The 142,832-nt window shown below is 45.9% G+C and overlaps 2 protein-coding genes and 2 non-coding genes across 4 annotated transcripts; 1 reads left to right on the top strand and 3 right to left on the bottom strand.

The window, feature by feature from the left end:
• Window positions 1–45,504: 45,504 nt before the first annotated feature.
• MPP1 (membrane palmitoylated protein 1) lies at window positions 45,505–111,793 on the top strand. Its single transcript, XM_031945202.1, has 12 exons — window positions 45,505–45,846; window positions 85,471–85,620; window positions 86,087–86,165; window positions 87,617–87,702; window positions 88,127–88,195; window positions 91,851–92,047; window positions 96,938–97,050; window positions 102,273–102,353; window positions 103,359–103,439; window positions 104,475–104,677; window positions 105,968–106,042; window positions 111,094–111,793. The coding sequence occupies exons 1-12, from the start codon at window positions 45,745–45,747 to the stop codon at window positions 111,268–111,270; spliced, it is 1,413 nt and encodes a 470-aa protein (XP_031801062.1). The 5' UTR covers window positions 45,505–45,744; the 3' UTR covers window positions 111,271–111,793.
• A 2,760-nt stretch (window positions 111,794–114,553) lies between these two features.
• Window positions 114,554–129,230, bottom strand: DKC1 (dyskerin pseudouridine synthase 1). The gene is made up of 15 exons (XM_003775134.4): window positions 129,110–129,230; window positions 128,059–128,126; window positions 127,512–127,598; window positions 126,647–126,738; window positions 124,870–125,054; window positions 124,568–124,632; window positions 123,492–123,618; window positions 123,146–123,276; window positions 122,467–122,610; window positions 120,015–120,135; window positions 118,919–119,037; window positions 117,410–117,513; window positions 116,869–116,935; window positions 115,806–116,189; window positions 114,554–115,471 (listed from the first exon to the last, which is right to left on the bottom strand). The coding sequence occupies exons 1-15, from the start codon at window positions 129,123–129,125 to the stop codon at window positions 115,403–115,405; spliced, it is 1,779 nt and encodes a 592-aa protein (XP_003775182.1). The 5' UTR covers window positions 129,126–129,230; the 3' UTR covers window positions 114,554–115,402.
• LOC111721652 lies at window positions 117,020–117,151 on the bottom strand. The gene has a single exon (XR_002770744.1). It is a non-coding gene; the product is annotated as a small nucleolar RNA SNORA56 (small nucleolar RNA).
• On the bottom strand, window positions 122,931–123,058 carry LOC111721651. The gene has a single exon (XR_002770743.1). It is a non-coding gene; the product is annotated as a small nucleolar RNA SNORA36 family (small nucleolar RNA).
• Window positions 129,231–142,832: the final 13,602 nt, after the last annotated feature.

The raw sequence follows: 142,832 nt of genomic DNA, 5'->3' as shown, positions 1-142,832 counted from the left end.
ACCATCTGGATCAGGTCAGGTCTCTGGGGTGTGTTTTGGGATGGTCTCTCCCGGATCTCTATTGGGGTTCTCGTACTGTAGGTCTCTGCCCCAGGTTTCTATTGGGGGGGGGTCTCTTCCCCTGGTCTTCGTGTAGGTTTGTTTCCCGGATCTCTATGGGGGGGTCTATTCCTGGAGATCTGTGCCCCAAATCCAAGGGCCATATGTGCCCCTATGAGGGGTCTCTTCCCCTGTTCCTGTAAGTCTGTGCCCTGGATTTCTATGGGTGGGGTCTCTTCCCCTGGTTTTCATATAGGTCTGTGCCCTAGATCCCTATTGGGGGTCTCTTCCTGTAGGTTTGTGCCTGGGATCTCTATAGGTAGGTTCTCTGGTAGGTTTCATTTTTTTAAAATAACTTTTTATTGACAGAACCTAAGCCAGGGTAGTTTTTTACAACATTATCCCTTGCACTCACTTCTGTTCTGATTTTTCCCCTCCCTCCCTCTGCCCTCTCCCCAAAGATGGCAAGAAGTCCTATACATGTTAAATAGATTGCAGTGGATCTTGGATATAATATATGTGTGCAGAACCAAACAGTTTTCTTGTTGCTCAAGGAGAATTGGATTTAGAAGGTAGAAATAACCCGGGAAGAAGAACAAAAATGCAAGCAGTTTACATTCGTTTCCTAGTGTTCTTTCTTTGGGTGTAGCTGCTTCTGTCCATCCTTGATCAATTGAAACTCAGTTGGATCTTGTCTTTGTTGAAGAAATCCACTTCCTTCAGAATCCATCCTCATACAGTATCGTTGTTGAAGTATATAATGATCTCCTGGTTCTGCTCATTTCACTCAGCATCAGTTCGTGTAAGTCTCTCCAGGCCTTTCTGAAATCCTCCTGCTGGTCATTTCTTACAGAACAATAATATTCCATAACATTTATATACCACAATTTACCCAACCATTCTCCAATTGATGGGCATCCATTCATTTTCCAGCTTCTGGACACTACAAACAGGGCTGCCACAAACATTTTGGCAGATACAGGTCCCTTTCCCTTCTTTAGTATCTCTTTGGGGAATAAGCCCAGTAGAGACACTTCTGGGTCAAAGGGTATGCACAGTTTGACAACTTTTTGGACATAGTTCCAAATTGCTCTCCAGAATGGTTGGAGGTATTCACAATTCCACCAAAAATGCATCAGTGTCCCTGTTTTCCCACATCTCTGGTAGGTTTCTGGGGGAATCTCTGGATTCCCCTGGTCCTATTGGGGTCTCTATTGGGGTTCTTGTACTGTAGGTCTCTGCCCCAGGTTTCTATTGGGGGGATCTCTTCCCCGTTCTTCCTGTAGGTTTATTTCCCGGATCTCTATGGGGGGGTCTATTCCTGGAGATCTGTGCCCCAAATCCCAGGGCCCTATGTGCCCCTATGAGGGGTCTCTTCCCCTGTTCTTCCTGTAAGTCTGTGCCCTGGATTTCTATGGGTGGGGGTCTCTTCCCTTGGTTTTCGTATAGGTCTGTGCCCTAGATCCCTATTGGGGGTCTCTTCCTGTAGGTTTGTGCCTGGGATCTCTATAGGTAGGTTCTCTGGTAGGTTTCTGGGGGAATCTCTGGATTCCCCTGGTCTCTTTCCCCGATCTCTATGGGGGGGTCGCTCCTATATGTCTGTGCCCCAGGTTTCTATGGGGGGGTCTCCTTCCTTGGTCTTCCTGTAGATCTGTTTCCCGGATCTCTGGGGGGTCTTTTCCCTGGTCTTCCTATAGATGTGTGCCTTAGATCCCTATGGGGGGGGTCTCCTCATGTAGATCTGTGCCCAAGATCCCTATGAGGGGTTTTTTCCCCTGATCTTCTTGTAGGTCTGTGCCCCAGATCCCTATAGGGGGTCTCTTCATGTAGAACTCTGCTCATGATCCCTATGGGGGATCTTTTCCCTGGTCTTTAAGTCTTTACACTAGGTCCCTATGTGGGGGTCCCTTCCGGTAGGTTTCTGCCCTGGATCTCTATGGGGGGGGGTCTTTTCCCCTGATCTTCATGTAGGTCTCTGCCCCAGATCCCTATAGAGATTCTCTTCCTGTAGTTCTGTGCCCGGATCTCTATTGGGGGGTCTCTTCCCCTTATCTTCCTGTATGTCTCTGGCCCAGATTCTTATGGGGGGTCTTTTCCCCTGGTCTTCCTGTAGGTCTCTGCCCCAGATCCCTATAAGGGGTCTCTTCCTTTAGGTCTGTGCCCCAGATCTCTATGGGGGGGCTCTTCCCCTGGTCTTCCTGTAGATCTGTGCTCCGAATCCCTTTGTGGGGTCTCTTACTGTAGGTTCGTGCACCAGATCTCAAAGTGGGCGGTCTCTTCCTGTAGGTCTGTCCCCCGGATCCCTATGGCGGGTCTCTTAATAATATAGGTCTATGCTCCAGATCCCTATGGGGGGGTCTCTTCCCCTGATCTTCCTGTAGATCTATTCCTGAGATCCCTATCGGGGGTCTCTTCCCCTGATCTCCTTTCAGGTTTGTGCCCTTTATCTCTAAGGGGGGAATCTCTTCCACTGGTCTTCCTTTAAATTTGTGTTCGGCATCCCTATGGGGCAGTCTCTTCCTGTAGGTCTGTGCCCTGGATCCCTATTGGGGGCTCTTTTCCCCTGATCTTCCTGTATGTCTGTTGCCCAGATCCCTATGGGGTCTATTCCTCTGGATCTCTATCGGGGGGTCTCTTCCTGTAGTTCTGTGCTCCGGATCCCTATGTGGGGTCTCTTACTGTAGGTTTGTGCACCAGATCTCTTTTTTTTTTTTAATAGCCTTTTATTTACAGGATATATACATGGGTAACTTTACAGCATTAACAATTGCCAAACCTCTTGTTCCAATTTTTCACCTCTTACCCCCCCCACCCCCTCCCCTAAATGGCAGGATGACCAGTAGATGTTAAATATATTAAAATATAACTTAGATACACAATAAGTATACATGACCAAAACGTTATTTTGCTGTACAAAAAGAATCAGACTCTGAATTATTGTACAATTAGCTTGTGAAGGAAATCAAAAATGCAGGTGGGCATAAATATAGGGAATGGGAATTCAATGTAATGGTTTTTAGTCATCTCCCAGAGTTCTTTTTCTGGGTATAGCTAGTTCCGTTCATTACTGCTCCATTAGAAATGATTTGGTTGATCTCGTTGCTGAGGATGGCCTGATCCATCAGAACTGGTCATCATCTAGTATTGTTGTTGAAGTATATAATGATCTCCTGGTCCTGCTCATTTCACTCAGCATCAGTTTGTGTCAGTCTCTCCAGGCCTTTCTGAAATCATCCTGTTGGTCATTTCTTACAGAACAGTAATATTCCATAATTTTCATATACCACAATTTATTCAGCCATTCTCCAACTGATGGACATCCATTCAGTTTCCAGTTTCTAGCCACTACAAAAAGGGCTGCCACAAACATTCGTGTGCACCAGATCTCAAAGTGGGCAGTCTCTTCCTGTAGGTTTGTGCCCTGGATCCCTATTGGGGGCTCTTTTCCCCTGATCTTCCTGTACGTCTGTGGCCCAGATCCCTATGGGGGGTCTATTCCCCTGGTCTTCCTGTAGGTCTGTGCTCCGGTATCTTCATGTAGATCTGTGCTCAAGATCCCTATGGGGGATCTTTTCCCCTGGTCTTCCTTTAAGTCTTTACTCTAGATCCCTATGTGGGCGTCCCTTCCTTTAGGTTTCTGCCCTGGATCTCAATGGGGGGGGTCTTTTCCCCTGATCTTCCTGTAGATCTGTTCCCGAGATCCCTATGGCGGGTCTCTTAATATAGGTCTATGCCCCAGATTCCTGGGGTCTCTTCCCCTGATCATCCTGTAGATCTGTTCCCAAGATCCCTATGGGGGGTCTCTTCCCCTGATCTCCTTCCAGGTTTTTTCCCTTTATCCCTATGGGGGCATCTCTTCTCTGGGTCTTCCTGTAGGTCTGTGCCCTAGAACTGTATGGGGGGGTCTCTTTTTGTAGGTCTGTGCCTGGGATCTCTATAGGTACGTTCTCTGGTAGTGTTCTGGGGAGATTCCCCTGGTCTCTTTCCTGGATCTCTATGGGGTCTCTTACTGTAGGTCTCTGCCCCAGGTTTCTATGGGGGGAGTCTCTTCCTCTGGTCTTCCTGGAGGTTTGTGCCCCGGATCTCTATGGGGGGGTCTCTTCCCCTGGTCTTCCTGTAGATCTGTGCTTTAGATCGCTATGGGGGAGGTCTCTTCATATAGGTCTGTGCCCAAGATCCCTATGAGGGGTCTTTTCCCCTGGTCTTTGTGTAGGTCTCTGCCCCAGATCCCTATTGGGTGTCTCTTCCTGTGCTTTAGATCCCTATGGGGAGGTCTCTTCCTGTAGGTTTCCGCCCTGGACCTCTATGGGGGGTTCTCTTACCCTGGTCTTCTTGTAGATCTGTGCCCCACATCCCGATGGGGGGTCTCTTCCTTTAGGTCTGTGTCCCAAATAGCTCTGGGGGGGTCTCTTTTTATTGTCAGTGCTCTGGATCCCTATGGCGGCCTGTCTTCCCCTGGTCTTGTTGTAGATCTGTGCCCTAGATCCCTATGGGGGGTCTCTTCCTCAGGTTTGTGCCCCTAATCTCTATTGGGGTGTCTCCTCCCCTGATCTTCCTGTAGGTCTGTGTCCCAGATCCCTATGGCGGGGGTCTGTTCCTTTGATCTTCCTGGAGATCTGTGCTCTGGAACCCTAGGGATGTCTCTTCTTGTAGATTTGCGCCAAAGATCCCTATGGGGGGTCTTTCCTTGTCTTCCCGGGGTCTCCCGGGTCCCTATGGGGTCTCTTCCTTTGGTCTGTCCCCCAGACCCTCTGGGGGGTTTCTTCCCTGGTCTTCCTGTAGACCTGTGCCCGTCCCTTTGTGGGGCCCTTACTGTGGTTTGTGCACCAGATCTCCAAAGTGGGGTCTCTTTCCAGGTCTGTGCTCCGGGTATTTCTGAGATCTGTGCTCAAGATCCCCTGGGGATCTTTTTCCCTGGTTTTCCTTTAAGTCTTTACCTAGATCCCATGTTGGGTCCCTTCCTTTGGTTTCTGCCCTGGATCTCAATGGGGGGTCTTTTCCCCTGATCTTCCTGTAGATCCTGTTCCCGAGGATCCCTTGGCGGGTCTCAATATGGGTTCACCCCAGATCCCCGGGTCTTTCCCCTAATCATCCTGTAGATCTGTTCCCAAGATCCCTATGGGGGTCTCTTCCCCTGATCTCCTTCCGGGTTTTTCCTTTATCCCATGGGGCATCTCTTCTTGGGCCTTCCTGTGGTCTGTGCCCCTAGAACTGTATGGGGGTCTCTTTTTTGTAGGTCTGTGCCTGGGATCTCATAGGAGTTCCTTGTGTTCTGGGAGATTCCCCTGGTCCTTTCCTGGATCTCTATGGGGTCTCTTCACGATTCTCTGCCCCAGGGTTTCTTGGGGAGTCCTTCCTCTGGTCTTCCTGGAGGTTTGTGTTTGGTCTATTGGGGGTTCTTCCCTGGTCTTCCTGTAGATCTGTGCTTTAGATCGCTATTGGGGGGGGTTCTTCATTGGTCTGTGCCCAAGATCCCTATGGGGGTCTTTTTCCCCTGGTTCTTTGTAGGCCTCTGCCCCAGATCCCCTATTGGGTGTCTCTTCCTGTGCTTTAGATCCCTCTGGGGAGGTCTCTTCCTGTAGGTTTCTGCCCTGGACCTCTATGAGGGGTTCTCTTACCCTGGTCTTCTTATAGATCTGTGCCCCACATCCCTATGGGGGGTCTCTTCCTTTAGGTCTGTGTCCCAAATATCTCTGGGGGGGGTCTCTTTTTATTGTCAGTGCTCTGGATCCCTATGGCGGCCTGTCTTCCCCTGGTGGTCTTGTAGATCTGTGCTCCGGATCTCTATGGGGGAGGTCCCTTCACCTGATCTTCTTGTAGATCTGTGCCCCAGATCCCGATGAGGGGTCTCTTCCCCTGGTCTTCCTGTAGATCTGTGCCCTGGATCCCTATGGGGGCGTCTCTTCCCCTGGTTTTTCTATAGATCTGTGCCCTGGATCTTCCTGTAGATCTATGCCCTGGATCCCTAGGGGGAGTCTCTTCCTGTAGGTTTGTGCCCCGGATCTCTACTGTGGTGTCTCCTCCCTTGATCGTCCTGTAAGTCTGTGCCCTGGATCTCTATTGGGGGTCTATTCCCCTGATCTTCTTTTAGATCTGTGCTCTGGATCCCTATGGGGGGGTCTCTTCATGTACTTCTGTGCTCAAGATCCCTATGGGGGATCTTTTCCCCTGGCCTTCGTTTAAGTCTTTACTCTAGATCCGTATGTAGGTGTCCCTTTCTGTAGGTTTCTGCCGTGGAACTCTATGGGGGGGGTCTTTTCCCCTGATCTTCCTGTAGATCTGTGCCCTAGATCACTATGGGGGGTCTCTTCCTCAGGTCTGTACCCCAGATTTGTATTGGGGTGTCTACTCCCCTGATCTTCTTGTAGGTCTGTGTCCCAGATCCCTATGGGGAGGTCTATTCCCGTGATCTTCCTGTAGATCTGTGCTCTGGATCCCTAGGGGGTTCTCTTTTTGTAGATCTGTGCCCCAGATCCCTATAGGGGGTCTCTTCCTTTAGGTCTGTGCCCCGGATCTCTATGGGGGGGGCGCGGTCTTTTCCATTGGTCTTCCTGTAGATCTGTGCTTTAGATCCCTATGGGGGGTCTCTTCATGTAAATCTGTGTCCAAGATCCCTATGAGGGGTCTTTTCCCCTGGTCTTCCTGTAGGTCTCTGCCCCAGATCCCTATAGGTGATATGTTCCTGTAGGTATGTGCCCGGGATCTTTATTGGGGGGGTCTCTTCCCTGGTCTTCCTTTAAATCTGTGTTCATCATCCCTATGGGGGGTCTCTTCCTGTAGGTCTGTGCCCTGGATCCCTATTGGGGGGGTCTTTTCCCCGATCTTCCTGTACATCTGTTGCCCAGATCCCTATGGGGGTGTATTCCCCTGGTCTTCCTGTAGATCTGTGCCCTGGTATCGTGTTAGCCAATTCATCCTTAGATTTGTTCCCCATACATGGCCAAGCCCACTTCCAAAGTTCCTATCCATTAGGCACCGTTTTGCCATTATAGGAGGTTTTGTCCACGTTCCCTATTCACAGGCTATATAATAAACGATGGGAGAGCAAAAATTTGTTTTTATTATATTTGTAGGCGTCAATATAACCTTTTTCCCTCAGCACTTCCTAGGACTTTCAGTTATACCTCTACGATACTCAGACTATCCAGATGCTTACACAGCATGAAATGTATTATCTTCAATTGGCTCCTTCATTTCTCTTACAGCTGTCATCCTAGTAGTATTCATTATCTGAGATGCATTTGCATCTAAACGAAAAGTATCTTCTGTAGAACTAACTACTGACTCTATGGTTGCCCTCCACCATTCCACACATTCGAACAACCAGTTTTCATTAAAACTTAAATAGACAAGAAAGGAAGGAATTGAACCCCCAAAAAGTTGATTTCAAGTCAACCCCATAACCATTATGACTTTCTCTAAAATTGTTAACAATTTTAACCTTTGCCCAAGTTAAATTTGGTTTAACCCCTGATATCTTATCAGCCAATCCATACAGTTGGGTTTCAAGATGCTCCCCTCCCATCATAGAAGAACCCATATATTTCCATGACCCACACACCTCATAATCGTCTTTTTGGCTCCCTGGTACCTTTTGTGCCAATTCCAAGTTTACAACCAACACATACCAGAATTATAGACGCCCAAGAAGTCGAAACTATTTGAACAATTAACCAGTTATTCCTAGTCTAATCGCCCTTCCTTCCTTCATTTTTTATATAATAGATGAAATTTTTTAACCCTTATCTTACAGTTAAATGGACATCAATGGTATTGGAAGCTTGAATTCACGGACTTGAGGTTTATCCTTCGACTCAACATGGTACCAAGCAAGACTGGCCCCCCAGGACAACTGACCCAAGGGTTGACAATCGAATAGTTCTTCCTATAGAACTTAATTAATGTTAATTTCATCAGGAGGACTCCACGCATGACAGTACCTTTCTCAGGGCTAAAAAAGCAAATGCTATCCCTGGACGATTAAATTAAGCCACTCAACCTCCACTCCCTTGGGTTTTTTTGGCCCAATGTTCAGGAATTTGTGGTTAACCACGCTTCATGCCCATTGTACTAGAGATGGACCCTAAAATATTTTGAAAACTGGTCAATATAATGCAAACATCTTTGAAACCAAAACATAGTATTAAGATTAACAGGTTTGATACCTCCTCAAAGATGCCTCAATTGAAACATCAGCATGATTTTATGTTTCCGGCCCAACCATCAAATTTTTCTGCCCGTTCCAACCTACAACTCTGGTAGGAAATAACTATATTTATCCTCCAGAAGGAAATCCTCAAACTCCCAGAATTCCATTCCCTTGAGGAGGAAAAATGGAACAAAATCTTTTGCCTTTTCATCTGCCCTACTATTATAGGACCCACCCACCCTTTTATCATAATTTTCCCTTGTCTTATTTTTCACAACCCTTAAACGTTGGCTTAATTGAATCCAAATTTAAAATTTTATCCGACTCATGACCAAAAAATAAAACAATGTAATAATCTGGGTCGGTTTGTGCCCTTATACTTATAACCCTTATCCTTTAATTGCAACCACAAACCTTCTGGGCCTTTACCCTCTCATTTCACCCAATAACGGGTTTCATAAATTTGGCATAACTATCCCCCTTTGGAATGGGCATGGGTTTTGGGCCAAAATCCAAAAGCTTCAGCCCACTTCCTACCCAAAGGAACCCTCACCCTTTTCCTATAAATTGTCATCGAATCAATTAGCCTTATCCAAATAATTGGCATTGGTGCAGACTAATGGCCAACATCCTGCTGGCCATCATTAATTCCCTAATTAAGTCTGCCGCCCTGACCGGTTCCTATTCAATTGGTTTTCCTCAATTCACTCATCTCCCCTTTACCTTTTCAAACTGGCCGTGGCTTGGTCCAGGCCTTGTCTTTATACTAGTTTAAATGGTTCACGAAATAATTATATTTAAGGATCGAACCTGTGGCTCTAATGACCCAAAACCCCGTGGCACCAATGGTAAATCCCGGCCCATGACCACCCAGGACAATTCAGGCCCCACCTCAGGGGAATAATCATGGGTTCCCCCACTCTCACTACCTTAATTTAAGGATTTCAACAACCCCCAAAAACAATTATCAATGTGACGGGATTTGCGAGGAAGGGACCCATCAAGGGACATCCACACCCCCCCGTGGTCCAAAAATAACACCTACGGCATAATTTTCATTTACATCAAAGTTTTCTTTTCCCAGGCTTTTTCTGGGCTTTCTACCACCTCAAGCCCATCCCCAAACCAAGTTAGGGGCTGCTGGACCCCCTGTGGAATTCCATCCCTTAATCCACTAGGTACCATTTATTAAAAACAGCCATTCTTTCCTTCCAGGGCCTCCATCACCTGGGCCCATCATGGCCCTAATAGAAGGGTGGACCAAAACAAATAATCCAAGCCTTGGTAACTACCATTGCTTTGGGCTTATTTTCCATTCCAAGCTACAGGAATACTTAAGGCCCCTTTACTATCTCTGATGGCTTTCGGTCAACATTCTTTGAGCAACCGGTTTTCATGGTTTACAAAATTATTGGCCCTTGTTCTTAATTGTTTGCCTCCTTCAACAACTCTTCTACCATTTCCATCTACACACCCTTTGGAAGCTGCAGCCTGATTTGACACTTCCCGAGATGTCGTATGACATTTCTTGTCTCCATCTTAGGAGGCCCTCCTATTTTTCTAGTATAAAGTCCTTTGGATTTCCAATCATTGGGTTCTGGGGTGAAACCAGAAAAATAATTAACCTTATTCCCTTCCAATCAACTCTGCTCTCAAAACCAATGAGTCCTTATTGCTTTCTGACCACCAACCTATTTATACCTAGAAAATCCAGTCCTTATGGAATGTGGATTTGACCCTTCAGGCTTCCCCATCTTCCCTTTCTCAATAAAATTTTTCCTAGTTGCTATCACATTCCTATTTTTGACCTGAGATTGCCCTTTCCCCTCCCCCTACCCTGAGCCATCCAACTATTCTACCAGCACCATACTTATCTTGGGATATTCCATCATCATCCGCCTTCAGGAGGTCTCAATACAAATTGGTTTCAAAAGGCCTTGAATAACCCGAATGGTTTTTTAATAGATAAATTTGGTTTTGACCAATTCCATGCTTCTACCCTAATAATACCTTATCTCCCTAATTAACCTAAACCCTAATTGTAGCCTTTTCATTAGCCCCTCCACAGGGTTTTAGTTCACCGATCACACCTAATATCCAACCCTTCTATGTTTGGAAGGAATAAATTGTCCCTTCATCCTTTTAACCCCCAATTACCCACTTCCATATTTCCCTAATATTCCAATAACCCTTTAATTTACTAGTCTTCTGGCTTGAACAGGAATTGGGTCCTACTTATTAATAAAAAATCTAACAACCCAATTGTAATGACTACATTCCAAAATTTAAAACCTTACTACAATGCTAAAAATTTTACATCAACCTTCATCTTATCTAACATTGGTGCTCCAAAAAATCCTAGTTGGAATTAATACCACTCCACACAGTTTTATTATTAGCATTTGAAGTTAACTTTGTTCTATCATAATTTTGACTTAGGGCTCAATTACAATAACTCTTTCTCCCTAGACTCTTTTTATCAATTTCTACTTATTCCATCCTGACTCCTTACTAATAATCATTTAGGTCAAACCATTCTAGCCCATAAGGCCATTGACAAAAAAAAAACCACTTTATTATCCTCCAACTTCCTTTTGCCTTCACCTTCATCTTTAACTAATTATATTCTATATCTTATTTGAAATTTCCCTTTAACCCCACCCTTCCTATTTACACCTGAGGTAAAAACAACGACCTAACGAGACCCATATTTCCTTTTTAAAATTGGTGGGCTCCTCCCCCTTCTAGGTAGCAAATTACTTTACCTACACAACAATCAGGCCCCTTCACATACCTTATAAACCACTAGTATCACCCATTAGAATTTATATCGATTCCACTTTATAGCCTGCATAATGGCGTTTAAGTTAAAAACCACCATATGGCCTCCATCTTTGACTGCCCAAGCACATGTGGGTCCCCTGGGGCTCTATAGTTTGGCTGCCATTCTACTTAAAGCTAGGTGGTTATGGCATTATACAACCACAGCCCTTCCAACAGGAACCAACCACATCAACTTTATGTTAATTTTATAATCCCTATCCCTAGGAGATTATAAAAGTTCCATCTCTTACAACAAACAGATCTTAAACCCATCGCATATTCTTCCGTCAAGCCACAGGGTTTGGGTAATCATTGCAACCCCTTATACAATTCCCACTTAGGGCCACTGTGCCTTAATTCCCTTTGGTCTCACCTCCCCAATACTTTTCTGTCCAGCCAACAAACCCAAACCATCCACAAGGAACCCCTTATCCCAACCCGGGTCTCCAAATAATTCTTCCACTAATATGCGCCTGATGACTTTGTGTTCCAGCTAACCTAGCCTAACCCTCCCTTCCATTAACCTTCTAGGAGAACCTTAGAATTTCTTCATTCTCCCTGATCTAACTTTTCACTCGTCCTATTAGGCATCAACACAGTCATCACAGCCTCTACTATTAATATACTAATTCCTCCCAACGAGGCAAATTTAACACACCACATTACCCTATCAAACCAACTTTTCCGAGAATTATTAATAACCCTAACCTTCTACTCCCCTCTTATCATTTCCGATTCGCCCAAATTTATTCTCGTATTAATATTGAAAATATAGTTTAATAAAAACATTAGGTTGTAATCTAAAATTAGGAGTTTAAACCCCTTATATGCTAGAAAGTTAAAGAACTGCTAATTTTATCCCATGTTAAAACCATTGGTTTTCCCACTTTTATTTATTTTTTATTTTTCTTTTTTCTTTTTTTTTTTCTTTTTATTTAATAACCTTTTATTTACAGGAAACGCATGGGTAACTTTACAGCATTAACAACAAACCTTTTTCCAATTTTTCACCTCTTACCCCCCACCCCCTCCCCTAGATGGCAGGATGACCAGTAGATGTTAAATATATTAAAATATAAATTTAGATACACAATAAATATACATGACCAAAACGTTATTTTGCTGTACAAAAAGAATCAGACTCTGAAATATTGTACAACTAGCTTATGAAGGAAATCAAAAATGCAGGTGTGCATAAATATAGGGATTGGGAATTCAATGTAATGGTTTTTAGTCATCTCCCAGAGTTCTTTTTCTGGGCATAGCTGGTTCAATTCATTACTGCTCCATTGGAAATGATTTGGTTGATCTCGTTGCTGAGGATGGCCTGATCCATCAGAACTGGTCATCATATAGTACCGTTGTTGAAGTATATAATGATGATCTGGTCACTTTCTCACTTTTAAAGGATAATAGTCATTCATTGGTCTTAGGAACCAAAAAATTTGGTGCAATTCCAAATAAAAGTAATTAACTATTTATTGAATTCTTCCCTACTACTAGCGATCATTATACTTACTTTCCCCCTAGCCTATAACATGCTTCTACCGCACAAAACCAGCAACTTCCAACTGTTATGTAAAAACACAGTCAAACTAGCCTTTTTCACTAGCCTCATCCCCTTAGCCCTTTGTTCATCCCTCTGGGAAAAACCAAATTCAAATTGACAGTGGTTTTCTATAGATACATTTAACCTAACAATAAACTTTAAATTGACTATTTTCTCCATTATCTTCATCCCCATTTGCATTATCGTCCACATGATCCATTCTAGAGTTCTCAATTTGATACATGCACACCGACCCAAATATTCACCGCTTTTTCAAATACTTAATTATTATTCACCATAATCATCCTTGTATCTGCAAACAACCTATTTCAACTGTTCATTGGATGGGAAGGTGTAGGCATCATATCATTTATGCTCATTGGATGATGGTTCGGACGGACCGACGCAAACACCGCTGCTCTCCAAGCCGTCCTATACAACCGAATTGGAGACATTGGATTCATGCTAGCCATAGCATGCCTAATAATTAATAACAACTCCTGGGACATCCAACACATCTTCAAAACAAACGTCAACACATTAGCCCTTCTTGGATTAATCCTTGCGGCAACTGGGAAATCAGCCCAGTTCGGCCTACACCATGGCTACCTTCAGCCATAGAAGGCCCCACTCCTGTATCAGCATTACTACATTCTAGCACCATAGTTGTTGCAGGTATCTTCTTCCTAATCCGATTTAGCCCTATTACACAAAACAACCAAACAGCTTTGACTATCATACTATGCCTAGAAAGAATTACAACTCTATTTATTGCTATCTGTGCCATTACCCAAAATGACATTAAAAAAATCGTAGCTTTTTCTACATCAAGCCAACTAGGCCTAATAATAGTAGCATTAGGCCTAAATCAGCCGCACCTGGCATTCTTACACATTTGTACACACGCCTTCTTTAAAGCAATATTATTCCTATGCTCCAGCTCCATCATCCATAACCTCAATGATGAACAAGATATTTTACGAATATCCTGTAGGTCTGTGCTCCGGATCCCTATGTGGGGTCTCTTACTGTAGGTTTGTGCACCAGATCTCAAAGTGGGGGGTCCCATCCTGTAGGTTTGTGCCCCGGATCTCTATGGGGGTGGTCTCTTCCCCCAATCTTCCTGTACGTCTGTGGCCCAGATCCCTATGGGGGTCTATTCCCCTGGTCTTCCTGTAGGTCTGTGCTCCAGATCTCTATGGGGGGTCTCTTCCTGTAGGTTTGTGCCCTGGATCTCGATGGGGGGGGGTCTCTTCCCCTGGTCTTCCTGTAGATCTGTGCCCTTGATGCCTATGGGGGATATCTTCCTGCAGGTCTTCCCCCCGGATCTCTATTGAGGTGGCAACTTCCCTGATCTTCCTGTAGGTCTGTGCCCCAGATCTCTATTGGGGGTCTCTTCCTGTAGATCTGTGCCCTGGATCCCTATGGGGGCGTCTAGTCCCCTAATCTTCCTGTAGATCTGTGCTCAAGATCCCTATGGGGGACCTTTTCCCCTAGTCTTCCTTTAAGTCTATACTCTAGATCCCTATGCAGGATCCCTTCCTGTACCTTTCTGCCCTGGATCTCTATGCGGTGGTCTTTTCCCCTGATCTTCCTGTAGGTCTCTGCCCCAGATCCCTATAGGGGGTCTCTACCTTTAGGTCTGTACACTGGATCTCTATGGGGGCGTCTCTTCCCCTGTCTCCCTGTAGGTCTCTCCCCCGGATCCCTATAGGGGGTTTCTTAATATAGGTCTATGCCCCAGATTCCTATGGGGGGTCTCTTCCCCTGATCTCCTTGCAGGTTTGTGCTCTTTATCCCTATGGGGTGTCTCTTCCCCTGATGGTTCTTTACATCTGTGCCCTGGATCTGTATGGGGGTCTCTTCCTTTAAGTTTGTGCTTGGACCACTATGCGGGGGTCACTTCCTGTAGGTCTGACCCCCGGATCCCTATGGGGGAGGTCCCTTCACCTGATCTTCCTGTAGATCTGTGCCCCAGATCGCTATGAGGGGTCTCTTCCCCTGGTCTTCCTGTAGATCTGTGCCCTGGATCCCTATTGGGGCGTCTCTTCCCCTGGTCTTTCTATAGATCTGTGCCCTGGATCTTCCTGTATATCAATGCCCTGGATCCCTAGGGGGAGTCTCTTCCTGTAGGTCTGTGCCTGGATCTCTATTGGGGGTCTGTTCCTGGATCTTCCTGTAGAACTGTGCCCTGGATCCCTGTGGGTGGTCCTTACCCTGGTCTTCCTGTAGGTCTGTGCCCGGGACTTCTATGGGGGGTCTATTCCAGTAGATCTGTGCCCCAAATCCCTATGAGGGGTCTCTTCCCCTGATCTTCCTGTAGGTTTGTGGCCCAGATCCCTATGGGGGGGGGTCTATTCCTGTGATCTTCCTATAGATCTGTGCTCTGGATCCCTAGGGGGGGTTTCTTTTTGTAGATCTGTGCCCCAGATCCCTATAGGGGGTATCTTCCTATAGGTTTGTGCCCTGGATCTCTATGGAGGGGGGGGGTTTCTTCCCCTCATCTTCCTGGAGATCTGTGCTTTAGATCCCTATGGGGGGGGGTCTCTTCCTGTAGGTTTCTGCCTTGGATCTCTAAGGGGGGTTGTCTCTTCCCCTGATCTTCTTGCAGGTCTATGCTCTGTATCCCTATGGGGGTCCCTTCCTGTAGGTTTATGCCTCAGATCCCTGTGGGGGGTCTCTTCCCCGCTCTTCCTATAGATCTGTGCCCCAGATCCCTATGGGTGGTCTCTTCCTTTAGGTTTGTGCTATGGATCCCTATGTGGGATTTCTTCCTCTAGGTGTGTATCCCAGATCCCTATGGGGGGTCTCTTCCTTTAGGTCTGTGCCCCGGATTCCTATGAGGGAGTCTATTCTCCTGGTCTTCCTGTAGGTCTGTGCCCTGGATCTCTATGGGGGAGTCCCTTGCCATGATCTTCCTATAGATCTATGCCCCAGATCCCTATGGGCGGTCTCTTCCTTTAGGTTTTGTGCTCCGGATCCCTATGTGGGATTTCTTCCTCTAGCTGTGTGCCCTGGATCTTTATGGGGGGAGTCTTTTTGCCTGATCTTCCTGTAGATCTGTGTGCCTATGGGGGGGGTCTCTTCCTGTAGGTCTGTGCCCTGGATCTCTATGGAGGGGTCTCTTCCCCTGGTTTTCATATAGATCTGTGCCCTGGACCCCTAAGGGGGGTCTCTTCCTGTAGATCTGTGCCCTGGATCTCTATGGTGTTTCCCTTCCTGTAGGTCTGTGTCCCATATCACTCTGGGAGATCTCTTAATGTAGGTCTATGCCCCAGATCCCTATGGGGGCGTCTCTTCCCCTGATCTTCCTGTAGAGCTGTGCCCTGGGTCTGATCTACCAGACCCAGGGGGGTTCTCTACCTGTAGGTTTGTGCTCCACATCCCTATGTGTTGTCTCTTCCTGTAGGCCTGTGCCCTGGATATCTCTGGGGGGGGGGTCTCTTTATCGTCAGTGTTCTGGATCTCTATGGGGGGGGCTCTCTTCCCCTGGTCTTCCTGTAGATCTTTGCCTTGGATCCCTGTGGGGGGTGTCTTCCTGAAGGTTTGTTCCTGGGATCTCTATAGGTACGTTCTCTGGTAAGTTTCTGGGGGAATGTCTGGATTCCCCTGGTCTCTTTCCCGGATCTCTATAGGGGTTCTCTTCCCCTGGTCTTCTTATACATCTATGTTCTGGATCCCTATGGGGTGTCTTTTCCTGTAGGTCGGTGCCCCAGATCCCTATAAGGGTTCTCTTCCTGTAGTTTTGTGCCCTGGATCTCTATGGGGGGGTCTTTTCCCCTCATCTTCCTGTAAATCTCTGACACAGATCCCTATAAGTGGTCTCTTCCTCTAGGTGTGTGTCCCGGATCTCTATGGGGGGGGGTCTCTTCCCCTGGTCTTCCTGTAGGTTAGTGCCCCAGATCCCTATGAGTGGGCGTCTCAACTCCTCATCTTCCTGTAGATCTGTGCCACAGATCCCTATGGGGGGGGTGTCTTCCTGTAGGTCTGTGCCCTGGATCTTTATGGAGGGGGTCTTTTTGCCTGATCTTCCTGGAGATCTGTGTTCTGAATCCCTATGGGGGATCTCTTCCTGTAGATCTGTGCCCAAGATCCCTATGAGGTGTTTTTCCCCTGCTCTTCCTGTAGGTCTCTGCCCCGGATCCCTATGGGGGGTGTTTTCCTGTAGGTTTATGCCCTGGATCTCTAAGGGGAGGGCGTGTCTCTTTCCCTGATCTTCTTACAAGTCTGTGCCCTTTATTCCTGTGGGGGGTCTCTTCCCCTGATCTTCTTGCAGGTTTATGCTCTGTATCCCTATGGGGGGGTCTCTTCCCCTGATCTTACTGTAGGTTTGTCCCCTGGGATCTCTATGTGTGGTCTCCTTCCCTGATCTTCCTGTAGATCTGTGCCCCAGATCCCTATGGGCGGTCTCTTACTTTAGGTTTGTGCTCTGGATCCCTATGTGGGATTTCTTCCTCTAGGTGTGTGCCCCAGATCCCTATGGGCGGTCTCTTACTTTAGGTTTGTGCTCTGGATCCCTATGTGGGATTTCTTCCTCTAGGTGTGTGTCCTGGATCTCTTGGGGGGGGGGGGTCTCTTCCCCTGGTCTTCCTGTAGGTCTGTGCTCTGGATCCCTATGGGGAGGTCTCTTCCCCTGGTCTTCCTGTAGATCTGTGGCCTGGATCCCTATTGGGGGTCTCTTCTTGTAGGTCTGTGCCCCGGATCTCTATGGGGGGTCTCTTCCCCTGCTCTTCCTATAGGTCTTTGCCCTGGATCTCTATTGGGGTGTCTTCCAGTATCTCTATGCTGTGAGTTTCTATGGGGGACCGGTCTCTTCCCCTGGTCTTCCTGTAGGTGTGTGCTCTGTATCACTATGGGGGTCTCTTTCCCTGATCTTCTTGCAAGTATGTGCCCTTTATCCCTATGGGGAGTCTCTTCCCCTGATCTTCCTGTAGGTCTGTGCCCCGGATCTCTATGGGGGGAGTCTCTTACCCTGGTCTCCCTATAGGTCTGTGGTCTGGATCTCTATGGAGGGCCTCTTCCTGTAGGTTTGTGCCCTGGATCTCTATGGGAGGGAGGTTTCTTCCCCTGGTCTTCCTGGAGATCTGTGCTTTAGATCCCTATGGGTGGGCTCTTCCTGTAGGTCTGTGTCCCAAATATCTCTGGGGGGGTCTCTTTTTATGTTCAGTGCTCTGGATCCACATGGCGGCCTCTCTTCCCCTGGTCTTGTTGTAGATCTGTGCCCTGGATCTCTGTGGGGGAGATCCCTTCACCTGATCTTCCTGTAGATCTGTGCCCCAGATCCCTATGAGGGGTCTCTTCCATTGGTCTTCCTGTAGATCTGTGCCCTGGGTCCCTATGGGGGTGTCTCTTCCCCTGGTCTTTCTATAGCTCTGTGCCCTGGATCCCTATGGGGGGGTCTATTCCCCTTATTTTTCTGTAGATCTGTGCCCTGGATCCCTATGGGGAGTCTCTTCCCCTTATCTTCCTGTAGGTCTGTGGCCCAGATCCCTATGAGGGGTCTCTTCCCCTGATCTTCTTGTAGATCTGTGCTCTGAATCCCTAGGGGCAGGCTCTTTTTGTAGATCTGTGCCCAAGATACCTATAGGGGATCTTTTCCACTGGTCTTGCTGTAGGTCTCTGCCCCAGATACCTATAGGGGGTATCTTTCTGTAGGTTTGTGCCCTGGATCTCTATTGGGAGGGGGGCTTTCTTCCCCTGGTCTTCCTAGAGATCTGTGCTTTAGATCCCTATGAGGGGTCTCTTCCATTGGTCTTCCTGTGCCCTGGATCCCTATGGGAGTGTCTCTTCCCCTGGTCTTTCTATAGATCTGTGCCCTGGATCTTCCTGTAGATCTATTCCCTGGATCCCTAGGGGGAGTCTCTTCCTGTAGGTTTGTGCCGCAGAACTCTACTGAGGTGTTTCCTCCCCTGATCGTCCTGTAGGTCTGTGCCCCGGATCTCCATTGTGGGTCTCTTCCTGTAGATCTGTGCCGTGGATCCCTATGGGGGTTCTATTCCCCTGATCTTCTTGTAGATCTGTGCTCTGGATCCGTATGGGGGATCTTTTCCCCTGGTCTTCCTTTAAGTCTTTACTCTAGATCCCTATGTGGGGGTCCCTTCCGGTAGGTTTCTGCCCTGGATCCCTATAGGGGGTCTTTTCCCCTGATCCTCCTGTAGGTCTCTGCCCCAGATCCCTATAGGGAATCTCTTCCTTTAGGTCTGTGCCCTGGAACTCTATGGGGGAGGTCTCTTCCCCCGGTCTCCCTGTAGGTCTGTCCCCCGGATCCCTATGGTTGGTCTCTTAATATAGGTTTAGCCCCAGATCCCTATGGGGGGGGGGGTCTCTTTCCCAGATTTTCCTGTAGATCTGTACTTTAGATCCCTATGGAGGGGTCTCTTCATGTAAATCTGTGCCCAAGATCCCTACCCTATGAGGGGCCTTTTCCCCTGGTTTTCCTGTAGGTCTCTGCTCCAGATCCCTAAAGGGGGTCTCTATCTGTACATCTGTGCCCGGATCTCTATTGGGGGTCTCTTTGCCTTATTTTCCTGTATGTCTCTGGCCCAGATTCCTATGGGGGTCTATTCCACTGGTCTTCCTGTAGATCTGTGCTCCAGATCCCTATGTGGGGTCTCTTACTGTAGGTTTGTGCCCCGGATCTCTGTAGGGGTGGTCTCTTCCCCCAATCTTCCTGTACGTCTGTGGCCCAGATCCCTATGGGGGTCTATTCCCCTGGTCTTCCTGTAGGTCTGTGCTCCAGATCTCTATGAGGGGGGGGGTCTCTTCCCCTGGTCTTCCTATAGATCTGTGCCCTTGATCCCTATGGGGGGTCTCTGCCTCAGACCTGTGTTCCAGATCTCTATTGGGGTGTCTATTCCCCCGATCTTCCTGTAGGTCTTGCCCTGGATCTCTATTGGGGGTTTCTTCCTATAGATCTGTGCCCTAGATCCCTATGGGGGGGTCTATTCCCCTTATCTTTCTGTAGATCTGTGCTCTGGATCCCTAGGGGCAGTCTCTTTTTGTAGATCTGTGCCCAAGATCCCCATGGGGGATCTTTTCCCCTGGTCTTCCTGTAGGTCTCTGCCCCAGATCCCTATAGGGGCTATCTTCCTGTAGGTTTGTGCCCTGGATCTCTATGTGGGGCGGGGGGGGTTTCTTCCCCTGGTCTTCCTGGAGATCTGTGCTTTAGATCCCTATGGGGGGGGGTCTCTTCCTGTAGGTTTCTGCCCTGGATCTCTAAGGGTAGGTGTCTCTTCCCCTGATCTTCTTGCAGGTCTATGCTCTGTATCCCTATGGGGGTCTCTTCCTGTAGGTCTATGCCTCAGATCCCTATAGGGGGGTCTCTTCCCCTGATCTTCCTATAGGTTTCTCACCTGGGATCTCTATGTGTGGTCTCCATACCTGATCTTCCTGTAGATCTGTGTCCTGGATGTGTATGGGGGGGTCCCTTCTCTTGATCTTCCTATGGATCTGTGCCCCAGATCCCTATGGGCGGTCTCTTCCTTTAGGTTTGTGCTCTGGATCCCTATGGGGGGGTCTCTTCCTGTAGGTTTCTGCCCTGGATCTCTAAGGGAGGTGTCTCTTCCCCTGATCTTCTTGCAGGTCTATGCTCTGTATCCCTATGGGGGTCTCTTCCTGTAGGTCTATGCCTCAGATCCCTATAGGGGGGTCTCTTCCCCTGATCTTCCTATAGGTTTCTCACCTGGGATCTCTATGTGTGGTCTCCATCCCTGATCTTCCTGTAGATCTGTGCCCCAGATCCCTATGGGCGGTCTCTTCCTTTAGGTTTGTGCTCTGGATCCCTATGGGGATTCTCTTCCCATAGGGCTGTGCCCCGCATCTCTATGGGGGGGGTCTCTTCCCCTGATCTTCCTTTAGATCTGTGCCCTAGATCCCTATGTGTGATCTCTTCCTGTAGGTCTGTGCCCTGGATCGGCATGGGGGGTCTCTTCCTGTAGGTCTATACCCCGGATCTCTATGGGGGGTCCCTTCCCCTGATTTTCTTGTAGATCTGTGCCCCAGATCCCTATGTGTGGTCTCTTTCTATAGGTCTGTGCTCTGGATCCCTATAGGGGGTCTCTTCTTTTAGTTCTGTGCCCCGGATCTCTCTGGTTGGGGTCTCTTCCTGTAAGTCTGTGCCCCGGATCGCTATGGTGGAGGGGTCTCTTCCCCTGATCTTCCTATAGGTCTCTGCCCCGGATCCCTATGGGGGGTGTTTTCCTGTAGGTTCATGCCCTGGATCTCTAAGGGGGGGTGTCTCTTCCCCTGATCTTCTTGCAGGTCTATGCTCTGTATCCCTATGGGGGGTCTCTTCCCCTGATTTTCCTGTAGGTTTGTCCCCCGGGATCTCTATGTGTGGTCTCCATACCTGATCTTCCTGTAGATCTGTGTCTTGGATCTGTATGGGGGGGGGTCCCTTCCCCTGATCTTCCTATAGATCTGTGCCCCAGATCCCTATGGGTGGTCTCTTCCTTTAGGTTTGTGCTCTGGATCCCTATGTGGTAATTCTTCCTCTAGGTGTGTATCCCGGATCTCTATGAGGGGGGGGTCTCTTCCCCTGGTCTTCCTGTAGGTCTGTGCTCTGGATCCCTATGGGGGGTCTCTTTGCCTGGTCTTCCTGTAGATCTGTGCCTTGGATCCCTATGGGGGGGTTTCTTCCTCAGGTCTGTGCCCCGGATCTCTATTGGAGTGTCTCCTTCCCTGATCTTCCTGTAGGTCTGTGGCCCAGATCCCTATGGGGTAGTGTATTCCCATGATCTTCCTGTAGATCTGTGCTCTGGATCCCTATGGGGGTCTCTTCTTGTAGATCTGTGCCCAAGATCCCTATGGGGGATCTTTTCCCCTGGTCTTCCTTAAGTCTTTATACTAGATACGTATGTGGGCGTCCCTTCCTGTAGGTTTCTGCCCTGGATCTCTTTTGGGGGGTCTTTTCCCCTGATCTTCCTGTAGGTCTCTGCCCCCGATCCCTACAGGGGGTCTCCTCCTTTAGGTCTGTGCCCTGGATCTTTATGGGGGGGTCTCTTCCCCCGGTCTCCCTGTAGGTCTGTCCCCTGGATCCCTATGGCGGGTCTCTTAATATAGGTCTGTGCCTCAGATCCCTGGGGTCTCTTCCCCTGATCTTCCTGTAGATCTGTTCCCGAGATCCCTATCGGGGGTCTCGTTCCCTGGTCTCCTTGCAGGTTTGTGCCCTTTATCCCTATGGGGGGATCCCTTCCCCTGGTCTTGTTGCAGATCTGTGCCCCGGATCTCTATGGGAGAGGTCCCTTCACCTGATCTTCCTGTAGATCTGTGCCCCAGATCCCTATGAGGGGTCTCTTCCATTGGTCTTCCTGTAGATCGTGCCCTGGATCCCTATGGGGGCGTCTCTTCCCCTGGTCTTTCTATAGATCTGTGCCCTGGATCTTCCTGTAAATCTATCCTTTGGATCCCTAGGGGGAGTCTCTTCCTGTGGGTTTGTGCCCCAGAACTCTACTGCGGTGTCTCCTCCCCTGATCGTCCTGTAGGTCTGTGCCCCGGATCTCCATTATGGGTCTCTTCCTGTAGATCTGTGCCCTGGATCCCTATTGGGGGTCTATTCCCCTGATCTTCCTGTAGATCTGTGCTCTGGATCCCTATGGGGGATCTTTTCCCCTGGTCTTCCTTTTACGTCTGTACTCTAGATCCCTATGTGGGGGTCCCTTCCTGTAGGTTTCTGCCCTGGATCCCTATAGGGGTCTTTTCCCCTGATCTTCCTGTAGGTCTCTGCCCCAGATCCCTATAGGGAATCTCTTCCTTTAGGTCTGTGCCCTGGATCTCTATGGGGGGGGTCTCTTCTCCCGGTCTCCCTGTAAGTCTGCCCCCTGGGTCCCTATGGCAGGTCTCTTAATATAGGTCTATGCCCCAGATCCCTATGGGGGGTCTCTTCCCCAGATCTTCCTGTAGATCTGTTCACGAGATCCCTATGTGGGGTCTCTTCCCCGGATCTCCTTTCAGGTTTGTGCCCTTTATCCCTATGGGGGGGAATCTCTTCCCCGGGTCTTCCTGTAGGTCTGTGCTCCGGATCCCTATGTGGGGTCTCTTACTGTAGGTTTGTGCACCAGATCTCAAAGTGGGGGTCTCTTCCTGTAGGTTTGTGCCCCAGATCTCTATGGGGGTGGTCTCTTCCCCCAATCTTCCTGTACGTCTGTGCCCTAGATCCCTATGTGTGGTCTCTTCCTGTAGGTCTGTGCCCTGGATCTGTATGGGGGTCTCTTCCTGTAGATCTGTCCCCCGGATCTCTATGGAGGATCTCTTCCCCTGATCTTCCTATAGGTCTCGGCCCCGGATCCCTATGGGGGGTGTTTTCCTGTAGGTTTATGCCCTGGATCTCTAAGGGGGGGTGTCTCTTCCCCTGATCTTCTTGCAGGTCTATGCTCTGTATCTATAGGTTCTTTCCCCTGTTTTACTGTGGTTTGTCCCCGGATCTCTATGTGTGGTCTCCATACCTGATCTTCCCTAGATCTGTCTTGATCTGTATGGGGGGGTCCCTTCTGATCTTCCTTAGATCTGTCCCGGTCCTATGGTGGTCTCTTCCTTTAGGTTTGTGCTCTGGATCCCTAGGGTGTTCTTCCTCTAGGTTTATCCGATCTCATGGGGGGGTGTCTCTTCCCCTGGTCTTCCTGTAGGTCTGTGCTCTGGATCCCTATGGGGGTCTCTTTCCTGGCTTCCTGTAGATCTGTGCTGTGGATCCCATGGGGGTTCTTCCTAGGTCTGTGCCCGGATCTCTATAGTGTCTTCTTCCTGATCTTCCTGTAGGTCTGTCCCAGATCCCTATGTAGTGTATCCATGACTTCCTGTAGATCTGTGCTCTGGATCCTATGGGTCTTCTTTAGATTGTTCCCAGATCCCTATGGGGGATCTTTTCCCCTGGTCTTCCTTTAGGTCTCTGCCCCAGATCCTTATAGTGGGTCTCTTCCTGTAGGTCTGTGCTCTGGATCCCTATGGGGGATCTTTTCCCCTGGTCTTCCTTTAAGTCTGTACTCTAGATCCCTATGTGGGGGTTCCTTCCTGTAGGTTTCTGCCATGGATCCCTATAGGGTTCTTTTCCCCTGATCTTCCTGTAGGTCTCTGCCTCAGATCCTTATAGGGGTCTGTGGCCTGGATCTCTATGGGGGGGGGTGTCTCTTCACCTGGTCTCCCTGTAGGTCTGTCCCCCAGATCCCTATGGGCAGGTCTCTTCCCCCGATCTTCCTATCGATCTGTGCCCCAGATCACTATGTGTGGTCTCTTCCTGTAGGTCTGTCTCCCGGATCTCTATGGGGGGGGCGTCTCTTCCCCTTGTCTTCCTGTAGGTCTGTGCTCTGGATCCCTATTGGGCGTGTCTTCTTGTAGGGCTATGCCTCAGATCCCTATGGGGGGGGTCTCTTCCCCTGATCTTCCTGTAGGTTTTTCCCCCCAGGATCTCTATATGTGGTTTCCTTTCCTGATTTTCCTGTAGATCTATGCCTGGGATCTCTATGTGGGGTCTCTTCCTGTAGGTTTGTGCCCCAGAGCTCTACTGCGGTGTCTCCTCCCCTGATCATCCTGTAGGTCTGTGCCCCGGATCTCCATTATGGGTCTCTTCCTGTAGATCTGTGCCCTGGATCCCTATTGGGGGTCTATTCCCCTGATCTTCCTGTAGATCTGTGCTCTGGATCCCTATGGGGGATCTTTTCCCCTGGTCTTCCTTTTAAGTCTGTACTCTAGATCCCTATGTGGGGGTCTCTTCCTGTAGGTTTCTGCCCTGGATCCCTATAGGGGGTCTTTTCCCCTGATCTTCCTGTAAGTCTCTGCCCCAGATCCCTATAGGGAATCTCTTCCTTTAGGTCTGTGCCCTGGATCTCTATGGGGGGGGGGGTCTCTTCCCCAGATCTTCATGTAGATTTGTTCACGAGATCCCTAAGGGGGGTCTCTTCCCCGGAACTCCTTTCAGGTTTGTGCCCTTTATCCCTATGGGGGGGAATCTCTTCCCTGGGTCTTCCTGTAGGTCTGTGCTCCGGATCCCTATGTGGGGTCTCTTACTGTAGGTTTGTGCACCAGATCTCAAAGTGGGGGGTCTCTTCCTGTAGGTTTGTGCCCCAGATCTCTATGGGGGTGGTCTCTTCCCCCAATCTTCCTGTACGTCTGTGGCCCAGATCCCTATGGGGGTCTATTCCCCTGGTCTTCCTGTTGGTCTGTGCTCCAGATCTCTATGAGGGGTCTCTTCCTGTAGGTTTGTGCCCTAGATCTCTATGGGGGGGGGTCTCTTCCTTTGGTCTTCCTGTAGGTCTGTGCCCTTCATCCCTATGGGGGGTCTCTGCCTCAGGTCTGTGTTCCCGGATCTCTATTGGGGTGTCTACTCCCCCGATCTTCCTGTAGGTCTGTGCCCTGGATCTCTATTGGGGGTCTCTTCCTATAGATCTGTGCCCTGGATCCCAAGGGGGGGGTATATTCCCCTTATATTTCTGTAGATCTGTGCCCTGGATCCCTATGGGGGGTCTCTGCCTCAGGTCTGAGTCCTGGATCTCTATTGGTGTGTCTCCTCCCCTTATTTTCCTGTAGGTCTGTGGCCCAGATCCCTATGAGGGGTCTCTTCCCCTGATCTTCCTGTAGATCTGTGCTCTGGATCCCTAGGGGCAGTCTCTTTTTGTAGATCTGTGCCCAAGATCCCCATGGGGGATATTTTCCCCTGGTCTTCCTGTAGGTCTCTGCCCCAGATCCGTATAGGGGATATCTTCCTGTAGGTTTGTGCCCTGGATCTCTATGTGTGTGTGTGGGGGTGTTCTTCCCCTGGTATTCCTGGAGATTTGTGCTTTAGATCCCTATGGGGGGGTCTCTTCCTGTAGGTTTCTGCCCTGGATCTCTAAGGGGGCGTGTCTCTTCCCCTGATCTTCTTGCAGGTCTATGCTCTGTATCCCTATGGGGGTCTCTTCCTGTAGGTCTATGCCTCAGATCCCTATAGGGGGGTCTCTTCCCCTGATCTTCCTATAGGTTTCTCACCTGGGATCTCTATGTGTGGTCTCCATCCCTGATCTTCCTGTAGATCTGTGCCCCAGATCCCTATGGGCGGTCTCTTCCTTTAGGTTTGTGCTCTGGATCCCTATGTGGGATTTCTTCCTCTAGGTGTGTATCCCGGATTTCTATTGGGGGGGTCTCTTTCCCTGGTCTTCCTGTAGGTGTGTCCCCCAGGTCCCTATTGGGGGGTTTCCTCTTGCCCTGTACCCTTATGGGGAGTTCTCTGGGGGGGTCGTTTCCCCCAGTCTCTGCTTTGGATCTCTATGGGGGTCTCTTTCCCTGATCTTCCTGCAGGTCTGTGGTCTGAATCCCTATGGGGTTTCTCTTCCCATAGGGCTGTGCCCCGCATCTCTATGGGGGGGGTCTCTTCCCCTGATCTTCCTTTAGATCTGTGCCCTAGATCCCTATGTGTGATCTCTTCCTGTAGGTCTGTGCCCTGGATCGGCATGGGGGGTCTCTTCCTGTAGGTCTATACCCCGGATCTCTATGGGGGGTCCCTTCCCCTGATTTTCTTGTAGATCCTTTTGGTCCCTATGTGTGGTCCTTTCTTGGGTCTGTGCTCTGGACCCTAGGGGTCTCTTCTTTTAGTTCTGTGCCCCGGATCTCTCTGGTTGGGGTCCTCTTCCTGTAAGTCTTGCCCCGGTCCATGGTGGGGGTCTCTTCCCCTATCTTCCTTGGGTCTCTCCCCGGATCCCTATGGGGGTGTTTTCCTGTGGTTCATGCCCTGGATCTCTAAGGGGTGTCTCTTCCCTGATCTTCTTGCAGGTCTTGCTCGATCCCTATGGGGGTCTCTTCCCTTTTTCCTGGGGTCCCCGGGTCTTGTGGATCCTGTCTTTGGATCTGTTTTATTGGGGGGGTCCCTTCCCCTGATCTTCCTTAGATCTTCCCCAGTCCCTAGGTGGTTCTTCCTTTAGGTTTGTGCTCTGGTCCTATGTTTTCTTCCTCTGGGTGTGTCCCCCGGATCTTTTGGGGGTCTCTTCCCCTGGTCTTCCTGTGGGTCTGCTCTGGTCCCTAAAGGGGGTCTCTTTGCCTGGTCTTCCTGTGATCTGTGCCTTGGATCCCTATGGGGGTTTCTTCCTCAGGTCTTGCCCCGGATCTCTGTTGTGTCTCCTTCCCGTCTTCCTGTGGGTCTGTGGCCCAGTCCCTATGGGGGAGTGTATTCCCATGATCTTCCTGTAGATCTGTGCTCTGGACCCCTATGGGGGTCTCTTCTTGTAGATCTGTGCCCAAGATCCCTATGGGGGATCTTTTCCCCTGGTCTTCCTTTAGGTCTCTGCCCCAGATCCTTATAGTGGGTCTCTTCCTGTAGGTCTGTGCCCTGGATCTCTATTGGGGGTCTCTTCCTGTAGATCTGTGCTCTGGATCCCTATGGGGGATCTTTTCCCCTGGTCTTCCTTTAAGTCTGTACTCTAGATCCCTATGTGGGGGTCCCTTCCTGTAGGTTTCTGCCATGGATCCCTATAGGGTTCTTTTCTCCTGATCTTCCTGTAGGTCTCTGCCTCAGATCCCTATAGGGGTCTGTGGCCTGGATCTCTATGGGGGGGTCTCTTCACCTGGTCTCCCTGTAGGTCTGTCCCCCAGATCCCTATGGGCAGGTCTCTTCCCCCGATCTTCCTATCGATCTGTGCCCCAGATCACTATGTGTTGTCTCTTCCTGTAGGTCTGTCCCCCAGATCTCTATGGGGGGGCGTCTCTTCCCCTTGTCTTCCTGTAGGTCTGTGCTCTGGATCCCTATTGGGCGTGTCTTCTTGTAGGTCTGTGCCCCAGATTCCTTTGGGGGGTGCTTTCCTGTAGGTCTATGCCTCAGATCCCTATGTGGGGGTCTCTTCCCCTGATCTTCCTGTAGGTTTTTCCCCCCAGGATCTCTATGTGTGGTTTCCTTCCCTGATTTTCCTGTAGATCTATGCCTGGGATCTCTATGTGGGCTCTCTTCATGTAGGTCTGTGCCCCGGATCTCTATGGGGCATGGGTCTCTTCCCCTGGTCTCCTTGTAAATCTGTGCCCTAGATCCCTATGGGGGGGTCTCTTCCCCTGGTCTTCCTGTAGATCTGTGGCCTGGATCCCTATGGAGGCTATCTTCTTGTAGGTCTGTGCCCTGGATCTCTATTGGGTGGTGTCTCTTCCCCCAGTTCTCCCTGCCCTCTTCTGTTCCTGACAAGTTTTCTCTCCCTTACTTTGAGCTCCTGATGTCTCTTTTCAACTCCCTGTGGATCTCTGCCCCTTTTCTCCCTGCAAACTGTCGTGCCCTATAACCTTTTCTTTCTGTACTTTGCACTCCAGATCTCTTCCCCTGATCTGTTTGAGAGTGGTCTCTTCTCTTAATCTCCAGGGGGTGGCGTTGTCTGCACCCAATCTCCCTGCCCCATACTGGTCCTTTCCACTGAACTCCTGATCTCTTCCCTCTCTCCTTGATGTGGCTTTTTTACTTCAATCTCCCCCCACTGTGCTGTCTCCTGCCACCTCCTGTTCCAATACTTTGCACTCCAGGTCTGTGTTTATCATTTCCCCGTGGATCACTGCCCTTGCTCCCCATGGGGGGGGAGTTCTGTCCCTGGATATGTCTCCCCCCTGATCTTCATGAGTTAGGTCTCTCCCTTTGATCTCCCTGCCTTCTGCTGTCTCCTGCCTGCAACTCTTCCCTATATTCATGCTTCTGGTCTCTTCTCCCTGATGTCTTTATGCTCTCTACTCCTGATCTCCTTGCACCCTTTTGCTCCCTCGTACTTCCTTTTCCCTTCACTTGAGGGACTTCAGATTTCTGTTCCTGATCCCCGAGGAGGCCTCTGCCCCTGATCTCCCTGCCAGCTGCTTTTCGTTTCAACTTTCTCCTACCTTCCCTTGAGCTGCAGGCCTATTCCCGTGAACTCCATCGGGGTTCTCTGCCCCAGATCTCCTGGTTCATCTTTGCACCTAATCTCCCTGTGTTTCTATGGCCCTAATCCCCCTGCACTCTGTTGCTTCCTACTCACTGCCTCTTCTCTTCCCTTGGACTCCATATCTGTCTTCTGTTATTGATTTATTCCCCTGATCTCCATAGGGGGTCTCTGCCCTTGATCTTCCAGCTCCCTGATTTCCATGGGGGGGTCTGAGTCCCTGATTTCCATGGGGGAGTCCGCCCTAGATCTCTCTGCTCTTTGATGTTCCTTTCAACTTTCTCTTCCCTTCCCCTTAGCTGCTGGTCTCTTTCCCCTTGTATCCCTGTGGATATTTGCCTGTGATCTCCCTGCTCTCTGCTGCCCCCTGCCACTTTCTCTTCCCTTCCCTTGCCCTGCAGATTGCTGAGTGGAATCTCCCTCTGGCTCTCTCTGTGTATTTATATACGTAGGTATGTGTGTACATGTTTGTATCTGTGTGTTTGAATATGTATATTTATGTGTGTGCGTATGTATGTATCTGTCCCTTTCTCTCTCCCTCTCTGTGTCTGTTTCTCTATCTCTCCCTGTCTTTTTCTCTGTGCCTCTGTCTTTATCTGTCTCCTATCTTTCTCTTCCTATACACGTGCACATGCACATACACCCCCACAACATACATATATACATACACACATGCACATGCCAAATACACACATATAAGCATACATAGAAATATAAACATGCACACCTTTATGTAGACACACAAATTACATACAAAGATATAGACACACACAAATACATGCAGCGCACATACATATATACATACTCATAAATATTTACGTAAAGATGTATGCACACCTATAAATACACAAAACACATATGTGTATAATATACATGTGTACACACATATAATATGGCTGTGTACTCATGCCATGTTATGGGCCAGAACTTGAAACAAGGTGCTAAGTCACTGGAATTGAGAGAGACAATGCTTATGTACTTAGTACTTATTAGAGTTCACACTTTAAAAGAGCATATATAAGGAGGAGCTCCCACAAGCCCACTCTCTGAGGAGGAGACAGATTCATTCCATCTTCCCTCTGTGCTGGCTGGAGGCTGAAGCTGCCAGAGGCAAAGGATTAGCAGCAGGAGCTCTTGGGAAATCAAGGAGAGAGATAGGCCTCAAAGAATGCTAACCGGGCTATTTTGAAGGAAACAATAAAGGAGTTGGACTTTAACTCCTGGCTGCATTTGAGGTGATTGTTACTCTGAACTGAAACAAAGGCTGCTCCCCAAAGCCCCCCAAGAAACCTGCTCCCAGAGAACATTATATTTTAGAGAAGAACATTACATTTTGGCGCCTAATGTGGGGCCAAAGGAGAATATTACAATAACATATATGTACATACATGCATGTATAGTAACACACTATACATATGAGCCCACATTTTAATATATCCCCTGTTTAAGTACAAAACCACATGTTTGTACAAAGATGTATATATGTAAGTACACATACGTACACATATACAAACACACACATGTGTATGTACATATATACACAGTAGACACATGCACATACACATATATTCACACATGCATGCACGTGTATATACACATGCACAGTAGTATGTGCATACACATATATACACACATGTGCACATTATATACACACAGATAAAATCACATACACACAACTACACAATACACAAACAATATGCATACAAACACATATGCATACAAACACACCTATTAAGCATACATACCAGGCCACTATTCCTACATACATATTTATAAATATACATACACATATACATAGAAACATATATATGCACATATATTCACATTCAAATAAGACCAAATTACACACACACACACACACACACACAGACATGCACACACGTAAAAATGCACACATACCTACACATATGCATACGTGTATATATAAAATACACACACATATATACATACACACAAATGTGTGCAATATACACATATACACACATGTATATACACATACACACATATTTCCACACATGCACACACATATATACAAATACATATATGCACACGCATATTTGCACAGACACAGACACATGCAAGCACACACTCATGCACACATATATGCACACATATAAGTTAAAAAAATCCACACAGATATGTGCTCATATAAACACGCCAAACACACACACACACCCCCATATAGGCATATTTACATAAATCTCTTTCTTATTCTCCCTGTCTTTCTGTCTCTTTGTCTCAACCTGTCTCTTTATCTGTCTTTGTCTCTCTTACTCTTCCTTTCTTCCTCTATTTGTCCATTTCTCCGTCTCTTTTTCCTCTTCTGTTTTCTCTCTGTCTCTTTTGTCTCTGTCCTCTCTTTCTGTCTCCCTTCTTCTGGCTCTGTCTCTCTTTTTCTCATGTTTCTCTCTCTGTCTTTATCTTACTACATCTCTGTTTCTTTCTTTCTCTGTCTATCTCGCCTTCTTTTCTGGTGTCTTACTTTATCTATTTCTTTCTCTCTGTTTTTCTCTCTCTATGTCTATCTTTGTCTCTCTCTTCCAGCTTTATCCCGGTGTTCTCTGATGCCATGATCTTCTCATCCTTCCCCTTCCCTCTCCTATTTCTCCGACCGACCGATGACCCCCATCATTGTCCCTAAATCTTGGCGATCTGAAATGAGCTCACATTCCACTTGAGGCTTCCATCTCTTATCATTCGTGGATGGCTATCATTTCTGTGGAAGAATGTGTCCACACCTCCTCCCAGACTAGAAATTCCCTGAGGCCTCTGCCAAAAGTTTGTTTTCTCTCACCCTTGTTCTCTTGCCCCATACTCAGCTGGGATCCCGTAAGCAGCAGGGACCAAGAATCCCCGAATTTGGCCATATCCTAGAGGACAATAGTGAACAGATTGGAATACCAGGATCTCAACGATCAATGAACATGATGTGTCTTCTGTGCTCCCGACACTGGGGATAACAAATACAAGACAGTTCTTGTCATTAGGGAGCTCATAACCTAATGGGGGAAGTCAAAACATACAGGGAACCTGATGGAGAGTGAAAAAAACGAAAGCTGAGGAAATCCATGGTATAGAGACTGTTCTAATCCCACTCCTGAAATGGCATTCCAGAAGCCCCTGGCCCTGCTCTCTAGTCAGAGGGGCCAATCAAAGGGAGCTGCGGAGATATGGGGACCAGGTCAGTTGAACCTTGCAGGATAATGAGGTTTCCCAATGAAGAGTTTCTTTGGAGAAGGAAGGTATGCCGGAAGGCTTGACAGAAGGCCAAGAGCAGGGTAGCTGGCAGGAAATGGGGGGCTGATCTAGCTTTCCACCTCTTAATCGTACTTCAGTCCTGTATAAAACAAGGATCTGGACCTATTGGGTGTAGGTCTCCTCCTACCTCCGCTTCATTTTTTTAAAGAGTTCAAGCAAACCAATTCGATTTGATTCGATTTGGTTTTGCAGCATTTCTGAAGCACCTGCCACGGACTAGACACATTGTGCAGGAAAGCGAACCACACAAAATGCCCACAAAACCAAACACAAGTCAAGGACCTTTCTGAGTCCGAAAAATTTCTCCTCTGCCTTGGGACCATGCCTTAGGCAAGATGCAAGTGCATTGGTTGGTTTCATTGGGGAGTCAGCCTCTCCTCTGCCTTTACTCCTCACGGCTGCCACCTTATAACCAGGGCGTCTGTCTTCCTTGCAGGAAATCGGAGAAGCCTGCGGATGTTCTCCCTGACTGACCTCTGGACCAACATCTTGGAACTATTTCCACGGGCGGCTGTTTATGCTATGGTGGTTTGTTCTGCAATTATAATCTTTCTCTTCTGTCTCACGTAAGCCCTGGTTTTCTATACCTCCTTGACAGAGGCAGTCGTTAGGAGAAGAGAGACTGAGCGATCTTAACTAAGCAAGACTTCACAAGATGAAATTTAATAGGAATAAATGTAGATTTTTAAAAAAAAAAAAAAACATCCCCAAAGATGCGAGATGGGACAGTTGTAGCTGGAGGGCTGTTTATCTTAAGGGGAAAAGATGATGTAGAGGTTTGCCTGACTATACATGTCTGCAGTTTGCCAGTGCTGTTGTTATTTATGGGGGGGGGGGAGCAGTTAAGAGTAGGAAGGTGAGAAGGATTTTTACTGATTGAAAAACTTTTTCTTCATGACTTTAAAAGCCATTTCCCAGCCTTTCTCTCAAACTGAACCTTCTTTTGTGACAAAGAAACCAACTAAGCAAAAATATCCATTACAGAGATTTTTCTCTAGTCATGTAGACAATATTCAGCTGTAGTAATTCCCCACCTCTCTGATGTGAAGGAGGAAGTATGTTTCCTTAGGAGGTACCCATGGTAACATTTGTGGTTTGGGATTTCTAAGTGATCCATTCCAATTTTGAAAAACATTTGCTGCTTGGGCAAGGTTCTATACCTTCTGTGCCAAGCCGTTCATTCCTTTTGTAATTCTTTCTCCCGTAGCTGCCATTTTTTTCTCCATTTTTTCCCTCGATTGCATGTAGATGTATGCGTACACACCTCTTTTTAGCTCTTGTTTCATCTCTTCTAGTAATTTTAGTTGAACTCGTGCCCGAGTTATGTTGTAGCCGGCGCCACCGCCACCACCACCATGGGCCCCAAAGGTTTGGATCTCGAGTGTCCCTTTTTTGATTTGTTGTTTGCCCGTTCTCCCAGTCTATTTCCTGACTGAACTTGATGTTAGGGCTGGGTTCTGGGCATTTCTGGCAAGATCTGCGCTGGTCCCCTTGCTACTCTCTTGGTGGAGAGTGTTGTGTTATTTCAGAATCTTTGGGCCAATTCAGACAGGGGATGGGCAAACTGCCAATGCTTCCAGAGTAGTCTGAGGCAGGGCTCACTGCCCACTGGTCTGACTTCTACAAGTTCCCGACCTGGTCTGAGTGATTGCTGCTAACCCCGGTCCCTCGCTGGAACTGAGACCGGCCTCTAGTGCTGCGGTCTGAGCCACACAAGATGCTTCTAAACTGCCGCCTTTTCTTAACATACCGCGCAGGGCCGCCCTACCTGGACATGACACCATTTCCCATTTTTGGCTACTGCTAAGAGACTTGTTATAAAGATGTTTGTAGATGTTTGTACAGTAAATGCGACTTTCCCCCTGGTTTTCTCGTGCTTGATAATTTGTAGTATTGTCCTCGGGGGCTGTGTTCTTTACCTTCTCCTGTATTTCTACTTTCTGAGATGTTTGAGAAGCAAATAATCTCTTCGGGTCTTCCTAGAAATGTTTTAAACTCATTCTTAAATCTCCATTGATTCCCTTTTTCGGTTTTCACGGAGGTCACCCCAGGCTGTATCTTTGAGTGCCAGTGCCCTCCAGATCACGTTCCATTCTCTCCAGCACTTTCTGATGGGTGGAGATCAGGCTCGGGTTGGTAGAATTTCCTTTATATCCGAAGATCTTCCTCCTGGTTGTTGTATTTGTTGTTTCTCAGTGGAAGAGCTGTGTATTGAAGTTGGCAATTTAAGTTTTTTCTTTTTCTTGGAAGCCAAGTACCCTTTTGCCTAGTAGTCTTCTTCTGGGTTCAGAAGTTTTGTATTATTTCTTGCATGATGGGGTTCGGGTTTGGTTTTGTTTAACTTATGTTTCTCTGGAAGCCCAAGAATTGTTGTTGTCCCTTGGCGTACTGCCTTGGAAATCACAATTTTTGCTTGGATGTCTAGAAACCTTGCTTTCTTTAACCATCGCTGCTCTGTGCAACTCTTCTTGCCAATGATCTTTCACCTCCATGTATTGCCATTCCAGTGACTAATCCTCTCTCTTGTTTCTTTCATCTTTGGCCCTGTGGCTTCCAATTTTTCTATTCTGCCAGTCTTTCTGCTGTGCACACCGTCAATTCTGCTCTCCCAACTCTTATTTCTTGCTTTAATCCAAGACATCTGTCTCATGTGCTCTTCAGGTCTTCTGCTCTGTTTAGTCCAAGTCGATTCCTTGTCCTTTATCTTCAGAGATGTTAGAATTCTACTAGATCAGATCGCTCTGTGCTGTTAATGCTTTCCCCGTTGATTTATCTGCTTATGTCTAATGTCTTATGTTTTTTCCCCCCTGAGATCTTTGGTAACATCAGTCTTTCTCCGTCATTTTCTCCTATTTCCCCTGTAACTTCTGTCCCCAAAGCCATTGCTATGGGACTATTGATAGAGGACTGCCCTTGCCTATGTGAAGGTCAGGGTGGCAGAGTTGCTGAGAGGCCCGAGAGTTCCAGCTTGCACCAGTCCCCTTCAGGATTCCACAAGGGAGAGTCGCCTTGGAATCCCTCTTCCTCCCCCTCCCCCTGACTCTTCAAGGTCAGCACCAGCTTTCTTCAGGACTCTTCAAGCATTGTAGTCACTTCAGGCTCTTCTGGCTTCCCACAAAGGCAACTTCCCTTCAGTTTGCTGAAAGGAGAGTAAGACTCTGGAAAGACTTGCCGGGAACCAGGGTCTCCGTCCCGTCCCATTCCCAGCCTGCTACACTAGAGCTGCGGGGAGTGTCCTCTCGGCTGCGATCCGGGACCTTCTGGCTTGGTCGGGCTGAGTTACCTCGCTCCCAATGGGAGCTCCTTCGTGTCCATTATACGTCCTCTGTCTGCCTTTTCTAATTTCTGCTTTGCTGGGCTTTGGATAAAGGGGTTTCCTTGTTCCTCATGAAGTGTGCTCCTCGAGGAGTTCAACGGGAATGGGATCAAGCCTTGGATGTAGTCCTTGGGGTTCCCTTTTCCCCCACAAGTGTCAGAGGGACCAGAAGCACGAGGGAGCTCAGCCCTGTCCTCTAGATGCAGACTATGGAAAGGGGGACAGAGATGCTTCCAGCCTCTGCCAGTAGAACGGAGTAGCCTCTGGCTTCCACTTCCTGCTTTCCCTTCCGGCAGGAATGAAAGTCTCCCTTGGGGAAGGGTGGAGGGAGAAGAGGCTGGATGTGTTTATTCTGCCTCCCTTCAAGCCACACACAACCGCCCTCTGGGGGTCTTCAAACAGCTCTTTCTTCCTCCTCTAACCTTATGCCTCCTCCCTTTGATGGAGGTTGCTTTGGGGGCTGGATGTCAAAACCTGCCAACTTTTTGCCCGCTGTGAAGCCTTCACGGTTCGCCAGCCTTGGTTTCTGCCCCAAGTGATTTCTAGGACGGAGCAGGCCCCAGCCGGGTGCGGGCTCTCTGCCTCAAGCGCTCTGCGCATTCCCCACCCCCACGTGCTGGCGGTTCCCTCTGCTCTTCAGGTCTGTGGCCCTGCAGCCCAGAGCGCTGCCCCCGGCTATTGGGCAAATTTCTGCCATTTGGACTATGAGTCTCTAAGGCACTGGGGGGGGGGGCAGGGCGTGAGTAGCGTTTTGGGGTGAGCCCGGGGGTCAGCTTGCAGAGTTCTGCTGCTGGGAGCGCGGTAGGTAATCAGGCCTTAGACTCTAGCAGGGCTCCTCCAACTTTTTAAAGAGGGGCCAGTTCCCTGTCCCTCAGACTGTCGGAGGCCGGACTAGAGCGAAAACAAAAACTTTGTTTGATGGGCCTTTCAAGAAAGAAACTTCCTAGCCCTGCGGGAGGGGGCTAACCGTCCTCAGCTGCCGCAGCTGGCCGCGGGAGAGGTTAGGGAACATGGGCCCTCTCTGCTGTTGGGTCATGGAGTTTTGGCCTTGTGGGAACTCCTGGAGCCCCAGCCCTCGGAGACGCCGAGAGCTTTCTCTCTGGCGCATAAATCCGATTCTGGAGAGCTGGGCGAGGTTCTGAGGAGCAGGCTTCTCTATCTTGTTGCTCCGAAAGACTTCCAATCTGTGATTGTGCTCCCCCCCCCCCCCCCCCCCCTCCCCGCCGCTGGCTGGGAGCAGAGCGTTCTCGCTTTGCCTTCCAGCAGCCAGGCCTCCCCATCTTTGCCCAGAGATCTCCTGGAGAATTTTTCTGCTGGTTTCCTTTGGATTTAAATGCGGGAGCAGGGGTGCTAGATTAGGGCGGGATTTTCTCCTGGTCCTTAGCTCTGGGCTCCAGTGGGGATCCCGTGGCCTTTTGGGTTTCGTTTCCTCTTGTGGCTTTGGCCAACTTTTCACCTCCTCGTTATCTTCTCATTCCCCAGGATTTTCATGCGAGACAGAAGCTACTAAGAAGGCTGCCGAAGGTTCCCGGGCTTCACCCAGGAGTACAAGTTTGGCGCTTGGCTCCCCAAAGGGAAGACGGAGTTTTAGTGGATCCCAATTCTCTGCATGAGATTCAAAATGTGGCAATAAAGTTTTGGGGTTTCCGTTCCTTCTGGGCTTCGTGTCTGCCTGCAGGCGCCCCGCCTCGGGCGTGGGTACATGGGACAGGCTGGGCCTCCTCCCAGCGCTCCCCGGAGCGCATGGACATGCCGGAACACTCACCCCCTCACCCCCTTGCCCCCTGGTTCCCAGTGCGGACCCCTTCTTTCTCCAGAAGGCCTCCTACCTCGGGGAAGGCCAGCGAACTCCGCAAGAAACCCCATTCCCGGAACGCGCGCCCCTGGCCTGGGTTCAGAAAAGGAACGGGAAGGAAGTCGGGGGGAGGGGGCCACAATTCCGTTCCCAGGCTTGTCTGGACAGACACACGTCCACTTATTGTTTGCGGCCATTTGCCAGGAGGAAGGCACACCTTTGTCTTCCTCTTCTCTCTCCCGTCCTCCCACCCCTATGGAGGTTGCCTGTATGAAAGAGAATGCTTGGGGGGGGGGGAGGGGGAGGAAGGCAAAACAATCCGAAGCTTTCTCTCATAAACCAAGGGGGAAGTGTGGCTCCTCCAACCGCAGTCCTTTTTAAAACAATATTTATTTGCCAGGTAATTGGGGTTAAGTGACATGTCCAGGGCCACACAGCTGGTAAGGGTTAAGTGTCTGAGGTCACTGAACTCAGGCCCTCCCGACTTCAGGGCTGGTGCTCCCTCCACTGCACCTCCCAGCTGTCTTCTTGAGAGTCCTGGAGCAGAGGAGCCACGTACCCCCGGCGCGGCCCAGTGCGGCCCAGTGCAGATCGTGGTTCATTTGGAGCCCAAGTGGAGGCCGGGTTGATCCCAATTCTGCCTGCGGCTGCCCCGCTTCCCTGGCTCCAGATTGCCCTTCTAGCTCGCCAAGCCTGACGCTGGGACTTCAGTGCCACCCTCCTCCCTGAAGCCAGCAGTCGCTTCCCCTCGGAAAATCTGTCACTCGGCCAGAAGATAATAATAGCCGCCGCGGCGCAGCGCCCACCTCCCGGGGCCGCGCGCTTCACATGAGCTAATCTGGAGAAAGTGCTCTCTGCCCAGGCCCTCCCAGCGGCCGCAGCTTTTTGTAGCAAAGCCTTGTCATGCCTGGATAATTTGTCCCCGTTAACCCTTGCAGAACCTTGTGCTCTGCTCTTCGCTTGTCCCACCCTCTCCCCCAGATGGCAGCAATGCATTACGGGTGAGACATGGGCAAGCTAGAGGTTACAGCCAGCATATGCACACACAGTCGCCCAGTTATCTTGCTGGCAGCAGCATCTTTATGTACAAATGCAGAGCAACTGCCTGCCCCGCGGGAGACAGCCAGCGGCACGTGGAGAGAACACTGGGCCCACGGGAAGATCTGACCTCAGCCGCTTACCAGCTATAGGGCCCTGGTCAAGTCACCTAACCTGCATTTGGCTAAAATGAGGCTGAATCTCACCATTAGCAGCCACCTCCTAGGGCTGTGGGGAGCAAAGGAGAGAATTTCTAGAATTGCTTAGCCCGGGGTCTGCCACGTAAACGTTGCCTATAAGAAGAATTATTCTCGTTTAATGCTAGATGACGAATGTGCTTCCTACAAATGCCCAAAGAAGCGGCCCAGGAGTCAGGAGTTCAAGGCCTGGAAAGTTACTTGCAGCAGAGCTTTAGATGACGCCATTCCTTTCCCCCTCCTTCCCATCTCCCCGAGTTTTCTTCTCCGGCAAATGTAGGGGCTAGATCACACAGGGACTGACTTGTGGCCGGCCTGATGACTCAGTTCCTCAACCTCCTCCCTTCCTATAACCGCTGTCCTCCCTCAGCCGTGTACAAAGATGCTCATCTCCACCAATACGTCACCTCCATATTCGAGAGGCGAACTAATGCCTTCATATGATGACACTCTATTGGTTTGTTTTTTCCCTCTCTCCGATTTCCCTCAACAAACCCTGCTCTTCAGCTTCCGCTCTCCTGGTGTCTCAGTTCTGACCTGGAGATCATCCTGGGAAGCAGCCACTCCCTCCTTTCTCCATCTTGAGCCCTTGCTGAGGTCACCCTGTCCTCTTGCGTTCCCAAGCTGCCCCAGATTACTTTGCTGAATGCACCTGCCAGACCTCAGCCTGAGATCACTCCCACCACCCACTGCCTTCCTCCTACACGCGCCGCTGAAGGGAGATGGAGAAAATCACGAAATCCCTCCCACTGGCTCTGGAACAAATCCGTGTTACACAACCGCGACTGTGCCCTCGCTGCTGCCAAGCAAGCCTCCTTTTCCCTCCTTGATCACCTCACTCTCCGCAGTAGCTCTTCCAAATCTTGTCATCCCTCCTCAGACTTTCCGCCACCTGCCACTCCCCCCCCCCCCCAAGCTGAGAACTCGGAGGCCATTTGTGTGAGTTCTTTCTCTCCCTTCCATACATCTCATTACTCAGAGGCCTTGTGCAACCATCTCCTCCTTCACCCCCCGCTCACATGATGAAGCGGCCTAACTCCTTGCCAAGGCTCTACCCTCGCGAGCAGGCCGGTCTATCCTTTCTCCTCCCCGGTGTGGCCTCCTCCGTCACCACGACGCTATCTCTCATCTTGAATCTCTGCCTCCTGGCCATATTGTCTATAAACAGGCCCCCATGACTGCCCCACCCTCAAAAAGCCCGCAGTTGATCTTTACTTTACCAATAACAATTATCCCGTTATCGCTTCTGTCCTTGGTAGCAAACTCCTGGAGAATTCCTTTAACAACTGATCTTTCCGCTATCTCTCCATCTCTCCTTTCATTCTTTTTTTTAAATCTCTCTCTTTGTGTCTCCTTTTCTATCTCTCTCGTCTCTGTGTCTTTCTCTCTCTCTCTCTCCCCTCTGTGTGTATACATATACATTCTTTTTAACTTTTGAGTTCAGGTGCTTTTCCTGCCTCCCATCTCCTCCTCCACCTGTGGAGAAGGCGAACAGTAACAATTATATGTGTGAAATCATGCAAAACCTATGTCCAGATTCGCCATACTTAGCAAAAAGCAAGAAAATTATACTTCAATTTGAAGTTGGGGTCGATCAGTTCTCTTTCTGGAGGAGAATAGCATTTTTCCACCAGGGTCCTTTGGGTCTTTGCCACGACAAAACCAACTGCCATCCAAGGAACTGGAAAACGAGTGGACAACCATAAATTAGGGAATGGCTGGGTTAGGCCTGGTAGGTGAATGTAATGGAATATCACTGTTCTAGAAGAATGATGAGCACGATCAAAATTGCTTCCAAGAAGAAATGACATACACACTCAAAATGGATATAGAAATCTCTCTTACCCTGCAGAAAAGTAGGGGGGAGGGCTATCAGAAGTTGAAGCTGGGAGGGTGAGAGAGGAGAGGGCATATGGGGGGAAGGGAGTGGTCAGTAGCAAAACCCTTTTGAGGAGGGACAGGGTAAAGGAGAGCAAGAATAGAATAAATGGGGGAGAATACAGTGAGCAGAAGTAAAACAAATTTTGAAGCAAATTTCTTTGATAAGGCCTCCTTCCTTCCTTCCTTCCTTCCTTCCTTCCTTCCTTCCTTCCTTCCTTCCTTCCTTCCTTTTTTTTTTTAAGCTTTTTATTTTCAAAACACATGCACGGATAATTTGACCACATTGACCCTTGCATAGCCTTGTGTTTCAGATTTTCCCCTCGTTCCCCGTACCCCCTCCCCTCGATGGCAAGCAGTCCAAAATACGTTAAACATATTAAAATAGATGTTAATTTCAATATGTATAAACATATTTATACAATTCTCTTGTTGCACAAGAAAAGTCAGATCGAAAAAGAGAGTAAATGAGTAAGAAAACAAAATGCAAGCAAACAACATCAAATAGAGTGAGAATGTTATGCTGTGACCCACCCTCAGTTCCCACAGTCCTCTCTCTGGCTGTAGATGGCTCTCTTCGTCACAAGATCATTGGAACTGGCAGTAATCATCCCAGTATGGGAAAGAGCCACGTCCAGCAGAATTGATCATCCTATGATCTTGCTGTTGCAAAAAAGGCTGCCACAAACATTCTTGCACATGTGGGCCCCTTTCCGTCCTTTAAGATCTCTTTGGGATATAAGCCCAGTAGAGACACTGCTGGGTCAAAGGGGATGCACAGTTTGATAAGTCTTTGAGCATAGTTCCAAATTGCTCTCCAGAATGATTGGATCCGTTCATAACTTCACCATCAAGGTATCGGTGTCCCAGTTTTCCCACATTCCCTCCAACATTCCGCATTATCTTTTCCTGTCATCTTAGCCAATCTGACAGGTGTGCAGTGCTATCTCAGAGCTGTCTTGATCTGCATTTCTCTGATCAATAGTGATTAAGACTTGCACCTTTTCATGTGACCAGAAATGGTCTTAATTTCATCTGAAAATTATTCCTATCCTTTGACTCTTTATCAATTAGAGAATGGCTTGAATTCTTATAAATTTGAGCCAAGTCTATATTTTAAAAATGGATAAGGCCTCATTTCTCAAACATAAAAGGAACTGAGTTAAATTTATAAAAAATAACCATTCCCCAATTGATAAATGTTCAAAAGACATACATTATACCCAAAGAGCTATAACATCGTGCATATGCTTTGACCTAACAATACCACTACGACCCAAAGACGTTTTTTTAAAAAGGTAAAGGAGCTATATGTACAAAATACAAAAATATTTATAGCAACTTTATTCTCAGGGCAAAAAATTGGAAAGTGAGAGGATACCCATCAGCTGGGGAATGGCTGAATAAATTGCGATATGTGATTATGATGAGATATTTTTGTTCCGTGAGAAATGATGAGCAGGACACTCTGAAAAAACCTGCCAAGTCCTCCATAAGCTCAAGCAAAGTGAAATGTACTGTGTACAAAGTAATAGCAATATGATAGGACTACTTGCCGTCTAGAGAAGGGGGTGGGGGAAAATTGGAATACAAGGTCTTGCAAGGGTTAATGTTGAAGAATTATCCATGCCTATGTTCTGACAAATAAAAAGCATTCATAAAGAAGAAACCCAAATGTTGAAAATTATCTTTTTACATAATTGGAAAAATAAAATATTATTGAATGTTTTTAAAAAGCTGCAATAAATATTCTTGTACATGTAAAGTCCTTCTGCTTTTCTTTTGATCTCTTTGGAATAGGGACCTAGTGGTAGTACCGCTGAGTCAAAGGATATGTGCAATTTTATAGCCCTTTGGCCAAATTGGTCTCCGGAATGGTTGGACCAGTTCACTACTTCGCCAACAGTTTTGTTAGTGTACCTATTTTTCCCTGTTCTACTATGCTAGCATTTGTCATCTCATCACTAGTGGTGAGTACCACCAGTCTCAGCTGGCACTTCAGAGTTGTTTTCATTTGCATTTCTTTAATCAATAGTGATTTAGAGCATTTTCAAAAAATATAACTCTAGATAGCTTTGATTTCTTCTTCTGAAAACTGCCTGTTTATATTCTTTGGTAATGTATTAATTGGGGAATGGCTGCATTTTTATCAGTTTTACTCAGTTCTATATTCAGTATGTATTTAAGTAGAAACTCACACTTTTTGTAATATTACTTCATCATTTATGGTCTCTTAGAACTGTGTGGAAGATACTATTGAAAAGAATGTAGGAGCAGGTCATTAGGTGTCAGTGGGAGCGGGAGCACGGCCCAGAAGGGCTCCTACTCCCCTGGAGCCACAATCATGAGGTTCTCTCCGCTTTGGAATTTTGACCAGGACCCCTGCTCCCTTGTGACTGACCTCTAGCACTTGTCTCTGATCTGAAACTGTGATCAGACCTATGTAAGGGTAATAGAGTTATCGGCATCATCTGTACCCAGTGCCAGCAAAAGATCTCCCTCATCTTTCTGGCCAGTCGCTTGACCCCCTCGCCATCTCCGGTTGAGAGCTCCCAAAGCTGGTGCTGTTGTTGCTCCAAGTATTGCTGGGGTTGTATGTGACGCAAACTGCCTGCCGACCTCCTCAGTTTCCTAGGCTGGAGAAATGGCTCACCCTAACTCCAAAGTTTGATTTGAGGCATCATTTTAAAATTATTTAGAGAGGAATGTTGAGAGACTTCAGCTGGGTTGCCATCTTGGCTCTGGCTTTTTAAAATCTGGTCTTTGACCTCCTCGTTTTACTAAAAATGCTCTCTCTCAAGTTACTGATGCTAAAAAGCTTCATTTCTTAGTCGCTAAATCCAATGGCCTCATTCTCCTTGAGCTCTCTGCAGCTTTGGCCCTGCTGACCATTGTCTCCTCCCGGACAGACTCATTTCTCTAGGTTTCTGGGACAGCCGTCTCTCCTGATTGTCCTCCTCCCTCTCTGACTGCTCCTCCTCTGTCTCCTTTGCTGGATTCTCCTCCAGATCATGCCCTCTAACTGGAGCTGTCCCTTAGGGTTCTGGACTGGGACTTGTCTTCTGGTTCTATACTACTTCACTTGGGGATTTCATCAGCGCCCAGGGATTTCAATACCATCTCTATGCTCATGGTTTCCAAATCTATCTATTCTGCCCCAATCTGTCTCCAGACCTTGAGTCTTGCATCTCCAATTGCTTTTTGGATATCTCAAACTGGATATTTGTTTCCCTTGGACCTGGACCATGACCTGGATCATGCTAGTTCTGGAACTCAGCATGATCTAAACCAAACTCTTCTTTCCCCTTAAACCGTTTGGGAGAGGATTCTTCCAGACTTCCCTGTTACTGTTGAGGGCACCACCATCCTCTCTGGGTTGTGGCCCCTCAGAGTGTGACTCACAACTTAGGTGTCTTCCTCAGTTCTTCAGTATACGTCCCTGTCTCTCCCCTTCACCTAAGGTGTTGCCCAAGTTTCCCCTCTCACCTTTGCAAAATCTCGAATATGCTTCCTTTTCTTCTCTGATATTGCTGGCACCCTGGTGCAGGCTCTCATTGCCACGCACCTGAACTATGGATTTAGTCTGCTGATAGCTCTGCCTGCCTCAAGTCTCTCCCCATTTCAATCCATCCTCCAGTCTTCGACCAGTGATTTTCCGAATGCTCAGGTCTGATCGTCCCCCCATTCAATCAATCCCAGTGACTTGCCATCACCCTCCCCTCCACACACACACACCTTAATGCACTCGAAGTGAGTCCCCTCTTGGCTGTTTCCTGAACAAGATACAACCTGACTCCAAGCATTTTTCTCTTGCTATCGTCCGTGCCTGGAGTGCTCTCCTTCTTTTACTCCAATCATTGACCTCCTTGGCTTCCTTTGAGTCTTAACCAAATCCTCATCTTTTGCTGCAAGTCTTTCCCAAATCCCTTTAGACTTAGTGCCTTTTCTCTTCACTATTCCCTATAAATAGCTTGTCTGGACATCTCCGTTTGCTTGGTGTCTCCCTGATTTAGACCGTGGACTCCTTGGGAGCGGGGATTGTCTGTTGCCTTTCTTTGAACCTCCAGAGCTTAGCACAGTGCCTGGCACATAGCGGCCGCTTCATAAATCAAAATCATTTGATTGACTGAGGCAGGGCCCTTTTAGCCATTTACCCTTCTGAGTCTTAGTACGGCTTATGAATCTACACTTGTTGGATTGGCTGTAGCCTTTAGCGCGCATTCTTTTTTATAGATTACTGCAAGCTGTTCCGTGGGGGAAGTTCCATTGTCCATTGGTGGGCAACTCAGGGATTTCAGAGGTCCAGAAGTCGTCAGTGTGCAGCCTGGGTCAGGCCTTGCATTCAGCGATGCCCCAAATGACCCGAGAGGGCACTGCAGCCAACCACCTAATGCCCTTTGGAAAATAATCCTTGGAATCGCCCCCCCCCCCAACACACACTTCAATGGATTTTCTTTCCTGATATTTTGCTTAAGTAAGTATTTCCTTTTTTATTGAAGCTTTTTATTTTCAAAACATGTAAAAAGAAATTGTCACCATTGGCCTTGTGTTCCAACCCCCCCTTTTCCCCCACCCCTCCCCTAGATGGCAAGTAATCCAATATATGTTAAACATGGTTAAAAGTATACACATGTATACACAGGTACATACACATATACATATGTATACACACTTATATTTACACTCGGCTCCCAAAGACCTCTCACTGGGGGTACATGGCTCTCTTCAGCCCAAGAGCACGGGAACTGGCTTGGATCATCTCATTGTCGAGGAGAGCCACGTCTGTCAGAACTGGGCATCCTATAATGTAAGCGAGCATCTCGTAGGGTGGGCGGGCATGCGTCTACACTTTGCTGTGGATTTTCCATGAGAATGGGGGAAAGGAGGATAGAGGAATAGAGGTTGGGGAGAGGGAAGGACAGGGAAATAGGGGTAAAGGGCACAGAAGAAAGGGAATAGGGGAAAGGGAAGTAGGGGAAAGGGGAGAGGGGAGAGGGATGTAGGGGCAAAGGGGAACGAGGGAAAGCTTGGCCTGGGGGCAGACCACTCCCAGAAACGGAGAGTCTTGGCCGGTGTGCGAGGACTCATTAGAGGCGGAATTGGGGGAGCTGGCTCTAGCACGGGTCGCGTGATCCCGCCGGTGGCTTCTTCCAAGATCCCTTTCGGGGCGCTGCCCCCCAAGGGCCCTTCTCTGGGGTCATGCCCCTTGCCCGGGCACCCAGCTGCAGTCCCCAGAGCGGGTTCTGCAGGAGGAACGGGCCAAGGCAGAGACAGGCTGGAAGCCGGGCAGCCGAGAAGGGGAGGGGGAGGGCAGGGGGCCGGGGCGGAGCGAGGGAGGTGGGGGCGGTGCCCGCGGCGCAGACTCGGCTCCCCCCCCCCCCGCCCCCCCCATGGCTTTCGGAGCCGCGGGGTGCTCGGCCGGCCGGGTCGGGCCGGCCCAGGGTGACGTGGCCTCTCCTTGGCTCGGCGCGGCTGCCGGAGAGGCCCGGAGGCGGGGCCTCCGCAGCGGGGGCGGAGTTGGGGGAGCTGGGTGCTCCGCAGGCTGCCGGCCCCCCGTCGGCGTCGGCGGCGCCGTAGCTCCTCCTCCTTCCCTCGCCCCCGCCTCCTCCGCCCTTCTCTCTCTGCGCGTCCCTCTCTCGCAGTCTCTCTCTAGATCTCTCCGCATCTACCCCCTCGCGCTGGTCTCTCTCCATCTCCCTCCCCGGCTCGTCTCGGTCTCCCTCTGGGCCCGGGAGCTCCTGGCTGTTGCCTGGCGGCGGCTGCAGCGGCGTCCGATCAGTCAGTCAAGTCAGCGCCCCGCCGCATCGCTAGCGGTGCCAGGCTCCCGGCAAGCTCCGGGCAGACTCGCTTTTGGCCCGAGATGACGCTCAAGTCGAGCCGGAGCGAGAGCGTGAGCAGCATGCGGACGGCCCTGTCCGACCTCTACCTGGAGCACTTGCTGCAGAACCGCACCAAGCCCGAGGTGAGCGGGCGGCTGCGGGAAGAGCCGAGGCTGCGGGCCGGCTTGGGTGCGGGAGGCTTCGGGCCGGGGTCGTGGGGGGGAGCCGAAGCCCTCTTGGCCCGGTCCCGCGGGGCATCGCGGGCCCTCCGGGGTGCGGGCCGGACGCCCGAGGCCCCCGCGTGCGTGGCGGAGGCCCCGGCCTAAAGGCTTCCCACCCGTTACCAGGGCGGTAACGGAGCGCGCTGGGGAAGTCCGAGCGGGAGGACGGCGGGAGCCCCGGGACACAAGAGGAGAAGGGCGCCCCTTGGAGAAGGGGCCGCGGGGCGCCCTGGGGAGGGGGCGGTGAAGACACCCGAATCGCCCCGCACCTGAGCCGGCTGGGGGCGCCCGCGGAGGGAGGAGGGGCGTGTTCTGGAGCTTCTTTAGTGTTGCGGCTGTTCCCAGCACTCGGGGCCGCTCTCTGCAGTTAGAAGCTTGGGGCGATGGGGTGGGGGGGGAGAGGAAAAGGGGAAGGGGGTGGGAGAAGATGAAGGGGAAGAAAGGGAAGAGTCGGAGATCCCCCCGCCTGACTTCCGCAGTCGCGATGCCCCCTCCCTTCCCCATCCCCACCCCCACCCCCACTCCTCTGTTCCTCTGGGCTCCGACCTCCGACAGGCGTTTCTTCCTCCCGAGGCTGGAAGCCAGTCGTGGGAGTCTGGGGAGGCCCCCCCCCCCCCGGGCCGTGCCTGAGGCTAGAGTCAAGGGTCCCTAGTTCAGCCTCCTGTTTCGCCCAATGAAGCGAGCAGGATTGAGTTCTCACCAAAGGGGGGGTCCTTTGCTGTCTGGATTTGGAGAGTAAGTTACGTGGCTATAAACGGCCCTCGTGAGTCTGCCCCCTCCCCACGGACAGCCAGGGCTCTGGCCGATTTGGAGATTGACTAACGTCGGCGCCTGAATCTTCACGTGGCCGGGCCGAAGGAAGGCTAACTCTGTGGCAATGGGAGCAGCCGCTTCTTCCCTCGGGGATTCTGCTCCCGAGCAGGCGAAGTGGGATCCCCCCCCCCGGCGGCCCTTGGGGGTGGGGCCCTCCTTCAGAACGGCGCGCCCGGAGTTATGGGCCTCCCCGGTCCGAGTGCCAGGTGGGTGGGACCCAGAGTAACTGGAGAGGAGGGAGGGAGGGTAAGGAGCGACCATCCCCTGGACAGGTACACGGGTGGCCAAAGAGAAGGCACGGCTAAGAGCGGCCTCCGTTCTTTGTGACCTTGCGAGCTACAGGATCAGGTCCCCAAACCTCAGACCCGATGGGCGCCCAAACCACCGGCCCCAGCTCCGGTCTGTGCTTGGACTCGGCTCCTAATGGAGAGGACAGGATTCTAGAGAACGCCGGCCTTTAGGTGTACAAGCGAGAAGCCGGGCTCAGGAGCCATTTCAGTCAGGCTCGTTTAAGATCAGAGGAAACTGAGGCCTAAGATCACACGGGCAGTAAAGAACAGCCAAACCACGAACCATTCCTAGCACACCACAGAGTTTATAGACCTTAAAGGCCTCAAGATGGAATCATAGTAACAGCTCTAGGACCAGCTTGGCCAATTCCTTCATTTGATAGAGGAGGAAGTGGAGACGTGGGTGAATTATTTCCCATTATCTCCTGCAGTTTTTCTTCAGGATTTTTAAAAATTAAAGGTCAAAACAAAACCAAGACCCATCCGTTGCCTTTTCTCTCCTTTCATTGAAAAAGAAAAACAAAATCTGCCTTACAGATATGGACGGTCAAGCAAAACAAAATGAGACAATGTGTACTTTGAGACCTTGGCCTATTAGGATTTCCTCAGACTTTTCCTGGGCCAGGAAGTTCATTGTTTTTGAGCTTTATTTCCCAGGACAAGTGTTATTCCCATTTTATAGATGAGACAACTGAGGCACCATGAGAATGTGACGGGGCACTTTGCAGCTGGCATTTTTGTTCTCTTTACCAATTCTGAGATGGCTTGTATAAGTAGCGTTAGCTCCCTCCCTGCCCCCTCCTTTTTTTTTTTTTTTTTTTTTTTTTTTTGAGTGGAGACTGATGCTCAGAACAATTCAATGACTTCCCTGAAGGTCACAGAGTGGGTACAGGGTAGAGATAAGCCTCCAGCCTCTTTGAACTCTAAAACCATTGCTTTCCCCCAGTGACCTCTGCTTGAGCTTCACCACTGCTGGAAAGAAGGAAGGTTCACTACAGAACTGAGCGATGTGTTTCATTTTCAGACAGCCCTGTGGGATGTTTTCCCACATATTGAGGCCAAGTCTGTTTCCTCCACATAGCTGCCAATCACTGGTCCTGGCTCGGGCCCTCAGAGCTTCTCCCGTGATGCTTGTCTCCCCTAACCACACACTCCCCCCTTGTAGGCTGAGCATTCTCTGGCCTTCCACAGATTTGCAGATAACTGAGTCCCCTCCCGGCCTGATCCCCGCCTCCTTCTAAAAGGACCCATGTGTATGGAAATGTTTGTGGCCCCCTTTTTGTAGTGCCAGGGAACTGGAAACTGTGGCTGGTCCTCAGCTGGGCAATGGCTCATATATTATGGCATATGAATGTCATGGAATATTATTGTTCTGTAAGAAATGACCAGCAGGAGGATTTTAGCGAGGCCTGGAGAGACTGACACGAACTGATGCTGAGGGAAGTGAGCACATCCAAGAGAATATTGTAGACGGCAATAAGATTATGTGATGATCCACTGTGATGACTTGGCTTTTTTTTTTTTTTTCCCTATTTTGCAAAGTTTACTGACATTGCCTTGGATGGACTTGGCTCTTTTCAACAATGAAGTGATTCAAGGCAATCCAGTAGATTTGGGATGGAAAAATGCCATTGGCATCCAGAGAGAGAACCACGGAGACTAAGCATGCTCTGAAGCATAATATTTGCACCTTTTTCTTGTTGATTGTTTGCTTTTTCTTTCTTGTATTTTTTTCCTTTCTTTTTGGTCTGATTTCTCTTGAACAACGCGACAAATATGGAAATACATTGAAAAGAATGGCAGAGATTTAATTGGTATCACTTTGCTTGCTGTCTTGGGGAGGGGGAAGGAAAGGAGAGAGAAAAATCGGGAACACAAGCTCTTACAGCAATGAATGTGAAACTATCTACATCTATTAGGAAAATGTTATTTAAAAACTTTAAAAGGTAGCGTTCTAGAGGGAATGCCACAGATACATTAGAGTGGTCCTGCGCCCTCCTTTGTTCTGGACCTAGGTCCACTTGCTTGATGTCATGTGACTAGAACTCAGCTCTTCCCCCCCCCCAGCTGCCTGTCTCTTCCTGCTGTGCTTGGGGATCACCCGGACTCAGTTATTTGCACGGCCTATTGCATGCCATAAGGCCACCTGATGAGCCTCACTAAAGCTTTTGGACAGAGTTTTCCCCTTGGAGGCCTCCTCCCAGCCCGGGGCAGCCCTCCCGGTTTTCCCCAGGGCGGTCCCTCCGCCCGCCTCCCTGGCTGCTCGCTTCTCCCTCTGGCCCTCCCTGGCTGCCCGCTTCTCCCTCTGGCCCTCCCTGGCTGCCCGCTTCTCCCTCCGCCCATGGTAACCTGAGGAACGGCAGGAGAAGCCAGAACCCGAGGCCAGATTGCAAGGTCATTTGATTTAGTGAGATTTTCAGCAGCTGGGTAGGGGAGATAATGCCCACGCTTACGCCCTCTGGCTGCTATCTGAGGGCCTTTCTGCTTCTCAGCTGATAGTCGGGGTGCGTTCAGTCCCCTGTAGGGAGAGGGGGAAGCCGGAAATGAATGAGCTCCCTCCCCTTCTGGATGGTTCCGTTTATCGGCCCTCTCTCCTCCCCTCCCCAGGGGGTTGACTAATCCTGGCCTGGGGAGAAGTGTTTAGGGGCTAGAGGACTGGAAGGTGGTATCCTGGGAATGGTGCCTATGGGCAGCTCGATGGTGCAGTGGATAGAGCATCGGAGTCAGGACCTGAGTTCAAATCATAACCCCATACTAGCAGTGTGACTCTGGGCAAGTCCTTAGCTTCATTTGCCTTGCAGGGGAAAAAATAGTGCTGGGCTCGTGGATGGGTGAAATGGGTTAGAACCCGATGCCTGCTGCCCAGCCCAGATTACCAGGGTCAGGTCTCTCCGAGTCACTTACTCTTCCTAAACCTCAGTTTCCTCATTTGTAAAGGGGCATGTAACACCTGCCCACTTACTTACCTCTTGAAGTTGCTGGTGTGAGAACGGGCTTTGCAAAATGAATGCAGCTCCGCCATTTAATATTTTTAGTATGACCAGTGTCGGGGCGGGATGGAAGGGGGTTTGACATTTTGATGTCTCCTGGGCTGTGCTTGCTTAGTCAGAGTTTGTGCATTTTGTGGCGTCTCCTCCCCGGGCTAGGTCTGGCTGGGTACCTTCAGGTGCCACATATCTATGCCGAGGGACAGAGGAGAGAAGCTAGGTTCAGGCTCAGCTTGCGTGTTCACCTTTGGCCAACAAGGTAGTACATACAGAGATAGAGCTGACCCTTTTCCCAGAAGCCACCGGATCACTGAGGCTGCTCCTTTTCTCCAGGAAAAGATTGGTCTCCCCGGTCAGAGCTAGACCTTTTTGTAATGGAAAGCACAGAAATTGCCGGAAGCAACTTAGAGAGTGCTCTCTGTCCCCTTTTTATGGCCCCAGAGGTGGCCCTGCCCTGTCCTATAACTTTATGACTTTTCTTTATTAACCAACGTGACCTGTTCTCTCCCAAGACCCCCTGGGGCTATGTGGATCAGACTTTGCTCCAGGCCCCTGGATGGCAAATCTTGATAGTCAGGTTAAGAAATGTTAAGTACTTGTTTTTAACTTGTTTGTTCTGATCTTTCGTCGTTTAGATCTCTGTCAATAGTCATTAACATGTATTAAACGCCTACTTTGTGGCAGGCATCCATTTAATGGCTGAGAAACTTGGGGTCTGGGCTGCGGCTCCAACTGGAGTCCTCGAGACCTGTGGCAAATCTGTGACCTTGGGCTTGTCACCTTTTTGATGGCCTTTTTCCGTTCTGTAAAACAAAGCTGGTGACCTTTGGATGTCCTAGCTCTGAAATGGATCTCAATTATTCAAAGACTGCTTGGAAAACTATGGTTGTTCCTTCTTTCTCTCTTCCTCAAATTGCTCTATATCCCCTTATTTCTCTTGGTAAAATGTCAGTTTCCTGAGAGTAAGGCTCATTCATTTCTGTCTTTAGCTCCGGTACCCAAAGAGCAACTGGGACTTACTTGCTCAGGGTCACCTCGCTCAGGTGGGACTTGAACTCCTAGACCTAGAGGCCAGCTCTCCTGGCCTTTGCTGCCCCTCTCCTAGTAGGCACTGGATGACTACTTGTTGAATTTCCTTTGGGGAATGGTCTTGTTTTTTAATTGTAAGTTTACTAATTTTTGAAGACACATTGCTTTTGTGAATCATGTTGGGAGAGAAAAATCAGAGCAAAAGGGAAAAACCATGGAAGCGAAACAAAACAAAACAGAAAAGACAAATAAACATAGCGTGTGTTGATTTACATTCAGTCTCCTTAGATCTTTTTCTGCATGCAGATGGTATTTTTTGTCCCAAGTTTATTAGGATTCCTTGGATCACTGAACTATTGAGAAGAACCAAGCTTTTCATAGTCGATCATGACACATTTTTGCTGTTATTGTGTGCAATGTATTTCTGCTTGTTTCGGCTTGGTTTACTCAGCATCAGTTCATGGAAATCTTCCAGGCCTGTCTATAATTAGCTTCTTCAGCATTTTGTATAGAACAGTACTATTCCATGACCTTGGTGTAGCACAGCTTGTTCAGCCATTACCCAACTGATGGGCATCCGCTCATTTTCCCATTCTTTGCTACCCCAAAAAGAGCCGCTACAAACATTTTTGCACACGTGGGTCTTTTCCCCTCCTTTAAGATTTCCTCCGGATACAGACCCACTGATGGCATTGCTGGCTCAAAGGGCATGCCCGGTTTGATAGCCCTTTGGGCAGAGTTCCAAACTGCTCTCTAGAATGGTTGGATCTGCTCACAACTCCACCAACAATGCATCAGGGTCCCGATTTTCCCACATGGGGTTGGTGTTGAAAAGAAGGCAGCAGCAATGGAATAGCAGGGGAATTCTATTTGGCTTTCTAGAATGGAGGCAGGGAGGAGAATGGGAACCTATCAGCATGTATCGAGGTGTCCCATTGTGTCAAGCACTGTAGCAAGAGCTGAGGATACCACCAAGTGGTCCCAGTTTTCAAGGAGCTTAGTTTAGGGCCTTAATAAATGTTTATTGGAGAGATAACATGTAAATAATTAGGTGCATACAGAATAAAGGAAAATATGTTCCAATACTGAGGGAGGTCTTTTGGGAAGACGGATAACATTTCTTTGATGATTGTGCCAGAAAGCTGACCACAATAATTGTGGAGAAAGGACCCAGGGGAGAAGCTGGCCCTGTCGCTGATCATCCCGACTTTTAGCAGAGCATGCCCAGCCACCGTCCCGTTGGCTGTTCTCTGGATGAGGGGGACACCTCAAGAGACTGACCCAAACACAGATGGGTTTAGTTCAGCCTCTCAGCTGTTGGAAACTCTCAAAAGCCAGTCAGCAGGAGAGCAATTTGCCAGGTATTTGCCCTGACTCAGTCAAGTGAAGCTGGTATTCTTCAGGCAGCCTCTATGTCAATTTGTCATGTGTTCTGAGCCATCAGGAAGCATCTGCTGTATTCTAGTTGTGGAGGCAAGGAGAAGTGAGAAACACCAATCCTCCCTCCAGCCTAGTAGACATTCTGCTCTCACTTCCTCTTTTTCCTAATCTTTTGTACCAATCCTTGCCAAAAGCCAGGGACCTCTCTTCTTCTGCTTTTGTGTCTTTTTGAAGTAAGTTGGAGCTATGCCTGCAGGAGAGCTGTGTTTTTTTCCTTTTGGAGAACTTCTGTGAAACTCAATTTACTTGACTCTAAAAAAGGGATGGATAATAATGCTTCCATTGCCTCCCTCAGGGGGTTGTTTCAAAGAAAGTACTTCGGAAACAGTACTTTTCAGCAAAAAAAAAAAAAAATTTTTTTTCTTTGCTAACATTTTATTTGACTTTTTTTCCCCTCAATAATGTTTCCAATCATTTTTCCAAATGGATATAACGAAGTTTTCAACATTCAGTTTTGTAAAACTTTGTGTTCCAAATTTTTCTCCTTCCCTCTCAGTATTTCTCCCTTCCCTCCTTTCCTCTCCCCCCCCGCTCCACCCCCCAAATAAAGAAGGTAAGTGCATTCTAACAAATCAAACATACCCATTGAATGGCTATGTCTTGGAAGTTCTGTCTTTTGCTGCACCTTGCGTCCATCTCCTCTGTCAGGAGCTGGAGCTCTGGTTGAGCTTCCATTGGTCAGGGTGCATTCATTAGTTTGTATCCATGGCTCCCCTGCTTCTGCTCCTTTTGTTTAGCATCAGTTTAGTGTCTCACCTTTTGCCTGGGATATAGTCCCTCTTTCTCTTCAGCCCTTTCTCCATTTGGCAACCTGAAGGGAGGTTGACTTAGTTCACTTTCTCTCTCCAAGCTGGAAGCCAACTCAGCACTAAGAAATGAGCAGACATCTTTTCACTTCTTTTCTTTTTTCCTTTCAAGCCATCAAAACTAGACACACGAAAGCAAAAATAGGGATAATTAAAAGAGAATCAGGGAGACTACATTTTGCTCAAAGGCACCATAGACAAGGAAATAATATCAAAAACTTTTGCAGCAAATTTCTCTGATAAAACGCCTCGTTTCTCAACTAGGTATTGTGTATAGAACTAAGTCAAATGTGTAACAAGAAGAAAAAAGAACCATTCCCCAATGGATAAATAATCAAGAGGTAAAAACGGGCAGGCTTTTTTTTCTTGTTTTCAGAAGTTTTCAGAAGAAATCAAAGCTATCTAATTTGTTGTTCAGTTGTGAAGTCATGTCTGACTCTTTATGACCCCATGCTGTGGCATATCGGGTCCTTCTGTACTCTACAATCTCTCAAAAGTCTGTCCAAGCTCACATTCGCTATTTCCATGGCATTATCCTCTACTTTCAATCCTTCCCCGAATCAGGGTCTTTTCCATTGAGTTCTGTCTTATCATATGGCCAAAGTATTTTAGCTACAGCTTCAGTCTTTGACCTTCCTATGAATAGTCAGTTAATTTCTTTAAGTTGTGAATGATTTGAGCTTCTTGGGGTCCAAGGGACTCTTAAAATTCTTCTCTAGCATTGTAATTCTAATACATCAATTCTGTTGCGTTCAGATTTCGTCCTAGTCCAACTCTTGCAGACGTGTATTGCTTTGGCTATGTGGACTTTTGCTGGCAAGGTGACGTCTCTGCTTTTTAGTATGCCATCCAGACTTACCTAGCTTTCCCTTCTAACAGCAAGCATCTTTTAATTTAATGGCTGCATTTGCCATCTGCAGTGATCTTTGAGCCCAAGAATATAAAATCTGACACAGTTTCCATTTCTTCTCCCTCTGTTTGCCAGGCAAGATAGGACCAGTTGCCAAGATCTTATTTTTTTTGATGTTAAGCTTTATCAACTTTTACATTATTTCTCTTCTTTCATCTTCATTAAGAAGATTTTTAATTCCTCCTCACTTTCTGCCATCAGAGTGATATCACCTGTCTATCTGAGATTGTTGATATTTCTCCCAGAAGCCTTAATTCTAGCTTTGATTCCTCCAGCCTGGCATTTCACATGGTGTACTGTGCTTATAAGGTAAATAAATAGGGTGATCACATATAGCCTTATCGTATTCCATGTACAGTTCTACCTGTTCTTCTTGGCTTGCATACAGATTCCTTAGGCGACAAGTCAAAGTCTCTTTGAAGACTTGCTACACTTTGTTGTGATCCAATGGAAGGCTAGATCAAAGCTGTAGCCAAAGATTGACACAAAGTGTAGCTAATGAAGCAGGGATAGATGTTTTTCTGGAACTCCCTTACTTTCTCCATAATCTGGCAGATGTTACCGATTTGGTCTCTAGTTCCTTTCACTCTTTAAAAACCAGACTTCTCTTCTGGTAATTCTCTATTCACATTTTGCTGAAATCTAGTTTGCAGAATCTTGAATGTAACTTTGCTGGCATGGGAAACGGGTGCAAATTCAGTAAGTTCACTCGGCGTCAGTTCCTATAAGTCTCTCCAGGCCTCTCTGAAATCATCCTGTGTTGGTCATTTCTTACAGAACAGTAATATTCCATAACATTCATAGACCATAATTTATTCAGCCATTCTCCAATTGATGGGCAGCCACTCAGTATCCAGAACATTCCTTGGCATTTTCTTTCTTTAAAATTGGGATGTAAACTGATCTTTTTCTTTTTAAAAAAATTTATTTTGTTGGGGAAAAGACAGAATTAAAAAAAAAAAAAAGAAAAAGAAAAACAGCAAAGGAAAACAAAAGAAAACAAGATGAAACAGAGCATGTCATGTGCCCAGTGGAACATCAGGGAGGGGTCAAGATATATAACAAATTACTAGTGCAAGAAAGGATAAGTAATAGTAGAAATTATATTCATAAGTGTCCATCTTTACTTCCTTTTGTTCTCTGCTACACAGGTTTTTAACTTTATTCTTTTTTTCCTCTTTCATCCCTCCTCAACCCCCTCCTCAGGCAGGCTGTAGTTTACTGACAAAATATTTGTATGCATGCATGCGTGCACACACACACACACACAAACACACACATCTTTCCTATCCCTACCAACTCCTCTGCTTTAATTCTGCTCCATTATTGCCTTGCTATTACTTAAACTCCCTCATCCGTGGATTCTTCCTATGTCTTCCGTCACCCTTTGCTTTCCCAGCTCATTCCTCCCCCCTTATTCCTTTATAGATTTTGGAGGGTGCTATACCTTTCATGATATATATGTAGTGTTGCCTATTGAACCCATTCCCTATATGAATAGATTTTCAGAACTATGAGCCCTTCTCCTCCCCAATGCCTCTGTCTTCCTCTGTACCTCATTTGTAGAACATAATTACTATTTTTGCCTTAATTCTTCCCCAATCTTTCTTTTGAGCTACCCCATTGCTATTGTTAATCTTAAACATATGGTATATGTTTTCACACAATTTATCCATGTTAAGTTCTTTGAATTTAATCTTGGATGTTGGTTGGTTCTTATCTGTTAAATTTTCTGTTGAGTTTGGGTTTGATTGAAAAAAAAATGCCCTGAAAATCTAAGTTCATTGAATATCCATTTTTTCCATCCTATATTATGGATAATTTTTTGGATATGTTTTTTTTGGGCCCCAGGCCTAGTTCTTTTGATTGCTGGTATATATGATTCTAGGACCTGCAGTTTTTTGTTGTGGCTGCTGCTAAGTCCTATACAGTTCTAATTGTAGCTCCAAAGTATTTGAGGTTTTTTTTTGTTTGTTTGTTTCTTGCAAAATTTTCTTTTTGATCTGAGGATTTCAAAATTTGGCAATGATACATTTTCCCCTATGCATTTTCTCCAAAGGTTTCTTTGAGGTGATGCCCGGTGGGTTTTTTCTATTTCTACTTTCCCCTCATGTTACATCATTTCAGGACAATTTTCTTGGATTCTGTCTTTCTTTAAAAAAATTTTTTTATTACAGTTTTTTATTTACAAAACATGCATGGGTAATTTTTCAACATTGACCCTTGTAAAACCTTCTGTTCCAAATTTTTCCCTCCTTCCCCCCACCCCCTCCCCTAGATGGCAGGTGTTCCAATACATGTTAAAATATATTTTAAATCCAATATATGTATACATATTCATACAGTTATCTTACTGCACAAGAAAAATTGGACGTAGAAAGAAAAACCTAAGAAGGAAAACAAAATGCAAGCAAACAACAACAATAAGAGTGAAAACATTATGTTGTGATCCACACTCAGTTCCCACAGTCCTCTGGGTGTAGATGGCTCTCTTCATTACTGAACAATTGGAATTGGTCTGAATCAATTCATTGTTGAAGAGAGCCACGGCCATCAGAACTGATCTTCATATAGTCTTGTTGTTGCCGTGTATAATGATCTCCTGGCCCTGCTCTTTTCACTCAGCATCAGTTCCTGTAAGTCTCTCCAAGCCTCTCTGTATTCATCCTGCTGGTTATTTCTTACAGAACAATAATATTCCATAACATTCATATACCACAATTTAGTCAGCCATTCTCCGATTGGGGCATCCACTCAGTTTCCAATTTCTGGCCACTACAAACAGGGCTGCCACAAACATTCGTGCACATACAGGTCCCTTTCCCTTCTTTAGTATCTCCTTGGGGTATAAGCCCAGTAGTAACACTGCTGGATCAAAGGGCGTGCACGGTTTGATAACTTTTTGAGCATAGTTCTTGGATTATTTCTTACATTTTTGTATCAAGGTTCATTTTGCTTTGGTCCAATTGTTCTTATATTGTCTCTTGATCTGTTCTCCAGATCTGTTTTTCTGATATTTCACGTTCTGTTCTATTTTCTTTTCATTCTTTATAAACGGTTTTGTTATTTCTTGGTCTCTTATAGCTTCACTGGCTTCCTTTTGCCCAATTCTAATTTTCAAAGAATTATTTTCATCTTTTTTTTTTTTTAAACTGAGGCAATTGGGATTAAGTGACTTGCCCAAGATCACACAGCTAGGAAGTGTTAAAGATGATGCCTCTAGCTTCAGTCCAGCTCTTCCCTCTGCCCTGAAACCCCAAACCAAAAGCTCCCCACTCCTGCAAGTGCCCGCAGCCAGCAGCGTGCCTGCTCCCTTGCCTCTGTACTTCCGGTGTGCTGGCTCCTTCTCTCCCAGGACTTTGTCTCTGTGACAGAGCTGAGCTTAGTGTCCTGCTCAGTTGAGGTTCACTCTGTCTTCCCAAACGGTGCCCACGGCCTGGGTAGTGAAAGGTCCTGTGGGTTCCTCCTGAGGCTCAGGCCAAACCCAGCTAGTCCCAGGGGGCCGCTGGGTGTTTGTCCACAACTAGCCCGAGGCGTTTCTACTTTACACAGGTTCATTCCTGGCCAAGGGCTTTCTTCATATCTTTTGAGGTTGTACTTAGAGGACTCTTGTTCTGCCCCAAGACTCTTGATTTTTCACCAGTCTATGTTCTCCACGAGGCAAAATTTGTTCTCTTTGTTTAACCCAATATATGTTAAGCATGTATAATTCTTCTATGCATATTTCCACAATTATCATGCTGCACAAGAAAAAAAAAAAAAAAGAAAGAAAAAACGAGGAAGAAAACAAAAAGCCAACAAACAACAACAAAAAGTGAAAATGTTGTGATTCACACTCAATTCCCACAGTTCTCTCTCTGGGTGTGGTGGCTCTCTTCATCACAAGATTATTGGAACTAACATCAATCGTCCCAGTATGGGAAAGAGCCGTGGTCCAGCAGAACTGATCATCTTATAATCTTGCTGTTGCTAGTGTACAGTGAAGTCCTGGTTCTGCTCATTTCACTCAGCATCAATTCATGTAAGTCTCTCCAAGCCTCTTTGATGTCATCCTGTTGGTCATTTCTTACAGAACAATAATATTCCATAACATTCATATACCACAATTCATTCAGCCATTCTCCAATTGATGGAAGTTTCCAGTTTGGGGCCACTACAAAGAGGGCTGCCACAAACATTCGTGCACATACAGGTCCCTCTCCCTTCTTTAGTATCTCTTTGGGATATAAGCCCAGTAGTAACAATGGTGGATCAAAGGATACGCACAGTTTGATAGCCCTTTGAGCATATAAACTCATTTTTTAATCCAGAGACCACTATGTTTTGTTTTCCAAATTTTCTGGCTTATTGAGTGCAGCACTTTAACTGCATCAGCTTTTAGGGTTTCAAATAGCTCTGCTGGAATCTCTTCACCTTCACCAGGCTTATTGTTGGCCGTGCTTCCCTAAGCTCCATTTGACTTGCTGATGTCAGGATCTTTCTTCTAAAGTTTTGTATATTCTTCACACCTCTTAATCTCTTCCTCCTCTGTTAAATCTCTATCATTTTTCTTTTATCTTGCCCATTTTTGAAGCTTTGCCTTGATATCTAACTTTCTTGAAATTATCTAAAGTCTTTCCCATTCTATTGTTTTCTTAAATCTTCTTTAAGGAGACTTTCTTATCTCTCCTTACTGTTCTTTGGAATTCTTCATTCAGATGGTTATATCTTTCCCTTTTGCTTTCCTGCTTTCTTCACTTGTTTGTAAAGCCTGATCAGGCAGTCATTTTGCTTTATTGATCCTTCCTTCCTTTTTTTTTTTTTTTTTTAATTAAAGCTTTTTATTTACAAAGCATATGCATGAGTAATTTTTCCAATATTGACCATTGCATAACCCTTTGTTGCAAATTTTCCCCTCCTCCCCCCCCCCACTTTCCTAGCTGGCAGGTAGTCCAATACATGTTAAATATGTTGAAATACATGTTAGAGCAATAGACGTATACATGTTTATGCAGTTATCTTGTTGCACAAGAAAAATCAGATCAAGAAGGAAGGAAAAGAAAAACGGAGAAAAAAACCAAAATGCAAGCAAACAATAACAGAGAGACTGAGAATGCTGTGTTGTTATGAAGTTTTGGTCCTACTTGGTTTAGGTATCAGCACCATGTCTGTGTCATAAAAGGAGTTTGGTAGGACTCCTTCATTCCCTGTTTTTTCGAATAGTTTCTATAGCATTGGGGTTAATTGTTCTTTAAATGTTTGGTAGAATTCACATGTAAATCCATCTGGTCCTGGGGATTTTTTCTTAGCAAGTTGATTAATAGCTTGTCCTATTTCTTTTTCTAAAATGGAATTATTTAAGTAATTTATTTCCTCTTCTGTTAATCTGGGCAATCTATTTTTGTAAGTATTCCTCCATTTCACTTTATTGGCATAAAGTTGGGCAAAGTAACTCCTGATAATTGCTCTGGTTTCCTCTTCATTGGTGGAAAGTTCTCCCTTTTCATTTTTGAAACTAACAATTTGATTTTCCGCTTTCCTTTTTCTAATCAAATTAACTAAAGGTTTATCTTTTGTTGGTTTTTTCATAAAATCAACTCTTAGTTTTATTTATTCAATAGTTTTTTTTTAGTTTCAATTTTATTGCTCTCTCCTTTTTAGACTTTCAAGTCTGGTATTTGATTGGGGGTTTTTAATTTGTTCTTTTTCTAGCTTTTTTACTTGCAAGCCCAATTCGGTATCTCAGAGTTGTCTTAATTTGCAGAGATGCAAATTAAAGCAATTCGGAGGTACCACTTGAGACCTATCAGAAATAACAAATGTTGGAGAGAATAAGGGAAAAAATGGGCACACTAATGAACTGTTGGCAGAATGAATAGATTTACCCATCCTGGAGAACAATTTGGAGCTAGGCTCAAAGAGTTATGAAACTGTGAATAGCTTTTGACCCAGCAGTACCACTACTGGCTCTGTATCCTAAAGAGATCAAAGATGGGGGGAAAGGACCTATATGTACCCGAATATTTATAGCAGCTTTTTGTGGTGGCAGAGAGAGAATGGGAAATTGAAGAGATTCCTAACAGTTGAGGAACATGGCATATAATTGTGATGGAATACTGTTATGCTATGAAAAATGACAAGGTGGGTGGTTTCAGAAAAACATGGAGAGACCTATATGTATTAATGTCAGAAGAAGTGAGAACTGGGAGATCATTGTGTACCTTAATAGCAATACTATAATCATGATCAAATGTGAAAAACTTGGCTATTCTGATCCAAGATAATTGTAAAGGACCCATGATGAAAAATGTTGCCCCACCTCCAGAGAGAGAACTGTAGATCAAAGTATAATTTTTTCACTTTTTGTTTTTTTGTTCTTTTTTTGAAAATATGGTTAATATGGAAAATGTGTTTTACATGATTTCACATGTATAACCGATATTGCTTGCTTTCTTGGTGGGTGGAGAAGGAATGTAGGGAGGGAGAGAATTTGTAACTCAAAATTTAAGAAGAATAGGAAATAATCAATTATTATTATTTTTAAAGAAACTATTCAGCCCCAGGGTTTCTTTTTATTTATACCTTTATACCCTTTGAAGACATTAAAGATCTGAAGGGTCACTCACTTGTTTCTCCACCCTATTTCCCCTATTTAGAACACTTTTTTTTAAACTTTTACTTTTAATTGTGCTAATACATTGATTTTACTGGGTTTCTCTGGATTCTTGTTTTCCCAATTCGAAGTTCCTACTGAGTTCTGGTCTCTTCTTTCAAAGTACTTTCAAGGCCTATATGTTAAGGGTTGATTTTTCTACCATTTCTGGGTCAGTTATTCTTGGTTGTGGCTTTTTCCTTTTGGAATTCTAAGAGCTTTCATTTTAAATAGAGCCTCCCAGGTCTTATGATCTCTAGTATAGTTTTGGGGGACTTGGAAGCTTCTTTCTGCTGTTTGAAGTACCTTTTCCTTGAGGTTCATCCTAGATTTGAGCTGTGGGATGTCTTCCGGTCTTTCTTTCAGGAGGTGATTGATAGAATCCTTCCATCTTGGTCCTCTAGTTGTAACAGATTCTGGTTGGTTTTCATATATTATTCATGAAATATTATGTCCAGTCCCTTTTTTTGGTTGTGGCTTTCAGGGATTCCAGTGATTTAAAAATGATCCTTCCTTGACCTGTTCTCTAGGGCAATTGTTTTTTATCTCAGCTAGCTTCCATTTTCTTCATTTTGTCAGTCTTTAGAATTGGAAACTGAGCGGATGCCCATCAATTCGGGAATGGCCGAATGAGTTGTGGAATATGCAGGTAACGGAATATTATTGTTCTGTAAAAAAATGATGAACAAGCTGATTATAGAAAGGCCTGGAAAGATTCACATGAACTGATGCTGAGGGAAATGAGCAGGACCGGGAATACATTGTACACAGTAATGGCAAGAATTGTGTGATCATCAACTATGAAAGGAAATAAATTTACTAGAAAGAAAAGAATTATTTGTCATGGTATTTCTTTTTTTATACGTATGCATGATCTTTACTTTTTTTTATTATAGCTTTTTATTTACAAGATATTTTACTAGGGAGGAAAGTCACTCTGTCCTTCCGAATTGGAGTTCTAGGAATATGGTTGTGCCGAAGCAATTGTGACCTGGGAGGCCTGATTTATGAATTCTAAGGTTTGTCTGCCAGTGTATGAAAGGAGGGAGAACAAAATAGGGAGGCAGTGAGGGGCAGTGGAGAGAATCCTGGAGTCAGAATCTATGTTTAGACCCTGGCTCTGCCACATCTTAAGTGTATGTCAGCTTGAGCAAGGGCCCTTCCTACTCTGGGCCAAGTGAAGAGGCTAGCTTCGATGACCTCAGAGTCAATCTCCTTCCATCTCTGCTTTCAATAGGAACTAAATCTGGCACTTTGAGCAGATGGCTCTGAAGAGGGGCACAGCCTGGAGGGCAGGCATGAAAGTGGGGTGGAGTGGGGGAGGGAGTGTACAGCTGAGGCCTACGTGGGAGCTCGCTGCCTGACCTCTGCACCAAGGGAAAGGCTCCTATGGGAGCCTTTGTTAATGTTTGAATTGGAGGGTTAAGGCCTTTGTTCTCACGAAGCTCTGGAGTTCAGCGATGTAGAATGGTATTATTTGAGATTTATAAGGGGTCTTGGACATTCACACCCAAGAGGAATGGCCGCTGTAGAAATAGCCAAGTCCTCCTCAACTGGCCTCTGCTTGAAAACCTCCGAAGGGGGAGAAATCTGGACTACTGTTGTGAGTGTTAGTTATTAAGAAGTTTCCCCCTCTTCACAGAAAAGCTCGTCTCACCCTATAGGGAAATAGGAGAGGAAAGGGGTTGGGTTGTTTGAGGGAGGGGGTGATCAGTGACAAAACTCTGGGGAGGAGGAAAAGGGAAAAAGGGAAGACAAAAGCATAACTTGACGTAAATAAGATGGCAGGAAATAGAGTTAGTAATTTTAACTGTGAATGTGAAGCCGATGAACTCTCCCATAAAATAGAGCAGCAGACTGGATTAAAAGCTAGAATCCTACAATATGTTGTTTACAAGAAACAATTTAAAGCAGAGTGATACATACAGAGTGAAGGTGAAGGGCTGGAGCAGAATCTATTATGCTTCAGCTGAGGTTTAAAAAAAAAGAAAAGCAGGGGTAGCCATCCTGATCTCAAATCAAGCCAAAGCAAAAATTGATCTAATTAAGAAAGGTAAGGAAAGAAACTATGTCCTATATAAAGGTACCATAGATAATGAAGTATTATCAATAAAGACTAAACATATATGCACCAAGTGCTAGAGCATTCAAATTCCTAGAGGAGAAGTTAAGAGAGCTGTAAGAAGATACCCTCTGACCCCGCAGTGTTACTACTGGGCTTATATCCCAAAGAGAGCTTAAAGAAGGGAAAAGGACCCACATGTGCCGAAATGTTTGTGGCCGCCCTCTTTGTAGTGGCCAGAAACTGGAAACTGAGTGGATGCCCATCAGTTGGAGAATGGCTGAATGAATTGTGGTATATGAATATTATGGAATATGATTGTTCTGTAAGAAATGACCGGCAGGAGGATTTCAGAGAGGCCCGGAGAGACTGACACGAACTGATGCTGAGGGAAACGAGCAGGGCCAGGAGATCATTCTATACCTCAACAACAATACTAGATGATGATCAATTCTGATGGACCTGGCCATCCTCAGCAATGAGATCAACCAAATCCGTTCCAATGGATCAGTAATGAACAGAATCAGGTACATCCAGAGAAAGAACACTGGGAAATGAGTGTGGACACAACATAGCATTTCCATTCTTTCTGTTATTGTTTGCCTGCATTTTTGTTTTTTTCTTCTCAGGTTATTTTCACTTTCTTTCTAAATCTGGTCTTTCTTGCGCAACAAGACAACTGTATAAATATGTATACATATATTGTATTTAACATAGACTTTAACATACTTAACATGTATGGGACCACCTGCCATATAGGGGAGGAGGTGGAAGGAAGGAGGGGAAAAGTTGCAACAGAGGTTTTTGCAAGGGTCAATGTTGAAAAATCACCCAGGCATAGGTTTTGTATATAAAAAGCTATAATAAAAAAAAGAGAGAGAGAGAGCTGCAAGAAGAAGTAGACAACAAAATTATACTATGGGGGATCTCAACCTTGCTCCCTCAGAACTAGATAAATCAAACCAGAAAATAAATAAGAAAGTAGTTCAAGAGATAACGAATACTAGAAAAGTTAGGTATGATAGATCTTTGGAGAAAACTGAATGGAGACAGAAAGGAGTACGCTTTCTTCTCGGCAGTTCATGGAACCGATACAAAAATTGACCCATATATTACGACATAAAAACCTCAAAATCAAACAGAGAAAGGCAGAAATAGGAAATACATTTTTCTCAGATCATGATACAATGAAAAATTACATGCAAAAAAAAGAAGTTTCCTCCTGACATTAAGTTACCCTTTTGCAATTTTGTGGAGTCCATGAAGAGTGTCAGCTTCTTCTTCCTGGAAGCTATACCCCTGTAATGCCATCTCTGCTGACTCATCAAGTTTGTGGTTCACTCAGACCTCTTATTCTTTTCCAGAAGAATTGCTGTCTTTCAATGCTTCTCCTTCCTACGTTTGCGAGATTGACTTTTGGGATTCCTTGTGAATCTTTTCTTATGAAATTTAGTCCAATGTTGAATTAAGTTGAACACTTACTGGCAGTGTGGCCCTGGACTAGCCACTTAACCCCAATGATCTCACAAAAAAAAAATATCATGTAGGATCTTAGTCCTTTCCAGTGAGTCATCCCTCTTATTTTGGGGTCATTTCATGAGCATGTCGTCCTATGCTTTTATCCAAGTCCTTGCTAAAAAGCTCTTTCAATAGCCCAGGGCGAAGCCCGGGTCCCTGCCATTGGCCACTGGAGACTTCCATGTTGACACTGAAGTCTGAACTACTTTTCGAGGTTAGCCGGCCATCTAGCGTTGTTAGAATCATTTTCTTGTGTCGTCTCCACAAGAATTCTGCAGCCCCAAGAGCTCTAGCATCCCCTCATCTACTAAAAGAAATGGCTGGCCGGGAGTGGCCTGTTTTTGATGAAGCCGGCCTGGCTCTTAGCAATCTTTCCAGATGTTCATTACCCAGCTCTCAGTGGACTGCTTCTAGAACTTTCCCAGGAATTAGAAGTCTGGCTCCCTGGTCCCTTTCTTTCTTTTTTTTTTTTTATTCCATAAACCAAAATTTTTATTTATTTTTTTTAATAGCCTTTTATTTACAGGATTTATACATGGGTAACTTTACAGCATTAACAATTGCCAAACCTCTTGTTCCAATTTTTCACCTCTTACCCCCCCACCCCCTCCCCTAGATGGCAGGATGACCAGTAGATGTTAAATATATTAAAATATAACTTAGATACACAATAAGTATACATGACCAAAACATTATTTTGCTGTACAAAAAGAATCAGACTCTGAATTATTGTACAATGAGCTTGTGAAGGAAATCAAAAATGCAGGTGGGCATAAATATAGGGATTGGGAATTCAATGTAATGGTTTTTAGTCATCTCCCAGAGTTCTTTTTCTGGGCATAGCTAGTTCAGTTCATTACTGCTCCATTAGAAGATTTGGTTGATCTCGTTGCTGAGGATGGCCTGATCCATCAGAACTGGTCATCATCTAGTATTGTTGTTGAAGTATATAATGATCTCCTGGTCCTGCTCATTTCCCTCAGCATCAGTTCTTGTAAGTCTCTCCAGGCCTTTCTGAAATCATCCTGTTGGTCATTTCTTACAGAACAGTAATATTCCATAATTTTCATATCCTGGTCCCTTTCTTTAAAAAGAAAATCTTTCTGTCATCTCTCTTATCCTTCTGTCCTTCCCCAGCTTTCCTCTCCTTTTTTTTTCTCCCATCCCCTTCTTCCTTCTTCCGTGTTTGTCCTCTCCCTTTCTCTGTTTTTTTCTGTCTTCCTCCTGCTGCCCTTCTCTCCTCTGTGTCTCTGTCTCTCCCCTTCTTTTCCCTTCACTTTCCCTCTCTCGGCTTTTCTGGCTCTTTCTCTTTCTGTCATTTTCCCCACCTCCAGCAATGATTGTGGCATGGAGGCCAGTTCCCTGCTCTTGGGGAGATCATTGAGAACCCTGTAGTTCTAGGGAGGCTCCCCAAGTGAAGTTTTTTCACTTTGCATAAGAAGACACTGGGCCTCAGAGAAATCAGCAGATCTTAGATTTAGAAGAGGACCTTGGACCTCAGTGTGAAAACTGCCAACCAGAGACTGAGTCAGCATGTGGATAAGCTTACACAGACTAAGGGAAGTGGCTGAGGTACCAGGGAAAGGGGGAGCAATGCTAGGCTTCCAGGCCCACTCCATCAGAGTGTGTGTGTGTGTGTGTGTGTGTGTGTGTGTAGGTGAGACACGTGTGCCAACGTGGGGGGAGTAGCTGCTCAGGAGGTGGGTGGGGGTTGGACTGGGCCCAGCCCTTTGTCTTTTGCTAAGTGGCCCAGAGGTTGCTCTTCATTTTATTTTGTCCCACCTGGTTTGGGGCCATTGAGTGCCCTTTGAACTCCCCTGCGGATGGTTTCTTCAGGCAAGGTTGGCCCTGCGGTTGCCCTGATTTGTCCTCTTTATACACCATCCACCTCTTTGTTTCTTGGATGTCCTTTCTTCCCTCTTATCCTTTGTCTTTCAGTTTATTCATTTATCTGCGTTGGGAAGTAGTGAGTTTGTCACCACTGATACTGTTCTAGTAGAGACCAGATGACCATTTGTCAGTGACATCCAAGAGAGGGATTGTCATTTCGGTACCAGTTGGACTCGATGACCTTCGTGGCCCTTTCCGGCTCGAAGAATTTGCGTATGGAGAGAGGAGGAAGAGGAGCAGGACATAGGAAAGCCATTGGGCTCTTCAACCATAATGATGGCCAAAGGAAGCTAGAGTGGTGGGGAGTATATGATTTCATATGACTCCATGGCATCTAGGGGCTGAACTTTGACATGGAAGGGGCCTCCCAAAGTATCAATGATCTGTCAGTTGCTCAATCCGATAGCTCCTTCTCCAAGCTCATCCTTCTCCCCCGCTGGGCTGCGTTTGACACGGTGACTGCCCTCTCCTCCAGGACAGGCTTTGTTCCTCTTCAGGTTTCCATGGTACCGCTCTTCTGCTTTGCCCCTTACTTATCTGATCCCTCCTCAGTCACTCTTGCTTCATCCTTCACAAATATTTATTCAGTACTTACTGGGTGCCAGGCACTGGGATAAGCCCTGGGGATACACAGAAAGGCAAAAATACAGTCTCTGCCCTAAGGAGTTTCCCTTTCTGGGGGGGGGGGGGGGGAAGGCACACACGCTTGCCTGCTAACTGTGTACAAACCAAGTTCTGTGCAAGACAAATAAGCAATTGAAGAGGAAAAATCTTGAGGAAGACCAGGAAAGGCTTCTTGTAAAAAGTGAATTAGTCTGAAAAAAGCAGAAGGCGGGATTTTAGCTGAAACAGGAAGAAAGGCATTCAGTGCACATGAGGAAGGAGAAAATCCCAGACACGGGAGACAGACAAAAGAAATGTCCAAACTTAGGAGCAGGAACATCCTATTTGCAGAAGAGCCAGGAAATCGGTATCACTGGATCAACAAATTCATGGAAGGAAGATGTAAAAAGACTGGAAAGGGAGGAAGGAACCAGCTTCTGAAGGGCTCTAGAAACCACACAAGATTTTATATTTGATTCTGGAGGTAATGGTTCGGTGGGTGGCCCAGTGGCTAGAGCTCTGGGCCTGGAGTCAGGAAATCTTGAGTTCATACTCAGCCTCAGACTATTAACTAGCGATGTGACCCAGGGAAAGTCACTTAACTACTGCCTCAACTGTAAAATAGAGATAATAATGGCCCTTAGCTCGAAGGAGTGTTATAAGGAACAAATTAGGTGATATTTATAAAGTGCTTATTGCACAGTGCCTGGGACATAGCAGGCCGAGCCCCTAAACACTTATTTTCTTCTCTTTCCTCCTGCCCCCCCCCCGGGGTTTATGGAATATGGAGGTGATATGGTTAGACCTGTGTTTTAGGAAGATCACTTTGACAGCTGATTAGAGAATAGACTGTTGTGGGGAGAGTCTGGGGGAGGCAGACTCTCACGCAGCCAATTGCAATAGTCCAGGTGTGAGGTGAGAGCCAGACTGAGGATAGAATCGGAGGAGAGGGGGCAGATTGGAAAGATCTTGCTAAGGTAGAACTTACAGGACTAGGCAAGTTATTGGTTATGACCAATGGGGAAAAAGGTGTATGGCAAGAGTGACAAGTGGAGGCCGATAGCCACGTTTTGAGCCTGCGTGGCCGGGAGGATGCTGGCGCTCACTAATAGGGAAGTTGGAAAGGCAGGAGGTTGGGGTAAGGTTGCAAACGGTGAATTTAGGATGTCTGTGGCATGTCCGATTCAAGGCAGCCAATAGGAAGCTGATGAGATGAGATTCTAGGCCAGGAGAGGTTAGGTTCAGATAAATAGACCTGAGAATCATCAGCATAGAAATAGTCGTTGAATTCGTGAGAGCTGTTGAGATCCTCAAGCAAAGTCATATAGAGGGGAAGGAGAAGAGGGACTAGGACTCCTGGGAAATACCCTCCCTCTGACCCCTATTAGTGAGTGTGACCTACAAGAGTATCCAGCAAAGGAAGGAGGCCAAGGAGCCATCCGAGGTGAAAGGAGAAGCAGGAGAGGACATGGGCCCAAAAGCCTGGAGAGAAGGGAATGTCCAGGAGGAAACGGTGACCACCAGTGTCAGAGGTTGCAGAGAGGTCAAGGAGGATGAGGACTGAGAACAGAACCACTGACTTGGGCAGTGAAGGGATCATGAGTAAATTTGGCAAAGGATTTTGAGTGGGATGATGATGTAGGAAGCCAGGCTGCCGGAAGTGTAGCTCTCTGTAGCAGACTGCCTTCCCAAGGAGTTTAACCACCAAGAGGAGAAGAGATAGGAGGTGCTAACTGTCAGGAAGGGATGGGTGGATTATGAGGCAGTTAGCAAGCAGTCAGTAGCAGGCCCTTCTGAGAAATACTCATTTCACAGATGACTTTTTCTAGAGGTTTGTTTTTGCCATGACTGGGAGGTAAAGGATGATAGTTTGCAAGTGCCGCTGGCTTCTCCTGACAGTTTGTCATTGTGAGTTTTATTGTTATTTGATGTTGAGGTCAGTGTGTCTCTTCTTTGGTGCACTCTTTTCGCTTGCCATCGCTTCAGCTTTCCCATCTTCCTTTGCGCCCTTCACAGTCATTGTTCCTTACAGCACAATAAAATTCCATTTCATTCACGTACCACAAGCCATTGCCTAATTGCCCGGCATATAACAATTTGTTTCCAAGTTTTTGCTCTTCCGAATAGTGTTGCTTTGATAATTTTTTACATATGGGTTCTTCCTGATAACTTTGTTGGGATATAAACTTAAAGGAGGACTGTAGGATCAACAACATTTAGGGAATGTTTCTCCTGTAACTCACTCCATATTAAAGCAGAGTAGTTCCACTGGCATTGATTTCTACATCTCTATCATTTGTCAATGAAAATAAACAGATTCTTTTAATTGAAATGTTACTGATTATTGGTGATTTTAAGCACTTAAAAAGGTTAGTTGTTTGCATTTCTTTAAATAACTGTATGTTCTTATCTTTGGACCACTTAGTAGGCCATTGGTAAATGCATTTTATTCTTAAACTATATCATCACGTTTATTTTGTGATTTATTCAATCACAGATGACTCTTTATGATCCCATGGACCATAGCACACCAGGTCCTTCTATTCTCCACCATCTCCCAGAGTCTGTCCAAGCTCATATTTGTTGCTTCGGTAATTCTGTCATTTCATCCTCTGCCATTCCCTTCTCCTTTTGCCTTCAATTTTTCCCGACACCAGAGTCTTTATCAATGAGCCCCGTCTTCTCATTATGTGGCCAAAGTATTTAAGCTTTCATATTTGACCTTCCAGTGAATAGCCTGAATTTTTAAAAATTAAACCTTTTTATATTTATTAAAGCTTTTTATTTTCAAAACACGTGCATAGATAATTTTCAACATTAACCCTTGTAAAACCTGGTGTTCCAATTTCCCCCCTTTCCCACTCCTTCCCCTAGATGGCAAGTAATCCAATATATGTTAAACATGGTAGAAATATATGTTAAATCCAATATATGGGGCAGCATGGTGGCACAGTAGATAGAGCACCAGCCCTGAAGTCAGGAGGACCTGAGTTCAAATATGATCTCAGACACTTAATACTTCCTAGCTGTGTGGCCCTGGGCAAGTCACTTGATCCCAATTGCCTCAGGAAAAATAATAAAAAATAAAAATCTAATATACAATTATCTTGCTGCACAAGAAAAATCATATCAAACAGAAAAAAATGAGAAGGAAAATAAAGTGCAACCAAACAACAACAAAAAGAGTGAAAATGCTATGTTGTGAACCACACACAGTTCCCACAGCCCGCTCTCTGGGCATAGATGGCTCTCTTCATCACAAGATCATTGAAACTGGCCTCAGTCATCTCATTGTTGGAAATACCCACGTCCATCAGAACTGATCATCGTATGATCTTGTTGTTACCATGTACTATGATCTGGTTCTGCTCATTTCACTCAGCATCAGTTTGTGGAAGTCTCTCCAGGCCTCCCTGAAATCCTCCTGCTGGTCATTTCTTACAGAACAATAATATTCCATAACATTCATATACCACAATTTATTCAGTCTTTCTCCAATTGCTGGGCATCCACTCAGTTTCCAGTTTCTGGCCACTACAAAGAGGGCTGCCACAAACAGTTTTGCACATGTGGGTCCCTGCCCCTCCTTTAAGATCTCTTTGGGATAGAAGCCCAGTAGTAACACTTGTCATCTTCGCCAATCTGAGAAGTGTGCAGTGGTATCTCAGAGTCGTCTTAATTTGCATTTCTCTGATCAGCAGTGATTTGAAGCACCTTGAAAGTTATAATTAATGTAAAATATGGTTCTACCTCCATAGAAATATGTAATGAGAATTCCCATTTAAAGGGATTCGTTATTCATACTAGTCCAGACCTAGCTCTGCTGTAAGTTTTCATCCAGTTTGTGGTGCTGTGGAAATAGCACTGTGCCTCTACTTAGAAGACCCGAGTTAAAATCCAACCTCAGACACTTAACTAGTTGTATGACCTCAGGCAAGTCATTTTACCTCAAGGCATCAAAGGTAGGGACATGTATTGGAGAGAATTTTCCCAATGAAATCAATCACTGGTCTAGCCACTGTCCTTATTAATGTCTTACTTTTGTCATGGAAGAAATATCTCCTCTTTGAGTTCCTATGATAGGTTATTGCCGCTGAAATAAATCTGTCACGACACCTAGTCTATAAAGACTAGGTAAGAAAAACTTCAATTTTATTATGGCTAAACACAGATTCAAGCTTCAGGAGGGGAAATAACCTTGAGCCAAGATTTGAATTTTTTGACAACCTTTTGTTTGTTACATCAGAGAGACAGGGAACTAATTATTTTATATAATGCAATCCCATACATCCTCTTAGGTAATAAAAACTAAAAAAAGACAGATTCATAATCTCACACTTTTCTTTAATGTCATGAAAGTTGAGAAAATTTAGTTAAGCAGAATCAGAATCTTATACATCCCCTAAGGAAATAAACCTAGTTAAAGAGACTCTATAGGTAAACTAAAGTCAGGTTCCAGATTAAACTGCATGTAGAGGATTTTTACTCCTTTGTTACCTTGTCTCCAAAATAATGAAGGTATTATTGAGGACAGTTGGGATTCTTCTTGGGAAGGTTCCCCTTTAGCATCTATCTGAGAAATGTCACGGTCTTTCCTTTATACTATTACTCTATGAGTTAGGTTTTGATCAGGTGAGAAAATGGGCTTTCAGTTAACCAAAAGTTATAGGAAGAAGGGCTCCAAGCCACAAATACTAGGAATTAATAAAAAAAAAAAATTGGAAATCAAAAACTCCCATCCTGGTTTTCCCCATTTTGATCACAGAGAGCTGCATTATCTTTCTGTCATTGCACACATTATAAACTGGTGTATTCTTATCAGAATTTGGGTATACATTTCTGCAGACAAATAGGGCACACTAGTCAGACCTAAGCTGTGCTAAAAGTTGTGGTGCTGTGGGAAAAGCACTGAACCTGTGCTTAGGAAGACCCGAGTTAAAATCCAATCTCAGACACTGAACTAGTTGTGTGACCTCAGGCAGTCATTTTCCCTCAAGACCTCAAAGGTACAGACATGTATTGGAGAGAATTTTCCCAATGAAATCAATCGCTGGTCTAGCCACTGTCCTTATTAATGTCTTACTTTTATCATGGTAGAAATATCTCCTCTTTGAGTTCCTATGATAGGTTATTGCTGCTGCAATAAATATAACACAACAGAAATTAGAGAGATAAGAAAAGCCTAAGTTTTATTATGCTTAAGCACAGACTCAAGTTTCAGGGGGGAAAATAACCTTGAACCAAGATCTGAATTTTCTGACAAGCATTAAAACCTGAGTAACACAATAATGATCATCAGTATTAAATAACATGCGGTCTCCTTGATCCAGCCTGTTCCTGCTAACCCACTCAAAATGACAATTTAAACAGCTTATTTCATCTTTTGTCTTAGCTGTCCGTAGCCTTGTGATCTTAGGAAACATTTTCCCTTGGAAATTCTGGAATAGGCTTCATTCCAAGGGCAGTGCCGGGAAGGAGTTCCTCCCAGCAAATAAACTTCTCTTGTTCCAAACAACTTGCAGAGATTCCCGAGGTAATGCTACTACAAGCTGCTGGTGATATGACTTAATACAATTTTGTAAGACCCCTTAAAATTGGCCTTCCAGGCACAGCAGCCCTGAAGTCAGGAGGACCCAAGTTCAAATCTGGCCTCAGACACTTAATGCTTCCTAGCTGTGTGACTCTGGACAAGTCACTTAACCCCAGTTGTCTCAGGGGAAAAAAAAATTGGCCTTCCAGTGATTATTTCATGTGGTGAAAACAAGTTCAAATATTGTGGAGTTAACCTTATTTACACCAAAGGAACCCATAATTCCCCCTAAAAGTTCAGAGAATGACCTTTCTACTGAATGCTATTTACAAACTAAAGGAAGAATTTTTAAAAGCGTCCATGAGGGCCCGACTTGGAAAATGAGCCCTTCTGTCTCTTAATATTATCAGATAGAGACTTCAAAACGAGAAAAAAAAGGATGAAAAATTTCTTACAATTATTAATGCACTTATTATATATGCATAATCCTTAATCTGATTTTGAGACCTTATTAAAACATAATCAAAGCTTGTATATCCCTGCTGGGAGTGGGGATGGGGGTGGTGGAAGAAAGAAGAGAGAAAAAAATGTTTTTTAATTCATCTGTGTAAATTACTTTGTTCTACTTTTTCAGCCTTTTTCTTTATTACCTTCAGGATCAACCAAAACATTTTAGAAAATACCATCCAGGAGCATCATATTGACTTTTCCTTTTGTTATTGTTCTTAAAAGAAACGTGTGAAATCTAATCATGATATGTCTAGTGATTAGGGATTCAAAAAGTCTAATCTTGTTGCTTTTCTCAAAGTGAATTTCACTACTCCATTAAAATGAAAACTTTTACATAAAATATGAAACTTCAAACTTTTATATCGTTATCTTATATTTATCCTATTCCCTACTTTGAAAAAAATACGTCTGTATATAGATATAGATATAGATGTGTGTGTGTGTGTGTGTGTGTGTGTGTGTGTGTGTGTGAAGTCTCAGGAAAACTGGTAAGCCCCCAAAGAACTTTGCGAATAACGAAAATTGTGAGCACTACTGTATTTTTCTCAAGCGCGAATTTTTATTATCATTATTATTATTGATTTTAAAGCAAAATATACTCAGATACTCAACAGTTTTTAAACATTGTGATCACATTCTCTAACAGTTCAATTCATAATCTAACAGCATCCCGTTTAATAAATTTCCAAAGATTACAATCACTCTCTAGATATCTTTTTTTTTTCAGATTCACAGTATTTCATATACAGTGATTTCCCCAAATAACAATAGAAGAAAAATTAGAAGCCTAACAACATAAACAAGATGATGGATTTTTAAAACACAACACAAAATGTACTGCAAGTCTGATAACATCCATTCATTTGAATGCAGTTTTGAATCATCTTATATAGAAAATCACTTCATTCTATCCACAGTCGTGCATTGAAAAACCAGGACAGAGTATTATTCTTTTTCATTTTTCACAGTAATTTCATTTTAAATTCTTCTAAAATTCATCTTTGATAAAAAATAAAATTCCCCTTTCACTTGTAGTTTTCATTCATGGAGTTTCTAAAGCATATTTACCTTAATGCCAAATATCAAGTATATTTTGTATTAAACCATGATCTACCTATAGAGGGTCAGACATCACATTTATCCAAAAAGAATACATTTCACTTTAAATAAGACCACACTGTAATTTAGTTTGGGGACAAATCCAATCTGAATTTGCAATTACAAATGATATCATTCAAATTTCGCTTTTTCCAGGAGCCATCAGTTGCCTGCGTCCCAAATCATAAAGCCTTCTGCTTTCTGTTAGTTCAATTTCACGAATTTATGGTGGCACTCGCATTCTCATTTCCCTCTTTGGGGGCCATAAGGCTCTTCTATAATATGGAAATTGTAAACATAACATTATGACTGTATCCTCCACATAAAGACTGGCACACACCCCTGTAGTGATACTTAAAGGACACAGTTTTAGGATGCCATACTCAAATAATACCCCGCTACAAATTGATTACTGTAGTTTCCATTTGGCAAATGTTATAACTTGACAGAGTATTGTCAACACAGGCATTTTTCAAATGACATTCAAATTCCTCCTCCTTATCTTACTGATAGAAAACAGCCTCATCAACTTCTCTTTCTCAAACTCCAAACTCTTAACTTTTTAACTTTCTATTCAGAGTTTCAGTGCAGACTCCAGCTTTTCTTAGAAACCTTCCCTCTTCCTACAGTTGACTCTGAATATCAAAGACTTACAAACTCGAAAACTGCCCCTTTCTTTTTACCCTCTGATTTAGCCCTTCATTTAACCTCACTGCCTTTCTTAGTCTGTCTCATCTTTTTTTCTTTTCTTTTTTCCCAATCGTATCACTCAAGCTAACACGCCACTGAATCTCCTTTACAGATTTTCTCATGCTACACTAATTAAGTGCACAACTTTTACATTTTGAGTCACATGGTCTATTTCAGTTTCTTTTAGGTGACTTTCCGGCCTAAACAATTAAAATCTGTTAAATCGTTCACAGAAAAAAAAGATAGTACTATGGGAAAACATCCCTCCAAGATTAAATTTTTACCTAAGAGGCCTAAAGACTGTGGACTGCAAATCATGTTTTCCCCTTTGTTTTGAGGCTGTCTTAATGACTCTCTCTCTAAAAGAAGGTGACTAAAAAAAGAAGTCTTAAGTGCTGTTTTCACATAATCTTAATCCTAGAGAACTGCATCCCTTTCTCTGAATCCACTAAGATATTTCAGAATTTACAAAAACATTCAAATCATAATTTGGAAATTTCTACTGAACAGAGAAAGAAAATTGGGGCAGCTACATGGTAGAGTGGATAGAGTGCCAAGCCTGTGATTCGGGAGGACTTGAGTTCAAATTCAAACTCAGACGCTTAGAAGCTTTGTGATCCCGGGCAAGTCACTTAACCCTGTTTGCCTTAATTCTTCACCTATAAAATGAAGTGAAGAAGAAGTAGCAAACCCCTCCAATCTTTGCCAAAGATAACCTCGGTGATGAAAAAACAACTTGAATAACCACCACTTTTTATTTCACTTACTTACCTGTTTTCATCTCCGCACCTCAACCTGGACAGGGCTGAGAAGATGGAGAAGAGATTATCTTGCCGGTTTGGGTTTTTTTTTAAATGTCCCACTGAAAGTCTGATAAAAGGGTCAGTGGAAATAAGTCCCTGCTCATCGAGAAGAACTTAGCATCAGAACTGTAGCATATCACGAAAAGCAGGTAGGAAACTTCAGTCACTGACTTAAGCTCATGCAAGATTTTCATTTTAAAAAGAACCATCTCTTATGATACAGACCACTTAGAAGAGGCTTGATACCAAATGAGTGGTATGTGTGTGGTCTTCCCCACCATTCTAAGCTCCCTAAACCTGTTCTAGTTTATTCTTTGACCATTTTTTTTCTGGGAAGAGTTACAGGGGGAGTAGGGTTAGGATCCTAATTCTTCTGTAACATAACAAAGTGGGTTTTTCTGATCATCAAAACCCATAGACACATCTGTAGAAATAGCTATCAAAGGTGATTGTTTTTCAGATTTAGGGTGTAATTTTTGATGATCCAATGTTTGCCCAAAAGTGCCAATAAGCCATTTGGTAAAGATACTAATTTTCTATAATCAGTCTCAGCCCAAACTGGATGTAAGGATTTTTCTCAGGGCCAAGGATATCTTTCCCCTGAAGTTAATCCAAACATTTTCACAAAGATTTAAAATTGGATTCCTTGAAAGGATTTTTCCCCCCCAAAACTAACCAGGAAACAACCTGTAGGAGTATCTCTAAAACATATGGACTGACTAGGTCCTATATTTTAGTGTAAATTCTTTTTTTTTAACCTGAAATATCTGAACCAGAATCCGAGAGACCCCCCCAAAAAACAAATTTGAACCAAATTTTTTTTGCCAAATCAGAATCGCTGAACCCTTCAAAGTATTTTTTTCTTTCTGTCCTAAACTTTGTTGTTGTTGGCACCAGCATTGTAAAGTAGCCAATTGAAATAGTCAACTGAGATAATGAGATCCCCAGATGATTTCTTAACAATCCTTCATATAAGTTTAAAAGACAGATTTATAATCCCATGCTTTCTTCAGTATCATCAAAGCTGAGAAAACGTAGTTAAGCAGAGTCATATCCATCCCCCAAGAAAACAAACCTAGTTAAAAAGTCATGTTACAGATTAAACTGCATTGAGAGGGTTCACAATGTCCCAAAGGGATTTACATGTTGCCAAGATAACCAAGGAGTCAGGGGGCAGTTCTTGGGAAGATCAGATTCCCCTTTGGCTTTTATCTGATGAATGTCCAATAGTCTTCCCTTTACATTATTATTCTGTGAGGCAGGTTTTGGTCAGGTGAAGTTAATATTAACAGAATGGCCTTTCGGTTAACTAAAAGTTGCAGGAAGAATGACCTCGAGTCCCAAATCATAATAATTAATCAAAGGAAATCAAACATGGCCATCATGGGTTCTCTCTCTCTTCCATTTCAAGAAGCTTATCTTTTTCTCTTTAATTGCTCCGTCAGTTGATGCAGATGTGTTAGGTACCGTTTGACATGAAGCCTTTCAGCACGGTCTGTTTTCCGTTCATCTCGGTTGACCGCTGTGTTTATCTTCCACTTTGTCCAATGGCACGATGGCGAGTCCTGATTTTATTTTTAAGATTTGCTGAAACAGAAATTTAGGCTGGGGGAATGGACCTGGGATTTTGCTGATGTGGGGAACTCCCTGGATGAGAAAGACTCCTCCTCGAGTTACCATTTTCTGTGCAGACTCACTGCTGAAGCAAAATACATTTTATTCTAGACTCACTTTGCATTTGTGTATGTCCATGTGTCTATGTTTTAGGTGCATTTCTTACAGGCAACATTTTGTTAGATTTGGGAAAGTTTCTTTTTTACGAATAATAGCTATTGAGAAGCAAGGGAAATGGGCTCATAGCCCCAGATTGTTTGAGTAAAACTGTTAGGCTTTTCCTTTTGATAGGTGAGATCAGGTATACTCAGTATTGTAATTATATCTAGGTATATTGAGCATACTGGATATTGCATATTATAATTAATTTTTATTTTCTCTGTGTCATATCCTGTTGGTTAACTGTTTTATAATCCCATTTTATATTCCACGAGGGTCACTCCCAAACTAGACTTTGGACCTACTCTCTCCCCTCCATGCTAAGCACTGCTCCCTAGTTTTGCTGTAGTAAGCTTCATTAACCCTCCTCTATTATCAGTCCACTTCAGATAGGGCTGCTCAAGGATTGCCAGCCTCAGCCTTTGTCTGGATTTTCGAAGTTCAAGGTACAAAAGCTTTCCTTTCTCCTCTCAGTTACCTTTCTTCCGCCCCCACCTAAAGTCCTTTGCTTCCTTTTGATCTCCTTCTGTAGAGTTTGCAATTCTATTCTTAGCTCTTGTTTTTCTTGGGCTTCAAAGGAACAACAGTCTTTTGGTTTCCCAGAAAATGTAATTTTTTCCCCCTTTCGTGGGCACTCACTAGCTTAAAAGATTTACCTCGTTGATGTTTTGGGGTCGGTTTTTATGTCCTGCTGAGTTTGGCCTCATCCTAAGAAAATTAACCCCCACCCCCACCCCCACCACCTCCGATATCTTTTTCTTGAGATATTGTTGCCCGGGGTGATAAAGGTAGCTTGGGAGCCAACTCCTGGCCGGCCGCTTTATACAACTGTAAAATGGAGAGAAAGATTGTGACATCATAGGTCTAGTTCCAATCCCTGTCTTTTTCTTAGGAAAAGAGAGGGCCTGTATTTCTGAGCAAGCCATTTTAAGTTGCAGGCCATTTCCTTCACGTTTCAATGTGTGTCACGTTTCGCTTCTTTCTGTGGACAAAGAAACTTGTGCAGTTCCGGTTGGTGCACTTACAGGCCATTTGTTTTATGCTTTATTGATTTTTTGGGTACTATTTTCCAATGTTTCCAATGTTTTAGCCCTTAATCAAAACCTCCATTATAATCCAGAAAACAAAACCAAACCAGAGCCAAGTAGCACGATGACCAAGCAGTGCAATATTCTGCATCTGTAGGCCTTCACTTATGGGAGGAAAGAAATGGTATCAGTTTTTTGGAATCAAGATTGATCATTTTTTTTTAAAAATCTGATTTTCTTTATATTATTGTAGTATGTATATATAAAAATTTCGAGAAACTTGGGACAGAATGAAACCAAAAGGAATATCTCTTTATTTAGAGATTGTTTCTCTAAATCTTCCCAAGTTTCTCTACATTTTTTCTGTCGTTTCTTACTGCCTAAGACTATTTCACTGCATTTCTAAACCACAATTGAATTGTGGCTTTGTAGAAATGAATTGTATCTTTGTATCCAGAATTCTTATAGTTTGCTTAAAAAATGAATGCCTAAGCTGGGTAGTATTGGTGTCCTGAGCATTTCACCAATCTTGACTTTGTCCTCTGTATTTGGTTCTTACAATTTCCTGAACCAGAGCACTCAGATTTTGGGTTTGGTTTTTTTTCAGTTTTCGGTTGAAAGAGATGGGTAATTCGTAGCTTTTTTCTTTGATCCTCCTTTTTTTCATTCTATTATTTTCATTTGTAGTATATGGCCTGGTATTAGCTTAATCTAATTTAAAAAGGAGCTAAATTTGATCTGGCATGGCATGATCTGGCCTTGACAAGATAATCCTAATGGCTCTTTGTACTCCTTACTTCCTTCTTGAGATGTTCCCTAACCCTAATGATTTGCTTTAACATTTCCTGGGAACAGAAGTCAAACTCTCTGGCCCGTAGTTTGGAAACTGTTCTCTTTCCTCTTTTGAAAATCTGGACAAGATTTGCTTCTCCAGCCCTAATGAACCTTTCCCTTTCTCCAAATCTCTTCAGGATCATTGACAGTAGTGCAGCAATCTCACCTTTCAGTTTTATCAGGACCTAAGGACAATGTTCATTTGGACTTTGGGGACTTGAATTCATCAAGGGCATCCAGAGTCTCTCTTTTTATTGCCTTCCTGATCTTAGATATCTACTCCCTGTGAACTTTCTCTATTTCCCCCCCTTTCCGCCCCATCCCTTTCCCAGCTTTCCTAGTGCAAAGGTCATTTTTTCTTGGCTGAGAAAACAAATGCAAAGCAAATTCCTTGAAATGAATATGCAAAGCTAGGCAAAATAAGTTCCCTCAATGGTTGTATGCAAAAATATCTATGGCTTATTCTCCCCTGGAAATAAATCACCTCTCTGTCCTAGATAAGATGTTACCTCACTGGTCCTCTGGCATTATGGCTGATCATGTTTTTACATTGTTAGTAGTGTATATATTATTCTCCTGTTTCTCCTTATCTCACCCATCAGTAGATAAATGTCCTTAGAATTGTTCATTTGTGTAATATCAATGTTATAGTATACATGGTTCAACTGGTTCTACTTATTTCATTCTGTATCAGTTTATATAAATCTTTCCATGATATTTGGAAGACATCCATTCGTTCATTTCTTACAGCAAAATAACACTTTATCGCCTTCTTATATCATAATTTGTTCAACCATTCCTCAGTTGATGGGCATCCAGTTTTTTTTTTTTGGTTACCATAGAAAGAGTTATTCTAAATATTCTTGTATATATAGAACTCTTCATTCTCTGATTTCTTTTGGGGATAGGCCTAGCAGTGCATTGCTGAATCAAAGGACACACATGTTCAGTGACGTTTTGTGAATAATTCCAAATTGTTTTCCCAAACGGTTGTACCCATTCACAGCTCCACCATCTATGTGTCTGTTTTTCCCACAGCCTCTGTAACATTTTCATTTTCATTTTTGTCATCCTTAAAATTCTGATGGGACTGAGATGGAATCTCGGGATTTCTTTAAATGGCATTTCTCTAACTATTAGTGATTTTTAATGTGATCTTTCTTTTTTTTAATAATAGCTTTTTATTTTCAAAATATACGCAAAGATAGTTTTCAGCATTGATCCTCCCAAAACCTTGTGTTCCAAATTTTTCTCCCTTCCCCCCACCCTGTCCCCTAGACAGTAAGTAATCTATGTTAAACATGTACAGTTCTTCTATATATATTTCTACAGTTGTCACGATGCAAAAGAAAAATAAGATCAAAAAGGGAAAAAAATGAGAAGAAAACAAAAATCAACCAAACGACAACAAAAAAAGTAAAAATACCATGTTCTGATCCACAATCCGTCTGCATAGTTCTCTCTCGTGAGGCAGATAGTTCTTTCCATCACAAGTCTATACATATATCGTAGAAATGAATCCTTTTTCAGATCTTTGCAAATAGTTTTTCCCTAGTTGTTTCCCTTTAAATTTTAGTTTTATTGTATTTGTAGTACAAAAAAATTTAAATTTTGTGTAATCAAAATGATCCATTTTATCTTCTGTGATCATCTCTTTCCTTTATTTTGTCCTTAAGCCTCCATAGATTTGATGAGTAAATTTTTTCCACATTTCTCTGATTTGTTTATGATGTGACTTTAAGTCATGGACTCATTTGGAGCTTATCTTGATAGAAGTTGTGACTTGTTATCTAACTTCCATCCTGCTGTCCAATTTGTTGGCAGTTTTTTGTCGAATATTGAGTCTTCGCTTTAGGAATTGTGGTTTCTGGGTTTACTGAATGCTAGCATCTTGGTTTTAATTTCTCGTAATTGAATTGAATTGGTTTTGGGGTTTACTGAATACTAGCATATTGGTTTTAATTTCTTATAAATTGAATAATTTGAGTTAGGGCAACCTCTCTTGAACTCCAACCTCTGATCCTTCCAAGCTTATGGCCCTAGACAAGTCACTTAACCTGCCTAGGACTGAATGTCTTCATCGTCAAATGAAGGATGATTCCGTGACCAACCTCTGTGGATCTTTCTATCTTAAGATCTAGGATTTTGTTCCTCTGTGATGGAGAGAGCACTGAACACATAAGGATAAAAGGACATAGCCCCTGTCCCTAATGTGCTTTAATTCTATTGGGAAGGATGACTTTTGGGGGGTTACGTGATAAATTCATCTCGGGTTGCCAACAGGACTTCCCCATGGAGATGGCTTTCAGGGACATGGGAATGTGGGACTGGGATTCAGAAAAACATGAGTAATAATGAGAAGGAGAAGGAAAATGAAAGAGGTGAAATTATATAGCACATGCTATGTCTTGGCTTTACAATTCTGCTTGTATTTGATCCTTATAACAATCCTGGATGGTATGTTATTATGATTCCTATTTTACAGATGATATAACTGAGGCAGAGAGGCCAAGTGATTTGTCTATGAAGTCAGGTCTTCCTCACTGGAATTTCATCCACTGCACCAGCTAGCTATATTAAGGCTGAATAGATAGAGTAGAATGTCCTTTAAAGTAGGGCTATCTCTGTATCATCATCCAGCCTGCAGCATAGCAGGCCTTTAAGAAATGTTTGTTGAATTTATACAGCAAAATAGTAGACAAACAACCGTGACAGACCTGAAGTGCTGATCAGCACGATGACCTCCCGTAATTCCAGGGAATTCATGATGAAACAGCCTCTCTGCCTCCAGAGAGAGAGAAACTGGATGGACTCAGGGCAGATGGGGGTGTATTTTCTTTTCCTTCTTTCTTATATTTAGACATGACTAATGTGAAAGACCAGCCACATTTGTAATGGGCTTTGTTTTTCTTGCCTTCTCAATGGGTAGTGGCAGAGGATGTGGGAGGGAGAGAATTCAAAACTGAAAAGAAAACAGAATTGACTTTTTCAAAAGACTCATTGACTGAGTCATCTTTGTAGAGATGTTAATTGAATGGAGGAGAGTGGTTGAAATTGCCAAGGATGAAAGTGTTAAGAGAGAAGAGGGCCCTAGAGAAAGGCTGACAATGAGTAGTGACACTGGTAGGAGAATGCGGTTTTTATAGCTAGAAGAGATTGTAGAAATCATTGAGTTCCATTAATTTTACAGACGAAGCAGCTTCTCCAGGGTCACAAGAGGTAGGAAAGAGCAAAGCAGTGTTTAAACCTAGTTCCTCTTAACTCCCCAAATGGTTTATAGAGGCCTTTGATTGGCTGTCACATCTCCTTCCCCAGCTTGCCTTTGTAAGTCAGAGTTGTCACAGTCATGATATTTGTTTTACAGCACTCAGCACAGGGCCTGGCACATAGCACATACTTGGTAAATGCTGGTGGATTGATTTAAATACAGCAGAGCGGGTTGCCATGCTCCATCTTCTGGGCCCTTGGGTCCCGGACAAGAGGGAGGGAAGGGAAGCCAAAATCAGTCATCCTCATAGTGTTACTCGATTTCACTTTATTGTTCTTTCTGCTTCACTCTGCATCAGTTCATGTAGGTCTTTCTAGGCTTCTTGGATTCCCTCCTATTTGTCATTTTCTGTGATGAGCTTAGTGATCTTACATTTATATCCGGTGCTCTTGTACCCAGGGCCTTATGGAGGCTGGATCTGAGGGAAGTCCAGGTTACAAAGGAATGGAAAAGTAGTGAGAGGATGGAGTGTAGAAGCTGGACAGTACAAAGGGAACAAGCCACAGGACAGCAGCAAGATCTAGAAATGCCTTTTTAAGGCCTATGGGAAGCAGAAGTTTTTGGCTGGTGGGTTTTGGTAGGAGGGGAAGAAGAGGAAATGATTGATAATCCAAATTCCTACAGGTGCAGGTTCATGAAATTTAGACGTTCAAAAGTGCCTTGGAGAAGCTAGTCTGCCCTCCAGATGTTCCAGGGGAGAGTGCCAAGTCCTTGAAAAGTGCCTGAGTTGATGTCCAGAATAACAGATCTGGGATTTCACCTCCAGGATTTAGGACTGGAAATCTACCACTCAGATGAGCCCAAGGTTACTGATTTAGACTTAGACCTAGAAGGGACCTGAGAGAGCTGTCTATTCTTTTTTTTTTTTTTTTTTTTTAATTTAATTTAATTTAATTTTTATTGTTTTTTATTATAGCTTTTTATTTAGAAGATATATGCATGGGTAATTTTTCAGCATTGACAATTGCCAAACCTTTTGTTTCAAATTTCCCCCTCCTTCCACCCACCCCCTCCCCCAGATGGCAGGTTGTCCGATACATGTTAAATATGTTAAAGTATAAGTTAAATACAATATATGTATACATGTCCAAACAGTTAATTTGCTGTATAAAAAGAGTCAAACTTTGAAATAGTGTACAATTAGCCTGTGAAGGAAATCAAAAATGCAGGCGGACAACAACAGAGGGATTGGGAATTCTACATTGTGGTTCATAGTCATCTCCCAGAGTTCTTTCGCTGGGTGTAGCCAGTTCAATTCATTCCTGCTCCATTGGAACTGATTTGGTTCATCTCATTGCTGAGAATGGCCAGGTCCATTGATCATCATATAGTCTTGTTGTTGAGGTATATAATGATCTCCTGGCCCTGCTCATTTCACTCAGCATCAGTTTATGTAAGTCTCTCCAGGCCTCTCTGAAATCTTCCTGCTGGTCATTTCTTACCGAGCAATAATATTCCATCACATTCATATACCACAATTTACCCAACCATTCTCCAATTGATGGGCATCCATTCATTTTCCAGCTTCTAGCCACTACAAAGAGGGCTGCCACAAACATTTTGGCACATACAGGGCCCTTTCCCTTCTTTAGTATCTCTTTGGGGGATAAGCTCAGTAGTAGCACTGCTGGGTCAAAGGGCATGCACAGTTTGATAACTTTTTGAGCATAGTTCCAAATTGGAGAGTTGTCTATTCAGTCTCATTTTGTAAATGAGAAAATAGACCCAGAGGAGAACACTGATTGGCTTCAAGTCACATAGTTAGCAGTCAGGATTTGCATCTGGGTCTTCTGATTCTTCAACAAAAAAGTGAATGCAGTCAGTGGATGGAGTGGGGAGCGAATTTATGCAGAAGAGTCATTGTCTAGTGAGAAGGTCAAGTTCTAGTTATAGTATGAAGTTCAAGTGGACCCAGTCAGCAAGATTTTGTGACTTTCTGCAACAGTGCAGCCATGAGGAGAGAGAGAGTGAGGGCAGGAGATTGGAATCAGAACTGGCTAAGAGCTGCAAGTCCAGAGATTGGAGAAGAGGGCGTGAAGGACATTGTTAAGAATGCTGATTCCACACTCAAGGTTTTGAGAGGGAAAAGTGACGTGTGATCCTGGGTGATGTGCTGGAAGAGAAGGGACCTAATGAGACCTGGGCTGCTGGGTCATACACTGGGAGAGAGCATCAAGAGTTCAAGATCACTTGCAGGTGACCGTCTCATGGGTCCTCAGGGCATCCAACTTCTGGGTAGCTGAAGTAATATGGAAATGGAAGCACGACGGGGAGGAGCTGAGGGGATGAATGATTGGAGGGATTGTCCCTGGGCATGAGGTGCGGAGTGAAGAAGAGCGAAATACTGTGAGTTAGGAATTGAACTCGCTTGAGAAGAAGAGTGATGACGTGTAGACAGTTGTAGTATCAGCAGGTGGTGGGAGTCTCAGAGAAGGAGAGACTGGTGACTGACTGGAGGGGCTGTGGAATTCTCCTGGCCCTGAGTGAAGAGGACAACAAAAGGTGGAGACGGCTCCCCTTCTGGAAAAGGGAGGGCCTTCCGGGCTTGCGGGTTCTTCCCAGCTGCCAAGTTTGGCGGATTTGGGCCCCCTGTTCGGAAGTGCTGGGCTTTCTGGTTTTCCTCATCATCTTCCACTTGAAAACTGGTCTGGGCCCCGCCCCCTGTCGAGGGAGAATACGGTTTCTTTGGCCCGAGTGTCCCAAACTCCAGTTGCTTCCCTTTGCCATTGCCTCTTCCCGGCTTTGGTTTTTCTAGCAGGAAACGTTTGTAAGACATTAGTAAAGAAGACATTAGCGTAGCCACGCATCCTGTGTTTGGTCAGGCCTGTATGTGGGCTCAGTGTCTCCCAGGGCTCCTTGTTGGCTTGTGGGGAGAAGAGCCTCCAAGGGCCTCCTTTGGCTGGGTGTTGCGACCTGTGGCTCCGGGGCCGGCTGGGTGTCATTCGGGCTGCCCCTCTGACTCTCGGAAGGAGGGGCCTTTATGGTAGATTTGCTGCCAGGGCCTCCCTCTGACGGGCACTTTGCGCTTCCCAGGTTGCTTCCTTTCCCTCCAACGCTGTGACTGAGGACATATACACCAATGGGTCTGCTGCACCAGCTAGTCCTGGACCCGGCCACGGCAGCCACCGGGAGCCCCGCAAAGTCCGCTTCATTCAGTTTGAGAAAGTCACCGAGGAGCCCATGGTGAGCTGGTTGACAATCCTCCCCTCCCTCCTTCTTCCCTACTCCCTATCCCCCGCCCCCAGCATAGATCAAATTATCTTTAGCTAGAGTGTGATGGGCAAGAAGCCTCACCCCCAGTACGTGATCATGGGCTCCTTCCTGCTGCCCAATGTTCCCTGGGCTACAAATAGGAAACTTCCCCAAGCTGCTTACTAAATTTTTTTCCCCAAGAAGCCATAATAAGTCAGGAGGCCTATTGTGGTTCAGCAGAGAGAACACTGGCCAAAGAAACTGAAGTCATTCACCCCCTCGGAACCTCGGTCTGCCCATCTTTAAGATGGGTTTACAAACAACACCTCTAGGTAGCTTGATGAAGACAAAGATGCTGTTTTTGGAAAAGCCCCTCTTGTCGTTGGGGCCGAGCTTGCCACGGCAGCACAGCCCGTCTTCCTTAACGTGACGCCCTCGACGCTTTCCTTTCTTGCAGGGAATTACTCTGAAGCTGAATGAGAAGCAGTCTTGCATGGTGGCCAGAATTCTCCATGGAGGCATGATTCACAGACAAGGTAGCTTTCAGGGTTGCCCTGAGCACCCTTCTCTGGTGCGGGGGAGGGAGTGTGCCCGTCGCCCGGTAGGGGATCCCGGAGGAATATCCACCACTCCTGGACCTAACAGTGCGAGCCGTCCCAAAGGGGTCGGCGGCAGCCCAGTCCTCCATCCGCTTCGTACGTCCAGTGGCCGCCTGTCACAGACGCTTATTAAATACCTACTGTGCGCCAGGCAGTGGGCTGAGCTGATCGCTGGGAGAGGGAAAGGCAAAAGCACAGGTCCTGCCCTCAAGGACCTTAGAGTCTAACTTACTTGTCAAGTGTCGTGTGGGACACGAGTGATCCCTGACTCAAGTGTAAAAGAAGTTTTAACAAACCTGAAATAATTCACACGACACCAGCTTTATGACCTGCCGTGACTGGCCTGGGGTCAAGTTCAGCCCCGATGCCTAAAAGCTGTGTGATCTTGGACATTTCATTTCTTAGTGCTCCAGAGCTTTCCTCCATGGAGCAGCCAGCTCTTGGGCTGTAAGGGGAGAGTCCAGAAGAGCGGAAGCAAAGTGCTAGGGGGCGTGGCCCAGAGGAAGAACTGGCACTCAGAGATCACAGCCAGCCCTCAAAGCTTAGTGGAGCTGAAGCTTGCTGGGCCTAAGAGGGTGTGGGGGCCGCGGACAGGTAGAGGGAGGCGAGGGGAGCTTGTTCCCTCAGAAGGGAACAGCTTGGAGGAGGGAGGCCATGGAGCTTGGCTGGGCCTGGACCCCCTGTGGCCCCAGCATTCACTCTGGAGCACAGCCTGGGCAGGAGGAAGCCGCACCTTGCCCAGGAGTCACTGGGCCAACGCGTGGTGTTTCCAAATGGAAGCGGAAGCGAGACTTTTTGACTTCCTGCTTCCAAGACCTGGTCCCCTGCCCCTCTCCCTGATTTCCTCCCGGGTGCCTTTGATGTTCCCTTGGCCTTTCCTTCCTCCCCACCCCCGTACCTCTCATAGCCGTCGCCTCCTCATGGAAGATCTCCCAACAAGTGTCCACAATGGGCACTGAGAATGCCAGTTACGCTGCCAAGGTGGTTTCTTTTTTTTAGAAAACCTTGCCATCCAGCGTCATATCTTTTTTGCTCTGGGATTTGGCAAGGTGCTGGGGAGCCCCCCAGATTGGGGGTGCGTGGTTGATTCTGATTTCTCTCCCTCCTTGGGGTCTCCCTACCAACTCGTGCCCCCCAACAGAAATGGGTGCTGGCTGAAATTGCTACAATCCCGGGAGAGTGGGAGGGCTTTTGCCTTCATGTGGAAGAACAGGCCTTGGCCGTGCTGTAAGAATGGAAGAGCTGGAAGTCTCGCCTCTGCAGCCCCTCACCCCTAGCTCTGGACCCCAGCCTCTGGTGCCCATACGGCGCCATGTCCAGAGTGAGCAAGATGCTGAGTTGGCTCTCCCCGGGTTTCCTCTCCTCAGTTCCTTTTCTCTTCCTGGCAGGCTCCCTCCACGTGGGAGATGAGATCTTGGAGATCAATGGCATGAGTGTGACCAACCATTCTGTCGATCAGCTGCAGAAGGTGATGGTAGGTATGGGGGCCCTCAGCAGTCCGAGCCCAGTGTAGCTTTGGGAGCTGATTGAAGGCAGATGCTGCCTTCCCTTTCTGGGTGGGTATAAAACGAGGAAGGGAGAGCCCTGTTTGGGGCTGATTCACGGGCGAGATTTGGATGAGAGGTAAATGGACGAGTTGGGAGCATGTTCCAAGCTTCCCTAGGGGAGCACTGAGGGTCGCCGGTCAGTGGATGACGGGGGTTTGCCTCAGCCTGAGCAGAAGGCACACCCAGCACCCACGGTGCACGGGGCCGCAGGTACCTTAGCCAGCGGCCGACAGCTTGAGGGAACCGTCTCCTTGTTTCCTTCTCATCCCTGAAGACACTGAGAGACTCAAAACGAATCAATGTTATTCATTCCTGCGTTTGCTTCCTGTTTCCTCTTCTTCTGTCCAATAGAAAGAAACCAAAGGAACGATCTCCTTAAAAGTGATTCCCAACCAGCAGAGCCGGCTCCCTGCTCTCCAGGTAGGTGTCTTTGGGTTGTCGAGAAGCCCTTATTGATAGATAATGAAGGTTACACTAGGAGCTTGGCCCCTTGAGGCCTGCTTGCCTGGGACTCAGACCAGCTGGATGTGGAGGAGCTGAGGAGGCCTCTGGTGATCTGTGGCAATGGGAAGGGCCGTTATTCAGTCCAGAGTGCTGTCCGTGGTCCGGGGAGGCTCTTTGGGATGTGGAGCTTGCCTGGGAGCCCGAGGAGCCCGGACAGCCGGATGTAGGCGCTGGGCGTCAGCCCTTCGCTCGCTTCAGTGAGAACATGCTGGACTACAGCAGGAGGCTCATTGCCCCGGCCTCTGCCTGAGCAGTCCCCGGTGTAGAGCAGTGAAGACGATTTCCATTCATTTAAGAGCATTTATATAGTGCTTGAAGATTTATCCCTGCTAGCTTCTTTAAGTCTCACAAAAGTGAGAGGTGGGGAGGGAACAAGGGAAGTGTTTCTTTTGTTGTTTTTCAATCATTTTTAGTCACATCCAGTTCTCCTGATCCCATTTGGAGGTTTCTTGACAAAGGTACTGGATTAGCTCGCCATGTCTTTCTCCAGCTCATTTTACAAATGAGGAAACTGAGGCAAACAGGGTTAAGTGACTTGTACAGGGTCACACAGTTAATGTTTAAGGCAAAGAACTCAGTTCTTCCTGACTTTAGATCCAGTGCTCTACCCACAGTAGTGCTTCCTAGGTGCCCAGAAGTACTTCTGTTATCCCCATTTCACAGAGGAGGAAATGAGTACCCAAGTCATGTGCCCAGGTTCACCCAGCTAATAGTTTACGGGACTGACAGAATTATTGCAGGCTGGGAAGGGAAGGAAGTGGCTGTGGTGGGGTTGGGGTGAGAGGGATGGCCATTGGGTTTGACTGGTCTCAAGCACCGGTGCTCTTTCATGGGTCACCCAGCAGTCCTCAGGGAGGAGTGGGTCTGGAGAGTGGGAAGTCTGCTCCAACTTCTCTTCCCCCAAGCACAGTAATATAGGCTTTCTTGGCTTCATCACTATGCATTTCGGAAGCTCCCAGCATGCTCAGGCACCAGGGTTTTAAAGACAAAAAACGAATCAGCCCCTACCCGCAAGGAGCTTATACGTGCCCCATCCCCGTTCTTTGGGAATGATTGGCCAATAACTTGCCACCGGCTGGAAGAGAGGACAAGAGGTGTGAACTGGGATTGTTTTCATTGCTTGTGGCATCTTGGCCTCAGTTTCCTAATCTGTAAAATGATTGGGCAAGGTACCCTCTGATCAGAGTGATACCGACAGCAGCGCATTGTGTTTTCCAAAGAAATGTACCTGCATTTCAGGTGGATAGTCAGACTCGAGCGAACTGGCACACCTTTTCCCCTGGATCCCTTTCCTTGGGTAGATCAAGGCAGTCCCTCTGTCATTTGCCATAGTCACAATTGACTGGAACGTCAGAAGTGCTTTGACTTGGTTTGTCAGGCCCTCAGACCACCTCCGAGGGGGTGGGAGGGGGGGATTGTTGGCGAGTGAGCAGCAGGCCAGATTTGGATGCAGGGAAACCCGGTTTCTCATTCCGCTTCTCACACTTTCCTGCCCTTGCTGAAGGTATAGGAAACCTTAGCCTCGGTTTCCTTATCTGTAAAATGGAGTTAGTTAAGATGGTCTTTCAAGTGCCCCCCAGCTGTAAAGTTGAATAAAAAAATGGCAAAATCTGCAATTCTGTGATTATGGGGCATTTATCCAGGGCCGGGGACTCTCCTGGGCCCTAGAAATAGGAAAAGCACAACACGCTGCCCTCCAGAAGTTGATGTGTACACAGAGAAATATAAAGGCGTGAAGATTATTTGAGGGGAGGGATGTTGTAAGATCGCGAAGGGAGCCTGTAAAGTAGAAGGCCCTTTCCTCCTTCCTGCCTTTTTGAGGTTTGAGAAGTGGGGTTGGCACATTGGGATCATGGGAAGAGAGACGGTCTGTAAGGATAGATGGCCAAGGAGGTGGACTCGGACCATAAGCGTCATCTGAAGTTCGATTTGAGTAAAGCATATGGTGAGACTTGGGCCATTGCTACTTCAGGAGACAGAGCGCGCCCCGCTCGGGCGGTGTGGAGTCCGAGATGCTGATGGGACACTCCCCGCCTTTCCCATTTGCTCTGTGTACACCGGCTCTCCAGTAATGATAATAGAGCTTCTAGATTCGCAGTCCATTTCCTGTATCGTTTTTGGTTTTCATCCTATTTTACAGAAGGCCGGACTAGCTGGTCTAGGTCAAGTGATTTGCTCAGTTTTACAGGTAGTGAGTTTCAGGGTCAGGATTTGAACCCGGGTCCCGTGACCCCAGGTTTTTGGCCTCTGATCACTTTTGGTGCTTCTGGGAGCTAAGAAGGGAGCAGTTGGGAGGTCGAAGACCTTGTTGGAGGCCAGATTATTCAATTCAGGAGACCAAGAGGGATGATGAGAGCAGAGACGGGGGTGCTAGGCTGGGGACGAACAGTGAAAGGGCCTGCAAAGTCTCCAGCTGGCATTTGGCAGGTGAAAGGCAGCAGCAAGGCTGGGATCCTCCTCCCCACGGGAGCTCCTCCTCCCCGGCTCTGCTCCAAGATGGGCATTTCCCACTGTGGGCAGAGCCAAACGGCCACTGAAGCCGGATCCTATGGGGATGGCTGCACGGCGGGGAAAGAGTCCCTGCCTACAAGAAGCTGACGTTGTCTTGGGGGGAAACAGAGCCATAAACAGCCATTCCGGGATTAGAGCTCGGGAGGTTAAGGAGGTTGAGGGTGCCTCCTTGATATAGAGAGTTATGTCCCATCATCATCATCATCATCATCATCATCATCATCATCATCACTGGGCTTTCTTGAAAGTTTGCATATGTTATCTTGTTGGATTCTCATAACAACTCTGAGAAGTAGGTGCTTTTATAACCCTATTTACAGGTGAGAAAACTGAGGCACCGACTTGCCCAGGGTCATCCAGCTGGGAAGTGTTAGTGGTAGAATTCGAACTGCTCAGATCTTTGATCCCTAGGGCAGTGCTCTCTGCCACTTAAGTGCTTCTCCCTGAGTGAGAAGGGCCAGTCCCCACTTCTTGGGGCAGGTGAACCTCAGAGGGCTTCCCGGGCTTCCAGCTCCTCATTTTTAAGATCCCAAATCGGAGCTGCCCCCAAGCTCCACCTAGGGAACGCCAGCTCTCGCCATCCTTTCTCCGGCACCGCTTTTGGACTGTGGGATTGGGGTCGTGTTTGAACAGCAGTGGGGAGGTCCGGGTGTGGCTGATGGGGAGGCGCTCTCCTAACTCAGAACCACAGGCCTTTACCTTGCATCACTGGAAAGCAAATGGAGAACTTTAATTAAGCTAAACTCTCTCCCAAGCTCCCCTACATTTAAGCTACTTCTTCGAATTTGCAATTCAACGTAATATATACTTCAGAGCCCATTGCCTCTTATCTTAGGTGCTGACTTGGGCATTGGGGAAGGGCCGATTTGGGGACTGGGGAAGGGTGGACTTGGGCATTGGGGAAGAGCAGACTTGGGGATTGGGGAAGGGCAGATGTTAGCATCCCTAGCAGGACTTTGCTGCAGGGCAAGGCAGCCTGGGGCTTTTTTCTTCCAAGACTGGAGTAGCTTTCCTCATCTGACTTCTTCTCTCCCCACCTCCCCCTTACTTTGCTGTGCAGATGTTCATGAGGGCTCAGTTTGATTATGATCCCCAGAAGGATCCCCTGATCCCCTGCAAGGAAGCAGGCCTAAAGTTTGCCACGGGAGACATCATTCAGATCATCAACAAGGACGACAGCAACTGGTGGCAAGGCAGGGTGGAAGGCTCTTCGAGGGAGGCCGCAGGCTTGATTCCCTCTCCAGAGCTGCAGGAATGGTAAGTCAAGGGGGCCCCACATGGCGCTCACCTCACCCCAGTAAGCATTCATCCATCACCTGCTGGAAGCCAGGGACTACCATGCAAAGGCCTCTGGGAACAGGAGGTCATGTACATGGAGAAATAATACAAGGTGTGTGTGGGAGAGCTGGGGCAGGGCTAGAGACACTCTGACATTGTGAGCAAAAAGAACGGTCAGTGGGTCTGGACAAGGTGAGGAGGTGCAATCAGTGTGCTGGAGTTGGGCATCGAATCCGATTTCATCATTTTACAGGGAAGGAAACTGAGGCCCAGAGAGCTGGTGACTTGCTAAAAGTCAAAGTGATTAATTGAACCCAGGTCCTTTGACACCAGATTCAGCCAACCTAGATGGGGGCTCTTTAACTCACTTGGGCTAAAAAGATTTCACCACCAGTAGGAAGGTGGAGACAAATTCACTCCTGTAACAGCTCGGGAAAATGTTTCCATCAAGGGAGCCTAGGGTTTAGAGGGGACCCCTGCCCCAGCTTCCTGCTGAGTACCTGAACTATGGGTCACCCAGCCCAACTGGAGAGCGCCTGAAGCCTGGTAGGTGACTTTCCCTGGTACAGTCACTTTCTCCTCATTTCTTGCAAGAGGAAAGGGTTGGTCCAGCTAATTCCCAAGCTGCCTTCTGCCTCTCTCTGGGCAACTTGGCCAAAGGGGTCTGGGTTCAATCAGCAAGCATTTTTAAGACCTTTACAAAGGGATGTGCTAACCCTGGAAAAAGAAAGAGCAAAAGGCAGCCCGTGTCCTCAAGGAGCTTACAATTTAACCCAAATTCCCTGCATCCCAATCCATCAGTCTTTTTGTTTGGGGGGGGAACAATTGGGATTAAGTGACCCCAAGTCACACAAACTAAAAATGTCTGATGGGTTAAACTCAGCTTCTTTGCTCCCAGGCAGTGTCTTCCATTGCAGTGTACTAGCTGCCCCCAACATTCTTTTTTAACATTTTTGCTTTTATTGCCAGAACCCCAAGGGTAATTTTCAACCTTCCCTACTCACTTTGTTTTGATTTTCCTTCCTCCCTCCCCAGATGGCAAAACATCTTTAAACATGTTAAAGTATATCTTAAATCAAATATGTGTAAATCGCAGGTTTTTAAAAAAAGAAAAATCAATTTAGAAAGAAGGTAAAAATAACCCGGAAAGAAAAACGAAACTGCAAAAGTTTTTCATTTCCCCATTTCTTCTCTGGTGTAGCCTTTTATCATGATCAATTAAACTGGTTAGATTTCTCTTTTCGAAAACCCTTCCATCAGAATCCATCCTCCCAGTATCGTTGTTGAAGTATATAATTCTCTGGTTTCCTCATTTCACTTAGCATCATTGTAAGCCTCTCCAAGCCTCTCTGTATTCATCCTCGGTCATTTCTTAAGAACAGTAATATTCCATAAATTCATATACCACAATTTATTCACCATTCTCCAACGTGGCACCCTCAGTTTAGTTTCTAACTACAAAAGGGCTGCCAAAAATTTCGTCAATTAGGCCCTTTCCTTCTTTAAATCTCTTTGGGGTTGGGCCCGATAACACTGTGGCCGGGTATCACAGTTTGACAACTTTTTGAGCATAGTTCCAAATCCTTCTCCAGAATGGCTGGATCAGTTCACAGCTCCAACAATGCACCAATGTCCCAGTTTTCCCACATCTCCTCTAACATTTGTCATGATTTTTTCCTGTCATCTTAGCCAATCTGACAGGTGTGTATCTCAGAGTTGTCTTAATTTGCATTTCTCTCATCAATAGTGATTTGGAACACCCTTTCATATGAGTAGAAATAGTGTCAATTTCATCATCTGAAAATTGTCTCTTCATATCCTTTGACCATGTATCAATTGGAGAATGGCTTGATTTCTTATGAATTAGAGTCAATTCTCTCTATATTTGGGAAATGAGGCCTTTATCAGAACCTTTAACTATAAAAACAACATTCTCTTTCTTTAATCAATGTTTTTGTTATTCTAGACTTAACACCAACAACATGAACAAAGAGAGGAGATTGTGCATGAAATTGCAAATCTCTGTTATGTAGAGCTGGGTTTTTGGTTTTTTTTTTTAAGTAACTCACACATAGGATGAATTGGTCCCAAAGCTTTTGCACTAATCTGTGTTTCCCTCTGAACTACCTTTTGGTCAGTTCTGTGTCCTTTTTGTAATTGTTCATTGATGATCTTGTCACGGTTGCTTTTCTGCTTCATTATCATTAACCCTTTGCCCCATCCCTCCTCCCATCCCCCAAAGCTCTTCCTCTATAACCAAGAAGCCAAATCCCATATTCTCTTCTGCTGTGCTACCTGGGAGGCCCTTGCATCTGGGACCTAGTCTGGATAACACACCTGAGGGACTAGTTCCGGATCAAGGAGCCGTAATCAGCAGCCGTCCTAAATCTAGAAAAGGAAAGCGTGCCCTTGGTAGAAGGACGTGGCCCTAGAGAAGAGAAGATTCAGGAAGCGGTGACACAATAGCCATCTTCAAGTGTTTGAAAGGCCATTGCTTGGAAGAAGGCTCAGACTTGGCTATTTAGGTGGCCCAGAGCACCAAGGAAAGAAAACACTTTATGACGTGTGGTAGAAATGAGGACTGGTTATCAGAGAGGGGGTGAATCCCTTATCACTGGAAGAGATCAGGTGAAAATCCCAGAACCTGCTGTCAGTGGATTCCCAGCACTGGGCGGGAGCTCCGACCCCCAAGTCCTTTCAGGTTCCTTTTTTCCTTCTGTGGTTGTGTTATCTATAAAAGATTTGGAGGGCCTTTTATGAGGAAGGAAAAACTGAGGAGCGAACACTGAGACAAACCAATAGAATCTTTTTCTATGCGACGGCGGGCATGCTCAGAGAGCCACTCTGGCCGGGGGGAGGCTTTTGTGGCCTGGGGACAATCAGCTAAACTAATAAGTGAGAGGAATGTCGGCCACGCCATTTATGTGGACAGAGCACTGATGAAGTATCTCTTTCTGTGGAGAAGGCAAAGGGATGTGGACTAGACGCGAAGACGAATAATTGGATTCAGAACTTGTAGACTGACGACCTCAAAGAGCTGTCAGTCCCCAATGGGTGAGCGGCAGCTTGGCAGGAAGGCTCCGGGCGAGCCTTGGAGGATCTGTGCTCCGCTCTGTGCTTTTCTGCCCTTTCCTCAATGCCTTAAAGGCATAATGGCGCGTGTATACCCCAAGCTGGAAGGGAGAGCTGACACCCAGGGGAACGGACTGAGCCTCCCAACAGCCCTTGCCAGGCTAGAACATTTGGGTTAAATTGAAAAAGATAAAAATGAGTTTCCCAAGGTGAGGCTGGGGGGAGAAAATGGCGGTTATTTTGGGAGTGGTCGTCATCCATGTCATTCGGAGGCAGTGTTCAGAGAGGCTAAGGAAAGGGGAGTGACCTTTTTGGGGTACTCTGCCCTCAGTCTCATCTGGAGGACTGTGCTCCTTAGTGCGGTAACTGGAGAGAACCTGGGGAAGGGGATGGGGAAGGGCCTTGGGATCCTGTTCTTTGAGGATGGTGGAAGAACCCGGCCACATTGAGCCTGGAGAGGACTTGGGGGGCCACAAAGACTGTGTTTCCAAGTAGTAGAGGATTCTCATGTGGAGGAAGGATCAGGCGTCTTTAGCTTATCCCTGGAGACACAGTTGGAAATAATGCAGGGAGGCCATGCCGAGAGGCCACTGTGGGCTTTGGCGTCAGCATAAGCTTCAGGCTGTCCCAGAATGACTCGGGCACCCCCGGGAGCCACACGTTTCCCTTCCTCGGGCGCTTCCAGCAGAGGGCAGACAATCCCTCGTGCGTGAAGGGGGTTCCTTCTAGGCGCAAGGTTAGGGTCACCATGGGGGTGATGCGCCTCCCGGAGTCTGGGAATGAGGAACAGCCGTGGTGGTTCTGTTGGCTGGCCCGGGCTCCATGGTTCTGCTCTCACTGCTCGTTTTTCCTGTAAAGGAGGTGGGTGGGGCCAAGCCAGTGACCGGCAGGGCTCCGGAAACGGGCCTTGGCCTGTCGTTCCTTAGCGGGCTCTGTTAGAAATGCTCTAACCTTCCGACGGCCACAAGTTGCCTTTTCCTGTCCTGCCAGTGAGGAGGCGCTGAGGACATGTGGGGCACCTGTCCTGACGCTCAGCCTCACCTGGCTGCCGAGTCTGCCCCTTGCTCTCCCCCGTGTGTCCCATGCACAAGGTCACACAGCTGCCCTTAGTGCCCCCTGCGGCTGAAGTGCTTGTCTCAAAGCTTCCTCTCTTCTCCTGTCAGGGGCTGAGCCCTGGCTGGGTCTCAGAAGCCTCCCGTCCCTGCTCCCAGCCCGGTCCGAGCTGCTCGTTTCCCAGCCCTGATGTAGCTCGCTCCTTGAGGCCCGTAAATGTTCCCTCATATTCGCTGCCACTTTGAGATCATCACCCTGAAAAAACCACAGAGCCTCCCTCGGTGTTAAAAAATGAATATGATCCAGCTTCCTTCCGGTCCGCCTGCGCCTCAGTGGTCCGCGCATGTCTCGTTGAAGCAGGGCCCGTGGGCGGACTCCCTTCTGCCCTCCCGAACACTGCTCCCCAAAAAGCCTTGTCTGCCCTAGGGTCTGTCATCATCTGAGCGGGAAGAGAAGAGAAGATGGGGGTGGGGGCGGGGAACCTCAGGGGGGACACTGGGAGGGCTGAGAGATGCCCTCTTCCTCCACCACACTCACACTGACTACTTTTGGACTTGATTTCCCCCAAGGGGCGGTGAGGGCAGGGGACTGGACCCTTAGCCACCCCTCCCCTCACTGAGTGTTTTAGGGCTTGATTCCCCAAGGGGGGGTGGGGCCTGATTTCCCCCAAGGTGGGGTGAGGGCAGGGGACTGGACCCCCAGGCACCACCACCTGGCTGAGTTATTTCGCTCTTGTTCCCCCAGGAGAGTGGCAAGCGTGGCCCAGTCAGCCACTCAATCCGAGTCCCCGAGCTGCAGCCCCTTTGGGGGAAAGAAGAAGAAATACAAAGACAAGTACCTGGCGAAGCACAGCTCAAGTAAGCCAGGGGACCCTGGCCTTTTCCCCCGCCCTGTTCCCCAGGCTCCCCCCCCCACGTTTCCCAGGGAGACCTCCTCTTGCTGGGGAGGCAGTGTGGAAGGGGAAGCCCACCCTTCACACTTCACTCAGGACCCCCCGCTGCCACCAACTGGGGGGTGGCTGAGGAACAAACACTGGGGCTCACCTTTCCACGCCTATAAAGCCGGGGTCCCGGCAGCCTCAGGGGCACAGGGGCCCAGAGCTGGGGGCCTGGAGGCTCACTTCCTGCCTCCCCCGGCCCCCTTCCAGGCACCCCCCCCCAAGCAGGTAAGTGCATAGAGGCAGTAAGAGGCCAGCCCTCCTTCCCTTTGAGGCCCCAGGAGCACCTGCCTCCTGGCTTGTTGGGAGCACTCAGTAAGGTCACGGGCCGGCAGCAGGGGCTCCAACGCTCCCCAAAGCACCATCTTGGTGTGGGTGTGACCCCTTCCCACTTGGGAACAAGGCTCTCCACCTGCCACCCTCGGAGAGCAGCCTCCATTTCTCTGACACCCTGGGGCCGGCCCAGTGCTGACTGATGCCGTCCCATGGGAACCCCGCAGCGCCTCCGGGTGAGCGTAGGCCCTTGGCAGCCCCTTTTATTTTTATGGATTGGGAAGCTGGGGCTCCCCGAGGGGACTTGGCCAGGGTTATAAGGCCTGAGACGTGATTCAGACCCAGACCTTCCCGGCTCCTACTTCTGGCAATCTCTGCTGCGGGGCAGAGGTACAGCGGGCGGCTGCAGGACCGAATAAGACAGCCGGGTTCATAAAGGAGACCTGACGCTGAAATGCAGTGGTGGCAAACGAGCGGCCCAGGTGGCCTCAGAACTCCTGCTCTGGGAAGATTTGAAGTCAGAGAATCAGAATTAGAAGTCTCAGGGATGGCACTGACCATGGGGCTCGGGCACAAGGACTTAGAGCGGTCCCTGGGCACCGAGCAGGTGCCCTACACTAAGCTAGGGACTGACATGCAAGGAGCTTCCTTTCTCCTAGAAGCCACAACCCAGGCCCATCCAAGTAAGGAGAAGGTGCTTGGATTAAGACAGAACTAGCACCTGGGGAGGAAAGGGAAGCAGGCAGGGAAGCGGGCAGGGAAGCGGGCAGGGAAATGGGCAGGGAAGCGGGCAGAGAAATGGGCAGGGAAGCGGGCAGGGAAGCAGGCAGGAACGGCCTCCAGTAAGGAGGAGGCAGGCCTGCCAGGGCCTGGGAGAAAGCTGAGGGAGAGTCCGTATGGGAAGGACAGACAGGCTGGACCAAGGAGCTTGGCGATCCCCTCGGGAAGCCATTGGGGGGCATATGAAATGTCTTGAAAAAGCAGGTTTTTGTCGCATCGGAGATCTCTGTCGATGCCAGGCCAAAGACCTGGTGTATTATCACGGAGGCAGGAGGGAACCGGAAAGAGCTTTGTTAGCAGGGAAATGCTTTGCTCAGATATGTTTTGAGTATTTCTTGATCTGCGAGGGAGACCACAGGGCACCGGGCTTGGAGTCGGGGGAAACATCTGACCTCAGCCACTGCCTAGCTGTGTGACCCTGGGCAAGTCACAGAATTAATGTCAGCTGACTCAGCTGTAAAACGGGGATCAGAGTAGCCCCTTCCTCCCAGGGTTGTTGTGAAGGTTAAATGAAATGACATTTATACAGCACTTTGCAAACCTAAAAGCTCTCCGTAAATGTGAGCTGCTGCTAGTATTTTTGTTGTCAATTGGATACCATGAGGAGGGCAGAGGCCGGGAGCAAGGAAACCACTGAGTAAGTTCTTACCACTAGTTCGGGCAAGGGTTGAAGAGGGCCCGAGTTAGGCTTGCAGCCGTGTGAGCAGAGGAAAGGGGACAGATGGGGAGAGCTAGAACTGGTGCCATTTGGCAACTGGATGACTAGGGGAAGGGGGAGGGATTAAGGGAAGGGGAAGGATCAAAGATGGATCCATTTCAGACTGGAAGCGGGGGAGACCAGGAGTGTGGTGGCCCCCTCACAGCGATGGGAGTTTGGGAGGGAAGCTCCACGTTCCGATTTAGACATGACTGAGTTTGTTAGCCGTGAGACATCAACAGCTAGAAATGTTCCGCAGGCATTAGGCAACGTGGGCCTGGATTGCGGGAGACTTGGCAGGTTGTTCCGTAAGGTTTTTTTTTTTTATTTTTTTTCCTTTTTTCTTTATTTCTTTTCTGAATTTTTCTTTATTTCTTTATTTCCCCTGAAGCAATTGGGGTTAAGTGACTTGGTCAGGATCACCCAGCAGAAGCATTAAGTGTCAGACTGGAATTGAACTCAAATCCTCCTGTCTTGAGGGCCAGTGCTCTCTCTACTGTGCCACGTAGTGCCCTAGATTTCAGGAGAGAGATTCCATGTGGGTGTAGCAGTCTGAGAGGCGGACACCCAAGACAGGAGGAGCTACTGAGCTCATTCAGTGAGCTGGAGGGAAGCATGGAGGGAGAGAAGGCCAAGGTCAGCGTCCTGTGGCATCAACACCCATGCTTGCAGTGGGGGTTAAGAAGAGTGGATGCAGGGAGGGAAACTGAGAGAGCAGTCAGAGAATGGGGAGGAGAGCCAGGGGAGGGGGCATTGTGGAAGCCTGGAGACTGGGGACGGGAACGATACTTAAATAGGGACTTAACAGTGGCCGGAGTTGCCCTCCCAAAGACAGCAAATAGTCTGATATAGGTTAAATATTCAATTAAAAAATTATTTTTCCATTTAAAATTAATAAATAAATAAAAACTTAAATCAAATTTAAATTAAATAATTAGCATTGGTTTTATCAGGTCATGGATAAAGGGAGCAGTTTTGGAGTCAGGTTGCAAAGGGTTGAGAACTGAGCAGAAAGGAATACAGGCAACAAGAGGAGATACTAGTGAACAGAACAAAACTGTCATTCGATAGCTTTTAGGAATGGTGGGCTCAAATGCAATTTTGGTTTTGTTTTTGCTGAGGCGGTCGGGGTTAAGTGACTTGCCCAGGGTCACACAGCCAGGAAGTGTTTAGTGTCTGAGGTCAGATGTAGGATGAGTGAGGAGGGATCTTGGGTTGGGGAACAAAGGGGGAGTCGGCGTTCATAACAGAGAAACTTGATGTGAAATAGGAGAAGGCTAGTGCTCTGCTGGGAGAGAACAGCAAAGGAAGGAGTAAGTGATGGCCTTTTCCCTGGTGACTGGAGTCGAGTTGAGGAGTTGACCGGTTTTAGAAGAGAAGAGGTGGGATAGAATTAATTGGGATAAGCATCAGTGGATAAGAGAAAAAGGATTTCCAGTGGCAGCCCGGGAGTAGTTGAAGTCAGGTCATGGAAACGTTAGTGGCCTTCTCCCATTAGTGCCAGTCGCCGTGTGAGTGGGAGCAGAGAAGACAGAAGTGGGGCGCTCCCAGTTGGGATCTCACAAGGAACGAGCGGCAGAAGGATATGGGACCACAGGAATCATGGGGAGCAAGCGGCGGTTGCTTGATCAAAATGGAGGAAAAGGAGGCAGAATAGGCCGCAGGGAGGAGTGACAGGCCAGGGTAAACATAAAGAACAGGATTAGGAAGGGTGAGGCAGAGGAAGAGGAGAAACGGGGGAAGGAGGCTGTGATCGAAGGGATTATAGAAGTGGAATTGTTATGGGGAAAGGTAAGATCAAGGGGATGACGGTGTGGGATGGAGGCTAAGAAACGGGAAGCCCGGTGTGTTTGAGAGCCTGTCAACATGTCTCCGAAAGGCCCAGAATCTGAGAGCAAGTGGGAAGGGCCGCAGCAGAACACATGGGGGTGCAGTGTGCTCAGGAGAATAAATCTCAAAATCAGATGAGGTCATTTAGTGGAGGAGAAAGCTGGGGAGAATGGGGGAGCTCCCTTCCTCAGCTTTTGGAAGATATACATTATCGAGGACTTTGACAAAGGTCAGAGTGTGACACCGGTCACGCATGAAGTATCTGACAAAGCCACCCCCTGCCCCGGGGGCCACACGCACTTCACTTAGGCATTTTCACTGAGGGCCGCCGGCCAGCCGGGAAGATCGAGGTCCATGTGACTAAATGTCAGAGCAACATTTGGTCAAAGTCAGAACACAAAAAGCCAAGACACCAGCTTGAGTAGACCCCAGAGGAGAATGTTTGGGTGGATCCAGGAGATCCCCAATTCCTTGTAGCCCTCTTCAGCTTTGGTAGCGAGCTGCTGAGCCGGGCGGTGTTCTGGTGCCAGCGGTCTCTAAGCGTATACGGTTGGGTTTAAACAGTATAATCAGTTCATTCCTGAACAATATAGCAACAAGCGTTCTTTCCATAAGTGCAAGACCACAAACTTCTCGCCCTACTTGGTTGGGTCCTAGACAAGAACTACTAGAGAAACTGGGAGGCCTTTTGGCCCCAAATGGGCTTAGACCAGCATGTTACATATTGTATGCCACCAGTAATTTCAAATAGATCTATTGGTCCATCCGTAAACATTGAGTAAGCACCTACTGTGTACCAGACACCAAGCTAAATTATGGGCAAACAAAAAGAAGCAAAAACTAACCTTCTCTTCAAGGAACTCAGTCTAATGGAGAGCAACCACGTGCCCACAAGCAAAATACAGGATCAATTGCAAGTCAACAAGAGGGAAAGCAGCGAAAGGCTTTTTCTGGAGAAAGTGGGATTTTAGCTGGGACTTGGAGGAAGTCGGGAGGTGAGGTGAGGAGGGAGAGTGTCCTAGGCTTAGCACAGCCAGGACCAAGGCCTGGAGTCAGCAATGGGGCATATTGTTCTTAGATCAAAAGTGTGGTGGGGGGTGAGGTGTAAGAAGCCTGGAAAGGTAAGGGAGGAGCAAGCTAGGAAGGACTTTGAATACAGGACTCTGTATTTGACCTTGGCATTGATGGGGAGCCTCTAGAGTCTGTTGGGGGTGGGGTGAAGGGCAAGCGACATGATCAGACCTGTTGTTAGGAAAATCACTTTGACAGTTAAGTAGGGGGTGACTGAATGGGGGGTGGGAGATGGGAAGGGGGCGTTGAGGCAGGCAGAACTGCCATTGCAGGAGCCCAGGCACGAGGAGACCTGCACCCGGGAAGTGGTAATATTGGAAGGGAGAAGGGGTCGTTGGGAAATGAAGGCAGAATCAGTGGTCTTAGCAATACAAGTGGAGTGAGCCTGGAGAGCAGAAGGTGCCCAAGAAAGGGACTGCCCTGTAGCTCACAGTGCCAAGGACCGCCCTACCCTCGCCACTAACTCACTGACTTCTCTTTCTTTGCCGTAGTTTTTGATCAATTGGATGTGGTTTCCTATGAGGAGGTTGTGCAGCTCCCTGCATTCAAGAGGAAGACCCTGGTGCTGATAGGTGTGTGAAGAGGCCCCAGCCCGCCCCGCTGGCAGCAGAGAAAAACTGCTAACCTCATGGGAGACGTTCTCCGCGCATTGGCATTCACCTAGAAAGAGGAGTGAAAGGCAGCAGAGGCTCCAAAGCTTGGTGCCCGTTAGAAGGCAGTGTGTGGAGTTGGGGGGCAGGAACCCAGAAACATGGTGTCTATCCTGGCCTATGGCGTGGGGGAGGGGGAGCAGAAACCCAGTACAGGGAGGAAATGCTGTCAGGGGCTGGTCAGAGGGCCACAGGCTGGGGTTACAGACACCAAAATGCCATTTTCTGGCCTCCGGGAACTTACCGTCGACCCGTGGTGTCGGTCTGAAATATTTAGAAAGTCCAGAAGAGATGTCTGGGTTGGGAAGTAAGAGGAACAGGAAAGTTCAAGAAGATGCAGGGAGAGTGACCAGGCATAAGGAACAGTCTGGATGGGCCAGGGTCATGACCTTCAGCTCGAGTTTTTCAGGAGAGAAACAGAAAGGTTTCTTACACACTTTTGATGCTTTGGCATTGGAAGGATCTTTGATCTCATGGGAGAGGTAGCGAGACCCAGAGGAAAGAGAGGCAGAAGGAGAGGGCTGCTCATTCCACATTGACCATGAAGTTGGCTGCTTTGCTTTGAGCTTCTTCAGCGTGTTTAAAGATACTTTACCGTGTGGATCCCTGAACCTTTATAGAAATGGCCCAGACAGAGAGTGAGGAGCTTGAGGAAAGAAGTTCCTTTCCCTCGCTCCCTTGGGGGAAGAGAGGAAGGCTGATTGCCTAGTATTTGACACCCTGCCCCTTCTATCCTGCTCTCCTCTCTCCCCCGTCGGTTCACCTAATTCACCCAGAATGGCCAGGTCTGCTCCGCTTGGAGCTGTGTCGGGGGAGGCAGCTGATAGAACTCCTCTCGGCCCTTGCTTGCCCTTTTCCTGGAGCGGGGACGGCAGTCTGGCTGCGGCTCACTTCCACCTGCTGCCTTTCTCTTCTCTCTCCAAACAGGAGCCAACGGAGTAGGTCGCAGCCATATCAAGAATGCCCTGGTCAACAAGAACCCCGAGAAGTTTGTGTACCCAGCCCCGTGTAAGTGGCCCTGGGAAAAGGGAGCTTCATAGCCAAGCGTAGCCTAGAAATCAGCCATCTGCATTGGGGCTGGGGCTGGGATGGGGGTGCCATTCAAAGCCTAAAAAAACTCTGGGAAACCTGCAGCAATAGAGTGCCGGGACAGGTCTCTTGCCTTTGCCTCTGCCCTAGTGACCCCGATGGTGGAGTAGCCAGTTTCTGTTTCTACTCAGAAACAAAGTTGTCTTTGGCTTAGTCCTTACCCTTTGACCTGAATTGGGAAAAATCCCAGTTCCAGCCCTGCCTCTCACACATACTATGTGGGGCTCTAAGCGAGTCACTTAACCCTGACGCCAGGCATCTCTCTTATGACTAAAAGGCAAGTTGTCCGTCTGGGTTGATGGGTAAAATTTCCACACTGGGACTTCCTCTCCGACTAAAGCTCACTTTCAAATTCTTTCCTCCCATCTCTCTCGTATTCCACAAGGGAAACAAAAGATACAAAACAATCTCAGCTTTTAAGCATCATCCATTCTACTAGGTAGATATAAGAAAGAGACATAATATAGAAGTAAATGCTAAATAAACAGAAAGGCCTCTTTGTAGGAGGGAAAGAAGGTCATGCCAGAAAAAGCCTTCTGCTAGATCATCTGGAAAAAAATCTCGATGGCATTCTAAGCAGGCAGCGGTGAGGAGGGAGGCCGTAGCCGGTGTGGGGAACACATTGTAAAGGCATGGTGATGAGGGATGCAGCGTCGTCTGTGGGAAACAGCTGGATCAGAGTGTGGGGGATGGGGGAAAGGAAAATAACACGAAAGAAATGGGGGAAAAGGTTGGAGCCCAGTTGTAAAGGGTTTTAAATGTCAGGTAGAGGCATTTGTACATTAGCCTAAAAGCAATAGGGACCCAGTGAAGGCTTTTCAGCAGGTGTGTGACCTTGGGGCAGCCCGGGGGGTTGGGAAGATCAGTTTGGCAGAACAGTCAGGAGGCAAGGGTCCCAGGCCAGCTGATAGAGAGAAAGCCCGGACTTGACTTGTTGTTGGCTCTTTTCTACAGACACCACCCGACCTCCAAAGAAGAGTGAGGAAAATGGGAAGGATTATCATTTCATCTCCACCGAGGAGATGACCAAGAATATCTCGGCCAACGAGTTCTTGGAATTTGGCAGTTACCAGGGCAACATGTTTGGCACCAAATTTGAGACCCTGCACCAGATCCATCAGCAGGACAAAGTTGCCATCCTGGACATTGAGCCCCAGGTGAATGACAGAGTTGGTCCTGGGCCCCCGTGGATGGGCAGGGGGCTGGGCTAAAGCACTTTGCTGCCTGCTAGCTTCAGTCAGTTGAAATAGAAAAGCCCAGCTCAGCAAAATGACCGTCACTGGACAGTAGAAATGTAAGGCAGCCATACTTAATGATAGGAAGCCAGCTTCAGGTTGGGGGGGGAATAATAAGGGTGTCCTTTGAGAAAGACAATCTCTGTTGTTTGTTGGATCCTGAGGCTGGCCGAGGACGTCTTAGGACATCAGCAGAGAAGGCATTTTGTAAACACGGTCACAAAGCCAAGGAAGCGGCAAGGATGGACGGAGTTGTGTAGGCCCTGGTTAGCTGAACCTGTCCCTGAAATGGATCGAGTTAGTGAGCTTGGGCCAACTTTTTCTCCCTTTCTGGAGCAGGATTATTACTATGAGTTTGACATGTAGCCTTGAATCCCGACTCAACCCTGGCTGGGTTTCAGCCAAACATTTTTTAGTAATTCTCTTTCAGTCTAATTGCTTTCTTTTGTAATCTTACGGATTTCATTCAGTACTTTCAAACAATTCTGAGAAGAGGCACGTAGGCTTCCTCACTGCCAAAGCTAGTGGTGGTGGCGGGGAGAGAAGGGTCCATGCCCTCAAGGTTTCTGGGAAACTTTTTTGAGTTACGTCTTCCTAAAACACTTTGGGACTGAAATCACCAGATTTTTAGTTTGCTCCAGATGACTCTCTGGTTCCCCTAGACTGCATGCAACAGGAGCCACAGACACATCATCCTGCTGCTTTCTGCTGAGGAGTGACTTGGGAAGCTTTTGAGGGGCACTTGGGGGGGGGGAGAGCCACTAAGCTTCCGGCTTCCCTCTTTGTCACTCTTGCCCCTGTCCCCTGTCTGGGACCCTCTTCTTCAGGCAAGTCTTAGTCCGGAGGTTCCCTGAGGCTTCTTCTCCAGGCTCAACCTACCCACTTCTTTCCAATGCTCATTTTAGAGAAGACTGAGGTGCAGAAAGGGCATCTCTGAAAACAGACCTGAAGAAGGTTGAAGGGCAAAACCAATGCCCAGGGCAAAGTATTGGTTTCTAAGGGTTACTATTGCATGGAGAATAGCATGGACATGTTTGGAGTACAGGAGTTGGAGTCAGCAGAGATCTTTCAGTATCCAGCAAAGGAAGATAGCAGTGTCTGGAGTACCTCGTTCTCAGACAGAACTCTTGGGAGACTCAACTGAGACCAAGTTTTTTGGCTTCAAGTTATTCTTCTTACTCACTTGCATTTCTTCCCTCTTTCTCTCCCCAGACCCTGAAGATTATTCGGACAGCAGAACTGTCCCCCTTCATCGTTTTCATCGCTCCGACAGACAGGGCCCAACAGGTGGGATGGCACTGGAGAGAGGGAGGAACTCTTGGGATTAAACATGGAGAGGGCCGACTCTAGGATCCGTGTAGCCACTCTGACCGCTGCTCCCTCGTCTCCCAATTACTGGCAGTTGTGTTTGGCTAACTGCCCTTGTACCGTACCATTCTGCAAAGGCAGAGCCCTTGTCTGGGGGAGGTTACAAGACAAATGATGATGACAGAGAGAGGAAAGGAAGGTCTGGAACTCCTAGGTCACTCCATGGTAGGGTAGGGTGGCAACCAGGTGTCTGCAGCGATACTTCTTTGAGAATGACTTCCTCCTCTTCCCAAAGGAAACCATTTCTTGAGTGCAGAGAAAGAAAGTAGCTTCTGAAAAGGATGAAGCGAATAGTTCTTTACTGTAACATAAGGAGAGGGAATCCGTATTGGATATGGTCCTTTAGGGAAAACTCCCCTCCCATCTTCCCTGCACTCCCACCTTTAAGGAAATTCCATTTAATCCAAGAATTGATCATTAAGCACCTATCCTAGGCAATGTCTGATAAGGAGAAGAAAAAAAAAGAAAAACAATTCCCAAATAGGCCCTTCCTGATCCATGCACCCTGAAAAGTAAGTGCCTGCCAAAGGGAAGTGCCCTTCCATGGATATGCTCGAAATTTCCCTGGAGAAAACAGTATTTAGTAAGATAGTTAGAAAAAGTGCTTAAATCTGTGGAGGAGAGTCAGCTTTCTTCCTTCCTTTGTTGCAGAGCCATGGTCACTCGGGTTTGGGGGGTGGGGTGGTGATTCTGCCTGTGTGACTGGCTTTGTACAGATTGCTAACGTTGTCTCCTAAAAGCTGGGCAGAAATGTCTCTTGAGTTCTCAAAGCTGATCAAGAATTAAAGTGTGTCCATATTTAGAGTTGAAGTTTCTGATGTATATGCTATTTAAAAAAAAAAGAAAAGAAAAGAAAAGGTTTCAGGTTATTTAAAAAGGTTAGGATTCTTAAAACTGGGCTTGGGAAAATGTAGGGATCTCTCTTTTCCCAGTTGTGAACATCCTCCGCCAATGCAGGTTTGCCAAGAGCAGATCGAGCAATCTGGGAAAACTGAGGGCGTTTACCAAAGTTTCTGATCTCCTTGTGGACAGAACACTAATGTTCTGGCACAGTGGATGTGCTCACAAGACTGCTACAAGATTCCCGTTGTGTGCTGCCAGGCAAATGTTCACCAAATTTTTCAATGACACCAAGTTGGAAATAAAAGCTGGATGACAGAGCTGGAATTCCAAAGATCTTAGCAGAAATATTTCAAAATATTCAAGAAATAATGATTTTTGCCTACTGTATACAAAGCCCCGTGGCAAATACAGCCACAAGATCCTCGGAGGAGAAAGAAGGCTATGATCACAGCATTGTTTAGGGTTCTGAAATCTTTCAAAGATGTTTTTCTCTGTGGTGTTAGAACTCATGCTAGTGCTGCTCACTTTGCTTTTCATTGCTTCAAATGAGCTCAGATCATCTAAAGGACAGGGCACTAGGCCTGGGCTCAGGAAGTTGTTCAACTCTTTGGGACCCCATGGACTGTGGTCACAGCAGACCCTTCTATCCTTTACCATCTCTCAAAGTCTGTCCAAACTCGTGTTTGTTGTTTCCATAACATTCTCTGCCATCCTCTTCTCCTTTTGCCTTTAATCTTTCTCAACGTCACGGTTTTTTCCAATGAATCCCAGCTTTTCATTATGCGGCCAAAGTATTTAAACTTGAACTGCAGCATTTGACTTTCCAGTGAATAGTCAAAATTAATTTCTTTAAATTGTGACTGATTTGACCTCCTTGCTGTTCAAGGAACTCTCACGAGTATTCTCCAGCACCATGATTTGAAAGTGTCGATTCTGCAGTGCTCGGCTTTCCTTCTAATCCAACTCTCAGAGCCATACACTGCTACCGGAAAAGCCGTGGCTTTGACCTGGCTTCTGTTGGCAAGGTGATGTCTCTGCTTTTTAGTATGCTGACCGGGTTTGTCATACATAGTTTTTTAATTTCCTGACTGCAACCACTATCTACATTGATCTTTGAGCCCAAGAATATCAAATCTGATACTTCTTCCATTTCTTTTCCTTCTGTTTGCCTAGAAGGGATGGGACCGGTTGCCAAGAGCTTAGTGCATTTATTTTTATGTTTGTTTGTTTTTATATTAAGCTTTAAATCAGCTTTTATATTCTCTTTCACCCTCATTAAGAGGATGTGACCCATTTTGGATTTTCTTGGCAAAGATACTGAGTTTTTTTTGCCATTTCCTTCTCCAAACTAGAAACTAAGGCAGAGTGAAGTGACTTGTCTGAGGTCACACGGTTACTAAGTGTCTGAAGCCAGATTGGAACTCAGGAAGGTGAGCCTTCCTGACTCCAGGCCTGTGCCACCTGAAGTCAAGACTTGCGTTCAAATAGGATATCAGACATATAATAGCTTTGGATTCTGGACGAGGCACCTAACCTGTCTGCCTCCCTCTCCTACCATTTCTAAAATGAGAATAATAACACTACTCGTCTCCCAGAGCTGTTGTGAGGATCAGATGGCATATTTGTAGAAAGTGGTTAGCACAGTACCTGCCACATTTGTTGTTGGACATGTTGGACACGTCAGTCACGTCCAACTCTTAGTGACCCCCCCAGACACCAGGCCCCTCTAGCTTGAGGGACTCATCTGATGTTGTATCTGTTAGCATTGTAAGTGTTTTCTTGGCAAAGATACCAGAGGGGTTTGCCCATTTCCTTCTCCCAGCACAGTGGGTTCTTAAGAAATGATTATTCCCTTTTCCCTTCTCACTTTCTATTTCACCATTTCTTATGTCACAACCTTCTAATCCCATAATTTAACCTTTTCCCAATAGTCCAATTTTGGGGACAGTCTTTTCCTCTGATCTTCTTGGGGGATAGACCCTGGTTCACGATTCAGTGGGCATCCAAGTAGTTCTCTAGAATGTTGGAACTATTTTACAGCCCTACCAACAGTATGCTAGAAACTTATCAAGTTTCTCATATCCTCTCTACTATTTCCCTCATTGGTCATCTTTGCTAATCTGATGGGCAGAACCTTTATGTTGATTTCATGTTCATTTATTTAAATAATTAGGGATTGAAAACTTTTTTTTCACGATAACTTGGATTTCTTCTGAAAATCACTTGTTTCTTTTATCTATTATAATTTGTATATGTAAGTGTGCCTGCTTTTTATATTTACATATACACACGTGTCTCTTGCACATGAGACTCCTTACCAGAGAAACTTGATATAAATTTCTCCAACTCTCTGCCTGTTTTAGTCATGAACTCTTCCCCTACCGATGATCTGAAAGGTAATTTTTTCCCCTCGCTTCTCTGGTGTTGAGGGCTCTAAAAATTGTCCAGTTTTCCCAGCAGTTTCTGTCAAAAGTGGGTTCGTCCCTCTCTCAGTAACTGGCATCTTTCGGTCTGTCCTATTAGGTCACTGTTTGTTCCACTGCTCAGCCCCTTCACTAGTGGTTGGGACTTGGGAGCACATTTTGAGATCTGGCACAGATACATCCTGCCATTCCTTCTTTCCATTTTTCATTATTACCCTTGAGAGTCAATTAATTTAGATAGTATTATTAGCATGTCATTTATTCTATGAGCTGGACAAAATCAGAAGGAAACATGGAAAACAAAGAAGGTAAAACGGGACAACTGGGAAGTCTAAACACAAATATCCATCCAAATGTATATAAAAGGTTCCTATTTATTAATATAAATTGGGAAAGGGTTATTTATGTAGAAAATTGGTTGGGAAAGACATTGAGCCCCACGTTTATTCCAGCAGAAATAGAACTGCCAGCAGGCTGACCTCAGAGTGGGAAGAGAACCTTTCCAGTCAGAGCTTGGAGCTGACTACTTCAGGGGAAGTGGGGGAAGGGAGAGACAGGGAGTGAAATTTAACAAATTTCAAACCCCTTCCCCTCCACGACAACAAACAAAAAAGAAAGGAAGCAAGAAAAGAAACTTCTCAAAGCCGGAGGGGTACGTCCCACTCTACAGCGGTCAAAGAACCGGAATAGTTTTTCAAAGAAACAAAATTTTCGTTCTCACAAGGGATAGCAAAAAAAATCGAATTCAAAATGAAATTTTTATTTAAAAAACAAAAGCCTTAGAAGATACTCAGCTTATGAGGGGATTAATTAAAACAACTTTGAGACACTGCCTTACCTCCTTCAAGTTGTAAACCTAATTAAAAGCAACAGAATGTAGTGCTGGTTGAGAAACAGTGGGTCTTCTGGTACAAATTTGGAAATGTTTTAATCTGGCCACATACTACCTGAAAGAACCTTTAAATAATTAGTGATTTAAAACATGGCTTCTGAAAACCACTTTGTTGCTTTTATCTATTCCAGTTTGTATATGGAAATGTGTGTATATTTATATTTTTATGTATGTGTTATATATAACATACACACACGTGTCTTTTGAATACGAGATTCCTTGTTAGGAACTTGCTAGAGATTTCTCCAGCTCTGTGCTTGTTTAGTTAAAAAAATCTTTAAAAAATCTGTTTCCTCTACTTACTGCAAAAACTGGATGTTAGCATAACGGGATCATTATGAGCAGATCGATTCAGAATGACAAGTCTGGGGGCTACAAAGATTCTCCTCTCTCTGGGATGACTTGAGAAGACTGGGGGGGAGGGGGCAGCTCTTCTGTGGAAGACAAAAAGTTTTCACCTTTTCCACCTGTTTTTCTTCCCCTCCCACCCCCATGGCTGCTAACTGGGGTTCTTTTTGTCTTGTTTTGGGTTTTTTTTAATAGTATTTTATTTTTCAAAATACACGTAAAGAGAGTCTTCAGCCTTTATTTCGGTACAACTTTCGTGTCCTACATTTTTCTCCTTCCCCCCCCCCCCCCCCCAGCAATTTGATATGGGTTAAATGTGTTTTTGCCTCGTTTGCCCCTCCAGCCATCAGGGTTGGAAAGATCATGCAAGAAACAATGTTAAGGTCCTGGCAGGGGGATGGAGGGAGAGCCCACAGCTGACAAAGGCAACATAATTTCATTTATTGTTCCTTTTCTCTTTGCAGTCGGAAGCTTTGCAGCAACTGCAAAAGGATTCTGAGACTATCCATCACAGATATGCACATTATTTTGATTTCACGCTGGTAAATAACGGTATTGATGAGAGCCTCAAGATAGTGCAGGAGGCCTTTGAGCAGGCGTGCAGTTCCCCCCAGTGGGTCCCCGTCTCCTGGGTTTACTGAGCACGTTAGCTTGCTTTTCCCGATCTTGCCCCAGCACCCAATGGTAGCAATGCTTCCGTTGGTCTTTCCCTCCTCACAGCTAGTCCAGGCTTGCTGCTTCTGCTCCTAGACTTACCCACCTACCAAAGATAGGTCAAGGTTGCAGTCAGACCTTTCGTGCGAGACTCCCTCTCCAAGAATCGCTGGAGAGGGATCTAAATTCCTGAATAGAAATCAACTGGAAAATCAACAAGGAGAAAAGGATCGAAAACAAGCTCCAGTCTTCAGGCTTCTCCCGGCCCTGCACGCCCCAGCCTCTCCCTGCCACTGCTGCAGCTGATCCGGCTCCCTTTCTGCTTCTCTCTCGTTGTCTTGTCTCCCCAGGGAGCACAAGCTTCGTCCGGTTTGCTTTGGGGAAGGGTGTCTGTCTAGTAGAATGATACAAATGTTTATACTTGTGCAATTTCTTTAAATGCCAAAAACTGATGTGCAGGGAAGCCTTAAGTAGCAATAAAAATGTCGCTGTGCAAATGCCCGTTTCGTCTCCCAGGCCTCTGCAGATGCTTCTTTCTTGCGGTCGCTCCGTTGCTGCAGTCACGTGGCCCTTGGGACCGGGGCCGGATCCTTCCCTGTTCTGGACTCTGTTCCAATCCTGACTTTTAGGCCTTCCCATGGGACTTCATGCTCTATAAAATCCCTTTTTTCCTCCAAAACGATGTCACACCATTGGCTCCCAAAATTGGGCTTCATAGCCAGGCTACGTGTTGGCCTTCATTCAACAATTCATTGCTAAGTTCCTTTTTTAATGTGTTTTTTAAATGATTTGGTAGTTTATTATTAGCTTCTAATGATCCCTGATTTTCAAATGCTTACAGTCCAGGCTTTCAGAAACCATTCTTCCCCCTCCTTCCCCCCCTCCTTTTTAAAAAACAAAGTGTAAGCTTTCCCCATGTGCTGGCTCTTGCCCAGATTCTCAGCAGTCACCGACAGCCTCGGTTCAGATTCAGCAGATATTTAGCATTGAAACACTAGCGACTTCAGCTGGGGAATCACATCGGCTTCCATGGATTGAACGACCATTTCTGCCGTTTACCTTCCAGCCTCAGACTCTCAGGACTCCAGTCTCCCATCTGCCTCTCAGACATGCCTGCATGTCCAGCAGACACCGGAAACTCAACATGATCTAAATGTTCCTCTAAAAACATGATCCTTGCCAGCCCCCAAACCTACTTTTCCAATACTGTGGAAGGTATTACCATCCTCCCAGTCCACTCCCTCCCCCCCCCCACCCGCTTCCAATCTTAAGTCATCCTGAACAGGAGTTCAGGACCGCTTGCCCCCCCCCCCAAGTGAGGGGGGGGCAAGGGACAAGGGGACAAGGCCTGGCAACTTTACTTCCACTTCTTTCTTTCCCATGGCACTGGCATCTCGTCCACTCTAGTACCACTCATTACCACCCTCCAGACACTGAAGTGGCTAAATGCATGCACCTCCCTACTCAAACTGCAGTGGCTCCCCATCGCCTCCAGAATGAAATAGAAAATCCTCTGGCCGGAGTTCAAAGCCTACCTCCTACCGTTCTCACAGCCATCTAGTGATCTACCATCCACAAATAAAATCACATTATGCATTATCTAGTGCATTATCTATATATCTACTAGATGACTACTACTAGTTTAGATGACGTTCTCAGAGCAGGACCAGTTCGTTCTTGCTGTGCTCAATTCTATGGACCATATCGCTCATGGGGTTTTCTTGGCAGAGAGACACTGGAGCAGTTTGCCATTTACTTCTCCAGCTCATTTTAGATGAGGAAATTGGGTAACAGAAGGTAAAATGGCCTGCCCACAATAACAAAGCTAGGAAGTGTGAGGCTGGAACTTCTCTTATTGACTCCCAACCCAGCACTCTACCCACCAGGCTACCTGGTTTTTGTTGCATCCAAACTGATGTGGAACTGAGGAAAGTTTTTACAAAGTTTTTGAACTTTGACTACAGTTGTTAGATTATGTGAAACTTGAAAAAGAATGTTTTTACCTTTAACTCGGCATTCCTTGAAGCTACCCTTCCGTCTCCCACTCTTTCCACTTCTGGCCAATCCCCTCCTCCATCCCAGGTACTCCCTCCCCCACTCTATTTGTTTTAGGAATACTGTCCTTGGTGATGGGAGGATCACCAACCTACACTTGGTGGGAGTTGGGGAGACACTTGGCTAACAAACAGTACATACTCAAATTTCTTGTTCACAGCAGAACTCATGGTCATGCTATCCAAGGGCTTTTCTCAGCAGAGATACTGAAGCCATTTGTCATTACACTCAATTTACATCAGTACAAAACTTGTCCACGCGATGCTAATCGAGTCTTTTTTTCTTAAACGAAATCTTGGGAAAGAGATCCCTAGGAAGCTGTTGCCTTTCAAATCTCAAGTTTCTTCCTAACTACAAGCTAGGATTATATAAACTTATATAGCCATTATATAAGCCATTTCTTTTCTTCTCACTAACCCGATCAATTTTCAGCTAGCTCAGCTCTTTCCCTTCCTATCAACTCTGAGCCCACTTTTACCTCTCCATATTGTCCCAAATTCCCCAATTTGAACATGTTCCTTAAAAATGACTTTCAAAATTTCCTTTCTTTCCTCTAAAGTCTTTTTCAGCAGAGAACTTGAAGACCAGAATCATTAAAAAGTTTGGGTGAAGGTCCAGTTGGTTTTGAAGTCCAGAAGTCCTGATAATGATCTGAGAACTATGGGTTCTTTTTGGGGAAACTATTCCACCTGCTTTTTTCCCCTTAGATTTTTCTGCTTTTGATTTTTTGCTACTCATACAACTTGTTGCCATTTTTCAGAACATTCACACATGTAGGCCCATTGGCATAATCTTCATGCTCAATTATAATAGGTTGGGAACCTTAAACTACACACAAGAGCCTAGGAAATGATAAATGTTGGAGACAGGATTTTAACTCGGGTCCTGACGTTAAAGTCCATGCTCTATCTGCCCCTGGTATCAGTACCTATTAAAATACCTACCACCAGCAGCTTGAGGACAGGACTTGAGTGCCATTATATCCTGTACTATATTGTATATACTATATATACAAGGGGGAATATACTATACATACAAGGAGGGGAAAGGTCCCACTGCTTTGTTCCTCCAGTTGTGGTTCATGTCTGTCTTAAAGCCTACAATATTCCAACTCAGTCAAGGAAACTTCAACCTCCTGCTTCCTTCCTGTTCTGTCCAAAAGTTGGCATCTCCCCCCCCCTCAAAAAAAAGACAAGAATCCTTAAAAACTAATTCTTATGTTTTATTATTTTTAATAAAAAGTAAATAAAAATTACAACTTTTCTCCTCCCCTACAGCCATTTAGTTGTTTTACCCCCCTCTCTGAACTAAATGAGTGGGAGGGAGGATGGGTGCAGAATCACTTTATGTGTGTGTATGTGTATATATTATATATATATATAGGACAGATGGTTCCATTGCAAACACCCATCCTCCATCTAAGGTGGCTCAGAAGATTTGGAACTGGAAGAATAAACAGTCCCAAGAGCCCTTTTCTTCAGAGGCTCACCAACACACAACATTGCGGGAAGAAGCACATTCCATGCCAGGAGATGTGTTTGGAGAGGAGAAAGTGACTCTGAGAAGCTGTTTTGGGGCCCTCTTTAAACATGACCACACTACAGCTAACCTCCACTAGCAATGGGGGCTTCTAGCCTGTGCAAAACATAAAAATGTTTTATCAACTTTTCAGCAAAGGAAAACAAGGAAGAAAACATTTCAACACCCTCGATCCATGATGTAAAACAAGATAAAATGAGCAAATTAAAAATGGCTGCAAACAGCTACTAGGTGGTATATGTGGATAGCTTGGCCACCTGCTGCTCTAAATGTAAGCTATAGTACAGAATCTGCTACTGCTGTTGGGCAGTTTTGCATATATTTCTCACCCATGCCCTTGCCAATATCCTTAAAACAGGACAAGATGGGATTAACTCTATCCCCACACCACAGAAGATATACAGAAGTATATTCCAAGTAGTAGGGTCAATGGTAGCCACTGGCCACTCTTCCTTCCAAACAGTTGTGGAGAGTTGGCGTTATTCTGGTGAAGGCTTCCATCATGTCCTCCATAATGGATGCTCACTAGTCAGAATCCTCAGTCGTTAGTCTGGCTTTCTTCTTTTTCTTCTTCTTCTTGGTGCTCTCCGTGGCCTAAAAGGTCAAGAAAGTTAAGCTGGTCACATAATGAACATTGGACACTTTGTAGCGGCAATGTCCACTCACTGAATGCCAAAAGAACTAGTCAGTGTTGGTGTGATTAGCAATAGCTTAAATATTAGGACAATGTAACTGGGTCAAAAAAAAAAAAAAGAAGCCTGCCGGCAACTTGGGAGGGTGGACTCGAGTGCCAGGCACATAGTGAATGTTTAATGTATACTTGCTGACTTGACCATGCCAGTCTTCCCCAGTACCTATATGACAGCATTTCCACGAGGATTCCCTTTAAGTGATAACCAAGTAAGCCTCATTTATCTAGAATACATACCGATTCCTTTGATTTGCTACTCTCTACTGCAACTTTAGACTTTTTCTCTTTTTTGTTTTTCTTCTTCTTCCCTTTTTTGCTGACTTCCAGTTGAGGAGTAAAGGCTTCACTTTCTTCATCTTCATCATCACCACTTGCTGCAACTTCGTCACCATCATCTTCCTCTTCAACACCTCCTCCATCACTATCTATTCCTACTACTTCCTCCTCCTCCTCCTCCTCCTCCTCTTCTTCCTCTTCCTGCACTTCACCACTTGCATCCTCCTCCTCACTGCTTTCTTCATCCTCTTCGCCATTCTCTTCCCCATAATCCCCATAATCACTATAATCACTGTACCCAGGAGCAACATCGGCTTCCTCTTCACTGTCCCCTTCTCGTTTCCGCTATTTTAAAAAACAAAAACGTTAAACCTTAGAGCAAGGATCAGGAAAAACAATCAAGTTGAAAAGAATTAACCAAAAGAAATCCCATCCAACAAAAAGGTGGTGACAAATGGGAGATAGGAAACACTAGCAACACTTCTTTAGACCCCCAGTGTTTTCTTGAGCTTCCTATCTAGCTATGAGATAAGTGAGCAAATGCAGAGAACCACACGGAGCTGAGGCAACCACACTGCCCCATGTTGATTCCTGACTTGTGTCCATTCTTCAAATTTGCATTGCTCAGCAATTCCCAGTTCAAGGGAGCACCTTCATTCAGAGAACAGAAGTATTCACCTACCGCTGTCCGGATATACTCTGCTTAATGTGGCTCTTGCCTATTTAATGTCCAAAATACTCTGCTTAATGTGGCTCTTGCCTATCTAATCGTGACCCCGATTCTGAAATCGGACACAGAGCTTTCCTGTGTAGGCTCTTGCTCTGGGAATGACTTATTAGCAACTCAAGCTGATGTGACGCTTCATGTCCACTTTCTTGGACTTGATAAGCCCCACCCCATTGCCAGAGAACAGCCCCCACCCTTAACTTGGAAACTGGGGCATCAACACCCTGGTGCATTTCCCAAGTGTACCCACAGAAGGCTTAAACAAACTCAACAGCTAGGAAGGAACTGCTTAGTCACCTTTCTTGTCTTTTCTGTCTTCAGGGGTTCAACTACAACTGCAACTGGTTCTTTCTTCACAGATACACTGAAAGAAAGGAGGGAGTACCTTTGAAGTCATTTTCAGTAAGATGTCAGTATTACAAGTACTGAAGTCCTTGAATCTATCTGGTGATGTTTGGCAAAGCTGAAGTCACCATCAACACACTGTGATGCTGAACAGAAGCAGCTCCCCATTTCATTTTGCAGACTGACTCCCTCTAAAGTCACAAGAGCAAGACTAAAAAGGGATAACTGTCTGCTTTATGGTCAACTCAAAGACTTCAGTCTGTCTCCCCACATTGCCCTTCAATCATTGTGCTGAGAAACTCTGAACCGAGTCAAGGGAAACCATTTCACCCAGCTTAAGCGGTTTCATTTGCCCATTTCTCTTTGCAATCTCTACTTTGTGACTTAGTATAGTCACCCAGATTCCCTTGTGGCTGTGTAGACAATGCTTCCACCTGGCCTGCAAGCCCTCCCTCTCCCCCTCCCCCCAAGGATCAAAGGCTGCTCCAATCACCTGTAGTCCACATAGTCAGCTTTCCAAGATGTAGGTGTGCTATCATTGGGCTTTCCGTGCTTATCCAGAAGACCTTGCTTGATCATCATCTTCTTTTGACTTGCCTCATGAACAAAAAAGTCAATTTTTATTAAACTACAAATCAAGCCTAATACAACCAATTCTGCACTGCTTAAGTATAGCCAATATCATGTCAATTTTACAAATCTGAATCATTAGCACTTTACAGATTTCATCTCCTTCGAGTCTGAAAGCAAAAGGGCAGGTGGCACCCTACTTTTGCAGCTAGAAAACAGGTTGAGAGGTGGTCACAGAACTAATGGCAAACCCCCTGGCACAAAATACTTTATCTTTCTGTATCTTTTGAAAGAAAAGTGAGGGGGCTGGACAGAATGCCCCAGCCAAGAAACAAGGGTCTTGTTTGTGAAGCAGCCAGGAGGCCAGTGTCACCAACTGGGACATAAGGTGTAAGATTGCCAAGGGTAAGGAGGAGGGACACTGGGATAGGAAGGACTTTGAATGACAAGCAGAGCTTCCTGCTTTGATTCTTAAGGCAAAAGGAATCCTCTTGATCGCAAGGTGTGCTTCAGGTAACTGATGAAGGCTAGAGGCAGACTGACCTACCGGTGGTTATTGCAGTAGTTCAGGTGTGCCAAGGCAATGAGGGCCTGGCACCAGGTCAAGAAGGATAAGGATCGAGAAAAGGCCACTGGATTTGGCAATTAAAATATCAGTGGTAACTTTGGAGCAAGCAATTTGGGCGAGATGGTGACATGATTGGAAGGTGGAGGAGAGAGGAAGAGATCTCAATTATTGTTGACCACCTTCTGCAAGTTTATTCACAAACGTACAAGACAATAGGATGGAAAGATAGGGCTTTGCGAAGATGGGCAGAACAGAGACGGGAGAGACTGAAGATGCAGAATTCTGAATGGCAGCATTTTTCTCCAGCATCAAGATAATTTGCCAGCAGATCTTATTCTGAAAATGCATTTAAGACATTACTAAGTAGTGACTGCCAAGAAAATGGAGGCACTTCAAATACAAATGGTGTTGTCTTTATATACATAATACAAAGGATTCCTACCCTTGTGGCATCAGATTCTGGCAACGCAAACAAGTTGGCTGTGCAGCCAGAGCTGTCACAGTTACTCTTTCCCTTCAATAAGGGAGCCCTGTAGCTGTGAACAGCATCAACTTCCTTCGTTATCCCGCTCAGCAGGTATCAAACTGCAACTACTAATTCAGTCTCATTCCCAAAACAGAAAAAACAGGTAATCAAAAAAATCAAAGAAACATGGGGCCAATCTTTCTCCTACAAAAGGCTGGGTCGTTAAGTAGAGCTTTCAGGGAGTGTCTACTGCTGCCATGTTGTGCATTGTAGTGGACAGAACTTACTTCTGTAGTTCTTTCCCAGAGAAATTACAGTATTTTTCAAACCTTGCCATCAAAGGAGTAATATAGCTGTGAGTCTCTCATAATGCAAGTTCACTAAAGGAGTCAACTCACCTTTGGGCCCAGACCCCATTTCCGAGGGTAAGTGTCTCTCTCCATGATCACTCTCTTAATCTTGGCCACTATACCATGGTCGCAGGTAGAAATCACTGCTGTAGTCATCAAGGCAATAGCTGCACAAAGAGGAAATAAATGAGAATAAACGGCAGGGGGAAGACCCACCAGATTTACATACAGCAAAATACCCCTTTATAGACACAAAAGTCCAAATCGTTTTTTTTTTTTTTTTTAATCTTTTGTGATTGTTTTCTATCACTTTCTTGGGAATAGATAAATCAAACTCCCGAAGTATTCACACACTCCACAGCCCTGCAGAGCACATATTCAGAGGCAAACCCTTTGATGATCCTCATTTTCTATTCAAATGACCACAAATGTGTACACTGTCAAATAAGGGGCCCAAGATCATCTTCCACTGGCATGGTTACTTTGAAAACATTTCCTGAAGCTCCACCAAAGCCCATTGCTACAACTGATATTCACTCTTAATTAAGACTTAGCTTGAAGATATGTGATTAGATTTCTATCTTTCTTCTGTAGTTGAAACCTCAAACTATTGAGGACCACCTGTGCCGACATCATTCTTTTCCTACAAGCAGGACCCTCCCTTACACATACAAACCAAGAACCCAGAATAACATGAGGAGCATGGAGGCTACACAGGACAGAATAAAAACCACAACAGAGCTCAAGTGCTCTAGGGGGCCTAGTGTGGAAACCCCTCAATAACCTGCATGCCATAAGACAAATGCTTTCTCTAGCACCAGGGCCTCTTGGCTAAGTCGTCTGACTACAGAGACTTCGCTGTTTTGACAAAGAATTTTCTTATCCTTCAACTCTCCCAAAATCACTCCAATGAATGCTCAAGGAGAGGGGCAGCCACTGAGGGCTCTGTTCCTCAGTGGCTTAAGAGGAAAGGGAAAACCAGTTCATCAAAGGTGCTATAAGCTTTCAATCCTTTCTTTGCCTGTTAGACTCCAACATAAAGGGAATGTTTACTGGAACTGAAATCTGGTCGAGTTGGAAATGTTTTTTTAGCACATACTTGCAGTTTCCTGGGGACTGCTGAACGTAGTGCCCAAGTTCTTACCCACACAAATTGCTTCTCCTTTGGTAGTGATGACCACAACCTCCTGATTGACTTCAATGCCATCTTCATACCGAAGAACTCCAGGAAGCATGATCTTTGCTCCATAACAGATGGCATTAACCTGGAGAAAAGAATTAAAAGATGAAAAAAAAAAAAACAAAAAAAAAAACTCAGTTCCTCCCAAACTTTGGGACAAAATGTTGCCCCCCCCCCCCCCCCCGAATTGTATTTCCTAGAAGAAAAGATTCCCTACTAATGCACATCATTACATCAGTCTTAGGGGTTTCCCCAGGCACGGTCAGTCAGTGTCAAGATTTTCCTGGCTCCAAGGCCAGCTTGTTTTTCCTGAATGTGGAGATCTCTACTACACCTGGGGAACTATCCAAGATCAGCAGTACTTTATGATCATTTGCCTCTGCACTACAGTTCCATCCATGCAGTCAATCACAAGCCTCAGGGATTGCAGGTCTGAGGAACTCAAGTGTCACCTGGGCCATGTTGCTGCCTCCTCTGAGTTACAATTAGGTTGTTAATGGGTAGCAGGTACTTCCTCAGCAAGTTAGACCAGATGTACCCAGCTACCAAAATTGATGGCCTGAGGGTGTCTAGTTTGCTAGCCCTTAGGTATCTAAAGGGCTTTTAACTCTAGATCTGGACAATTTTCTTCCTAAACCCCAACCCTCCCACACACAGCTTTCTGCCAAGCAGATTTGATGCCGTTTTCTTTTTCCTTAACAACCCTCCCCAAGAAGATAGCCACAATTTTTATCTCCAACTCTAGCCCTTCATTTGGCCTTTAGTTCAATGTCCTAATGACTGACATTTATAAATTAGCTGCCTTGTTTTACAGGGGAAGAGATGAAAGCTCAAAACCCAAGATCACCCACACTTCCACATCCTTATTAAGTGACAAACCCAGGCCTTCTGACTAGGCCCAGGACCCTCACCCCTTAATCCCAGAACAAGTAGTTTTGCCTCTACTACCTCACTCTTATTAGACTTTTGTCCCCTGTTAGCTAAGGAACCAGTCAACTAAAATGCTTTATGATCTACTACTGTATCCTATGATTTAATGATCAAATTGTGGGGGAGGTTTGCCCAAAGTCCTCAGTGGCAGGTTAAAAACTCCCATCTGGGGGCCCCATTGCTTCTGGAAGAGAAATAACTTCTTCCAGACTTGCTTCACGGGAAGAATTTAACAGCCCATGACCTTGAATTACAGAATCACTTTGAACTTGCCCTCCAAGCTTTCTTCCAACACTGCTTCCAGGGCCTTCTAATTGAGAAGTTGTAGCAGCCAAAGTGTGGCTTCATCTAAAGATAAGTCAACTAAGAAGCTCCACCCCCAAAGTTCTCATTCAACCACTCTGCCCTAATTGTCTTCCAGAATATGTGTTCCCAGAACACGTCCTCTCTACTCATCCTCGGGGCATTCCCGAGACCTCTCTTCTCTGGTCACACACTCCACACAGAGTTCCAACAGAACAGAGTTAATCAGAGGTACTTTTTGTTTACAAGGCACTTTACAAACATTTGATCCTCACAAACACCCTTTGAAATAGGTGTTCTCTATTTTACAGATGAGGGGAATAAGGCCAACAGGTCAAGTGCTTGTCTACACATTAGCTTCTTAAACCGTGGTTCCTGGCCCCACAGGGGCACTATAACTGAATGTGTTTGCAAAATTATGATTTATCAGTAGTGTTTGATTTGTATATATATTTTATGTACCTGTATGTCCAGGGTTAAATAAACATTTCTTTGGCAAAAGGGGCCTGAATGGAAAAAGTTTTAAAAGCTCTGGTTGAGACAATCAGTAAGTGTCTGAAGCAAGCTGGGAATCAAGATATTCAAACCCGTTCCCACCCCTCTTTCTAGGCTTCATTTCTTAATTCTCCTTTGCTATCAATGTTTTTTCCCCAAGAGTCAATGTGGTACAATGGATAGAGAAGCTGCCCTCGGCTGGACAACTTTAGGTGATCCCAAGTCGCTTCAGCACTTGAAGCTACTTTCTCAGACCAAAGTTGCAGAGAAGGTGCTGCCAGATGAGTGAAATCACAGTTCCAGGTCCTGCCCCTTCCATTTAGATATGAACTAAAGCTGGTTCTGGCTGGCTGGCTAGTGAGAGGTACAAAAGGAAGGGGGGAGCAACCCACTGGTCAGATAGGGGTCACAAGACAAGATTGCCCTCTGAAATGGAACATTCCTAAAGATCTGACTTGCAAAGAAGCTTAATCAGTTTCTACTGAAAGGAGGTTAGAGAGCTGGAGGGGCTCACAGCTTTCTGCCTCTTTTTCAACTAGACTTCATGCCTTTCCTCCTGCCAGTTTTTTCCTCCCAAATCCATCCTATGGTAGGTTGTCTGGCATGTCTATAGGGGCTAGGTACCCAGCAGCCCTAACCAGAGACAGTCACAGGATAAATAGCCTGCCTGGGAAGAAGTGGAACATACCGCACTGTCCTTCATGACCAGCCGCTTGTGGGATGTCAGCAGCTTCTCCAGAGGATAAATAACCCGACGAAGGTAACCCTCATCCTTGTAATTGTCATACTGCCACTGAGCATCTAACACATCATGCATAGTCACCATGTGGTCCTGCAAGGAATAAGGTGACAATAAATATGTGCTGTGCCTCACCCCATTGTTCTGAACTGCTTGCTCCTTGTACCATAGGCACTTTACTTACCACCTAGAAAAAAGCCTTCAAAACTTACACAACTTGCTTTACTACCATCTCACAATCCACTAAATTCTTTTAAGCAATAATCTCAAAGACAAGAATTGTCTTTTTTGAAAACTTTAAAATACTTACCTACATATATTGCAAAACAGCATAAATCCATAGCCAAAGTATCCCAGAGTATGCGCTGAAACCAAAGTCCCAGCTCGACCTGGGCTCTGGACTAGCAGGAGCAGATTGTAGGCTGGGTGACAAAAAGGACAGAAGAACTTTTCCATCCTCATTTCCCCCTGCCACTTTAATGTTCCAAAGTTAATTAACAGAACAGGGGAGAAGCCCTGTGCTGAACTCAACACTTTGGATATTTAAAACCTTAGTAAATGGGGACCGATCGAACAGTCCTGTCCAAAATCTGGAATAAGATTTCTCTCTGCAACATTTCAATCATACCTTCTCCCCCATAACACCAGAGCGGATCCGGCGAAGCTCTTGCATCTGGCCTCCAACTCCAAGTAACAAGCCAACGTGGACACACAATGTTCTAATGTATGTTCCAGCCTCACAGCTCACCCAGAAGATACCTAATACAGAGATGAGACTTTTAAAAGCCCATAATCCAATGTGCTTCCTTACCCACATAAGATCATCTTTGTACCATATGCAGACAACTGTGCTTTTCTATTATTTCTAAATGCCATCTGGAAACAAGAGAATTTCCAATAACAGATCTCAAGGAATGATGTGGCCTATGTAGTATATGCTAATCATTCTTTTGAAGCATGGTGATCTGATTTACCTAGTCTTTTTTCAGGATCATATTCTAACATTTTGCTCTCATAGATGGTTCGTACTCGGAGTTGTCGCTTGACAGCAGCAATAAGAGGTGGTCGCTGGAACAGAGCGCCTGTCAAAGTTTCCAGTGCCTTAAAAGGAAACACATTTTAAGCATAACATACACCATCTAAGACAATATAGAAAATTCCTCCTTTCTAAGTTTTATCACATCTTGAGACAATCCCAGAAGCACCAAAATTCAAACAGTGTTCGATGATCTCATGTAGACATCATTTAACAATAACATCCATTTGGAGTACTTTTGTTCTTATGCACACCTGACAACTTTAGAAGAGCTTAATGACCAATTTTGTATGCCTGTTATTTTTGGGGGGGGGAGGGGGAGAGGGAGAGAGGGAGAAAGGAATGATTTCCATTTATTATGGGGGAGGGGGGGAGGAGAGAAGAGTATAAAGGGACAAATAACAAGTCTCTTGCAAAGCAAGTAAAAAGCACTCTTCTCCTTGAAAGAATTCTACCTCACCTACAATACACATTAAGACTGTGTACACAGTGCTAAATGCCAGCTTTTTACACTTTTTACCAAAGTCAAACACCGACAGCCTTAGAATAGTAATCAACTGATTGCTACTACATACAACCACCTCTCCAGAAGAGCCCTGCTGACTAGTATCTCCGACATAATATACAACAATCCCCAGCAGCCCTTAGCAGGGCTTACAGTGAGGCCATGGAGGATGTGCACTGCCAGAGACAATGTAGCTGGTGAAAGTTAGACAAAGCTGCAACATACCCAGCTAGACAGCTAGAGAAATGAAATGAAACAAACCCTAAATTTTATGGATGCCATTGCAGAAACATCAAGACAAGCTCTAAGAGGGGATTAGGCACTAGGCCAAATAGACACTTGTCTTTGAGAAAGCTTCATTTTACTGAAGGAAAACCAAAAGTAAATACAAAGCTCAGGAAAGTTGCCAATAGCCCAAGTTGAAGGCCATGCAATTCTTATGATCTCAGAAAAAAGGGACCTGCTCCACCATTTCCCAATGACGGCAGTTAACACCAACAGAGCCTTACCCTGGAAAGCTGAACCTCGCTTTCAATAGCATTGTGCAGCCGGATAACTCCCACATACTCTTTGCCTGAAAAGAGAAGGACAATGAGGTGAGATGTGGGCCAATCCTTTGGGCTGGGTCCGCCTGATATGTGAAACACCTGAGCACCTTCTTTCCCAGCGGTACAAGGGTCCCGGAAGAGAAAGCTGCTGAGGGAAACACAATTCAAGTGGCAGTTCTGTGAGATGGCATCAAGCCTGTGGGGTTAAACCAAGCCCCACCTTTTTTCACTTGATTAGAAAGCCTCAAAACAAACCAACATACCTGCACTTTGCTGGGATTTGACCAATCGGGTAGCTCGTTCTATGCATACAATTAAACAGCCAGTCACCTTCGGATCCAGAGTACCACTGTGGCCCGTCTTCTCAACACGGAGTATTCGCCGGATCCACGCAACTACCTCATGGGAAGAGGGATTGGAGGGTTTGTCAAGGTTAATGAAACCTGTCCTAGAATGAAAATTTTTTTATAATTAAGATATTTGTATACCACCTCTTTCCCCTTTCCTAACATGGCACAAGGCCCCCCCCCCCCACCACCACCCAAAAAGTCATCTTATAAGTTTAATTCTACCCACCCCAGTTAAAATGTCTCTAAATGCCTGTGATTAAATGACACTAAAGAGAATGTTGATTTTAAAATAAATAAGAATAAAATTGCTCTGAAAATATAATTTGGCAAGAAAGTGATTTGCTACCAGCAATTCTTCAATAACTGGAAATAACAGATGGGATAGCTCACCTTTTAGGCCGATTCACACCAATTCTCCTATTCCCCTTTACTTACATAAGCCAATATTTGGGGGACTGTTTCAGTTCATCACATTTTCACATTAAAAAATGGTTTCTAAATTCATTGCATTATTTGAAAATGCCTTTGTAATTTGCAAAAAGAAATCATAGAACTATTTTTAAAAAATTTTGGTACCATAACAGCACGTCAGGATGACTAGCTATCGTCATATTTTCGTTTCTTCTGTTTTGGTACTTGGACTAGGTTCATGGAGGTTTGTTTCATCGTCAGTCGCTTATTAACACTTTTTGCTTTCTCGTCTCTTCAAACTTCCCGATTTTACCCAATTATCCTTAATGGGCGTTGGTACAAAAAATGTATTTATAATAAAAAAAAAAAAAAAGAATAGAGATGGACAGATTATTTTACACACAGTGCCAAGAACAGACGACAATCAAGAGGATGCATTCAACGATTGATTCTGGACCAAGCAACAAGCTATGTTTTCGGTCGCCCGATCGATTTCTAACCAATCTCTGCATTGGTAAAATGCACACATTGTGCATGACCAGTGCAGAATGCACACATTGTCGATTGGCTTGCTGTGGGTGCTTGCCTGCCATTGCTTTGGCGATCCAAGGAAAATCTTAGTATGACAAATTCCACTAGACTTCATGAGGTTTGGCATTTGGAGAGCACTTTCCCAGGTGCTGGGTGACAAGAGTCCAGGAGTCCAAGGGCTATAACCCTAAGTTTGGAATTGTGCCTCGCCCCCTCCCCCTCCCGGCCTTTCTGTATTACAGTGTTGTATATGGGTGAGCCATGTTGTGTTTTACAATGTTTCAGGTATACAGAGATGAGAATTGCCATAGGGTAATTGCTGTTCAGTGGGAAGCACAAGAGATGTGAAGCTCTCACTGAACAGCTCCCCTCTCTCCCTCTCTTCCTGAAGTGAAAACAGCACATAAAAAACAGGTACATTTACTGAGCAATTGATCCCCAATCAGGGACTGGAGAAATAATGTCGTACCTGCTGGTTAAACAGAATTCCTTGACACCATTATTCAGGTGTTGTGCCACAGGCAACTTTTGTGAACCTATTTCAGTCATGCCCTTTGTGGTAATACCATTTTACCTGCAAATTGCATCTGTTTAGGGTTAAAGCAATCTTTCTCCCTCCCCAACTGAAAGAGGAAGGCTATTGTTTCAAATGGTTCAAATATTTTAATGGTTTTAATAGAAGATAGCGTATAGAAAGAAAAGTTTGAACTGAAGACTAATGAAGTCACTACCAGCAAAAATGGCTTACCTGATATAGTCTGTAATTTCTCTCTTGAGAGGGTTAGATCCAGAAGGGAGGGGAGTATAGTGAGTTGTCCTTACATTTAGTTTATCAAAGTTCTAAAAAAGTGATGACAGGACACAAATCAAACTCAATCAACAATCAATTCTCAATTTTTTGACCGACCCTTTTCTAGACCCAATAAGACCAACTGTTCTCACGATGAAAATCCAATGAATAAACAAAGCTACCAAAGTCTAAACCAGAAATTGACTTAAGCAGAACCATTTTTCTGAACTGCCACATTGCAGATATCAGATGCTGTGGACCTCATTTGGTTTGAGAACTTTATGCATTATTTCTGCTTGGGCATTATGGTATCTACCAGATATTTAGATTTCAAAATTCTAACATTCTCATCTACAGTAGTGATTTCCAAGCTTAACTGGCACCATTTTAAAGTTAAGGTATCAGAATTTAAATGAAATGCTTTAAATGGCCGATATAATTCTGTGCCATTTGATTCTTAGAGGTTGCTTGTCAAAATTATGTTGCCCTCCACTGAAAATGCAGATATGGATAGCCTCTTTGGGCAGGCTTTATGAACAAAACACAAGGAACCAAATCTATTTAAGCTAAGAGAATTCTTATAGCACAAAGAAAAACTCAATGCCTTAACTTTTAAATTATGTAATACACAATGTCTCTTAAATCTATTTTAAGAAAAAAAAAAAAGCTACCAGTGAAGTTTTATAGATGACAAATTAAAAAAAGAAAAATTAAAAAATAAAAAAAAAGCCAGTTTATAAAACTGGTTTAGACTGCATGCACAGAATTGATTCAATAAATTAAAACAAACCAATATTTGATATATAACACTTATATTCCTTACCTTTAGGAGTAAAGGCCACTGAGATGTGTCCAATTGAACTACTTTAGATTCAGGTTTGATGAAGAATTCCCCTTCATGTTGTATTTCCTAACGTACGATAGAAAAGCCCAATAATTACTTCTATTTAAACTTTATGTGCAGGCAGAACAACAACAAAAAAGGCCTGAACAAAGGGGTCCTAAACCTCTTCTGGTGGCTTGTAGTTCTAAGAAATAGCACGTGGAACCAAGCAGGAACAAAAGGTAAAAAAACAAAACAAAACAACAACAAAAAACCCCCAAAACCCCAAGAAATGTACGTGTGTTCCAGTACTGCAGAATAACTGAAGGGGGACCGTTTAGTTTGCAAAGTATTTTGTGAATTGGGTCTCGAAATACTGAATGAGCCAGGAGTAACTACGATCTAAATCTGGGTGTTACTGGCTCCTTACCCCAACTCTAGCCTGTTCCCGGAGCACACCATTCTGTTATTTATTTTCTAAATATGGCAAAATGCTAACAAGAAATGGCAAACAAACACTGGCAAGGAAAAGGCATCTTCTACTCACAGCTATATCCTCGTCTCCCAATATTTTGCGCTCCTTTTTTTTCTTGTGCTTCTTGGTCACCATAACAACTTTAAAAGAAAAAGAAAACCACTCCAATGAACTTGAGTATCCTGGACCAAGTGGGTCGGGATCAGGCTTCTTCCCAAGGACGCCAGAAGTGCTCCAAGGGGCTGGGCCAGTCCCACGTGCTCCCTTCCCCTCAGGAGCCAGCCACCACGTGGCTGCAACGGCTCCGGCTCTAACAGAAAGTCCAAACAGCAGCAGGGGCAGAAGCAGCAGCAGCACACCAAAAGCCCCTCCCGAGATACACAGGGCACCCAGCTGCTAAGGGTAGCTTCTGGGGGGGGAGGGGGGGGGCGAGCAGGGCGTTACATCTGCCCAACTAACCCGCCCCCCCACTCAATCTGCCTGCCTTACTAGGCCCCTCCTCTGCGCGCTGTGCCCCTTCCCCCGACTGGCCTGGTCACGTGGACCCCCGATCGGCCCCGCACGCCCCTCCAGAACTTTCCGGCCGGCCAACTCTGCGCCTTTCGCCCGACGGGCCTGCAGGCCCCCTTCTGACCCCTCCGCTCGGCCGGCCCGACAGCCTCCCCCGCCCAGGGCCCTGAACTCGCCAGCTGCTACCGCTTAATGACAAAGTAACCAAATGTATCCTGGCCATAGGCAGCTGCTCCCCCTCCCTGTTACCCGAGCCCGGCAGTTTCAATCGCTCGTCCATCAGCTCCCGGGGGCGCGAGTCCCCGGAGAGCCGCGCGCCACAGGCGACTGACTTTTGTCAGCCCGAGCCGAGCCACGGCGGAGCTCTCTGTGTCCGGGAGGCGGAGGCGGCAGTCCCGGGCTCTCCTGAAGGCGCGTAGAGCGGCCCGGCCCGGCCCTGTCTCGCTCCAAGATCGGGCCCTGCCCAGGGCGATGGCAAGCCGCCCGAGTTCCCCTCAACGCTCCCGGCCCTACGCGACCCGCTCCCGTACGGCCGCCAACCACTTCCAAACCTAGGAGGCCCCAACGGCCTCAATAGCCCCTTCCGTCCCGAAACGTCGCGGGCCTTTCTTACCGCCGCTGTCCGCCATGTTGGGGACCACAGTTCAGGGCTCCGACCCGCGTGCTGCAGCTGGGCGCCGAGAGAAGCGACTGAAGGGAACCCGCCTCAGTCCCGAGAGGCAGTGCGGGCCAAGAGCCGGCCCCCTTTAACGTCTGGCTGACGCGTGACGTTTCAGGGCTCGTGACGGCAAGCCAGAGGCTGGAGGCGGGACTCCGGAGCAGCACTCGCGCTCCTGATTGGTTGCGTGAGCAGAGCCGGGCCCGTGGGGCGCGAGACGTTGCGCGCGCGCCCGACAAAACTGACAGGCGGCTCGCACCCGCTGCGCTCGCTCCGGCTCGGATGCGGCAGCCACCGCGCGGAAGCGCGAGCCGCCCCTTCCCCCACTCCGCCTCCTAGACCGGGCCTACTCGCTCAGTTCCGCCCTGGGTCGGTATCACCCTGGCCTAGTCGCGTCTCGTCTCGGCGCCTCAGTTTAGTCTAGTCTAAAATGACGGGCCTTCCGGCTCGGCTCACATTCTTGTGAGCTGCCCACTAAGCTGGTCCGGAGTCTGGAAGGCTTGGCTTCCGGCCCGGGCTTCCAGGCTGGGAGGGCAGCCCCCCCCCCCCTCCCCTCCCCTCCCGGGCCAGTCAAAATTCCCGCCGCGCCGCCGGATGCAGCAGATCTGCGTGGGCGGAGGACATTTCCTCTGGAGGCAACGGTGAAATCCGAGCTCCAAACCAGCCCCCAATCCCATTATAAGCGTGGCCCGGGACCCCAGACCTAAAACTCTCCGAGCTCAGTCCGCCAAGTTCCAAAGACAAACAAATGATCAAACACCAAATAAGTGAAAGACAGAGAACACGTGCAGTGGAGCGAGGGGGGAAGGGCGGTATTGAGGAAAGAAGGCTTCACACAGGAGGTGGCGCCTGAATGTGCCCCTTGATGTCCCACAGGTGAAGCCTGTGGCACAGTAGGGAACCCTGAACAAATGCAGGAAGTCGGCGTGGGGCGGGGAAGCCGCACGTTCCCGGGAAGCAAAGGCGGGTGGGGGCGTGCAGCCGCCTACAGTGGCAACGATCATCAAGACTAAAAAGAGGTTGGAGCCAGAGTGGGGAGGACCTGGAAAGCCAGGCCCAGGGCTTTGGCGAGCAAGGCACTGAGTGGGCATCTTGAACAGACCAATAGCTAGCTGGATGAAGAAGGATGGACTGCACTGCCAGAGGCAATAAAAAGCCCGTTTCGGCAGTTCGGGAAGAGACGGGCCCTGAATTAGGGTTTGGGGCATGTGAGGGAAGCAAAGGAGCTAAAAGCAAGACATGGTGGGGAGCTAGAATTGACAGGACTTGCTCCTAGGTTAGAAATCCAGGGGAAGGGGTGTGAGAGGTCGGGAAAAATCACATGTAGAATCTAGTTAACTGGAAAGACAATGAACAAAAAGAGATGCCACTAAAAGGTGAGAGAATTTGGACTTATATAGATTTGGGAGACACCAGGTAGAGGTGAGAAGATCACAGGATTGGATGAGATCTCCAAGAGACAGCGCAGAGATCAGAGAAAAGAGGCCATGACAAAGCCTGGGAGGGAGGCCAGGAAATTAATGACAGAGTTAGGGTGATGGCAGTGGGGAATTAAATCTAAGGACACAGGAGGAAGACACATTATGAAGAAAATGTTGATAGGAGGATAGAAACTAACTGGCAAGAAAGTCAAAGGTATGGGAGAGAAGACACAAAGATAGCTGAGGTCTTTTGGGGAGGGGGGATTCTTGTTGAGCTTAAAAGAGAAACTTTTGGTGGAGACCAATCCCCTTCATTCCTCTTCGATGTGACCCCCAAATCCTCCAGCAGAAGCAACACTAACGTCTGAGACTGTTCTAGGTCTCACAGTCCTTCAGTGGTATCTCTCTTCAGAAGCACAGCTACTTTTGGGACTTTTAGCTGGCAGAGCCTAAGCAAAAATACCTCCTATCTCCGAATTCTAAACTGAACTGCTCAAACCCCAGCCTTCTCTCTGTAAATGAGAACCCCCAAGTCTTTCATCCCCCCCCCCCCCCCAGAGCACAGTGAGGCAGCTGGTACAAAGTACTGTCTACTGCCATTTTCTACAGAAATTGGTATTCAGAAAGCTAAGGTGACGGCCACGAAGCCAGCATGTTCAACTGTGAGTGAATGTGATTTGATGTTTGGGATTCCCACTCTTCCACATGCCCTGCCTCTCCCGGGCTCCCAAGAACATAACTCACTATTCCATATGTTGCTTCTGCTTTGGCTTCAGGTTTAACATTTCCTGTCTACATTGTTTACACGAACAGTAATGGAATGAACCACTTTGGCAGGGGCTCCCTCGTGGTAGAGCTTCCAGTGGAGGCTCATTGTGAATATTCTACTTAGGATTTCCAGGGGAGGGGGAGGGACGGACAAGTTAGACCAGATGATTAAAGTGGCCCCCTCCAAACTCTGGAATTCTGTGATTTGGCTGTGCTGCCACTGACTTGGATTTGCCCTGAAGTGGTACGGCTAGCAATTCACCCAGGGTTTCCTACCCGGGGAATCTGGTCCGTGCGTTTCCTTCCCCAAATACCTCCCATTCTACTGTAGACTCACATGGAACAGAGTATGTAACAAAGGAAGTGGGGAAAGGGAGTAGGAAAGGCCTCCTGAAAGAAGAAGGCGAGCCCTGAAAGGGGCCAGAACTCGATCTGAAAGGGCTATGCAAAGGTACGGAGTGGAGATTTCATTATAGGAGATGGCAGGCTTGGCCCATCAAGTGTGGGAAGGTAATGTGTTGGACAGCTTGGTCTACTTTATCCTAGATTCAATAGGGAGCCACCAAAGCTTCTGGAGCAGGGGAATCACATGGTGAAATCTGAGCTTGAGAAACTTCTTAGTGGTAGTTGTGTAGAGAATAGATTGCAGAGAGGAGCAAGAGAAATTCCAAAGGCAGCTACTGCAGTAGTCTAGGGAAGATGTGGCATGTGAAAAGGGAGAGGAGAGTGGGAGAATGTGGAAACAGAAGAAATAAGAACTGGCCTTGATGCGGGTGTGGCCCCTTTAAGATTCCTTTCTTTCTGATTCCCAACCCCTCCTAGTTGATGTAATTATCAATCAAGGACCTTTTGATTCACCAGTCCTGGTCCCTTTGAATTCCAATAGAAGATCTGGGGCTGTCCCAGCCCCACCCGGATCTGAGCTAACTTGGGGCTCCACCCACAGGCCCCTCTAGCCAAAGTTCTCATTATAAAAGAGCCAAGCTGGGACCCTCTCTTTGCAGAGGTCCCAAACATGCCAGCCTTATGCCTGGCACACCAGGGATCTCTGTCCACTGGAAGCCTGTGTCCGGTGCCCTTCTTATCTCTACCTTCACCCATTTCCTTAACTAGACTTTAACCTTACTTCCAAACCCCATAATAAACCTCTTTTATCAATCTAGCTTTTCGGACCTGTAAATTCTTTTATAGGGAACTCTATATCATCCTGAACTATTAGAAGAGGCTACTTAAGGACCTACCTGCTTCATCTTTCCCTGTTCCATTCATTCTCTGTTCAGTCACCAAACTGAGTTTCTTTCTTTCTTATTTTTTTTTTTATTATACCTTTTAATTTACAAGATAGATGCCTGGGTAATTTTTCAGCATTTTCAGTTGCAAATCCTTTTGTTCCAACTTTTTTCCTCCTTCCCTCCACCCTCTCCCCCAGATGGTAGGTTAACCAATACATGTTAAATATGTTGAAGTATAATATATATATATATATATATATATATATATAGTATATATATGTATATATATACTATACACACACACACACACACACACGTCCAAACAGTTATTTTGCTGTATAAAAAGAGTCAGACTTTGAAATAGTGTACAAGGAAATAAAGTATGAAGGAAATAAAAAATGCAGGTGGTCAAAAATAGAGGGATTGGGAATTCTATGTAGTGGTTCATACTCATCTCCCAGAGTTCTTTCTCTGGGCGTCGCTGGTTCAGTTCATCACTGCTCCATTGGAACTGATTTGGTTGATCTCATTGCTGAGGATGGCCAGATCCGTCAGAACTGGTCATTATATAGTCTTGTTGTTGAAGTATATAATGATCTCCTGGCCCTGCTCATTTCACTCAGCATCAGTACATGTAAGTCTCTCCAGGCCTTTCTGAAATCATCCTGTTGGTCATTTCTCACAGAACAATAATATTCCATAATATTCATATACCACAATTTATTCAGCCATTCTCCAACTGATGGACATCCATTCAGTTTCCAGTTTCTGGCCACTACAAAGAGACCTGCCAAAAACATTTGTGCGCCTATAGGTCCCTTTCCCTTCTTTAAAATTTCTTTGAGATATAAGCCCAGTAGAAACACTGCTGGGTCAAAGGGGATGCACAGTTTAATAACTTTTTGAGCATAGTTCCAAATAGCTCTCCAGAATGGTTGGATGTATTCACAATTCCACCAACAGTGTATTAGTGTCCCTGTTTTCCCACATTGCCTCCAACATTCCACATTATCTTTTCCTGTCATTCTAGCCAGTCTCACAGGTGTATGAGGGTATCACAGAGTTGTCTTAATTTGTATTTCTCTGATTAATAATGACTTAGAGCATCTTTTCATATGACAAGAAATAGTTTCAATTTCTTCATCTGAGAATTGTCTCTTCATATCCTTTGACCATTTATCAATTGGAGAATGGCTTGGTTTCTTATAAAACTAAACTGAGTTTCTTAAAGTGCAGGCTTGATTGAGTCATTGCCCCACTCAAGAAGCTCCAATGGCTCCCCATCACCCCACAGGAACAAATACAAAACCCTCTATTTGGCATTTAACCTTTGCAAACAACCCCCTCTAAGATCCTAGTAACATAGGCCTCCTGGTGGGTCCCCAAACAAGGTATTCCACTTTCAGTTTGGGGGATTTTTCTCCAACAGCATTCCCTATACCCCAGAATTCTCTCCTTCCTCAACTCCACCTCACTAGCTTCCTTTAAGTCCCCGCTAAAATAACCACCTTATACAGGAACACTAAGTATATCTTTAATTCAAATATATACAAAACAACCTATCTACAGGAGAAATAGGAAATAATTTGTATACAGAAAAAGCTATCCTACTTCTCCTTTAGGTACCCTGTTTTGTATATATTTGTTTGCAGGTTGCCACCCCATTAGATGGTAAACTCTTTGAGAGTGGGGACTGGCTTTTGCCTGTTTTAAAATTCTCCGTGCTTAGTCCAGTGGCTAGCATACAGCAGGACCTTAATAAATAAATGTTTATTGGTTAATCGATTGATGAAATGTTGACGATGACTTTGGCCAGGTTCTAGGAATAGTGATGCCCTCAACAGAAAGAAAGTGGTTAGCAGGAAAAGTAGGCTTAAGGCAAGAAATGATGGGTTCTCTTTTGGCCATGTTCTTTGGTATGCTTATGACCCAACCATATTTAGCAGAGAATTGGTAATATGGATCTATTTCTCGGGAAATAGATAAGGGCTGAATATGCAGATTTAGGAGTCAACTATAATGGACTATATAATGGACTCATGGGAATGGATAAAATCAGAGAGTGTAGTTAGATTATACAAGAGAAGGGCCCAGTCCAGAGATCTACGGCACACTCACACGTAGATCAAATTCCAGCAAAGGAATCTGAGAAGCAGGATCAGTAGAGGTCAATATCCCAAAAGCCCAGGGCAGAGAGAATATTCAGAAGGAGAGAGCTGACAACAGTCTGAAATATACCAGAGTAGAAGAAGGATGATGCCCCAAAAAAGGACCTTGGATATGGTAAGTAAGAGGTTGTTTATAAAGTGAAGAGAACATTTTCTGTGCAGGGGTGAGGATGGAAGTTAGATTGTACGGTAGAGAAGTGCAAGATGATGTGAAAGCAGTCACTGAAGACAGCTTTTTCTAGAAATTTGGCTGTCAAAGAGCAGAGACATAAGACAATTCCTGGAGGAAATGGTAAGATCAAATGAAAGTTTTATTTTGCTTTGTTGTGAAGAATAGCGGAAATCTGGCTATGTTTGTGGAAGTAAGAAAGGAGGGAATGGACGATTGAAGGGGCAAGTCCCCTGAGGATTTGGGAGCAATTAGGTAACATATGTACCTTATTCATGTATACCACGTTCTCTTCTATTGGCCTTTGGGTGAAGCTTTGATCTTTAAAGTTATGGGCCCAATTTATTGTTCATCCTCAGTATCTGTCCCAGATCTTGGTTCCCGATTCAGGAGATCTGTCTATCCAGTTGCATAACTCTCTCTAGACAATGAACATTCTTGATTTACTTGGTTTTTCCTCTGTGGGTGGTAAAATCCCTGAGGGACTGAAATCTCTTCGTGGACTCACACCTCTCAGATTGGCTAAAAAGACAGGAAAGAATAAGATAAATGTTTGTGGGGATGTGGGAAAACTGGGACGTTAATGCATTGTTAGTGGAGTTGTGAAACGATCCAACCATTCTGGAGAGCAATTTGGAGATGGGCGCGAAGGGCCATAAAACCCTTTGCCCCAGCAGTGCCATTACTGGGTCTGTATCCCAAGGAAATCATAAAGAAGGGAAAAGGACCCACATGTGCACAAATGTTTGTAGCAGCTCTTTTTGTGGTGGCAAAGAATTGGAAAAGGAGTGGAGGCCCATCAGTTGGGGAATGGCTGAACAAGCTGTGCTACGTGAATATTAGTGTTCTATAAAAATGATGAACAAGCTGATTATAGAAAGGCCTAGAAAGATTTACATGAACTGATGCTGAGTGAAATGAGCAGAACCAGGAATGCATTGTACACAATAACAACAAGAACGTGTGATGCCCAACTGTGAAAGGCTTGGTTCTTCTCAATAGTTCAGTGATCCAAAGCAATTCCAATAGATTTTGGAAGAAAATGCCATCTGCATCCAGAAAAAGATCTGAGGAGACTGAATGTCAGTCAACACATGATATATTTACTTTTTTCTGTTTTTTTTTTTCCTCTCTCCTATGGTTTTTCCTGTTTGCTCTGATTTTTCTCTCCCAACATAATTCATAAAACAATGTGTATTAAAAAGAAATAAATGAAAAACAAATCTCTTGGTGAAGGCACTGCAACATTCCAGGCTCTGGAATTGGCCCAATGTCATCCATAAACAGGAACATCTGGAAGACCTTACTATCTCTAGAAATTCCTTTCCCTATCTGGATGTTCATTCTCCATGACAGTGGCAAACTCCTTTGAATGAAATGATGAGCAAATATTGTTTTCCTATTGCTTGATAAGAATCAGAAGGTTATCAAAGTTACTTCTCTTGTTGCAGATGTCAAGGAATCTTACATGATTGTTACATATTCATGGAATACATACATATTCCTATATGGAATATACATACCTATTCATAGACAACATTTGGAGGAAAGCCTTTAAAGGAAACACTTTGTTCTATCCAATCACATTCCAAATTTACTCCAGCTACTGACTTATAAGGCAAGTAAGCTAATCTAGCTGGCACCTTGAAGAAGCTACAGAAGGTCATATGTACCAAACAAGTCAAATCATTCCCACCCCTGCCTGAACTACCATTTCCTCTTGGACCCCAATGAAAACACACTAGGACTTTGAGCCCAAGAACCTTGAGGATACCAGTGTCCTCCAGACCACTGAGCCTACTTCCAGCCTGAACCATGGAGACCTCAATGAAGGGAGTAATCATGGGGAGAAGAGGCTCACTTTTCTTGTCCCCACAACACCAACTGCTGAGAAACTGCCATCAAAGGGCAAGGAATTCCCGGGAGTGGCCCCATCCCCCAGAGCATTGGTATTACTTCCAGCTTCCTCTGCCCTCTACCATTCTTCTGGGAAACAATCTCCAAAGAGATACAACCTGAACACTGCTTCTACAGGAGCTACAGCCAGAGTTATTGAAGGCACAGAAGAGAAAATGCTCACCACCAGTCTGGCTATGTCAAGTAGTTCTAGGCCAGAAACGTGTCATTTTACCTGTAGAAATGACTATGTGCTTCTCTACTGTCCTGTAAGGTCCATGAGACTTTTCCATCTGTTTTGCAGCTGAAAGCTACCACGGGTCCTGTCTCCTCCATATGAAAGCAGGGGCTGGCTTACTCCTCTATTTGCCTCTCTAATGCTCGATGCAGGACTTAGCACATGGGTAATCACTTCTTAAATGTTTTTTCATACATTCAATGAACAATAAAGGCCATTTAGCCACTAAAGCCTTGATCTTATTATTTAACAAAGTCTACTTTCTTCTGCTTCATTAAGGATGCTCTCAATGCCCGTGTTGATTATTCTCAGGAAGATTTTGTAGAAATGGCAAAGTAGGTACATGGATGGATCAGGAGTTATCTTGGTTACTTTTCTGAATAATCACAAGATCCACATACCTTCCTCCTTCCCCCCAACATTTAATATCTTCTTTTCTTTTAGATAATTTGAAAAGTGTTCCCAACACCGTCAAAACTCTTGTTGCCATAGAACATGGAAGCCTTATGTATACTTGAGTCTAGTTCTTCCTCCGGGTTTGGTTTTCTTTGGTGACATTTCTATTTCCTCATTGAGATTGTGATACCGGAGTACAAATGTGGTAGCTCCAATGGGAATTCATGGGGAAAAGATTTATGGAAATCTTTACAAACCTTTTTTGGCATTGTCTGTTGTCCTTATCTTGAAATGCCTTCAGAATAATCCAGCTTAATTGGGTCTTTTACCAAATTTCCTATGCATTCTCTCAGTTATGCCTCAAAAGTTTGATGACACAATATTGCTCATAATCATCCATTATCCTCCTCTGTAGGATTTGGCAAGTAATCCACACGTAAGGGTATCAGTGCTTATGTCGCTTAATATTGGGGTAAAACTAAGGCTGATGGGACACTCGAGTTCAACAGATTGTTATGCCATAACACTAAAGCAGATCAGGGGGTCACACTAAGTCTGGCAAAAATTTGAGGAGCCCCTGGATTTGGAATACTGAATTAAACCGGATCAGAAAAAAAATGGAGCAGGTTGAAGCGTCTGGGCCAGTTGGCATTGAGATCAGGCCTGTAAGTGGACAGTACTTCTAGTCTGGGTAAGATAGAGACACACAGCGTAAAAGATATTTTACAAATGAATTATGTTCTATATCAATGTTATCCTTTGCCATCAAAGCAGCAGCTGATGGCACAGTGGGCAGAGTGCTGAGTCTGGAGTGTCAAATCTGGCCTCAAACTAGCTGTGTGACCTGGGCAAGTCATTAGGTTCCTTCACCGTAAAGTAGAGAGAAAAAATAGCAGCCACTTTGAAAGTTTGTTGAGAGGTCGGTGTCTGGCACACACAAGGGCTTTATAAAAATGCTAGCTATGGCCATATCTCTCTGGAAAGAACTTTCGCCTCTAGTTCTCCTTCTATGGACCATTTCTCAGTCAGGATATCCATGCAAGTCACATCCACTGATGTGGGCATTCCCCAGGACCCTTGCTTAAGCCCTCTTCTCTTCTTTTTCTAGAATGCTTTGCTTGATGATCTCATAAGCTTCCAAAGATGCTGTTAATATCTCTATGTAGATGATTTCCAGATGCATAGAGTCACCTCTAACATCTCTCCTGAGCTCTAGTATCACATCACCAAGTGTTTCTTGGATATTTCTTCACTGGATATCCCATAGACATCTCAAACTCAACCATGGTCAAAATAATTCATTTCTTCCCCCAACAAATTCTCCTCTCTTCCCAACTTTCTATTGCTCTTAAGGATACTAGCATCCTCCAAGGTATTCACACTCACAATCCAACTTCATCCTTAATTCTTCACTCATACTCACCCCACATTGTGGAGGTTTATCCTGGGAGAGCAGCCTTAGTATCAGTTGCAATCAATAATTATTCCAAAATCACAGCCAGCTGCTAAAAATGCAAACGTTTATTTCTCCTTACAAATTTGCCCGGTTAGTTGAGGCCTACTTCTCTTCCTGGCTCCAAGAGATCCTGTCGCTTTGTCCTTGTCTTCTGCCTCTGCTTTCTTCAGCCTCCAGTAAGCTCCAACTCGTGGCTTCTCAATCTCCAGTCTGTGGCGAGTAGTCTTTTCTTCCAGAGTGTTCTGTCTCAGAGCCCTGTTGATGTTCCGAAGAAATTCCTTTTTTGCTCCAAGAGCTTCCTTCATTTATGTGATCTCCCAAAGGTTAACTCTGCCTTCTGGAGGGAGAGGGATTCTGGGTTATCTCCCAGAGTGCTCTCTGGTCCTGAGAGAGGTGTGAATTCAGACTAAGCCAGCCCTGAATTCTCCTGTGAACTCCATTGAGTACTTAGATACTTGAGCTCTCTAAAGGTGTGAACACAAGCATTGTTCAATCAGTTCCACTTAGTATCTTGTTTCAGGTTCTGGCCCAAAATAATTCTTTCTAAGAGTAAATTAACTCCAATGTCTTAACACTTTGTAAAGTAATGTCTTAACACTTTAGTAAAGATTCCAACACCACATATCCAATATATTGGCATATTCTTGTTTCATACCTTTATAAGGTCTCTCTCTCTCTCTCACACACACACACACACACATCCATCCCCTTCACTCAGCCCCCATCATTTCTTCCCTAGATTATTGGATCTCCCTAACCCAAATCTCCCCCTAATGCAATCTATTCAGCTGCAAAGTGGATTTTCCTAAAACTGACTATATTACTTCTCTAAATTCCAGTGACTCCAAGAACAAGGACAAAATTCACTGTTTAGCATTTAAAGCCCATCGCATGCTGAACTCTTCCTTTACTCCTCTCTGCACACTACTCCAGATTCAATAGTCTAATCGTGTCTAAACAATTTGGAAATTAATCCCATATCTGCAGTCAAAGTTTAGCAAAATATAATCAGTTTTTGCCAGCCACAAAAAAAATTGAATTTGAATTGAATGTACAAATTCTGAGAGCATGCCATCAATGTTTTCTTCCAAGTACTTGATAACACACTTGCCGAAATACACTTGCATCATTGCATCACTCTGTTTTTCTTTCTTCCCATTCTTAATATGGAGATAATAATATCTCACCTGCCTTCAAATTATTCTAAGAAAAGTTCTGAATAAATGGGAACTCACCTTCTCCAGTTTTCACAGCAATCAAGACCCATCCCACATGTCTGCCAATGCATCTCATGATTCTTCACACACTCTGAATTTCAACTGAACTGCATGGAGTTCACTCATCTTGCCCACTGCTGCCCGCCCTTCATTCTAACCAAAATATCTGAAATGCTCACAGTGAGCCAGGTCTTGTGCCAGGCACACTAAAGCTACAAAGGTAAAAAACCCAAATAGTTCTTGCTCTCATGACTACATTATCTTTGAAAAGTATAGTGTGCTGTCAGATTGGCTAAGATGACAGGAAAAAATAATGATGCTTGTTGGAGGGGATGCGGGAAAACTGGGACATTGATGCATTGTTGGTGGAGTTGTGAACGAATCCAACCATTCTGGAGAGTAGTTTGGAACTATGCTCAAAAAGTTATGAAACGGTGCATACCCTTTGATCCAGCAGTGTTACTACTGGGCTTATATCCCAAAAAGATCATAAAGAAGGGAAAGGGACCTGTATGTGCACGAATGTTTGTGGCAGCCCTCTTTGTAGTGGCCAGAAACTGGAAACTGAGTGGATGCCCATCAATTGGAGAATGGCTGAATAAATTGTGGTATATGAATATTATGGAATATTATTGTTCTGTTAGAAATGACCAACAGGATGATTTCAGAAAGGCCTGGAGAGACTGACACGAACTGATGCTGAGTGAAATGAGCAGGACCAGGAGATCATTATCTACTTCAACAACAATACTATATGATGACCAGTTCTGATGGACCTGGCCATCCTCAGCAACGAGATCAACCAAATCATTTCTAATGGAGCAGTAATGAACTGAACTAGCTATACCCAGAAAAAGAACTCTGGGAGATGACTAAAAACCATTACATTGAATTCCCAATCCCTATATTTATGCACACCTGCATTTTTGATTTCCTTCACAAGCTAATTGTACAATATTTCAGAGTCTGATTCTTTTTGTACAGCAAAATAACGTTTTGGTCATGTATACTTATTGTGTATCTAATTTATATTTTAATGTACTTAACATCTACTGGTCATCCTGCCATCTGGGGGAGGGGATGGGGGGGTAAGAGGTGAAAAATTGGAACAAGAGGTTTGGCAATTGTTAATGCTGTAAAGTTACCCGTGCATATATCCTGTAAATTAAAGGCTATTAAATAAAAAGTAAAAAAAAAAAAAAAAAAAAAAGAAAAGAAAAAAAGAAAAGTATAGTGTGTCCAGTCGGTCAGCATTTGAAAAAGGAAAAAAAACCCATGAAAACCTGGGGTTGGAAAGTTCTCATGGAAAAGAACCTTGATCAGCGCGTTGAAGGCAACTAAGGATTCTAAGAGGTGAAGATAAGGAACACATTACAAGCAGAAGTGATGGAGATGGAATGTGGAGTTCAGGGAACAGTTAATCCAATTTGTCATATACAATGTATAATACTGTGACTAATGCTGAAAATGTAGGCAGTGCCAGATTGCAGAGGCCCTCAGATTCCAGGAACAGCAGAGAGTCACTAAAGTTTTTTTTTTGTTTGTTTGTTTGTTTGTTTTTTTTTTTTGTCCAAGGGATTGACATGGTTAAATCTGGGTTTCAGGAATATTAATTTAATAGGAGGACAGCTTGGAGAGAGGGGGGCTTCAAAACCAATCAGGAGGTTCTTGCTGTGTAGCCCAGGGGGAAGCCGATGATGACTGGCTGTGTGACTGAGAGGAGGAAATGAATGAGAGAAATGTTTCAGAATTTAAGGCCAGAGTGGATTTCTGGAGGGCCTAGTGGAATGGGAGGGCCAAGAAAGTGTACAGAAAAAAGGGTGAGCAGAAGTGGAGGGATAGGAGGAAAGGGCTGGGAGAAAGGGGAAGGAATGGAAAAGAACTCTGGACCCCTCAAGAGGAAATTCTCTCAGCAAAGGAGGAGAGGGAGAGGGAGGATCGCCGTTACCAGCCAGAGTGGGAGGAAGAGCCAGTCAATGGGGCGTTCCCATTCCCGGGAGTAGGATGTCCAGAAAGCATCAGCTTCTTTCCAAGCTGGTCCCATGCCAAACCTAGCACCAGGCCTGAGACTTCTGATCCGTTTCTCTGGAAACGCTGGAGCCTCTTCCTGGCCTGGAACACTTGGGAGACAGAGATTTCCAGTGCTGTCTGGGGGAAGGAGGGGAGAGGGAGAAGGGGACACTTGGGTCCGAGTACCTTTGGAGCCCGCTGGCCTGGGCCTCAGTCCGAGTCCTGGTCCAGGATCTGGTCTTGGTCCTGGTCATAACCCTAAGCCTGGCCCTGGCGTGTGGGGTTCTACACTCAAATTGGTCGGGACGCACACAAGCGGGAGGCCAAGAGCGAGGGCCCTTTAGTGCAGGCCTGCTGCTGCCCCAGCCGATATCCGAACTGCTTTGTGCAATGCAGACTCTCGGAGCTGCGCACTGATCACCACAGCCCCCCAGTCGCTGCCTCCCAGCCTCTTACCTCCCCGCGCCTTGTTCTGTGGAGCCGGCTTTTCTAGGGCATTTCTCAGAAGCGGGCTGCCATGGACAACGGGTGCTCCCTCCTTCCGAAAGGGTTTGCTCACGGCCCTTGACCATTTCACCACTTCGATGAGACTTTCTTCCAAAGCAGGCTGAGGGGTGGGACGATGGGGATCCAGACCAACCCTTTGGCCCCAGTCATTGTTTCTCCAAAGAGTTCCCTCTTCTCCCTGCTGCCTAGGTGAATCCAGT

Source organism: Sarcophilus harrisii, chromosome X (assembly GCF_902635505.1).
Source record: "Sarcophilus harrisii chromosome X, mSarHar1.11, whole genome shotgun sequence".
In the NCBI taxonomy this organism is placed as follows: Eukaryota; Metazoa; Chordata; class Mammalia; order Dasyuromorphia; family Dasyuridae; genus Sarcophilus; species Sarcophilus harrisii.
This window is presented reverse-complemented; position numbering and strand designations above follow the sequence as displayed.

Excerpts from the sequence above, each read along its gene's own strand:
- MPP1 (XM_031945202.1), top strand. The coding sequence starts at position 45,745 with ATGACGCTCAAGTCGAGCCGGAGCGAGAGCGTGAGCAGCATGCGGACG. Across the intron at positions 45,847-85,470 it reads AGAACCGCACCAAGCCCGAG|GTTGCTTCCTTTCCCTCCAA; the intron begins GTGAGCGGGCGG and ends TGCGCTTCCCAG. Across the intron at positions 104,678-105,967 it reads TCCTGGACATTGAGCCCCAG|ACCCTGAAGATTATTCGGAC; the intron begins GTGAATGACAGA and ends TTCTCTCCCCAG.
- DKC1 (XM_003775134.4), bottom strand. Across the intron at positions 123,619-124,567 it reads GCGAGGTTCAGCTTTCCAGG|GCACTGGAAACTTTGACAGG; the intron begins GTAAGGCTCTGT and ends TTTCCTTTTAAG. Across the intron at positions 116,190-116,868 it reads AGACAGAAAAGACAAGAAAG|CGGAAACGAGAAGGGGACAG; the intron begins GTGACTAAGCAG and ends TTTTTAAAATAG.